A 144,179-nucleotide genomic window follows, 5' to 3' on the forward strand; every position below is an offset into this window, starting at 1 on the left:
TTCTGCCTTTCACTCTCTCAAACCTATTTTTTAGGTTAGACCCAGTCTTGTGAACATACATAGGCCCTGTACCCACTTTACTGTAAACCATGTTGTCACGTCTTAGAATGTTCCAGTTTTGTCTCGTTATTTTCTGTATCTCCTCAGCGTATGGACTGCACGCCACTACACAAGCCCGATGGTATGAATTTACCTTCTCATTTTCATGATCGCCCCTGTATTTCTCCAACCCAATACCAGGAAATGGTTTGTATTTTTCCCCCATTCTCTCAGTACATATTGAGTGACATCATCAGTTAAATGTTTGGGGTAACCCCTTTCCCCAAATAATATTCCTATATATTCTAACTTTTTCCTCATTTCATTGAAATCAGATGTCATTCTCGCAGCTCTTATGCACTGACCCTTAATGATGCTCTTTTTCTGACTTGCTGGGTGACAACTAGTGTATTCTAGATATGAGTTGCTAAAGGTTTCTTTTCTATATATTCTGGATTTCAATCCTGCTGTCCCATTCGATATAAAGGTGTCTAAGTATGCTATCCCTGCCATGCTACTACTGTGGGTGAATTATGCAAGACCTACTGTTCTTTGTCATTGTTGGATCCAGCACTGTGCTACTGTTGGACATAGTGAGCCTGTGGGCTCCACAGTAAAAGAAGTGACTACTTCAGTGTTTGTGTATTTTATTTATTTAATTTACAAGGAAAGTAACAAAATTGTTTTATTAATTTCATTTGTAATGTGGGACAACAAGTCTTAAGCCCACCAAAACTGCTATTTTATTTATTTTTGAGAAGCAGAGTCATCATCCTTACAAATGTAATTAGTCAAAAAAATCACCAGAATCTGCTCCAATCCTACAGTGGCAAAAGCTGTCAAGCAACCCTACTGATACAAGATTTAGAGAACTATGTAAAAATACTGTCAGGGCCAATGATTTATATTAACACCACTGACTTTTGTTCTCTAAATAACACTGTGGTATCTAAGATCACTTTAAGGCTCAGATTCATAAAAAAACTCTATCCTATTCTCCCACAAATTATGGAGAAATACATGGAACATATAGGACTCCAACAGCAGCATGCATTAGCGCTGTTTCAGACGTGAATGAATTGAGAGAGTTGGGTGTGTTTGAGGCAAAAAAAAAAAAAGAAAAGAATCATAATGGTCTTCAAACATGATAAAACCGGACACGTTGCTGAGTTTGTTTGTGTCTTTCGGCTTTTCCCGGTTAGGGGTCGCCACAGCGGAACTCCGGTCCGCTAATGATTGGCAGTAGATTTTTACGTGCTGGCTTGCTGGGCCTAACGCACAACCTTTAATGAAGGAACGCCCATTCACGCATGTCGACACACTGAAGACGTTCTAACTGAGAATCGAACGGGCAACGTCTAACTGTGAGGCGACAACGAAAGATGAATATCAGCAGCACAGCTGTGATACTGCATACCCCCCACCCCCAAAAAAAAAAAAACACTTCTCAGTGGAAACATGTACTTTGCAAACATCAGGAGCGTAGCAATTTCAGTGCAGCAGTATGGCACAATTCAGCAGAAAAGTTAAAGGGTTCAGGTTTGACATATGAGGTTAAGTGATTAACAGCCATGGACACAAGCCCTTAGTGATTCCTGAAATAATACTGTTTGAATTTAAATTATAAACATCAGTAAATTACATCAATGACAAAAGTGATAGACAATAAACTGGAGGCAATCAGGTGGTAGACTAACTTTATTAATATAATTTGAAAGTCAGAAAATACTGTTGTTTTTAAAACTTCATTACTACAACTGTAAGATTATCATGTGATGAAACATTTTAAATTGCTGATAGCTGCATGACTAAGCTGCCAACATGAGAACATAAAAAGAGAGTCAACAATCATTCTGTCTGTCATATTAATAACAAAGAAGAGCCTTCATTTTGATAAATGAGTTACACATGCATCCTAATACTCTATGAAGAATAAATAACTAAATGTTCTCTCCAGAAATTACAGTTTCTAGCAAAGTTATGTCATCTCTGGCGTTTGATACTTAAGCATGGGAATTAGCCTTCTGAAAACTCTAGCAAACAGTAGTACCATATTTAAAGCACTTTTATTACAGTAGACGTTACGTTTGCTGTTTGATTAAGATGAAACCAGCGTTCTTATTCTTTTTCCTCCTGAGTAAGATGACCTAGAAAGGCACGCTGAAGCAGATTGTCTTGATTTTAATGAACTAACTGGGTGCATGGCTGTCACACCTTTTTGACGTGCTGCACATCAGAGGTACAAATACAATACGGTTCCGTAGTGTGCTTTATTTACTTAAAATTAGTTAACCATGTGAATGGGCTGAGCCCATGGGCCCTTATCAGCCATAACAAAGATTATTGTCCCTAGTACAGTGAGTGAAAGGTAAGCGGCTATGCAAAACAAAAAGTAAACAGAGAGCAGTAGAAGACTGGAGCAAATGGTCCGTCACAGGTTACTTAACCATTTCCTTTCACAGTACAGCTGCACACCTTACCTCTTACATACATTGATCCTTTTAAAAATATAAAAAAGCAAAGTTGTACACAACAGAATGATTTGTTTAAAGGTACCATTAAGCATATCAAAAAGTCACTTTGTTTTCCTGTTTTCCTATTAAGAATCACTGAAATTAAAAATCTAACAGTTTGCAGTATCTCAACAATATATATTACATAAAAGATATCAATGGTTTAGCTACCGTGTTGAGATGTTTTGCATGAAGCCACACAAATTTTTGCAGGTCATTTTATTATTGAAATATTGATAAAAATATGGAAATAATAAATGCTTTCAGTAAATATACTATAAATAAGACATTATCCTCGAGACATTCTCTCTGCTAGTACTAAATGGCTAATGATGGTCTGCCAGTTAGCATAACAGTGAGAATCATCTCCAGTTCAGAGACAAAGTAAAGCTGTACTGAGGAGTACTGTAATTATCATGTCTCTGAATCAAAAACTGCTCTGTCAGACCTGACTGCATTTACTACTCCCCTACAAGTCCACCCGTCATGGTAGTGTAGGACCCCCAACAAGTACATACACATGCATACAACACACACACACACACACACACACACACACACACACACACACACACACACACACACACACACACACACACACACACACACACACACACACACACACACACACACACACACACACACACACACACACACACACACACACACACACACACACACACACACACACACACACAAACATGCAAAGAATTACACAAGGTACATTTACACACATCCTTGCAGCTACAGCATACACACACACACACACACACACATATATATATATATATATATATATATATATATATATATATATACAAACATCAATGCACACAAACACGCACTCCTGGACACATGCACACAAACGCATACAAATATGCATACACACGCATGCATAGGTTCATAGGTTCATAGGAGGTTAGTAGGCTAATGGCCCTAGGGCCTTTACAAGCCTAGCCATGTAATACCCGTGTTTCCTAATTGACCATTGTTAGATGGTTCCCTAACTGACCATTGTTAGACAGTTTGATTGTTTGCAGAGTGAATCTATGATCAGCATCAGCTTCCCTTGTCCATGAGGGACAGAGGTGCCATTCCAGGGTTGAATTTACGGTCTTTCATCCAGTTGTCTAGGTTGTGCTTAAATAGGGTCATTGAGGAGCTTTGCTTAACATGAATTGGGAGTTTATTCCAGAGAAGCGTCAGTCTCTGGGAGACATATCTGCCTGTCCAGAATGTTTTGTTTAAGTCACAGGCTAGGTTGAGATCTCTGGAATGAGTGACTCTTATCCCCTTTGATTTGTGGACATGCAGCATTTTTCTTAGGGCAGGGTAAGAGACTGGTCTGAAGGCCAGGCACTGGTTGACTCTTATCAGCCTGTAGGAGACAGATTACAGTGACAGGGCTTTCAGTCTTTCCATGTAGGTCATGTTTTGGAGTCCCTGAATTCTCTTGGTCAGGAACCTCTTTGGTCTTTCCAGCTGATGCAGGTGTCTGGTGAGGTAGATGCAAAAGGGAGTGTTGTACTCTGTTAGTGGTCTGATGAGGGTGGATTACAGAGAAGTTATAATATCCTTGGTCTTAGATGTGATGCCATTACTTATGAGATATGCAATGTAAAAGGCTTTCCTTACCACTGAAGACCATGGTTATCAAAGTTTAGACTGCTATCAACTTTGCACCACTGGGTTCGAGCTTGCGGGGTGCTGCCTATATTGTAATTTTCGGGGGCTACCTCTTTTCCAAAGGGGACAATAATGCACTTTTTTGCATTTAGTTTTAAACCATGGCTTTGGTACCAGTTATTTGTCTGCATTAACCCCTCCTGTAATATGCTAATATCTTTAGGGGACTCAATGATTGCTCCCAGTTTGCAGTCATCTGCTTTTTCCTGGACTTCCAAGAAATAGATTCTAAACAGTAGAGAGTCCAGCTCAGAACCTTGTAGTACCCCACTGGTGACTGTTCTACTGGTGGGGGTGGAGTCCCCAACTTTGACAGTATGGATTCTGTTGGTGAGCCATTTGGCTACCCTTCCAATGTCTAGTGACATATGGGCTAATCCCCAGCTGGGAGAGTTTCTCAGTGATACCTGAGTGAAGGACTGTGTCAAAAACCTTGAGTCAAGACAGGTGATATGTACTGCTTTGCCTTCGTCTAGGGCTTTGGTGACATTCTCAAAGAAGTCCACCAGGTTTAGTAAGCATGATCTGCCCTTAACAAAGTCAAACTGGATCAGGTTGAGAGTTTGAAGGTTGCCTATGTCCTTGTTGATAAGGTTCATGATGACTCCTTCCATGGCATTGCAGATAAGGCTGGTTAGGCTTATGGGTCTATAGTTCCTAGGGTTGACTGATGGACCCCCTTTGTGCAAGGGGATTACAGTTGCTGGTCTCCACTCTGCTGGAACATAGCCAGTGCTCAGGCTATGGTTAAAGAGAGTGCCAAATGGATCCGCTAGGTCATGTTTTAGGATGTTTAGTAAGCAGCCTGGTATGTTATCTGATTCCATAGAGGCTACGTTTTTGCCTTGGAAAGTGTGGATAAGACCTGCTCATTGGAGATACTAGAGAGAGGACAGATGTCAGAAATGCTTTGGGGTATAACTGGTGGGGACAGGAGGGTGATGTTTGCACCAAATTTGTCAGCTAACAGGTTGGCAATTTTCTCAGGGTCAGTGTGAGGGGTACCATCTGCTATGAGTTTGGCACAAAGCTATGTATTCTCTTTTAGATTTCAGATGTTGCTAAAGAATGACTTATGATTGTCTTTAGCTAGAGATGCTAATTTAGCCTTCTAATTGGCTTTAGGGGACTTTACAAAATATCTGATTTGCTTGTTCAGGCTGTGGAAGGTATTCTTTCTCTGCTGACTAAGTTCCCTCTTGTTCTTAGACATCAGTCTCTTCCTTTTGTTATATAACCTGTTTATACTCAAGGTCCACCAGGGTGGCTTGTTTTTACAGGAGGACTTGGTTTTGATCCTGTTAGGTACAGCAGAGTCAGTACAGTTGTTTAAGTGGTTATACAGGGTGTGTGTGTGTACTCCTCTACATAGAAGTCATTGTTGATTGTGTTAGCAGGGGGTTTGAAACCTTTCAAACCATCATTTAGTAGGCTATATTTTGTTTGAGAGGTTTCTCATTTTTATTGCTCCTGTGGATGTGTCAGGTCTGATCATTACGTTGAATGAGACAGATTTATGATCTGACCTTACTAGGGAGGGCAGAACACAGGGGGTAGTGCAGTGACCCCCCATATTGGTAAATACTAAGTCCAGAACATTTGAACCCCTTATGGGGCTGCAGACTAACTGTTCCAGAGCATTTGTATTAACAAAGTGCAGGAACCTCAGGGAGATTTAGCTTGTGCATGTGTACATCACCCACTCAATAGAAGGATAGTTAAAATCTCCCATAACCAAGGTGTTTGGCTGTATAGTGAGTGACTCAAGCAAGTCCAGGTAGGTGGAGTGCTTCTCATGGTTCCTCGTGGGGGACCTGTAGCTAGTAATGATGTGGTAGGGTGTTTTGCCTATAGTTATTTGGACTTGGAGTAGCTTAAGAGAGTCATACTGTTTAATCAGTCTTGAGGTGTATTTAGATTTAATGCAGATGGATACACCTCTACCTTTGGTTCTTTCACTCTAGTTTTGAGGTCTGAATATATGAAAGACATTGAAGACTTGCACAGCTGGAGTGCTCTCTGTGGCCTTGAGCCAAGTGTTGGTGGTTGCACAGAGCTTGGAAGATGTATAAGTTGTTTGTATAACTTGCTCACTAAACTAGGCTATTTCTTTGTTGGAGAGGGTTCCTGTGCACTCTAGTGGCAGGTATGTGCAGTTAGAACTCATCTGATTGAAGGTTGCTGGAACAGGGCTCAGTTTTGAGCTTTTTATTGGTTAATTTGTTTAAATCAGTTTGCTCTCATTTGCTACATAAGCACTGTGTTTGCATGGGTCTGCACTTGTTTTATACACAGAGTTTGGTGACCAGCTACTGTTCTGCTGTATTTATCTGATCAATCCAAGCCATCTGCTGATCTCTGCAAAACTTAAGTAGAATTTTTCACTCTATATTGCACTTTTGAATTGCATTTTTACCATATCACTGCTTATTTGAACTGCTTTTTTTTTCTGCAATTGTTGCACTTTGTTTGCTGTATCATAGACTAGATTCAGACCTGCTGAATCTAGTTCTGTTTGTATAACCTGAGCACTAAACCAGGCCATTGTTTGTTGGAGAAGGTTCCCTTGCGCCCTAGTGGCAGGAATGTGCAGTTAGAACTCATCTGATTGAAGGTTGCTTGAACATGGTTCAGTTTTGAGCTTTTTTATTGATTAATTTATTTAAATCAGTTTGCTGTCGTTTGCTACATAAGCACTGCATTTTCTCTGGTTTGCTCTTGTTTGTGCATTGCGCACTGTTGAGCAGCAGTGGGCACCACTGGCGGTTATAGACGCAAACACTTCTACCTGCAAATTTTCCCTTAGTACTCTGCTGGTGCTCCATTGGTGAGTTCTCGTGATTGTCCCTCACTGATAGGTGATACATTCAGCAAAGCTCCTGAGGTACCATCACAGATCCTACCGACTAGCCCTTCATATTTTTTGTCCACTTCTCCTGTCCTCTACTTTACCTGATCCTCCCTGTCCTCTCCCTGTTTTCTGACCACATCATCTTACCTAGCATTATGGGCAAACAATTTCCCACAGTTTCTCCAGCCAGCCTGGTCAACATGGGCACCCTGAGGCAATGTAGCAATTGCCTCATGTACAATGACAACCCACGTCTTCTACTCCACACAAATTCATTATGTGAGAGATGCATCTATATCAAGAACCTAGAATCCAGGCTCTCTCACTCACCAGTCAGTTCATCTGATACTAAGCAGATTGTCAGCATGCACACCTCACCTCCTCCACCTACCAAACCAATAAAGTTATGTATGTGGAGGTCATTACCAGAAGCTTACTTAAACATGAGAGACCTTCCAAACACAAACACAAGCACAATTCACATAATACAGCCTCTGCAGAACATAGGACACACAATATATCACACACCAGTACCTCACCAGTTGAACCCTTAAGGCATAAAACAAAAACAAACATTTTAGTCATAGGCGATTCAGTTGTGAGACACACAGATGTCCCTCTCACCAGGCTGGAGAAGGAAAAAGTCACGGTCATCTGTCTGTCAGGTGCCAGGTTCCACCACACATGCACTCACGTCTCTCAACAACAGGCACTGTTATGACTGTCATAGTCTATGTTGGCGTGAATGGCTTGAGATGTACCTCTAGTGCCCTGGACTAGCTGAATGACACACCCACAAGGGGCTCAAATATCCTGGATCTGATGCTCACCAACATGGGGGACCACTGCACCACCCACAGTGTGTGATCATCTCTGGTGAGATCTGCCCACAGATCAGTTGTGCTAGAAGTAACTGTAACACAAGACCCTCCCCCCCCCCTTAGCAAAAACTAGACAAAAAACTTCTTCAAGGCCAATTACAACCTCTTACGTGACAGCATAAATAACTTCATAGCCCCTCCCCCCACTGATGGAATAGACACTTATGCTGAGTTATACACAAATGCTTTATATGAGCACCTGTAAAATTGTATTGACTCTGCTGTAGCTGGTAGAACCAAAGCAAGATCTTCAAGGAAAAACAAAACTGCCTGGTGGACAACTGCTATTAATAGGCTATACAACAGGAAAAAAAATTGCTGTCTAAGAGTAGGAAGGAACGGTCTTAGAACTGGAAACACTCCCTCTTCAACTTAAACAAGCAAATAGGATTCCTAGTAAGATCCACCAAAGTTAACTATGAATCCAAATTAGCTTCCCTAACTAAGGATAATCACAAGGCATTCTTTAGTTACATTAGTAACCTCAAAGTTAAGGCCCAGATTTGCGCTGAACTCATAATTAATGGTACTACATATACAGAACCTGTGGATATAGCAAACCTGTTGACTGACAGGTTAAGTGAAAACATCACTCCCTTATCCCTGCCACATATACCTCAAAGCATCCTTAACAGCTGTCTCCCACCTAGTATCTCTGAGGAGCAGGTCTTAAACACCCTCTCCAAAACCAAAAGCTCAGCCTCTATGGGACCAGACAACATCCTGGGCTGTGTACTACAGGGGTTAAAACAGAAATTATCATGACCATTGGGCATGCTTTCCAATCACAGCCTAAGCACTGGCTTCACACCAGTGGAATGGAAAACAGCTACCGTCATCCCTTTGCACAAAGGGGGTGCATCCATGGACCCCGGGAACTACAGACCCATTAACCTGACCAGCCTTATCTGCAAAGCCATGGAACAAATCATCATGGTCCCTATTAACAAAGATAAAGGCAATCTCCAAAAGCTTGACTCCACCCAGTTTGACTTTGTCAAGAGGATATCATGCCTGTTAAACGTGGTGAGCTTCTTCGAGACAGTCACCAAAGCCCTAGGTGAGGGCAAATCTGTGCATACGGCCTACCTAGACTTAGCCAAGGCCTTCGACACAATCCCCCACTCAGGCATCATTGATAAACTCACTCAGCAGGGTATCAGAACATATTCTGGAGCCTTTCACAGGAAACCACTATAAACGTTCACTTGAAGCTGGACAGCAAGGGAAAGAACAGGAAACTTTGGCAACTCTGACACAGTCAATATTGAAGAGTGATAAGCCAGTGAGTTCCCATATGACAGAGCAATGGATGACACAGGATGAAACTGAAAAGAATGTGCACAGGAAGATGCTGTAGAATGTTCTATAGAATGCCCACAGGAAATTGAGAACAAAAAATGTGCTCTTAGTTTAGAAGAAAATGAGCTAAGAGAAGAGTTGCTTGATTTAATAGAGATAGACATATTAAGATCAATGAAAGAAATAGACTGCAGAAGGTCACTAAAACCCAAAAAGTTAGAAGTCTGATAAAATAAATGAACACAGTAATTAGGACTGTCCATAGAGAGCCATGCGATATAACACAAGTAAACAGTATATATTATTGCGCAGCTAAAGTAATAACAGATAAAATTCTACCACAATAACACAGGGTAGTGAGGGAAAGGTAGGGGAGAAATCAAATGCCATAATGGAAGTACTGAATAGAGAAAACTATAAAGCAATTAAAACAAGAAGTGTCACTGTTAGAAGAGTATAGAAGAGGGAATAGATCAACAAAAATATTAAGAAAGATAGATGTGATAAAAGTAATGTGCAGTATTATAACAGAGCAGGATTTATCATGCATTATTGCAAATAATAACCTAAAAATATCAGCACGAGTAGAAAACTTAGAAGATACACAGATAAATATAAAAGAAATTACAAAATAAGCAATTTATTGATGACCAAAAAAGTTTTATAGAGAACTGGGAAGCAAAGTAAAAGGAATTGAAAGACTACCAAAAAAAGAAATAGATACATTTTGGAGAAGTATTTATGAAGATCCTATTAAACAGGAGAAACAGGAAAAGGAGGCTATTCCAGGGTGACTGCCTGCTATTCTGTCTTGCTCTTAACCCATTAAACTGTCTACTTAAGAGATTAGGCCATGGCTATAATTTGGCTGCAACAACTTTTATTGTAAAAGGATAAGCGCTTTCACGGGGCTACCACTTTATTGGATCTGAAGAAGCGGTAGCCTCATGAAAGCGCTTATCCTTTTACAATAAAAGTTGTTGGAAATAAGTTTTGGAAGAAAATACTTTGGGTTTATTTATCTACGCTCAGCTTTGTTGGTGTTCTCACATTTTGGTTTTGTTACGTGGACTTTGTTGTGTATGTGAACAACCTTTGGCAGAAGTGTGTGCTTTTCTCCTTTCAACAGCAGATAAAAATCAGGCAGCAACTGAATGTGCCAAAAAACAAAAGAAAGAATATAAGGTGAAGGATCAGATGAGAAGGCAATAAATGTGGAAAATGCATTAATATAGTTGCAAGTATAGAAAACTCCTGGAAGAACCTCATGTTGATCAGGATCGAATGCAGGAATGGTTAAGGAGAGGTGAATTGAAACCAAAAGATGAAAGGTTAATATTGGTGCCCAAGATAGTGGGCTATGTACACATTGGTTTACAAAGTCCATTGAACACATGGGAGAAACAGATAAATGTAGGTTTTGTAAAACAGAATTGGAAACAGTTGCACACCTTGTTACTGGTTGTAACATACTAACGGCAGAAGGACTGTATAGTGAAAGGCATAATAATGTGGCAAGACTGTTGCACTGGGAATTGTGCAAACATTATGGTATTAAAATGGCTGAAAAACACTGGAAACACGAGCCACAAAGCATCAGAGAAAATGATGAAGTCTACACCATGTGGGATCACCCATTACCAACAGTCACTCATGTGGGGTCACCCATTTTTATTATAATTGGCTTTTGTAATACTTGCTGTTTTATAATATCTGTAATAACTTCTGTTTTAACTATGTATGATTTCTTGGAGCTTTTCTCCCCGGGCCTCTACTGAAAATGGACATGTATCCAGCTAGACTAGCCCGGTCAACAAATGTAAAATAAATAAATAAATAAATAAAATAAATTAAAAAATTACCAACAGTCCAAAAGATAGATGCAAGAAAGCTAAATATAGTGGTCCATGAAATGAAGACAAAAGTAGCATTGATCATTGAAATCGCTACACCCACTGACTACAGTGTCTTGCATACAGAGAGACACAAAGTCATAAAATATCAGGATTTGCAGACAGAAACGAGAGCAATGTGGAAGAAAGATACCCAGACAGTTCCAATAGTAGTAGGAACAATGGGTCTTATAAAAAAAAATCTACAATTGTATTTAGATATGTTACCAGTACATGTAACTCCATACAAACTGCAGAAGGAGTCGTTACTGGGCACATTGTGGGTGCTGTGAAGAGCTCTTCTGGCTGACATCCAAAATTGAAACGATACTAATTTTATGAACTTTAATCGCACTTTGACTTAGGAATGGGGTCCATTCCCATCATGGTATTAGAAACCCAAAAGATTTGGAGAAATTAAAACACTAGGTATCAACCCATATATTGTCAGGTGGGTTGCAAACTGGCTCACTGTTAGAACTTATACGGTCAAAATATGGTACTCCACCTCCTCCAGCAGACCAATAACCAGTGGTGTTCCACAGGGATCGGTTTTGGGACCCCTACTTTACTGGTTAAAACTAATTGACGGTGGCTGACAGAGTTTGCTGATAACTGCAAACTGGGAGCAATCATTGAAACCCCTAGCATGTCAATATCCTCCCAGAAGGTATTAAGCACACTAATGACTGGTGCCAAAGTCATGGTCTTAAACTTAATGCAAAAAAATGCATTATCATCCCCTTCAGCAAGGGTGATGTTCCTTCAAACTACCACATCAATAGCAATACCCTAAGCACACAGTCAGTGGTGAGAGATCTGGTCGACAGCAACCCTAACTTCGATCACCATGTCTCCACAGTGGTAAGAAAGGCATTTTATATTGCTCATCTCTTAAGTAATGACATTGCCTCCAGAAATAAAGAGGTTATAACCCCCAGTACTATTCCCTCATCAGGCCAATAATAGAGTAGAATGCTCCCTTTGGTATGTTCCTTTCCAAACACCTGCAGCAATTGGAGAGACCACTAAAATCATTGTCACTTTACTCTGTGTTGTACAGACTGCTCAGAGGGAACTTGTGCCTTACATATAGAGCAATCTCTGACCCAGCTTTAATGGAAATGCTGCACATTCGCATGCTAAATGGCACATGGGTCACTCACTCAAAGGACCTTAATCTGGTATGTGACATCAACAGAACTTGCTGGAGAGACAGATGTGTCTCACAGAGGTTGCCCCTCCTTGGCTCTATTTAAGCATAATTTGGACAATTGGATGCTTAACTGGAAATTCACCCCAGGGGTTCAACATGTGTCCCTCTTGGACAGGGGTAATAGTTGCTGATTTTAGTGTCTGCTTGAACCAGACATCCTTGGGAACATGGGTTGATCTTGGCTAGGCTTGTAATGGCCCCTGGAGCAGTTAGCCTAGTAATCTCCTATGAGCCTATAATCTAGGGAATGGAGTTTCCTGTTTAGCTCCTAGCATTAAGCAAAATAACCTTGAGTTTGTCCATTGTGGATGTTTTTACATCGGAAGTTTTGTTGTTTTGGTATTGCCTAAGAAAGGCACTCTGGAGGAGGTAGCTACTATACCCAAATACCTAGACATACACACAATGACACACACACACACACACACACACACACACACACACACACACACACACACACACACACACACACACACACACACACACACACACACACACACACACACACACACACACACATACAAGCACTTCTCTGAATCACTCTATTGTGTTATTACAGTGCCAGCACCATTTTCTGGGGAGAGCACAAGGCTGATTTACATTAGCTGATCCCGTAGAGTACTGTATTTGCTAGCAGCTTCATCATTTAGACCAGTTTTCATGCCATAGGGAGTGCCAGTGTAAAGCCATAGCAGGAGAGTATTATCTGAATCACTGAGAGTTACTGGGCTACAGAAACCTTCAGAGTTAAGGCTTCTGCAGTGCAGTAAGCCCTTTCTGAATCCCAGAAAATATCTTCACAACTAAATATAGTACAGATACATTTTCAGTGGCAGTTTTGTCCATAAGAATATGACCTGTCCTGTAATGCCATACAACTTCTTGCAGGTAATAATGTTTTTTAACTGTTAGCAAATGATGGAAGTTGTAGATATTTTATAGATAAGTAAAACAAAAATTAATATGTCAAATGTTGTGCAATAAACTGGTTTATCTCTGAGGGTGGTCCCTGACTTGTGCCCTTTGCTTATTGCGATAGGCTCCTGACCTTGCAATCCCGAAATGACTGAACAAGGGTACAGATAATGAGAACACAACATATAATGCGTTATATTTGCTGCTTGCATAATGTCAGTGTGCTTTTTTGTCAGCAAACTGTGTTATTTTACACAATGCTGTAAAATTGCTTGCAGTTTCATTAACAGTATTTTTAACAAGCTGAAAAATTAAGAAGTTAAATGACATTCTGGGTTGACAGGTATTCAGAGGATGAAGTTAATAGTCAGCATCAGGAAGAAACTGGACTGGGGCTGAAAAGTGTTAGATGGAATCTACTGGAGGTAAAGAGCTAAAATTGGAAGATGCATGATATATTGTACTTTAAATAAGTAGTAAAAACAAAGAGTGCTGTGTTTCAACACTGCTTCCCATTTTTTAGGGATTCATAGATATTCCAAAGCCGTTTAGACTTATGACTAGGGATGCCTTGCCAGTAACTTCCTTCAAGCCATACCTCCTTTCTCCAGGCAGACCATACCAGTTAATCCCAGAGTACCTTTGTGAGTACCTATGCAGTTATCCAGGTTATGTTTAAAGGAAGACATTAAGTTGCATAGTCATGCAAGCGGAGTTTATTCCAGAGATTCGGTGATGAGTTATAAAACTCTCCTTCCACAATGTTTTAATGATCTTTTGTTGAAGATTTAGGTCCTTGGTTCTAGTAATAGCAGAGGCATTAGAACTGTGGAGAGACAGGAGTTCCAGAACAACCAGGTCTCATATGGTACAGTAAGTGAATCATCTCTCCTCAGAATCCAAAAACTCACTTAATAAAGACATATAGCTTTCAGCCTTTTTTGATTGCTCAATGACTTTAGGCCCTCGATCTTTTTGGTTAGGGACATTTGTAGTCGTTCTAATTGTTTGATTGTAAGATACAGGGGGTATTGTACTCAATAATTGGTCTGATCAGTGATGACTGTAAGGGAGTGAGTACCTCTTTAGACCTTGAAGATATGCTTTTTGCAATTAGCTGTACTTAGTAACAGGTTTTCCTGATGATCAAAAGAGAGGGGATTATTAACCCAAGTTCCTAGGTTCCTTACTACATTTTCATTTTGTAGTGGTGTTTTTTCTGTACAATATGATGTAGGGAGGGATTGTCTGCCAAAAGTGACAATACTACACTTTTTAGCATTTAATTTGAGCCCATTTTTAGTACACAAAGAATTTACCATGAAGATTTCATGCTAGAGTTAATCCTGAACCAGTTACATAGATGGATAAAGCCCTGACATGGCTCAGGTGACCCCTGGGTTTGATTAGTAGCTCAGGTACTTGATTTCACAGGCAGGAAGGACAGGTGTGCCTGTACTTGGGTGAGAAGGCATGCTGGACAGAGATTAGTAGAGCCATATCAGAAGTTAGAGCTCAAAATGAGAAGATTCCCATGGCTGGGATGTGGCTAAAATAGGAGGTGGGATGCTGTCATAGCTCAGGATAGGTTTATCTTCAGGACACATCTTATTGTCCACTCAGCTTAACAACATGATATCTGCACCTTGGGAGAGGTGTCAGGTTTGGGGAATACTGACCAGCCATCATATTCAAGAAGGTAACTAGTGCCCTGCCTTGTGCCTCCCTATGAGAGCCCTCACTCCCCATGTGCTACAAAATTCACTGCATAAGGCTGATCTCAAAAGAAGTTGTGAGAGCCCATCCAATGCTAGGGTCATGTCGGGAACAGCTTGGCAGAAACTACTGTGGATATGGAAGTTTTGTGGACATGGTAACCAGGGAAGACCATTTGGGGGGCTTTGTGGAGCCAGGGGGAAAGGGGGGATTAAAATAGATAAATTAGTCTATAGTCTTTATTTGGCAACCTACCCTATGAATTCCTAAAAATCTCAGCAAGTGCTGTCACTCATTCAAGTTCAATATCAATTAACAAGTCTATCATAGCAGGGCTTATTCATTCCCAGTATCAGACAAAATACTTATTGTACCCCTATATAAAGGTGGAACTTCAGTTACATTAGATGTTTATTTTTCCATAGCTTTCATGTCTCTCATAAAAAATTCTAGAAAAAATGTATTCCCTCCAACTGCTTCATCATATAAGCACATTAACCCTATCTCAAATTCATAATATAGTTTTAGACCCGACCATGGCACTAATACAACCCTACTGGATGTTGTAGGGTTCATCCATGATAAATTAAAACACAGCTAACTGCTGGATCAGTCTTTCTGGACTTCTCCAAAGCATTTTGTACTGTTAGCCATGCAGCACTTCTCATGACATTAAGCAGATATGCTCTGTCTATGGCACTAAATACTTCAAAAGTGATCTGGATGAAAGATACTACTTGGTCAGGTAAAAGTGTTATTTCACAGCCTCTGCCTGTTACTGTTGAGGTCCCCCAGGTCTCTGTATGAGGACCACATTTTAATATCTTTGTGACTGGCATTGTGGTGAAGCAAAATTGGTCCACTACATTGTTCATTCATAAGTGCTTTTTTGCATAATATAAATCACCACAATCAATGCCAAACTGCAGTCTAGCTTTGATTCAAAGCAGTTTGCGCTTAAAACTATGGGACTTCATCTTAGCACTATTAACACCCAAACTGCACTCTTTCCAAGCAAAAGCCCAAACTGCTGTCATTCCGACATCAATATCCTATCCAAAGATAACCTGAACACTTTAATCCAATCATAGAACTGTCTTAGCTTAAGTTCTTCAGACAAGTCATCAGCTAAGGAAGTAATCTTAGCAAAATTACTTAGTTTCATCATTGGTTATTGATTAATAATCAGTTGTAGTCCACCAAAGATATATTCAATGAGAATCCCCCCATCCACCTTACTAATATCTGCTAACTATAACTCCACACCTTACCTTAGAAAAAAAAAATGTTGTAACACTATCAGTATTGAGAAAGATTTGATCCAAGTGCGATGGTGGGAGTTTCTTATAAGATGGCAAAAGGAAAGTGTTTTCCCTTTTGTAGATTTTTGTTTTTCAGTATATTCAATTATCTGTAAATTTGACGTTTTTGATATGTAGGCATTGGTCAAGACTGACCCAATATTTTTGAATTTTGTCATGTTACCTACAACTATATCCACATGTGTGTGTGTGTGTGTGTGTGTGTGTGTGTGTGTGTGTGTGTGTGTGTAACTATATATATATATATATATATATATATATATATATATATATATATATATGTGTGTGTGTGTGTGTGTGTGTGTGTGTGTGTGTGTGTGTGTGTGTGTGTGTGTGTGTGTGTGTGTATATATATATATATATATATATATATATATGTATATATATATATATATATATGAATGTATGGCTCTCTATCACATTGTCAAAAGTTCAAATCACCGAAGATGATATGGCCGAGACCATATTGCCAAAGATTTGAATTGCTGACAATTGTGTATTGGGATCGCCGTACAGTGCAGTGCAGAACCTGGGATTTGTCGATTTCCTCACTGTAGTGCAATCGAGGAGTTGGTATATTTAAGTTGTAGGGGGGGGGTGTAGGGTACAGGAGAGCTTGATCCCCCGGCAAAAACATACAGGTAAGTTGTTCTGTATTTTTATCACTTTTTTGGCAATTCAAATCTTCAGCAATGTGGTCTCGGCCATATCTTTTTCGGAGATTTGAACTGTCGGCGAAGTGATAGTGATCCGAATGTATGTATATTTGTGTGCATATATGCACACACTAATTCCAAGATTACTGTACATCAGAGTAGGGGAGATTTTCAAAGATTCAGTCTCAGAATTAATGTTTCTTTTCTCCTATTTACACTTAAATTCAGTTCTCACTGTTTAAAGGACTGCATTAAGATCCTCGGACTCTCACTCAGCAGCTATCTTAATAATACCATTTTAGGGTGAATATGAGTGCTATGTTTTATCATGTATTGAATTCCATCTATACAAAATCTGACTTTGTTATCAATGTGATGTCAGAGAACATGATATATCATCCTAAGAACATCATGGCAGTAGAACAACAGCAACATCTGTGACTGCATATGAGCATGAAGAAGTGAACAACATAAGGCTCAGAGTTAAAAAAAAACTTTTTAAGGCATGTCATTATGAGGCAAAGCCTTTTATAGCACAGTATACTTTTTATATTACTCTGAATGGAAGTACACACACACACACACACACACACACACACACACACACACACACACACACACACACACACATGACTGCTAAGCTCATATGTGAAGTACATTGAGTTTTTGGTAGCTTTGACTTCAAGGCAATACTAATAGTAAGAAAAATGTGTCATTGACTTTCTGACTTGGGTATTTCAGTTATTTCACATCATGTTCATACCTATCAACTTTCCAGATTTTTGCAGAATGTCTATATTTTTGCCAGAGATTTTTGCTTTGTTCCTCATAAAATGTGTGTTTTTCTGGCAAATCATTAAGGATAAAAGTCATTAAATAAAGATAGACATTTGAGCTTCAGACTTCCTATCCTTCAGAATACGCATGCTAATGCAAAACCTCTTTATTCTATCATCTTTCTAAGTTTATAAGAGCAATATTTAAAAACTGCCCCTATTGTTGGGCCTATGTCACCCTCCATTATTTGGGGTTTTGTCCTGATTTCTTTAAATAAGAGGTTGAGAGGTATGAGCATGTCTGATATCTCTTCACTCATTCATCGACTATGTGCATGCTTTTCTGTATACATATACTACATGATGTCAGAATTAAACTTAGTTTGACACCAGTAGCTGCTTTTCATTCCCCTATGATTTTTTATCTGCTGAAGTTACTTTCTGTATTTTGCAGATTCCTCTTTTGGATGCTGTGACACCCCACTCTGAGCCAGTAATCAAGAAGCCTGAATCCTCACCACTGACACTGGAGAGGGAAGTTTACTTGGAATACAAATGGATACACTCAGTTTTTCCAGATGCAGACCTCTCTGCATCAGACACATTTTCCCTTAAGAGCACACAGGGAACACACTCAACCTGGAGTCTGGGTTTTAGTCTCTATCTCTTCAGGTCCCAAGTAAGGTTCCCCAGTGGCACAGCTTCAGAATTAAGTCCTCAGCTGAGTGGCCAAACCAAGTCCTCCACCACTCCCTCTGTGAAACCAGTGCTTTGTGTCCCTGTCCACGTAGCTAACACACACACACACACACACACACACACACACACACACACACACACACACACACACACACACACACACACACACACACTTGGGAAAGGCTGGCACAGATTACCCGCTCTACCAACTTTGCTCAGACTATAAGGTAGATTCACTGCCACCAGTCAGTTACTATAAGGCTCTTAAAAGGGTATCCAATTATACTGAGTGAAATTAATATTAATACAAATGGTAATATTGACTAAATAGCCAGGCTTTCGGTAGTGGCCAGAGTTATCACCAAATAAATATGTGCAAATACTGTCAAAACGTAAATATTTTCTAAAAAGGACCAGCCAAAATGAAAAGTTTAAATATATTTAATAATAAATAATAAAAGAACATGAAAATACTAAATAACTATTTATAATAAACACCAGAGTTTCAGTCACAGTAAACATTGAAAATAACACAGCTGGAAAGAGTCACACAGTTACAGAAAAAAACAATGTTTGACTATTTTCACTATATTTTCCTGACTAATCTATAAAATTACTGTTCCTACTTACTGAATAGAGCAAGGCATGATAATTTAGGTGAGTGGTCCTTATTGTCAGATCCAAGACAGAATACAGAATGCTGAAAGCACTCTCCTACTAATATCTAAATATTATTTTTGGCTTACAGAATGACATCACACATAGCTGGTCATTTGAATCTGTTTCCCGCACTGTCCCCCATCACTAGAATCTGCCAGAGTTTAGCACCTATGTGCTGCAATACACACTAGACCTTTAGCTAAGTTTTATTAAAGCATCTGGAAGCAATAAAACAATAAAACCATTCCACTCTTCCTACAGGAGCTATAACCTAATCTTTAACACAGACACTCCATCTCTGGCGTCCTTCAAAACTGTGGGATAACATCTTTATGACTTAACCCATAAAGTAATTTAATTTCAAAAATATTTTTCAAAGTCAAGTGAATTAACCTCTTCCCTTTCAATATATGCTGTTACAATGTATACATTTAAACAGTTACAATAATGCATGTGCATTTCTCTTCTGTCCAGCAGGAAACATTGTTGATACATTTTATCATAAGCAACTTTACAAATACATTTTTAAACACAAGCATCTGTACAAATCAGTTTGATACACAAATGACATGTAATTCTTTACAAAATTCCAGCTAGCTATGCTGACATATGTTGCACATCCACTGACCCACTTCTCCTAACTTGGCTGGCAGTACCTCCTATTGTCACAGATGCTTCTACCGTATCCCATCCATATCTAAAAAAACTAGCCTTGTTTTCTAATTTTTTATGAAAAAAAGTATTGGTTCCCATTCTGTTTTCATATTCTTCTGTTTTTATTGTAAAAATTACTTAAATTCTGATAATCTGGTCAAAAATCTTGATCTTGCAAATACTAATTTATTTCTTTACTCTGAACCACCAGTGATTCAGCTACATTTCTTTTTTTGCATTGAAATGTTATTGTTACATCACCAACATCTTTGAAGCTTTATGAAAATTTGTCAGAGAATTGAAAACTCTGGATTCAAAGATTTGAATTGCATATTACTACAAGTAAACGTGCTGAAAAAAACAGTGTGTTACATACCTTCAGAGAAATACAATGCAATAAATACAATGTATACTGTTTTTATTTTTCACTGGAAATCAAGGGGTTCAGATGCTTTAGTGACTGAAATGAGTGTCACAGCACAATACTGCAAGCTTGGCGACTTACATAATTGACTGGTAAGAGAACTGTGAGTAGAATAAAAATTATCAAGTCAGAGAAAGGCTAGAGAGTGAGTAGACTTGGTTGTTTTAAAGCACATGATGTATGTGCAGGAAGTGAGATTTCAAGCATACATCTTAAAAAAATATGACCGAGGAAACAGAAGCATGTAAAATAAATGTTTTGAATGAAAATAAGAGCAAAACAAGAACTAGATCTCTTAATGTAAATAAAAGTAAAAACAATAAAAGAGCAGCCCGTGGTTATCCAAGATGGCTCCTTGTAATAAATCAGAAAATTAAAAAAAAAAAACAGGTTAAACAGCATGGCTACATGAATCAGATATTATATTGAAATGCTATTAATTCAGTTTGCAGACTCTATGTGTTGCAGCCATTTTCTGCAGGTCTGCCAAAGTTGAAAGTTGCTGCCAATATCTGAACACATTAGGGACAAAGTAACTAAACAAAATATAAATGTTTGTGGGTAACGTCAAGTTGCTTACTGTGACTTCAGTTCATACTATAAACAGCAGTAAATATTTGTGGTCAGAAGAGAATGATAAGTAAAGGCAGAACAGTTGCATTTCGGCTTGATACTGTTGCATAATGCAACATATTGTTTGAATCTATTTTAAGGTATTGAATTGGTCAAGTTAAGTCTCCTTACACTTTTTTTGATCTCTCCAGGGCACAAATTGAAGCCTGTTGATTGGTTTGTCCAACTGTGGGCATAAATGCAGAAAATACAAATTGATGTTACAAGCAGTGCCCTTGGAAAAGTACTTAAGGCACCATTTCTCAAATTGCAAGACCATCATCTCCATGGAAACATGAGTCTGTTTTAAGGACGGGCCTAGCAGGTCTGAAAAAGGCTTGTACTTGAAAAGTTTTCTATGGGTTTAGGCTAAATACTGAAGATAATAGTCAATGAATACATTTATTTGACTTGCAAATAAACAGCAAAAAAATTACTTACCTGGCTCTGTGGCACAAAGGGACAATGCCCTTACCATGCCTCAGGTGACCAGGGTTCAGTTAGCCCTGGCACTATTAAAGGCGGGGGGGGGTGGATGAAGGGATGTGATTTGCTTGGCACTTTGGGAGGTGGGAGAATAACACTCACTGGGGGCACTTAGAATTGGTGTGATTTCCCTGGTGGATACTGGCGAAACCACCACTCATGCTTCCCAGGGGTGGGGCAGGGCTGCTTGGAGGAAGCACTGGTTCATAGGTACTTACTAGGATACTGATATGTGAGGGTCTTAAAAAACCTAGCCTAGCCTAGCCTTACATTTCCATGGAAGCTTTTAGCCCTTATATTTTGCATATGAATAACCTAGAGGTGGGCAGAACAAAGATATGTTAGGGCATTTACTTGTTACTCCTGTCTTGAGGAAAATAGGTGTTAACTAGAGATGAATGTATGCTTTCCCATCTACTCATTCAAATTAAGTTTCAGTAGAGAAACAGAAGTACTTTATGTGGTGTGGAAAATGTTTCCATAGAAGAAGTGTTCTCTGTGAAGCATATCTGTTCCTCCAACATGTTCTATTTATGTTGCAAAACCCACTGAAATCCTTTGAGCGGATGTTCTTTCTACCATTGGACTTGCAAATGTATAATGGGTCAGACATGACAGGATCTGTTGAAGATCTATATGCAAGGCAGAGGATGCCTCTTAACAGCCTGTATGATACTGAGAAGAGGGACAGGGCTTGAGATGGTCTGCATAGTTTTTGTGATTTAAACTCTTATTTATTTATTTTTTGTGAGAAAACATTATGGTCACTCTATATGGAGCATTGCATCCAGTGATTAGCCTGATGAGTGCCACGTACAGTGGAATGATTACATCCCTGAACCTGGAAGGCATACCTTTAGATATAAGCTGTGAGATGAAAAGGGATTTTTTTACAATAGTGGATACGTGGCAATTAAAGGACAGTTTGTTATCAAGAGAGAGGTCTGCATAGTTTTTGTGATTTAAACCCTTATTTATTTATTTTTTGTGAGAAAACATTATGGTCACTCTATATGGAGCATTGCATCCAGTGATTAGCCTGATGAGTGCCACGTACAGTGGAATGATTACATCCCTGAACCTGGAAGGCATACCTTTAGATATAAGCTGTGAGATGAAAAGGGATTTTTTTACAATAGTGGATACGTGGCAATTAAAGGACAGTTCGTTATCAAGAGAGGTTCTCAGATCCTTGATACAGGATCAGTGTGTTGTCAAAGTAATAGTTAGAAGGGAAATCATGCTTGCTGAAAGATACAATTGTACATTTCTTGGCATATAGCTTTACTCCATGTTTTTGATTCCATCTGTTTGTTTGGGAGAGGCCTTCTTGGAGGATTTTGGAGTCCACTAGGTAGTCTGTGACGGCATCAAATTTACAGTTGTCTGTAAACTTGGTCAGCCCTAAACCCTTAACATTTGCTTTGATTTCCATGAAGTATATGCTAAAGAGGAGTAGCCCAAGGATTGAATCCTGTGGTACACCAGCAGTGTCAGCATACCTCTCAACTGTCCAGATTTTCACAGAATATCCAGATTTTTGCCTCTTATTTTTGGACTGTGCGTTATACAGTTTGTGATTTTCTGACAAATCATTGAGGATTGAGGTCACTAAATAATACTAAATAATGACAAACTGTTTGAGTTTCAGACTTCATATCCTTCAGAAAATATATACTGTTGCCAAATCTGTCATTCTATCAACTTTCTAAGTTTATAGGAGCAATATTTAAAATCTGTCCCTATTTTTGGGCCTTTGTCCCCCCCCCCCCCATTTTTCTGGCTTTGTCTAGATTTTTTTGTGCTGTGAGGCTGAGAGGTATGATGTCAAGTCTTTTGGAAGAGGATGTACAGACACCGACTGTAATTTCCTGAGTTCTGTTTATGACTCAATTTCCTACCCAACAAGTTACATAGGGATGTACATTTAGATGGGAGAATTTATCTATTATACCTGAGTGAGGAATTGTGTCAAATGCATTTGTGAGGTCTAGGTATGTAATGAGTACTGATTAACCCTCATCCATTGCTTCAGTAACCTTTTTGAATAAGTCAATGGGTTATGTAAGCAGGATCTTCCCTTGATGAATCTAGACTGCCCTGGGTCAAGTGCAGTTCATCTATGTCTTTATTGATTAATTCCTTAATGATCCTTTCCATAGTCTTATAGGTGAAGCTGGCCAGGCTTATGAGTCTATAATTACCTGGGTTCATTGACAATCCACCTTTTTGCAAGGGGATCACTGTTGCTGTCCTCTATTCATCCAGCACAAAACCTGCTTGGGGGCTGATACTGAATAACCTCTGTAGGGGTCCGACAAGTCATGTTTCAAACTGACCAGACTGGTATGTCATCTGGCCCCAGACAGGTAGTGTTCTTAACCCGGGATAGAGCCTTGGGGTCTTGTTCTTTGGAGATTTGAGGGGAACGTAGATGCAGAATTGTGATCTAGGAATACAGGAATGGAGAAGGATATGAAATCTGAACTGAATTTCTTCAATAGTAGATTGGCTGTGTCCTCTGTGTCTGAGTATGTGATATCCTTTACTGTTAACTCTGTGTAGTGCTGAGAATTATTTTTGACATTTTTAACATAGTTAAAGCTTTGTGGTTAACCTTCACCTGGCTGGCTATTTGTCCCTCATGTCTGGCTTTGGTTAATTTGATCAGGGTCAAGGAGTTCCTTGTTAAGTTTAGCAAGAGACTTAGTGGCATCACTGAGTTACATTTATTTTTGTGTGCAATTAGTTTTTTTTTCTTTTATTATAGTACCTGTTTATATTAGTGTCCCACCATATGTATTTAGTTTTGCATTTGGCATTGTACTTACTTCTGTGGGGGACAGATGCATCTGTGTACATAATTACATGCACACATAATTTGGTGGTAAAGGATTCTCCATAAGCAATGGGGATCTTTAAGCTAGAAAGAACTTTTGAAGTTAGAGAGGTCATCCCTCAGTTTCTGAAGTTTAGCCTTGGTATAATCTCCGAATGCCAAGGATGCCAAGGAGTTGGAAGATGCTCCTGCCTTCAGTCTTAAGATGAATATGACTGATTTGTGGCCCAATTTGACCAAGAAGGAAGTTACAGCTGGTGGAGAGCAAAGCCATAGTGGTAAGGACCAAGTCCAGGATTATATTGCCCCTGGTTGGGGTGCTGGCTAACTGGTCCAGAAAGTTTTTATTGATGAGGTCCAGAAATTTCTGGCCATACATGTTTGTGGATGTACAAGTCTCACAGTTAATGAAGGGGGTAGTTGAAGTCTCCTAGCAGAATGGCATTTGGAATAATGCACTGGGGCACCAAACTGATTAGGTAGGAGTTATGGACTGAGAGGAACACAGACGAGGTCCTATAGTTAGCTATGATATGATAGCACCACTTGCAGAAATGAGAAGATGGACTCTGCAGTGATCCCATTGCCCAATTCCCCCCTACACAACACACACACACACACACACACACACACACACACACACACACACACACACACACACACACACACACACACACACACACACACTAGTACTTTCCAGACTGCATGCTGAGTGATAAAAAAGTTGAACCAGTCCCTAATGCCTGGATCTGTGTTACACTAAACAAATGTAAATTGCTTCTTCTGGCTGCCAGTGCTACTCCAGTCCTTAAGACACTTACCTTCAAACTTCTACATCAAAAATACTGCACACCACTCCCTAATAAATTGAATATCAAATACTTTTCCTACTCCTGAAATTCAACATTATTCAGATAAAAAGGCTTCCCTTTACTCATGCCACATGTGAGAGATCCTTCTTCAAAATAACTCCTGTCTACATGAATTCTACTCCAAAAGACATCAAGCAAATCAATAATCTTTTTTCATTCAAGGAATCTTTGCATTCATATCTAATTAAGGGGTTTGGGTTAGTACTTTTCATTAATTTCAGGTACATTGCAATGAAAAAGTATTTGCCCCCTTCCTGAGTTCTTATTTTTTTGCATGTTTGTCACACTTAAATGTTTCAGATCATCAAACAAATTTAAATATTAGACAAAGATAACCCAAGTAAACACAAAATGCAGTTTTTAAGTGATGATTTTATTTATTAAAGAAAAAAAAACGATCCAAACCTACATGGCCCTATGCGAAAAAGTAATTGCCCCCTTGTTAAATCATGAAGTAACTGTGGTTAATCACATTTTTGGGAAAGCTGAGTTCAATTACACTAGCCACACCCAGGTCTGATTACTGCCAGACCTGTTGAATCAAGAGCTCACTTAAACAGAACCTGTCAGATAAAGTGAAGTAAGCCAAAAGATCCCAAAAAGGAAGACATCATGCCGCGATCTAAAGAAATTCTGGAACAGATGAGAAACAAAGTAATTGACATCTATCAGTCTGGAAAATGTCACAAAGCCATTTCTAAAGCTTTGGGACTCCAGCAAACCACGGTGAGAGCCATTATCCACAAATGGAGAAAACATGGAACAGTGGTGAACTTTCCGAGGAGTGGCCAGCATACCTCTCAACTGTACAGATTTTCGCCTCATATTTTTGGTGTGTTTCTCCTAAAATCTGTACTTTTCTGGCAAACAGCTGAGGATTGTAGTCATTAAATAACGACAAACATTTAAGACTCCATATCCTTCAGAAAATTCATGCTAATGCAGAACCTATTATTCTATCAACTTTCTAAGTTTGTAGGAGCAATATTTAAAATCTGTCCCTATTTGCCCTCTATCATTTTAGGCTTTGTCCAGATTTTTTGCTCTAAGAGGTTGAGAGGTATGGCACTGGCCAGCCTACAAAAATTACCCAAGAGAATAGCGATGACTCATCCAAGAGGTCACAAAAGAACCCAGAACAACACCTAAAGAACTGCAGGCCTCACTTGCCTCAGTTAAGGTCAGTGTTCATGACTCAACCATAAGAAAGAGACTGGGCGAAAATGGCATGCATGGCAGACTTCCAAGGCAAAAACCACTGCTGACCAAAAACATAAAGACTCATCTCGCTTTTGCCAAAAAACATCTTGATGATCCCAAGACTTTTGGGAAAATATTTTGTGGACTGACAAAACAAAATAAGTTGGGAAGTGTGCATCCCTTTACATCTGGCGTAAAAGTAACACAGCATTTCAGAAAAATAACATCATGCCAACAGTAAAACGTGGTGGTAGTGTGATGGTCTGGGGCTGCTTTGCTACTTCTGGACCTGGACGACTTGCTGTGATTGATAGAACCATGAATTCTACTCTCTACCAAAAAATCCTGAAGGAGAATGTCCGGCCATCAGTTTGTGACCTCAAGCTTAAGCGCACTTGGGTTCTGCAGCAGGACAATGATCTGAAACACACCAGTAAGTCCACCTCTGAATGGCTTAAAAAAAACAAAATGAAGATTTTGGAGTGGCCTAGTCAAAGTCCGGACTTGAATCCAATTGAGATGCTGTGGCATGACCTTACAAAGGTGGTTCATGCTCAGAAACCATCCAATATGGCTGAATTAAAACAATTCTGCAAAGAAGAGTGGGCCAAAATTCCTCAACAGCGATGTGAAAGATGCATTTCCAGTTATCATTATTGATTGCAGTTGTTGCTGCTAAGGGTGGCACAACCAGTTATTAGGTTTAGGGGGCAATTACTTTTTCACATAGGGCAATGTACATTTGGATAGCTTTTTTTTCTTAATAAATAAAATCATCACCTAAAACCTGCATTTTGTGTTTACTTGGGTTATCTTTGTCTAATATTTAAATTTGTTTGATGATCTGAAACATTTAAGTGTGACAAACATGCAAAAAAATAAGAAATCAGGAAGGGGCAAATGCTTAAAAACACACACACACACACACACACACACACACACACACACACACACACACACACACACACACACACACAGGATGGTGCAGTGGTGCAGCAGTACCATTGTCACCTCACAGCAAGAGGTTCTCCAGTTCGATTCTTGGCTAGGGGTGCCTTTGCTGCGGAGTCTGCATGTCCTCTCTGCATTCATGTGGGTTTCCTCCAGGTGCTCTGGCTTCCTCCCATATTACAAAGACATGTGTCTGGAGCATTTCTCCCTGGGCCGCCACTGAAAATTGGCTTTGTTCCAAGTCGGACTTTCCTGGTTAATAAATGTTAAATAAATAAATATATATGTATATATACATAAAGTAAGAGTCCAAGGTCCTCCAGTCAAGAGATACCACTTTTCCAAATCTGTTGGACCACTGGTCTTAGAAAAAGGGGAAGAATGTTAGGAAAACCTGATGATGAAGCCATTTGGGTGAAAGTACTCATTGATTGTTATAGTTGTATAAAATATCATATTAAGGGATAACTGCTCATGCATCTGACTGGATTTATTTTTACTTAAATGCTAATATGAATTTTGCTTTTACATGTTAGAGTTTTTCCTTGTTTTCCCTATTCATATGCATGATACTGATATACATTGCTAAATAGCCTTGTACTATACTCTTTGTACATTTAATCTATATAGTTCATAGTTCTTCATTCATTGTATACATTTGTTCAGGCTGGAGGCCACAACAGAGCACAGAGTCTACAATGAGTACTTCACTGAAAGTAAGAAACATAATTCCCAACAAACTGCATGGACTGCACAAGTTATTATATCTCAGCTTGTTTACTGGCTTGGGTTGTCTGCAAGGAGATTATTGTATTAAGATTTCCTCTGAGGTAATGCCAGAAATTCATGCTCCAGAGAAAGTCCCTGTTGCTTGCAAAAGTAAAACTGAGCAAGAAATAAAGCACATGGAAGCTATGGGAGTCATTATTAAGCCAAGAGAGTAAAATTAAAGGGAAAATAGCATAGCAACAGATGTGAACAGGACAAGATGAGAATATGTATATATCCTCAGGAATACCTACTTCAAACAATTGAAAAAGTTGCTGCAACTATATCTAATTCTAAGTTCTTTTCTTTGCTTGATGCTAGCCAAAGGTTTTTGCAGATTAAGTTAGAAGATGTTAGATCTGTGCTGTGTACATTCACCACCCCTTTTAGCAGGTATAGATTTCTAATTATACTATTTGGAATTTATTTAGCTCTAGAAGTGTTTCAAAAAAATAACTAAAATGATTGAAGGGCTACATGGCATGATCAATAAAACAGATGATCTGCTAGTCCAGGGAGTTACTAATCATAACATAACGTGCCTTAAATGATCAAATGGCTAGATAATTAAGGTGTTATATTAGATGCTGTTCTAACTGAGAAGCTACTAAACAGGAACATGACTTGGATTTTGTTAGGTTGTTAAACAGATAATGGTAAAGAGGCTTGAAGGTAAACAAAAGTAAGTGTCAAAGGCTTGCAACTTCTTCCAAATACATGGGTTATGTGTTAACTTTTACAGATCTGAAACCTGATTCTGATAAAGTTAAAGCAATTGCTTTATGTAATGGTATGTAATCGTAAATCAGTTTTTATACATTTCCTTGGTATGTCTCAGTATCATTCCAAGTTCATTTCTAACTTGTCAGACATAAGAGTATTTATTTATTTTCAGTTGTTAACCAGGAATATCCAGCTGTGTGATCTTACTTTCAGTAGAGTCCAAGGGAGATGAACTTCATACAATTAATAGAAATACATAAACGATTACAATATCTCCACACAATAGGCAAGCATCACAGTTTGCACATTAGTGTTCTTAGCAAATAAAATACAACTCATAAAGCTACTAGAGTATGATGTTGCTTGATTTGGCCAACTGAGTAAGTAAAAACTTTGTTTCATAAAGGGAGCTAGCAAGTTAGGCTGGTGCACGGCAAGTGAACATGGTAGATCCAAAAAAGAAAAAAGCCAGCACCAAGGAGGATCTGTAGAAAATAATTTTATTTTAAACTGAAACTAGAGCGGTTTCAGCAACAAGGCTTTCATCAGTAGTAAAAACTTTGCATGGGCGGTGTAGTGGTGCAGCAGTTAATGCTGTCGCCTCACAGCAAGAGGTTCTCCGGTTCGATTCTCGGCTGGGGTGCCTTCTGTGTGGAGTTTGCATGTTCTCCTGTGTTCAGTGGGGTTTCCTCCGGGTACTCCAGTTTCCTCCCACATTCTAAAGACATGCTTCTGGAGCATTTCTCCCCGGGCCTCCGCTGAAAACAGGATCTGTGGAACCTAGTCGAACTTTCCCGGTCAACAAATGTTAAAATAAAAAAAAAAAAAAGTAACCAGATGCTTAGAAGGTTAGCTATTGAGGCACCCACAATGAAATTCTACAACATATCATAGGCCTTTACTCAGCAGATAGCTGTTGATCAACAAGATCTTGGTCTCGTCTAAAAAATGAATCTTACATTTATCAAAACCAAAAAACTAGAAGAAAGTCTATATTCATTGGCCTACTTACTGAAGTCAGTTGTCACTTTGTTTATGCTACTTAATTATCAGTGTAGTGTACCAAAAATAGCTTGCAATCATTGGTATATTTATTCACCAAAAATGATTGATTTAATGGTGCTGTAGAAAAAATTAAGTTAAACAAAAGTGGGCCTAACAGAGATCCTTAATGTACACTTGAAATACAAGTAAATATTCAGTATAAGATCTTTTAATAAAAGCACATTATGAGTGATCATTGAGCCATGCTAGTATCCAGTTAGTGAAGAATGGATTAAATATATACTTCAACATGACTTTTAAAATGGAAGAATGAGGCAAGGTGTCGAAAGCTTTGGCAAAATCCAAGTAAATTCCTCCAGCAGTTAGTCCAAAGATCCATGGCAAATCTATCTTGATCATAAAACTCTATTAACTTCATCAAGTTGACTTACTGGCAGCAATGCTATGCTGTCAAAGGTCAAATGGAGTACTGCTTAGGATAGGGTCAGTCAAAAGTTTAGTCATACACTTCTGCATAGTAGTGAGGTCATACTAACTGGTCTGTAGTTACTAATGTCAAATGTATTACCCTTCTTCAAAACTGGCATTACACTAGATCTTTTCCACATAGCAGGAACAGAACTTTTCCTCAATAAACATTAACGATAATATACAGCACATTGACCACCTCAGATGAGATGTTACCAATTAAAACATCTGGAAGTGGAGCAGATGATCCAGACAGTAAAAAAAATATCATCTGAAAGTGTGACTACTGTCCTGGCTCTGTGATCTATAGGGATAAAGCACCTGTTATGTCAGGTAACAGAAGTTAGATTAGTGGTTCAGGTGTTAGAAGATCTAGATAGTAGAGGTTAGGCGTTACCAACAAATACCAGCTCACATACTACAAGAGGAGCAATTGGAGGTCTGGTGGTTCAATCAAAAGCAAGCAAAGGCTTGCAAGCAAAAACTATAAACAGAGACATGGGCCTGGCTTACCAAGATGGTAATGGCAGACCTCATCAGCATGTGGGTGGCAGCTCCTTATGGCTGCATGAATATGGCCTCGGTGATCAGCCCTACTGGGAACAAATGGACTGACTAATCACAGAGGTTTAATGGCTGGTAGGTATTGCATGGGCACAAAGCACGCAGAAAGTGTAACAATTAGAAAGAATGTAGATTTTCTGTCAGTTCTAGAGTGTAGAAACAAACCACTGTAATCAAAAACAAACCACTATAATCTGCAGGACTTTAATAAGCAGTGTTGATGATGGGTAGACATCTTAAGAATAAACTGTGTGCCTCATTCATTTGTAGGACCCTATAGAAAAAGTGCTCCTGAACTATTGCAAGAAAGAAAATGTAAACAGCCATTTTATATAATAAATCATCCAGAAATCTTCCTGTTTTACAAAAGAGGGAAGAGTAACGATGAGTGCTGGTTTGGGCCTTTCACAGAAAAGTAGTGTTTTTGGAAATGTGACTGAGTCAACATATCAGCCTAAATTATATTCGATTCAAGGTCCTGATGAAAAACCTACAGAAGAACAAGAAACATGTATCATCAGAGGTTCAGCTGTATAAAAATAAAAATTTAGGTGGAATATTTACAGAACCAGAGACAGAAAAATCATCACCACCTTCACAAACTGAAGTTGTTTCTGTAAGTGATCTTCTTCTTCTTTCGGCTTTTCCCAGTTAGGGGTCACCACAGTGGATCACCTGTCTGCTCATGATTGGCAGTGGAGTTTTATGGTGTCGAGTTGCCAGCCTGGCGCCCAACCTTCCACAGAAGGCACACACACGCACACACTCACACATAGTGCCAATTTAGAGTGTCCAATCCACCTACAGCATGTCTTTGGGATGTGGGAGGAAACTGGAGCACCCGGAGGAGACCCACGCAACCACAGGGAGGGCATGCAGATTCCGCACAGAAGACACCCCAGCCAAGGATCTTTAAGTGATAATTCAGCTTTATCCGAAAACTCTGTATTTACTGTAATTGATTTTGATAAATCTGCAATATGATATAAGTAACAATGTTCAGGTTTTTGTGCAAATTCCTATAAACAGATATTCAAATTACATAAAACTGATCAAGAATAGCTCAGTATAGTGATTGTACATATCATATAAAGTTCTATTTTGTACTTTGAATTAATCAAACAAAATGCTATTTGAGAAAAATGCATTCATATATATCACTTTATTTATTTTTATTTATTTACATTTGTTGACCAGGAGTGTCCGACTGGACATAGGTCCATTTTCAGTGGAGGCCCAGGGAGAAAAGCTCCACAGTTAAAATGTACAGACAGTAGTTATATTGGATTTACATAGCAATTAACAATTTGATCAACATAGCAATTAACAATTACAAACATAGTTACAGATGAAGAACATAGTTCATCAGTATACAACTAGAATCTTTATCATCTGCGAAGTACATAACAGACATTAACAATTGTTACATTAAGAAGTTCCTGCTGTATAATAAGTAGTTAGGCTTATGAGCATCTGAGCTTGCTATAATCACGTTAGTTAGTGGGGTGGAAAGAAAGGTAGTGGGTGGATGGGGTGGGTGATATTAGAGGGGGAGTTGCAAGGGCATAACCAGCATGTTTTTAGGTGCGCTTTTAGTAAAGTTTTGAAGTGGGTGCATGATGGTATGGAGGTAATTGTGGTTGGGGGGGGGAGTTCCATAATTTGGCTATGGTGCAAGAGAATAGTGCTTCACCAGCAGAGTTATTGGCTTTAGTGATCTGCAAGTGATTTTAATTTTAGTGGATGGTTTACTAGTTTGTGGGTGAGTGTGAGTTGATACCATTGAAGGAGGTGAGGGAGTTCAAGCCATCCCAGTTCAGCAAGTGAGAGACAGTGGTGACTATGGTAGGATGCCCGTTGTAGCAGGTAGGTTGGTATATATGGTGGAATTTGCTACTGAAATCTTTGCTGCTTTGGTGAGAAGTTGCTTATTTTGTATAATGATGGTCATGGATATGTGAATGTCAAATTTGCTGTGATGTTAAAGTGAGAGTTGTTTTGAGTATGTTTGGTGGGTTGGAAGATGAGTAGTTTAGTTTTGTTTGGGTTTCAACAGAGGAAAAGGCTTTGTGTGTGACTTTTTGTAGTTTGGGTAGGGACTGGGCTGAGCAGATGATGGTTGAGTTATCTGCGTATTGTATGAGTGTGCCATGTTTGGTGGCAGAGGCTAGATTATTGGTGAAAATAGAGAAGAGTAGGGGTCGAAGGATGGATCCTTGGGGAACCCCTATACAGACAGATAGTTGGGGAGATATGTCATTCTGCCATACAACGGATTGTTGGTGGTCAGACAGGTAACTCTGAAACCAGTTGGTGACTGATTGAGAGAAGGATAGGTTATTGAGGACAGAGATGAGTTGTTTGTGTGGGACCATGTCAAATGCTTTAGATAGGTCTAGGAAAGTAGCAGAGGAGAGATAGCCATTGTTTTTATGCTGAAGGATAGAGTTAGTAAAGGAGAGTAAGGCAGTGGTGGTGCTATGGTTTGGTCAGAAACCATGCTGAGTATTGGAAAGGAGGTTGTTAGTAAGGAGGTAGTCTGAGACTTGAGAGTGAATGCATCTCTCTAGTATTTTGGAGAGTGGAGAGAGAATAGCTATGGGGTGGTAATTGGTTAGTTCTGTGGAGGGGCTGCCTTTGTGGAGGGGAATTATATGTGATATTTTCCATAGTGTGGGAATGTAACTTTCTGACAGAGGTCGGTTAATTAAGATGGATACTGGGTAGGCCAGAGCATCAGCTGCTATTTGTAGGTATTCACTTGGGAGGTTGTCTGCTGCTAATTTGGTGGGCTTAAGTTTAGTTAAGAGTTTTTTTATGTTGGAGGTAGGAACAGGAGAAAAAGAGAAGACAGTGGGGAGATTATAGTTGAAGGCGTGGGTTGGAGGGGAGGGGGGTTGTGTTGTCTAGCTAGTGATAGTATGGTTTGTGTGAAGTGTGTGTTGAATGAGGTAGCAATATGTTCGGAGGAGTGAGGGATGTTAGGAAGAGGGGTACTGACTTTATCTGGGTGGAGGATGGAGTTTATAGAGGACCAGAATTGTTTGGGGTTGTGTTGGGAGGAGTCTAGGGCAGACTGGTAGTACTGGAATTTGTCCTGTTTTATTAGCTTTTTGACTCTATTGCATAGTTCTAGGAATTTCTGTCTTGTTGAAGGGGTTTTGGTTTTGTGCCAGTGTTCCCAGGCTTTATCCTTGTTTTTCATTTCTGACTTAGTGGTTTTCTGTAGCTATGGGGAGGGTTGTGCTTTGGTTCTGGAAAGTCTTATGGGGTGTGGTAATTAGGGATGCTCAGGAAGGTAGTATTAAAAAATTCAACTGCGTCATTAAGACTGAGGTACTTTAGAGGATGCCAGTTACATTCTTTGAGGGATGAGATGAATGTGAGTGTGTTAAAGTTTAGTTTTTTACGTATTTGACGGTAGATGACAGGTTTAACTTGGTATAGGTGTTTTTTTGAGTAGGAATGTTGGGGAGTGATCACTGAGGCTATCTGATAACCAGCCTGTTATATATGACTGGGGGCTCTTACTGACTAGTATCCAGTCCAGGGTAGTGTGCTTGTTGGACTTTTTATTTATCCTGGTTGGCGACTGGACTAGTTGGGTGAAGCCATGAAGGTTTAGATGATGGGTTGGATGGTTGCCAGAACAGGATTGCCAGTCAATATTGAAATCACCTAAAATTATAGTTTCTTGGGGGAGATGGTGGGTAGACCAGCTGAGGAGGTTTTCTAGTGGAGGGATGTTTTGGCCAGGTGGGAAGTAGCATCCAATTATGTTGATGGTTTTATTTTGGTTTATTTTGAGGTTGGTATATATTATTTCTTCATTGTCACTTTGTGGAGCTGATGATTTTAAGATCTGGATGTTTAGGTGCTGTTCAAATATTATAGCTACGCCGCCTCCTTTCTTGTTTAGCAAGTCTACTCTTAGTATGCTGTAACCGGTAGGGAGGATTTGCTCACTGGTAATGTGAGGTTTTAGCCAGGTTTCTGTCAGGATGACTATATCTGGGGAGTACAAGTCTATGGTGGCATGGAGTTCATGGATCTTGTTGGATATACTTCTAATATTTAGGCTTAGTAGAAGGAAGTCACTTGGCTTTCTATTGGCTGTGATTTGGGAGCAGTTGTGGTTTCTAGTCTGATTATGAGGAGTGGGGTTGGAGATGGTAGGGCCAGGGTTGGGGTGGATGTCTCCATTTAGAGCTAGTTTTGATATGCATGAGGTTATTCATTTTCTCAGTTTTTGAATGTGTTTATTTGTTTATTAGGGAAACTTTATGATTGTGCTCTGTGGGTAATAGGTATGGTGGGAGGGTTAGTATGTTAAGTTGTAGGGATGCTTTTTGTTTGAGTAATATACTTGATAGAATATGTGGGGGGGGGGTGCATAGGGATGGTTCTTGAGTTGTAGGAGGGGAGCTGAGTGAGGGTGAGACATGAGTGGTGGTGTGATTAGTAGTACAGTGGTAGTGGTTGAGTGGGGGAATGATGGAGTTTTGGTAGGATGTAAGATATGCAAGGAGAGTTCATGCAGTGAGCATGGTTATGGTATGCTAATACATGTTAGCTGAGGAGGAGTGATAGTAGTAGGAAGATGGAGCAGGTAGTGTTGGGTTTAGTGCCGTGGTTGGCTGTTGGAAAGATGGGAGGGGTTTGCGTGTGTAATAAAGGTAGGACCACTGGAACGGGAGGAAATTAGGGGCAGGGTGGGGAGTAAAGCAGGCAGAGACCCTGCTAGTTGGTCTTATGAGGGGGTTGGAAACAATCAGGTAACAGAGTAAACTGATAAAAGAACATATGATAGTGAATGTGGAGACTCGGGTAGGTACCCTGTATTTCCAAGAACTATCAGTTAGCTGTGCCCCAGTTCAGGCAGTTTTAGTAAGTTTTATGAAAGGGCTGAGCATAAGGTGCTCAAAGGGTAGTTGTAGTTTTAAAAATGGTGCCTGTCACAGGTAATATTTATTAACTTTGGGATTGGCTTAAGGTAATAAACAGGGAAGGGGAGGGGGAGAACAAGGGTGTGAGCAGGCAGTTCTTTTGTACTGCTGCTAATGAGCCAAAGCAAAGACAAGTTTGTGTTTAAGAAACAATCAGAATTGACCAACGACTGCTCTGAAGCTGTAAGTTATTTCTTAACCATTTCTCAGATGGAAAAACAGGATAACCTTGTATCAGTAGGCTACTGTGGTCTCAATTTAAATTAACAAACACAGTATTTGATCAATTATGGATACTATTTGCTAACAGAAGGGAATAAAAGAGAAAATGGAAGATGAGTGTGTGTGTGTGGGGGTGGGGGGGCTGCTTACAAGCCAAAGCAGAGTGCTCACCAGGGATAATGTTTTTTTGTTTGTTTTTTTTTTCTGTGAAACAAGCAATGGGGAAGATAGCACTACATATGCAGATAACATTTCATAATTCTGTATCAACTGAGATGGAACATGTATTAAAAGGATTATGTTGGATGAACTATTTTACATCAAAATCCTACAAATATTTACTTTATAGAAAAAAATACAAGAATATATCAAAACATAACTACAGGCAACATATTTTTAAGTACAATAATACTCTACAAGGTGTGTGTGTGTGTGTGTGTGTGTGTGTGTGTGTGTGTGTGTGTGTGTGTGTGTGTGTGTGTGTGTGTGTGTGTGTGTGTGTATGTGTGTGTGTGTGATGGGGCCTGGATCACTATGGTATTTTCCTGTAAAGCCCATTCTGTTGGACATTATTGCTTGCTTATTTGTAGACTTGACTTTAAGAGGAGTTATTGGTATCAGGATCAGTGAGTCATGTGATCGCATTTGGGCAGTTCATTTATGGCTGTTGCCGAATACACATTGCCTAACATCTCTTCTCTTATTCATATTAAGTATCTGTATCTTTTTCAATGAACATATACTAGAGTTTCTGTGACACGGTAGGTCTGAAGCATTACTCTTGTGGCCCTTGGTTACTACTGACCACCTGATGGTTAATTATCCTTGCTGTATGCAGTTGCGCATGCATCGTACATTGCTTCAAGTATCACAACACTTGCAAAGTAAAGTGCCAAAAGGCTTGTTTTCATGTCTTTTGAAATTCCAGTGGACATGTTTTACTGGGGGATATTACCATGTAGGTCACTGCTGAGTGCTGGTGGGAGGCAGACTAATCAAATTTGAATATCATGCTTTATTAAAATGCAAGTTGCACTTTGAAGATTGTTATTAAAGGGAGGTAGGCAAAATGGTTTCATGCACAGATTGAATGCTGATTCTTCAGAGTCTCATCTTTCTGTCATAATATGAAAGAAGTTGGATTAGTAGTGTAAGAGTGCATCCCACTCCTTGGTGGATGAGGGAGCAATTTTCTTAGAATAAAAATAAAAAGATTTTGTGACTATTCTCTTTATCAGCAAAAGTAACATCAACATTGCATTCAGCAACAAATCTAAATATAACTAGTTTTAAGATGAGGCAATGTGATTTCAAGCTAATTCCATATTAACTCAGGAGAAGCAGTGGTCACAGCATCTGAACTTGGTTACCAGTGGTAACAAATAGGTATGCCTTCTCTTGATGACCTTCCTGTTATGACCAGTAGCATGGTTCAATATACCTTTCACAAGCTCAAACTGTACCTGACCTAAAAAAAAAAAAAAGAAAAAAGAAAAAAGCTGTACCTGACCTATGCAGACAGTGAAAATCCTCCATTCTTATCATCAGTATATATCTTACTGTAACATTACTGTTTTATTTTGGAGATTAGATCCAGTGGCTAAGATTGTTCTGGTGGAAAGTGTGTTTTTGTTTTAAGTGGCAACATCACTTTGGTTTCACTTACACAATACTGCCTTTTCAGTGAACAAAACCTTTGCTTTACGCTTACTAAACTGCAAGAAGATAACAGATATGGGAACAGACCACTTGAATAATTTAATGTTGCACTATTTAGGACACCCTGTTTACATTCCACATAAGCAAACTTTCTTCCTGGTTAAGATTCTATTGAGCTGTTAACTCCAACACTGTGACATTCATTTGCTGTGTACATTCATACTGTCTGCTTAATGAAGATTTTTAAAGCCTATCTGAAGGACGTTTTATTCAAATGAGAATATCATGCCAGTTCATCTTATATCTGTTTTGTGTCTGCTTTATCTTCTCATGTAGTAAAATACTGAGTTATACTGTACTTTGTTACACATTACCTAGCTTGTTTTGCATGACATTCATTAAACTTTCTGTACAAGATAATAAATGATTGCTTTGTTCTGTCACACCTTCCTAAGTAGAGCCACATACATAAATTATTATAATATATATTTTTGCATCATTTGTTTCATATTGTCTAATTCTATCTTAATGGGTATGTCATTTTCAATTTGCTTGGAATATCTACTTTTCAGGTATTAAAATGAAACTTTGTATCAGATAAATATTGTTTCTAAGTTAATAAATATAAATTTTCCCTTTTTTTGCAGTTGTTTTATAGCTAAATGCTTTTATTCAGTTTACTTTCCCTCTTCATATTAGTCCATGTGACTACCAGGAATCTCCAATTTATTTAAAAATATTAAATGCGCAATATATAGTCTCTGCTCGTCATTAGGTGCTACAGCTGTCCCTCCCAAAACCTATCCAGTCTCATGCAGCATTGAACTCATTCCCTGTACTGCTCTATCTTTTAGCCACTATTTCTAGTGGTGCTTTAGACCCACTACATTTTTGCAAAGTTTTGTCATATTTTAATTATTTTTTAATTTCATTAAGCAGATATTTCCAGTGATACCAGAGGTTCCCTTTTTAGGGTGACATGGGCCACAAGGAAGAGGTGTCAGGAAAATGAATGATGAAGAAGACCTTTTCAGCCAAACCAAGCACAGAGGATTCCTTCAGTTTCACTGACAGATTTCCACCTCCCACTGATCTATCCCATGGGAAAACTGGTTACACAGCTCAAGACTGTCATAAAAAGCCCCAGACATCAGTCCTGATAATGAGTTTCATATTGGCACCAGCCCTGACAGCCAAACAACAACCACTGCCAGCTTTTTCACAGAAGCCAACAGTGATATTAGCCTCAACCATGCTTTCATTGCTCACATATCTGATACAAGAAATGAAGGCCTCAGACCTTCCATTGGTTATCAGTTACTCAAGAGCAAATAGAAACTATATCTGTGATGGAACCAGTCCTAGGGTACACAAATGTTGAACAGCCAAAAAGGTTGGTCTCACCCCCAGGCCTTCCTTAACCTGGAGACTGACTACAAAACATGTATCCATGCCTTTTGAGAAGTTAGGCACAGGCTGGGGCAGTCCTCTGTTAAGGAGCACTGCCACAGTTTCATAGAGTCCCAGATATTGACCTTTTTAATCACTTCCATTCCCCCTGAAGCCACCAGTATCCAGGACCATGCACCAGTACTGAGATAGCCTGTTGCAAAGTCTACCCCTGTGCCATTGTCATTACAGTCAGCATTGCATGCCACACTGGTCCACTGCCAATGTTACCTCAGACTCAGTACTTAACGTTGCTGCAGACAGAACTAATACTAGCACCCATTCAGTATACACTGTGATATGCACAGGGTCTGCTCCCATTTGCAGCTTTTCCTGCTTACCCAACATCAGCACCCCAGCTTTTAGGTACAGACTCAACCATGGCCTGTGGAGCCTAGATATCAATAACCATATTACCAAAGGCCCACCCTGCTCTTTTACTGGTCTTGTTAAAGCCAGCACTGGCAAGGTTGATGTTGATGTGTACCATATATTTACCTTTTTAGTTTGAAATTCCGTTTTAAAAAAGAAATGGAAGGCAAAACTAGAAAAGAAGAGTACAGAGAGGAGTAAGCACTTTTGAGATGGTAAAGATATATTATAAAGATTATAAAAACAAACTGAGCAAATAGCTACTGCATACAGGAAAATATGTTTTGACTCAACTACTAGTATATGCAGATACTGAGCCAAATGGAAAAACACATCAGTGAGAAGGGACCTCAGCTGACAGGTATGCAGTCACAGATAAAAATATAGCGAGCAGCACTCTGTCCTGGGTCTCTAATGTGATTCTATCCACCAGTAACAGCACAATTATATAAAAATAATTAGACACCAGTATGAGCTGTCTACACACAACACATATACATGAATAACATTAGTTAACAAGGTGCAGCTATGCAAACAGACCATACTATTATACTAAAACAGCTTGGTGCAGACAAACACAATGCTAGCATGCCATAGTAACTTCCAGTAATAAAACATAAATCATATTAGATGTCTAACACAATTCAACATAAATAAGTATATACAGTTGTAAAACACTTAATGGAGAGACACTGAGCTCCTCATGGGGCCTGTAGAAGAGTGGATTGTAGTTTTAAAAATGGTGCCTGCCACATGTAATATTTATTAACTTTATATTAATTTTATTAACTCTAATCACATCTAATCATATACATACCATAGTAATAACGTAACATATATCTGAAAGCATTGTTTATAACATATATATATATATATATATATATATATATATATATATATATATATATATATATATATATATATTCTGTCATAATATGTCAGTGAAACTGAATGAATCCTCTGTGTGTATATTCTGTCATAATATGAAAGAAGTTGGATTAGTAGTGTAAGAGTGCATCCCACTCCTTGGTGGATGAGGGAGAAATTTTCTTAGAATAAAAAAAAAAAAGATTTTGTGACTATTCTCTTTATCAGCAAAAGTAACATCAACATTGCATTCAGCAACAAATCTAAATATAACTAGTTTTAAGATGAGGCAATGATAACTGTGATTTCAAGCTAATTCCATATTAACTCCGGAGAAGCAGTGGTCACAGCATCTGAACCTGTTTACCAGTGGTAACAAATAGGTGTGCCTTATCTTGATGACCTTCCTGTTATGACCAGTAACATGGTTCAGTATACCTTTCACAAGCTCAAACTGTACCTGACCTAAAAAAAAAAAGCTGTACCTGACCTATGCAGACAAAGTGAAAATCCTCCATTCTTATCATCAGTATATATCTTAACATTACTGTTTTATTTTGGAGATTAGATCCAGTGGCTAAGATTGTTCTGGTGGAAAGTGTGTTTTTGTTTGTTTTAAGCGGCAACATCACTTTGGTTTCACATACACAATACTGCCTTTTCAGTGAACAAAACCTTTGCTTTACACTTACTAAACTGCAAGAAGATAACAGATATGGGAACAGACCACTTGAATAATTTAATGTTGCACTATTTAGGACACCCTGTTTACATTCCACATAAGCAAACTTTCTTCCTGGTTAAGATTCTATTGAGCTGATAACTCCAACACTGTGACATTCATTTGTTGTGTAGATTCATACTGTCTGCTTAATGAAGGTTTTTAAAGCCTATCTGAAGGATGTTTTATTCAAATGAGAATACCATGCCAGTTCATCTTATATCTGTTTTGTGTCTGCTTTATCTTCTCATGTAGTAAAATACTGAGTTATACTGTACTTTGTTACACATTATCTAGCTTGTTTTGCATGACGTTCATTAAACTTTCTGTACAAGATAATAAATGATTGCTTTGTTCTGTCACACCTTCCTAAGTAGAGCCACATACATAAATTATTATAATATATATTTTTGCATCATTTGTTTCATATTGTCTAATTCTATCTTAATGGGTATGTCATTTTCAATCTGCTTGGAATATCTACTTTTCAGGTATTAAAATGAAACTTTGTATCAGATAAATATTATTTCTAAGTTAATAAATATAAATTTTCCTTTTTTGCAGTTGTTTTATAGCTAAATGCTTTTATTCTGTTTACTTTCCCTTTTCATATTAGTCCATGTGACTACCAGGGATCTCCAACTTATTTAAAAATATTAAATGCGCACATATAGTCTCTGGGTTTCATTGTGGTGCTACAGCTGTCCCTCCCAAAACCTATCCAGTCTCATGCAGCATTGAACTCATTCCTGTACTGCTCTATCCTTAGCCCCTATTTCTAGTGGTGCTTTCCAGTGACCCACTACATTTTGCAAAGTTTTGTTATATTTAATTATTTTTAATTTCATTAAGCAGATATTTCCAGTGATACCAGAGGTTCCCTTTTTAGGGTGACATGGGCCACAAGGAAGAGGTGTCATGAAAATGAATGATGAAAAAGACCTTTTCAGCCAAACCAAGCACAGAGGATTAATTCAGTTTCACTGACATATTTCCACCTTCCACTGATCTATCCCATGGGAAAACTGGTTACACAGCTCAAGACTGTCATAACAAAGCCCCAGACATCAGTCCTGATAATGAGTTTCATATTGGCACCAGTCCTGACAGCCAAACAACAACCACTGCCAGCTTTTTCACAGAAGCCAACAGTGATATTAGACTCAACCATGCTTTCATTGCTCACATATCTGATACAAGAAATGAAGGTGTCAGACCTTCCATTGGTTATCAGTTACTGAAGAGCAAATATAGACTATATCTGTGATGGAACCAGTCCTAGGGTACACAAATGCTGAACAGCCAAAAAGGTTGGTCTCACCCCCAGGCCTTCCTTAACCTGGAGACTGACTACAAAAAATGTATCCATGCCTTTTGAGAAGTTAGGCACAGGCTGGGGGCTTCAGTCCTCTGTTAAGGAGCACTGACACAGTTTCACAGAGTCCCAGATATTGACCTTTTTAATCACTTCCATTCCACCTGAAGCCACCAGTATCCAGGACCATGCACCAGTACTGAGATAGCCTGTTGCAAAGTCTTCCCCTGTGCCATTGTCATTACAGTCAGCATTGCATGCCACACTGGTCCACTGCCAATGTTACCTCAGACTCAGTACTTAACGTTGCTGCAGACAGAACTAATACTAGCACCCATTCAGTATACACTGTGATATGCACAGGGTCTGCTCCCATTTGCAGCTTTTCCTGCTTACCCAACATCAGCACCCCAGCTTTTAGGCACAGACTCAACCATGGCCTGTGGAGCCTAGATATCAATAACCATATTACCAAAGGCCCACCCTGCTCTTTTACTGGTGTTGTTAAAGCCAGCACTGGCAAGGTTGATGTTGATGTGTACCATATATTTACCTCAGTGAATCATGCATTATTTGTGCAGATCTCCTTACAGAAACAGCCAGGTTACCAAATCCTTAGCAAGCTGATATGGTACACATCATGCTACAGGCAAACTTCTCTATCACAGGAAGCCGTAAAAAGGATTGCCTCACAATCAGAGTCTTTACATCCCTTCACCCAGGAGATCCTGCAAGGCTTCCCATAAATCAAAATGTACTGACTCCCCTTTGGTGTCCCAAGTTACAGACTTAGATTGTGATGAGGACACAACTTCTCTCAGGTCCTCCCTGAAACCACAGAGTTGGAAATTTTCTTCATTTCATGCAGGAGAAAGTGGGGGTGATCCTCTGACCCTATCTATTTCTTTTCCATTCCCTCTCCCATATATTAGACTACTACAAGCATGCATGTACACTTCCTTATCCTCCTGGGCAGTAGTTCTCTGGTGGACATTTTGAAGAATTCCACCAAGGTGCCATGGATCAATCCAAACACAATAGCCCTTGTGTCTAGGAAATAGGATCATATTTTTCAACTGGCCAGAGACTGAGCAGTCGGATCAAGGACCTCAATAAGCCAGTGCCCTTTCTTTCTGCCGCATCCCTTAAGACAGCTGCTATACTCCAGAAGCCCACTGTGCATCTGCTGAACAAGATGTCCATGATAATGATGATGGACACGTCTAGGAAGTGTGTGCTCATGTCCTCAACTCTTTCCCTGAGGGCATTGAACTAACTACGAAGAATGTTTATTTTCAGTTGGAAGGCACTGACAAAATGGTCCATGTGGTGGTGGGGTTACCAGATTGGTCACAAAATAGAAGTTTAGGGCCCAGATCATGGACTCTATAGAGCTAACCAACTATACAATCTTGGTCTACTACAACACAGCCGAAGGCTTGTACAGAGCAGTGACAATAGGCATCTCAGTGCACCATCATGCTTGTCTCATGCTAATAGACTTTGCAGAAGATACCAAGGCAATGTTCACCAGTGCCCCATTCTCAGTGTCTGTCACATTTGGTGACAATGTCTGCCAGACACTAAAATCATGAAGAAACAAGTTAAAATCCTGATTGTTGTGGGAGTTAAGTTTCATCCTCTTAAAATGCATTTTAATAAAATTCAGAGAAGCCACTTTTGGTAGAGGTTACAGCACAGTTACTAGGGCATGAAGGCACCTTCTGAAGTAATTGCCAGTCCAGAGGAAGAGGTTTCTGACACTTCTCACTAGACTGGAGTCTGCCTACGGGCAAACAGCAACATTCCTGAAGTGCTCTCTGACTGCTTACCTTTAGGGAGCAGTCATGGTATGGTTGTCTTTCTAATACCACCAGTAGTTCAAGATCACTGAAGAGTGATGGACATATTATTTATTTATTTATTTTATTTAACATTTGTTGACCGGGAAAGTCCGACTAGGTTCCACAGATCCTGTTTTCAGTGGAGACTCGGGGAGAAATGCTCCAGAAGCATGTCTTTAGAATGTGGGAGGAAACCGGAGTACCCAGAGGAAACCCACGCAAACGCAGGGAGAACATGCAAACTCCACACAGAAGGCACCCCAGCCGAGAATCGAACTGGAGAACCTCTTGTTGTGAGGTGACAGCATTAACCGCTGCACCACTGCGCCGCCCAGAGGTTACAAAATCCCCTTCATAAGCAAACTGTTAAACAACTGAGTCCCTATAAGACAGCCTGTACCCCATTCCTTTCCCCATATCCATCTTCAATGACTAAATTGGGTCCAAAAATCTGAGCACTCTCCCCAAATAGGTAATTATCACCCTCTCCTTTCCCACCTTCAGGGAAGAAAAAAAAAACTTACGTATTACCTGTACAAACAATCATAAAGTAAATTCTTCAACAAATGCCACATTACACAGCTCCAAAATATCTTATTGGGGTCCATAACCTCCTTTGCACTACTTCTGCTGTTTCATCTCTTAGGGGACATTTTTTCACCTTCAATAACTATCTTTTCTTACAAGTATAAATATCTCTATATGTACTATGCCATTTTTGATTGCTGTTGTGTATAACTTTGTATCCTTTTATTTACATGCCTCATTTATATATAATTCTTACACCTAGACTGGGCCTGAAAATAGTCTGTTATTGTGTTTAGATGTCATACTGTATTTAATATAATGGTCTTTGTATCTAATATTCAATATTGTCCTTCTTTGTTATTGTCCATTTGTTCAATATACTTATTGATAATTTTGTTTACATTCCTGGAATTTGAGAAACATGCCTACTAAAATCATACTAAGGCTAGTCTGGAGATGGTAAGTTGCATGACACGGCCCAAAGGTAATTATCAATTAACTAACTGGAATTTTGCAGCTCAAACTACCATTAATTAAAAAACTCTTCCAAGGAAATCACAGGTAAAGTGGTGAGAGTTGATTTCCTTCAAATGTGAGCAGGAATGCCGAGAAAAGGGGTGTTGAGCAACTAATGTGCATGTGCCTGAGTATGTACGCATACATTACATAGTAACACTATGTGTATGATTGGAAACCATAGTAAATGGCCTCTAACAATCAATGCCTTTGTCTGTCTTTGTTACTTTAAATGAGGAAGAAATTGACGTGTAGAAAAGTAGGAATAAGGGTGGAGCAAACAAAAGAACAAACACAAGGACACCGGAGGTAAGACTGGACAAAGGAAGGAGGAGGAAGGGTACTTTTTAAATTTTTTTGACGGACATGTACACATTTTCATTTTTTAGAGAATGAAAGATAGGGAGGATGTAAGGGGAAAGCAGGGGATGGAAAAAGGGTACTACAAGGGTGGAAGCAGTGTGTACACAAACATAAAACAGAGACAATAACCAACAAGTGAGCTGCTGATAAACTGGTGGGGTGACAGTGGAATTATAGGTATACAGACAGGGAGAGGACACTAGTGATGTGCGATATTGGATAACATACAGATGAGAAAGAAAGATGACACACAAGGAAAGGAAATAAAAGGATGGGACATATGATGGATATCCTGCTTCTTTTTTACACACTGCTTGGGCTAGACCTATGGAGATATCCTTTACTACCATGACTGCCCTCCCCACTGGGCCCCGCCTGTGGTGGTAAAGCCAGAGCCAGGCAGCAATGCGACTATTGAAGCCAATGCATGCTTCCAGTAGCTGACCTACCAAATCCCCTAACACCTCCACCATCTGCCATCAGGTGGTAAGCTGTGAACCCCAGACAGTGCCACAAGAGGGAACAATTGCACTCCCCTCCAGCAAGTGACTGCCAGAGGCCACTGGTAATGCCAGCAGACTGCCCTATGCTGCACTTGGCAGGGAGGCTGGCCTGTTGCTAAGTAGAGTGCTTGCGGCAGAAGGATGGGCCTTGTGGCTAGTGGAGAACTGTACCATGCCAGTGACACAGCTATGGTAGATTCTGCAGAAATAACATAAGTGGATAGAAATGAGGCAATAAAAAACAAAAAATATCAAAATGAAGAAGAACAACAAAGAGGAGAGGGAGAAGTAAAAAGCTGATATCAATATTACGTATGTCATATATTATAACTCCTATGATTACATTACAATAGAAGCAGTACATATGCTTCAGATAATGCTATTTAGGAACATTACCACAAGTCCCAGGTGTGCAGCGTCACTCACCCCATTGCTTGGATTTGGTGTGACTGTATGGAGGCTTGGGTGGCAGATGTCATGGCTGGTGTGTGAAATAGTGGATTTGTGGACCCCCAATAGGGAAATGCTGAAAAATATGATATGAGGAGGAGCACATTGGCAAAACCAATGCAACCCAACATTTCGGTGATGGCACAGTGCTGGGGCCATTCTCCTCAGTTCAGCCATCTCTAATGTCCATGTCTAGCAGACACACACACATGCACCATGCTAATCCTTAACAGTAGATGCATTCTGGCAGTCTGGGAGTGTACATGACAAACTGTGGCATACATATCATGGGATGTGGGATGTTCTGTCTAGCCCATGAAGATGGCATAATCTGAATAAAAGGGGAACGCTATGTACATGACATACTGTGGGTCAGTATACACTATGCCAGCATACTGTGATCTCTCCTGAGATGGTAAAAAACACCCAAGATCTGGAAATGTGTCTCCTCATAGCATGGTAAAACCCTTATCCATACCCCCAATGACTATCTGAATTTGGTCTTTTGCATCTGCATTACATGTAACCATTAAAAAGATGTGAAAGATGGTGGTATAGGAGACCTCATGTTGAGCTTCACCTGCGCCTCTACCACTATAAGCACATTCTGCCTGTCTTTTGGCTTGTGTGCTCTGCCATCATAGCATGATCTGAAAGACAGCAGTGGTTGCCACACAAACACATGTATGTATGCTGTTCATGGCTGTGACCAGCCTGTGCCACATGGTTATGCTGCTCATTATTTTCCTCAGTCCGTCAAGCTATTAACTGCTGTTTGTAACATTTGTACCAATGTGAATTTATATAGCAGAACTGACAACTAATGTGTCACACCCTGCAATCAGTATTCCAAGAGACACAAATGTCAGTCTTGCAAATTGTTCTAATTCAGAATTAAGGGCAGGTTACACAATGCCAGTGTGCATCGATGACATCACATTTTGATTCCACAGTAGTAGTGTCTCAGCAACCGCCTGATGACTGTAGAGAATACAGTATACATGGGTATGTGTTTGCACAGTTATAACAATACGTACAGTACATATAAGGAGAAATAATACCTGATCCACTATGTGTCACTAGAATAATATACACTGAATGTCTGTAGGATTACTTTGAATTAGTTTCAGTGTTTATAGATATCAACATTACAGTTCTGGCTATGCTCACATGATAAATGTATACACATATAAAACATCAGTATAAGTGCTGAATGCCTCTGTTCTAAAACAGTAAATGAAGAGCAATGTTATGACAAAGTTTAATGTACTATTTATGTGTGAACCACTTCTGCCATTGCCAATGTACAATGCGTAGGCAATAAAATATGAAATGTTCTATAAACCATAATGTTAATCACACAATGTATGGGGACTGGTGATACACAGGTTTGCTGTGGACAATAACAGTCTAAATGACTGTGAGTAAATTGTGCATGGTGGTGCACACCAGTCATGTAGTATGACTTACAGCACAAGGTAGGCATTTTAAATGTCATGATACCTGCACGGCATATGGTCCAACACATAGAAACTGTTAATGGGCTACTTATGCTTATGTTCTATGAGAGGAGTGTCATCTGCAGATATACCTATCTACAATTATCAGAGTCAACATATAACAACATTTGGGGCCCAGTACAGTTTGTTTCTGCATGAAACAGCTGAATATGTACAGTACTCATGGTGGTATAACTAATACTCCTGGACCACCCTTTTGTTGTCTTCCTTGTACTGTTCTGCTGTAGGAGGAATATATATGTTGATTTTATGTAACATGCATTCATTTCTGAATGGTATTCTATCTATATGAAGTTTGCACACTGCTGTTGAAGGATGTCTTCTCATAGAACTTATATCCTTCTGCTGGTGTTTGAATTCACATCCGGACAAGCTGAGCTGCTTAAGTCTATACCTTTCCCTATTTTTGGTCATGTCAATGCTGGCAGTGATAGTGTGAGTATTGTCCTCCCAGATGTTAGTTCTGAAGTACCCATCAGGCAGTGGTTGCTGCCTCTTGAGTATGGCCAACTGTGGTGGACATAGCCAGTAAACAGCCTTGTTTCCCAACATCCCCACGTTGGTGATCCAAGTCTTTGTACAGCTGCTATGTTCTCAGAAGGTGTAGGGGAAATACATACATGTGGAAACATTTGAAAAGTGATACTTTGCTACCTTTCTTATATTCTATATGAGTATGTCCTGTACCTAGTATTCCAGAACATCACATGAACAGTGTCTGGCATTTGGTTCAGTGTTATTTTTTCACGTGTAGCTGGATAGCTATTGAATGCACATCATGTATTCAGGGAGTACCTTGTGTGTAGCTTCTAGTAAGGTCAGTTCATATTCAAGTTGCAAAAGAATAATTGGGTATACATGACCATCAAGGCCTATTTAAGTGTTGTTAACATGTTTTCCCCCTCAACTTAGCTTTCCGTGCGGCTATTGGCATTTACTGTGGATTTCACACTGAATGCCTGCATTGTTTTAGCAATATTATGTTTCATATTAGCAGAATATACACTGAAGATCTGTAGGGCTATCTTGAATTGGTTTCAGTGCATGCAGATACCAGCATTATAGTCCTGGCAATGCATGGCATGGGTGCACCAGTAAGAGTAGGCTAGTGTTAGTTATTTATGTCTATGCTGGAGTATTACTTGTCAGCACAGTAAGAGTTTACTGTATCCATAGTCTCATTTGTACAGTGGTCAGCAAACGTTTATGATATAGCAAGATACACCTCGGCAAGTACAAGCTACAGCAGCAAGTATGCCTTTCACTTTATTTATGCTTGTACTGGGGTGACTATAAAGCATACTTTTTATTGTATGTTTGTGTACAGGCTCTGGATCTTCCCCAAGGCTTAGCACACTGCTTCAGAGATGGAGGGCAGCTCAGTAGTTCAAGATGAAGCAGTTGGTTGGCAGATGCATGCTGTCAGTGAGTTACAGGCATATGGGAGCACTCAGGCTACACAGGCAGGGGTAGGATCTTTATCTGTTCTTGTCTGTGTTCTGCTAGCTGTGGTCATTCATGCTACAGGATGTGCAGGAGCCACTGATGATGATGATGATACACCAAATTTCTGTAGCTCATCCTCCCATTGTGATCATGCTGATTTGACAGGTAAAGTATAGCTGCACCTTTACAAATGATGGCCGAACCTACAGTGTCATCACCACAGTTGCACCAGCATCATAGTGCACTGCTGGAACTGGTGTAGGTGCTGCTGCTGGTGATACCCTTGCGCAGCAACAGGCCTCTTGTGAACAAGCATTAAGTCACAGGCAATGTTTGTAAGAGTACTGCAGGAATTGCACTGCACTGTGGACAACTTATACATGGCTGCAGTGTGCGGGCACATCAGCAGAATGCATACAGGGACACACAATTAATAAATTGTGGCCCAGCAGTTGTAGAGGTGAAACACTAAATTTTACTGACTGTGCAGGGAGGTTTGCATGCTGAACAGTGATGACCATGAGCTGGCACAGCTAGTATTTCAGCTCCAAAGAAGACACTTGCTAGATGTACCTTTCATGGTCCATCACTGGTGTTCTTACCACTCAGCATGTTCCAAATACCCTCCACATATCCACATAGCAGGCCACAACCTTTGGGCAGCCCATCACCTACAATGTGTGGATTTGCTGCTGATAGCATACCTTTCAGACATCATAGGTGAAGGCCACTCACACTTCTCAGCTAAAAAGAATGTCACAGGAAGATATTCTGGAACTTTCTGTAGAATGTCCACAGGAAAAAGATGGCAAAGAATGTGTCCACAGTTTAGAATAACATGATCTAAGGGAATAGCTTCTTGATTTAATAGAGTTGGATAGACATATTAAGATCAATGAAAGAAATCATTTACAGAAAGTAAATAAGACCCAAAGTGTTAGAAGTCTGATAAAATCAGATGAACACAGTAATCAAGCCTATTAACTGAAATTCATGTGATATAACAGAATTAAATGGAATATGTTACTGTGCAACTTAATTAATAGCAGATAAAGTTTTACCACAATAAATGCAGACCAATGAGGGAAAGGAAGGGAAGAAATAAGATGCCGTCATAGAAGTAGTGAATAGAGAAAGCTATAAATCGGTTAGGACAAGAAGTGCCACTGTTAGAAGAGATTAGAAGGGGGAACAGATCAACAAAAATACTTAGAAAGATAGACATGATAAAAGCACAGACCAGGTTCTATTATTATTGCAAATAATACACTAAAAGCATCAGCACAGGCAGAAAAACTTAGAAGATATGCAAATAAACATAAAGAAGTACAAAATCAGCAATTTATTAATGACTTAAAAATGTTTTATAGAGAATTGTGAAAAATAACAAAAGGAATAGAAACATCACCAAAAATAGTAGAAATAGATTTTGGAGAAATACTTATGAAGACCCTGTAGAACATAACAAGATGGTAAATGGATAGAAGTAAAAGAAATAGTACAAAATTCAAATGTACAGGATATGAAATAGGATGAATTACAGTCAGAAAAAATGAAACCAAGTTATGAAAAGCACCTAAATGGAAAATCCCAGGCCCAGATGCAGTACTTAACTTCTGGTTAAAACTATTAACATCTTTACATGAAGATTGAGCAGACACCGACCTGGTTAACAACAAGAAAAAAGATATTCCTCCTTGTGAAGATACGTGAAGGCTGTCAGTATAGCTAGATAGAATTTTGTGGATAATTCTGTCATTTGTAAATATTAATGTAAGCCACATGCTTGTTCTATTTTCTAAATGCTGGACTTGAAAAATGTAATCACATTGCAGTCTGCTGGGGGAAAACTGATAAGTCAAGCCTTGTATAATTTTTTTATGTCTGGATGAAGGAATTCTTGTTATTGTTTTGAGACCAGGGTTTATTGCTAGAATTTTGCATGTATAATGTCTTTTTTATTGCTGCAGCTTCCTGACCAGGTGCAATATCAAAAGGGCTGTTACACTCTGGGTTTCTGTTAGCCTGGGAACCAGAGAGAAATGATGTAATCTGAAATGAGTCAGTAGTACTGTGTTATCAATTTATGGACAGAGAGACTTCAGGACTTTTTGCATTTGTCTTCAGAATATCCAACTCACCAGCACTCTGCCTGTGTTCTATATGTAAGTTATTTAGAACTGTGTTTGCTCTTAGATATAGCTGGGAAATAGGAAGATTAGATTAGTTGTTTTTTTCTGTATTGATGTCAGAACTATTCTACTGTATTATTTTAAGCATTTCTCTGTGATCTCTGAACTCTTGACTAGCACTGTGTAGTAAGAAGTATTGTCTTGTGTTCTTATTATTTATTATTAAATATTTTTAAACCTTTTAACTGTGGCTGTTTTACATAGAGATAATTTAATCTCTAAGAGTACATTGCATGTATATAGTGATACTGTCCAAGCCACCCCAAATAAGCCTTGCAGTTCAGTCACACTTACTAGTTGGATAATATTGCACAGTAATAACTGGCCACCCTTTGATTTGAAGAGCGTCATTAGTAGCTGATATTAGTGGTTGGTGGCAGTGATTACTACCTTATAGCCTGGACAAAAGGGGCATAGCTGGATTATTTTAAGCATTTCTCTGTGATCTCTGAACTCTTGACTAGCACTGTGTAGTAAGAAGTATTGTCTTGTGTTTAAATATTTGGGACTTGATGATCAGCTATAAAACATGAACAAATGTGAATAAATATCAGTAAGGAATACTTCAGAAGACTAAAACTAATACTGAAAAAAATCCTGACATTTAGGAACAAAGTCCAAGCTATAAACCAATTTGCTCTTTCTGTTTTAACTTAGTTTTGGTGTAATTGACTGGCCCCAAATGGTACCGGATCAGCTAGAAAGAAAAACAAGAAAAATGCTTCATGCTTATAAAATGATATATAAAAATCAGTGCATAGCAAGGTTATAGATCCTCCATTCTGCAGGAGGTATGGGCCTCCTTGAAATTTATTACATGTATAGAGCTTTAATCATGGGACTGCACACATATCTGCTGACCTCACCAGATCCATGAAAGTTTTAAAACCTGAGGAGAAGTCTAAGATGACTTCCCTGCTTAGTGCAGCAGAATTGATGTCAAAAGCAGGAATGAAAAATGTTTGTTTATTTATTTATTTGACAACCAATCACACCAGAAGTAGACAAAAATCAGGCAGTAACTGAATGTGCCAAAAAAACAAAAGAAAGAATATAAGAAGAAGGATCAGATGAGAAGGCAAGAAATGTGGAAAAGGCATAAATACTGTGGTGACTCAGAAAACATCTGGAACAATCTCATTTTTTTCAGGATTTTATGCAGGAATGGTTAAGGAGAGGTGAATTTAAACAAGGAAATGAGAGGTTAATATTGGTGGCTCAGGATACTGGAGTACTTGCACATTGGGTTACAAAATCTATTAAACATATGGGCAAAACAGACAAATGCAGGTTCTGTAAAATGGAAAGTTTTAACCACTTGCAGTTGTGCTTTCAACTTCCCATCTTGTTGCTGGGTGGGCTACACTAATGGCAGAGGGCCTGTATACTGAAAGGCATAACAATGTGGCAAGACTTTTATATTGGGGATTATGTAAACATTAAAATACCAAAGTAGCTGAGCAGTATTGGAAGTATGAGCCACAAAACATTACAGAGAATGATGAAGTTTATATCACATGGGACCACCCATTACCAACAGTTTAAAATATAGACACAAGAAAACCAGATATAATAGTCCATGAAAAGGAGGCAGATGTAGCACTGGTCACTAAAACTGCGACATCCAGTCATTATAATGTCTTATGTACAGACAGACACAAAGTCATAAAATAGCAGGATTTGCAGGCAGAAATGAAGGCAATGTGGAAGAACGATACCAAGACAGTTCCGATAGTAGTAGGAATAATGGCTCTTACAAAAAAGAATTTATACTCGTATTTAGACATGCTACCAATATATATAACTGTTTATGAATTGTAGAAGGAGTCAATTCTGGGCACATTGTGGATGCTGCAAACAGCATTTTTGGCTAACATCAAAAACTGAAACAATACTAGTTTCATAACCTTTAATTATACCCTGACTTAGGAATGGGTCCATTCCCATCATGTTACTAGAAATCCAAAAGACTTGGAGAAAATAAACTGTTAGAGCCACGATGTGCATCACTTGCCCAAAGGGCTGCATCCATAAAACATGGACAAGGCAGTGAAAAGGGCACTGATATGTAGACAGATGCTGTCAGGGTAATACTGACCAATCATATTGTGGGCAATGGACGAGGGGGGGGCATAAGGATCAGCCTGACTGTGGTGTGCATCTGCGATTACTTATAGTGCATGCCCTGCTTATTATTTGGGATGTGATGAAATGGCAAATCTGATCCCTTGCATTCTATTTCCATATGCAGTCATAAATGCTTAACAGTACATGGTTCCATGCATCATCATTAAATGTTAATATTAAAATGCGTGCACACCATCTAAATACCTGCTAGATTTTATCATGTGTCTTCTGTGGCCAGTTTTAACACTATTGCTGGGTAAGTGTTCATGGTGGCAGAGTTGTTAAAACATCATCCTGTTGGTCCTGTGGTCATGTGAGGTCACCAAGTAGAGGCTGGAGGGCTTATATGGTTTGGACAACATCATGCAGTATACACTAGGTTGTGAATACCTAACAAGTCTTAGTAGATGTACATTGCAGATTTCCGTCTGAGTCAATAAGGCAAAGGGATTTCATTTTTAGCTGTGCAAAATTTTTTCCACTAATAGTGCAATACTCTCTGGTGTGCTCATTTGCATGTTACTTGGTCTGGTGTCTGTGTTGACCTAAATAGTTTGAGCAGCCATTGTCCCAGACAGCATTTAGAATCACCCAGGAAATGACCAAAGGCGCAAGCCGCTTTCAATCAACAGTGTGGTATATGGCACTAGAATGCTAAACATTGGTATTATGGCTTCTTCCTGGTTTGTAGACACATGCATCTCTGATATGACCCCTATGGTCACATACCACTTGACAATTTATGAAGTAATATCTGTGACGGTTTATATATGCAGGTACATTATCATGTTAGGTTTCTGGGTCACATTACGTTTGACACCCACTGTACCACTACAAAGCACCTTGTTAACTCTTTTCACAACATGGAAATAAATACATTAATAAAAGGCCTCTGATGGAAGCGGTTAAAGTCAGTTCCTTACAGTGCTAAAAAAGAAAGAGGAGACCAATGGGAAGGGTTAGCCTCCTCAAACACAAGAAATCCTGCTAGATTTGCTGTTAGAAAGAACAAATAACTCTCAATTTCTGGAGAAAACTATGGTCCAGTCCACCAAATCCTTCAAGATCTTCAACCACGTCCGACAAATAAATGTACCTTCAAACAGCACACTTTAGTCACTGGCTATTTAGTGATACATGGATTGAAAAATATGATCTCAAAAGTAAACAGATTCAGCATCACTGTTTCTTAGTTAAATGGATAAAAGTTTTCAGACAACAGAAATGTCATTTTCAGACTAAACTTACATGAATTGACATAATAAACAGGGCTGATGGAAGCATAGTCAGGGGCCTGATAATTAAGGCATGAAGAAAACATTAGCTGCATAGTGCCTTCTGAGGCCAGTGTAAGAAGCAGGCAAGGCAGCCTACAGTTCCACCCTAACAGGGTGCTGAGGAAGACAGTGGAGAGCAATTACATTGTGTGGTTTACTTCCACAGACTTTTTGCTGCTTGCCTCAATGGCTGTGCTTCTTCTGCTCCTTCTTCGTTTGCTTGTCCCTTTGTATCCTAAAAATCCTGCAGGAAAGAAATAGGTTAAACAAGAGCCTTTTGTTTATCTTTGCTTGGTAGTGTGCATAAAACAAAAGAAGGAGCAATTAGTGACATAGTGCTCTGAGCTGAGGCAGAGGGAAATTAGTGCTGTCCTGCAGAAGCAGTCTGTTTCGCCCGCCTACACTTGTAACACTAAGCCAAAATAAATATTCTTAGAAGGGAAAGATCAAACTCACAAAGGAAAAAAAATATATACAAAGGCAAACATTAGGGGAAACTGTTCTAGCAATACGCCTGCTGACTGGCAGGAAAGAACTAAAAGAACTGGAGCTAGGGGCAGGGAGTGTCCTGATAAGGTGGTTGTGGGAGCAGCCCTAGGATGAAGTTACAGCACTTTGTGAGAAAAAGGATTGTCAGGCACTAAACTTTGTGCATAGCTCTAGAAGAAGTCTCACCATTGTAAATACTGCTACAAGAACATGAATATCAGATCCAAATGTACTTCAGCTAGAGCACTTTGTGAGATTTTTTGAGATCCTTATTTGTAAGAAAAGAACTTCAGATATTACCTAGCAGCATAAAGGATTTACCCTGGGTTCTCATTTCCACTATAATTATCCCTAAGCTGTTTCAAGCACAGGTTCTGTATTTATTTAATATACTTAAATAACATTTATTGTAAATGCATAATGTGCTAAGTCTATCTCTTCTGTCTACAATCCTTCACTGAATTAAATGCTATTATTTGCTTTTATTTCTAGTTGTAACCTGATGAAATTTCATATCTTCACTGATTTTTTTGCTCTGCAAATACACACAGAATCTTGTACCTTTACTTCTCTGTCAAACTGATTTCTAAAGCTAAAGCCATGGATGTTAATAAACATAATAAGAGGACAGGGTACTGTCAAGCAGGTAAACTTTGCATATAAAAAGTCTGCCTTGTTCGGAACTTCTGTGCTACTCTGAGCTCTGTCAAAACCCTTCAATAAACAGAAGCACTTAATGTACTTTTTCTATCCTACCAGCATGCACATTAGCAGACTAACCTGCTGACCTCATTTTGCTCACAGTGAGTGATAACCCTCCCTTCCTTACAATGCTGATAAATCCACTGATCAGTTACAACTTCCTTCTTTTTTTTTTGTTATTTGAGTTAGATGAGTAGGAGTTTCCATGACACTTTATGAGACAGCTGTGGATGAAAGAAATGTTTCCAGGCCTGCTACACTCTGCAACCTTTCAGCCGTAAGGTGTACAGACTCAGCAAACTTCCAAACCCTAGCACATTTGTCAAATCTGAAAGCACTAGATAATAAAAATAAGAAACAGAATTTCACAATGTATACTAAAAATTCTTAATCATGTTTTATTTAAAACATGACATTGTATCTTATCTATACATCCTACATAACAGCAATTAAGTGTTTTTTTCTGTCTCAAAAACAGGCGTCACAACATCACCCCATACTTTAGACTAAATATACTAAATATCTTTTTAGGATGTATGCTTGTCTTGCCCAAAACAATATAAAAAAGTCTGACCAGATAAGCGGTTCCCACAGCTGCCCCCTTCGATCATCTGTAACAAATGAATTTTGCTGTTTTCATATCTGCTCCATTTCTTACAGTGTTTTTCATACCAAGGAACTTTATGGTTATATATGCTTCATTTCTTAAGTATAAATATAAAATCCAAATAACTCCAAAATCGTAGATTCTGCTTGAATGATTTGCCTGAGGAAGTTTGTTGCTCAACATTCTGCATTTTTCATCATAAAATGCTTTATTTTGCTGTGATAATCTGTTAATATTGATATGACTTTCCTCTTATTGTTTTTATTATTTCCGTGGCTTCAGCTTTGGAAATCAGTTTGAGGGAGGCTGAAAAGATGTGGCAGCACATGAGAAAAAAGCCACATTAGTAACTATTCCAGAGACCCTCTGACAACATACTGAAGAACTTAACAATTTATTTCATTAAAAACACTGAGAAGGTGTGATCACAAACAGCAAGAATAAACAAAGCCAAGTCTGAGGATAAAATAGCTACCCAAGCCAAAGACAATCACAAGGTATCCTTAATTATGTTCATAATTTCAAAAGCACACATTGTGAATGATGTTACCTACATTAAGGCAGAGCTGGATCCAGCACTAGCAACCTAGGCAATTGCTTAGGGCCCTTTGGTTGGGGGTGGGCCCACTGGCCTGGAGGCTCCAGGAGGCCTCCACATTAACTTTTAAAGGAATTTAAAAAAAATTATTTCCTCTTTAATGCAGCAGTTTCTTCTTTCAGAAGATGCACATGCACTCTGCATCCATGCATGCGTCTTTAATATGATGCACACACACACAAATATAATGTAAACACATTCCACATTTGCTGCTGTTTGAGAGAGATGTGTGTGTGGAATTGCTGTGTGTCTGTCTTTGTAAAATGCTCCAGTTAAGGGGGGCAGTTGCGTGGTGTGTATAAAATGCCATAGTTAAGGGGATGGATTAGTCAGTTAACTTAACTCAGGCTCAAATCCTATACCTTTGTTACAGGAGGCAAGAGACTGAGTCCTCTACACCAGCCACCAGACTCCTGAATAAATTATTACTTTCAGTACATTTTCAAGGAATTGTGAGTTTCAAGGGAAGAGAAGTTTACCGCTACTCATGCTAAGTCTGTTTTCAATGTGCAACTGTTTTGTTTAGCAAATGGAAGTCAGTGTTTGTGTTATAGAATTTGAAAGCAGTGCTAATAGCACATCAGGCAGCATACTTCCCTTTGATGCAGAAGGCTGTGGGTTCTTCTCTCACCCTATGTAGACGGATTGCAGATATTGTGTTGCCCTTTAAGGGGGGATGGGGGTACTGCACTCTTGGGTGTGTCTTCCTTCAGATGAGATGCCTAGTAACTATGACTTTGTTGGTGGTTTGCCACTCAGTCCCAATTGCAATATTACCAGTTTACCAATTTTTTTTATGTAACATAGACAATTAATTCTTCAAGGGCAGCAGGCACTGAATTTGTACATGAAACACTAAAATGTAAAGTTGTTTGCCAGTAGCAACCTCTTCATTAGGTACAGATCTCTTTAATGTAGAATTATTCAGATGACTTTTACTTCTGCGAAGATTGTGTATATTGACTGATACTGGTGGATTGTAATGATAGACGTTTGAGTGGCATTTATGGTTGAAATGTTCTGAAATAGGGAGTTTTGTTATGTATTGATTCATGGATTTTGTTTTATTGCTTCCTGGAAAAATGTTAAAAACTACAAATTTAAAACACATGCTAACCAAGTGATGCTGTATTATACGAGGAATATAATTTAATACAATCAGGAAGGTGAATCACAGAATATATGCATGTATGAGTGGTCCTAAAAATGTGTGCAAGGAGCCTATTGTTTGAAAATATCCTAAAAGTAAACTTTATCCACCTCTAGTCAGATGCATTTTCTTTGAATGTGGGTTTCAATGCCGCTTCAGTGAATGTGAGTTTCAAGGGCAGAGAAGTTTACCATTCATGCTAAATCTGCTTTCATTGTGAGACTGTATTGTTTGTTTAGCAAATGGCTATCAGTGTTTGTGCTATAAAATCTGAAATAAAAGTTTTAAATTAAATCCAAATGTCTGTAATCACTGTAGAAGTAAATATGAAAATAGTATATAAGCTCTGTGGAGCATGTGATACGTACGTAGTACTATAGTACTTCCTATGATCTTAGTATGCACACTGACAGGTCTGAACAGTGCTTATGGTAACTGGGGAGAAATAGCTAAGTAATGGCTAGGGGGGCAGTCCTGTAGCCTGCCTAAGGCCCCATCTGACCATGATCCAGCTCTGCACTGAGGCTGAAGATATAAATAACGTACCACTGATAATTGTAGTTCTAACTTTACCCCTTTCTCCCCTCCATCTGTCCCTCCAGATATACCTGAAATTGGTTTGTCTCCAGCTATAATACAAGACCAAGTCCTAAAAGTGCTATCAAAAGCTAAAAATACTGCATCAGTGGGTCCTGACAATATCCCTGGTTGCATCTTAAATGGTATGAAGAATGACTTAGCCTCACCCCTAACAACACTGTTCAATCCTTGCCTCCATACATATTTTGTACCAAGCAAATGGAGAACAGCTACAGTCATTCTCCATAAGGGAAGACTTTCCACAGATCCAAGCATCCTATAACCTATTACTGATGGATTTACTGCATATCAACAAATCAAATGGCATCAGAAATATTTAGTGTAGGGATCTAAACCTCTTCAGCAACATCAACAAAATGGTTTGGAGGGGCAGATATATCTCGCAGAGAATACTGCTGCTGTGGAACAAACTCCCCATCCACATCAAAACAAAGTTCATCCTTGTCCGCATTTAAGCGCAACTTAGATCTATGGATGAGAAAGAAAAAATTTACCCCGGGATACCCCATGAACTACTAATGGACATAGGCAGATTGTAAATGCTTTATCCCATGCATGGGTCTCATCAAATTATCTATGGTATAATCCCAGTAATTCACATTAGGGATAATATATAATTATTGATCATGGGATGGTTAAGACCAAGCTATAACCCAATGGGAGAGGTTATTTTAAGCCCAAAAATGGAAATTGATTAAGCTTAAAATGGCCCACAATGGCAGCTAGCCTAGTACTAACTATGGATGTATAAGAAATGTCAGTGATTTCCAAAAAGGAGAAGTAAGCAAAGCAACAAAGCCAAAAGCAGCTTCTTTTCAGCTGTTTAGAATCAATGAATGGCAATTGGCAGACTACAGCAGCACACCTATCATGGGGTGTGGGGGACTATGAATTTGTGTAGAATTACAGCACACCTTAATGAAGACCAAGGTATGTTTCCTAAATTTCAGGTAGGTTACTATGGTTGTGGGGGGGGTATGAATGTGCTGAGGGAATGGGTGGTGATTCCTATACTGTCACTCTTTCTCTGACCAACTAGAGTTACCCCATATCCTAAATTCTTACCCCTAGCTGATTAAATGATGCCTGTCCCCCTCTCAAGAAGGAAATGGCAAGTCTTAATGGCTGTTGACTGTAAGATCATTCGCAGTTTGAAAAGGGAAGGGTCCACCTGCAGGGTTGGAGTCGGACTTTTCTGGGACCCCCTTTCCCCCTTATATATGAGAGGGGGTCCAGTTAGTTAGAAGTATGAATAGCTAACTGAGGCATGGGTGGAGAATGGTGGCAGGAGGTAATGGAGGCCAGAAAAAGAAAATGAAAAAATCAGTTTGCTCATTTTTACTTGTCCATAGTTGTTCCGTATATTGTTTCCTTGGGGTATGAACGTCTTTCTTCAAAGACACATTGTTGATGTCCAACTGCACATATTTATTTGGCTGATGAAACATATTATTTAAGTGTACAACTTTGATGAATGTCTCAGGTCTTGACAGCATTCACAGTGTATATGCATGCTTATGTAGTAGTGCATGCACTCACCAGTGACCTTTTGGGAGATCACTGCTAAAGATGACTGCCATCTCTACACAACAGGTTGTACAGAAATTGTATTTAGTATATTTAACTCTCTGTACAAAGATAGGAACACTGCTCATTACATCTCTGAAATATAATGGAAAGTATATCTGGAGGAGATTAATTCATCAATTGGTAGCTACCATACAGGGAAGTTTAACATACAGAGGCAGGAACGAATGCAAATATACAGAGATGAGCAGAAGGAATGCTGCTATACATAGACTTACATTTGCAGTTCTACATTACTGAACTCACTGAATTCATCAACAGATAGCTACTGCAGAATGAATGAGTGTTAATGATCAACTGAATTGAGCATACTGTTCTAAGATTACTAACTGCATTTATTGGGAAGACTGATCACTGGACTGGATATACTGTGTTGGGGTTATTAACTGTATGCATTAGAAGCCTAATCAGTAGCTAATTCATCAACAGCTACATACACAGACGTGTGAGCATATTTCTGTTTATGGGGAGGAAAGGGAGTGTGAGACTATGGCGACCGGTGATGAAGTACTTAGAATAGTAATGTTTATTTCACTTCATGGTACATTACTATGCTTTCTTCACTTCTTGATGCCTGGAGCAGTTATTTTTTGTCAGTTTTTCTACCTGCTATTGCTTTGTAATTGCAGTTCACAGTCATGTGTGTGATTGCCCAAAAATTAATCCCCGGTGTTATATGTTGTGACACACACATGCCCTGGCCCAGCAATCAAGGAGCCTCAATCCTCATCACTAACACCTCTTATAGGAGGAAAGGATAACAAATACACACGGTAAACTGCAATTTCCCTTAATAGCACACAGAGATCACAGTCAGTCTGGGGCTGGTAGCTCCCCAATAAGACTCCCCACTGGCACAGCTATAGGGTCCAGATCTCAGTCTATTAGACAAGCTAAAACGTCTAACACCCTCTTTGTCCAACCAGTGCTTCATGTCCCTGCCGAAGTAGCTGACACACACACACTTTGGGATAAGAGTTTATACAACCTCACAGCCACTCCTGGGGAAGGCTGGCACAGGTTCTCCAGCTGTGCCCCTTTTACCCAGACTATACGGTAGAAATCACTGCCACCACCCAGCTAATATTTATCAGCTACTAAAAGGCCCTTATGAAAGGGTGTCCAATTATTACTGTGCAATATTATTATCCAAATAGGTAAGTGCAACTGAACAGACAAGGCTTATTTGGAGTGACTTGGACAGTAATCACTACAAATATGCAATGTACTCTAGACCTTAAATTATCTCTCACAGGCAAGCGTTCCCTTGTTAAGTGTGCATTTGAGCAGTATGTACACTAGATAAAAGAGTTTCACCAATTAGTTTATTTTGATCACTGGGCTCTTGATGTTTTATTAAGACAATTACACCCATTTCCTTGGGTCTGTAATGTATAATAACATATTGTAGCAATCTGGGAGGCCTCAAATTATATACTGTGTAATTCACTCAAAGACTGCTATGCATTGGAGAAAGAGCATGACCTCATGTTACATTTTTTGAGGGTTTATCCCTGCTGAAAAAAATCACTTTTCTTTGATTTCTTTTTTAGGTGTCATTTATACAAAACATAGTTTACCTTTGAGTATGTATGTAAAGGAAAGTATTTCAAAATCAGCAAAGGCATCAAAAGAAATATGGATAACTTCCACAGAAAAAAAAAATCTGTATTTGCCACAGTAAATGTTAGTTTTTAAATCTTAAAGATAATTTCTGCTAAATTAATTGAGCTTGAAGTCTCTCAAAGTGATGTACCTATGTCAGTTCAAACAATTTATCCTCAATACTTAATCTTAAATTCTGTGACTGGTATTAAACCAATGCCATCTCATAATGGCAAACCGTTTTGTACTGGATACCATGTGAACAATATGAATTTAATGCAGAAGCATCTAAGAAACATAAAGAACAGCACAACTGAATCCACCAGTCTCACAGCTGTGGCTTACAAGTAAATCATGATAATGTGAAGGACTCAATCAGCTTATTTCAAAATATAGACTCAAATGCAGAATACAATTTTTAGATTATTATGCCTTAGCTTGACTTAAGAATTTATACATTAAACACATCCCAAAATGATGGGGAAGTGTCACAGTTGTCACGTCTTTGAAAATCATGCCAGCAGAACTAATACAAAAATTTGAAGGATACTAAGCAGGGAAAACCCCACAAAAATATCAAAAGCAATCAGAATGGCAAACATATCCCCAATTATTAGTAAGCAAATTCTTCTTTAAGTTGTACAAAAATACACAATTTTATGCTTTAAGATGTTACTGTCACATTTATTTTGCTAGTTTGCCTCCTGAAGTAGAATAACTGAAGAGAAGTTTCAGCTAAAAATCGTTAAAACATATTCAGTCTTTTATTTATTTATTTATTTATTGTTTCCCACACAACTAAACTTTCTGAAGATCTTTTCTTATACTTGATTCACTCAGGAAAATAAAATAAAAAATGTTTGCAGGGCAATTTGACTTTAGGCACTGAAATTAGTTGTTTATTGCATGCTGCAGTTGTTCACTGTAAAGATTTGTTTTAATTTTTTTTTGATAATTTATAGATCAGACATTAACTAAACTAGGATTACATGACACCATATTATAAGAAGATTTTAGCATTTATAACAAAAGCAAATATTGTAAAGTTCCAAAACTTTCTTCTTAAAGATACATGCAAAACAAATTAGTTATACATTTCGCAATTCTTCCATCCATTCTTCAATCCATCCATTCATCCATCCATCTGCAACATCTTTTTTCCATTTTTGCAGATGGAGTTAGGGTGTTACATCAATACTGGCAATCATCTAGAGTCAATGTTCACACCATTGGGTGTCTAGCCCTGCCAATGTTGTTCTTCCATGAAATAGGCACATGCGTGCATGCATGTATGCATGCACACTTGCACCTCAGCAAATTTTAGTATGTTCAGTCTACCCACTGTATGTCTTTGAAAAATGGGAGGAAACTTGACACCCATAAAAAACCCATGCAAAGACAAGTAAGACATACTGACTACACACAAGGCACTCCAGATGAGAATCAATCTTGAGAACCTCTTGGTTTAATTTGTACAAGTCTTCTGGGTTTCTAATACCATGACGGAAAGGGACCCATTCCTATGACAGGGTATAATTATTATTGTTTCAGTCTTTGATGTTAGCCAAAAGTTCATTTGCATATATATATATATATATATATATATATATATATATATATATATATATATATATATAGGTCTACTTGAAAACACTGACATGCCAAAACACAGATGAAGAGAACATCGAGACTGGAAGATCAACAACTGAGATGACCGACAGTTTAAAAGCCCGACGCTAAGAACACCGACATGTTAGGTAAGTGTGCGATAGTGACAGAATTTAGGGTTGGGGGGATTAAGTGAGTTAGGGTTAGGATGCGGGTAAGGTAAGTGTGCGACAGCGACAGACCTTAGGGTTCGGGGTGGGTTTAGTGAGTTAGGGTTAGGGCACGGGTTAGGTGAGTGTGCGATAGTGATGGACCTTAGGGTTAGGGTTTGGGTTAAGGTTAGTGCATAGATAGTTGTGTATGTAAGGTTTAGTGTAGGTTTGTAAGGTTTTTGGTGTGCTTGTGTTGTGTGTGTGTTTTTCGGAAAAGGTATTTATTTTGTTTTGTTGATTGTGGGCATTGTGGTTTGTCGGGCATGTGAAGTTTCGTGCTTTTAAACTGTCGGTCATCTCAGTTGTCGATCTTCCGGTCTCTGTGTTCTCGTCGTCTGTGTTTTGGCGTGTCGGTGTTTTCAAGTAGACCCATATATATATATATATATATATATATACATATACAGACAAATATAGAGATATCTGTCTAGTCTTTAAAACACACACCTGCAGATACACTTGACACCTATGAAAGTGTATTTGTGGTAAGTTTCAGATTGAAAATGCAACATACTCATAAAAATCTATGGTGATGAACTTTATTGTTGAATTGCTCACTCTTGTCCAGCTGTTTGGCCCAAGTTAAGACCCATTTTGATGGACACACCTGATATGGCTACAGCTAAATACAGCTATAGCTTATAGATATTTCCACATACTCTGCATATTACCTTAGCAGTTTTACAAAACAGTTCCTGTTGGAGTAGCTATAATTCCAAACTTACAAACTTACCTCACAAACAAGAAATGTGATTCCTAATGAACACAGTTAGTGCACCTGGGAATGCAACTGAGTACAGTGCCTGTTGTCAATCTTCATAACATTATGAGGCACCTGGCTGCAGACAGGCTTTATACTGTGCAAATTCAAGCCTCTGAGAATGGCACTTTTGCTAATTAGGTATTATCTCATGAATGTTACAGCATCCCTCTATTTATACATCCAACCTGTGGGTCTAATCATGCTAAAAGGCTTTCTCGGTCTTGTGCACTCACAGACAAAGAGCTCTAATCTTGCATTAGCTGCTCAGTGAGTGCAACAGTGATGTCTTGCAATATGTATGAATACTGTGGCTTATGGAGAAGCTAAAGAGAAAAGCTGATCCCATAGTTAGGCATGCCACATGTACTATACACTCATTTAATGCCATCTTCCACACCTTTATATAATTCTGGCATGTCAACATGCACCTCCCATCACAGGTCACACTACTAAGATGGTCTTTGTTGCTCTACGCATGCCAAAAAATTCAACAAGCATGACCATCAAAGTTTTCTGGGATGCGACCTGCTGAATGGTCATGGCTTTTTATGGCACAGTTTGTGACAGGGTGTCTTGCTGGTGAGCAATGATTTATTTATTTATTTTATTTATTGATTTACATTTGTTTACTGGGAAATTCCGACTGGACACAGGTCCTTTTTCAGCGGATGCCTGGGGAGAAAAGCTCCACATCATGTACATGATAGAGATACAAAGTTGCAGCAATAGTAAACAACATTACAGATTGTTGGCTTTAATACAATAACAGGATATTGATTATCAACAGTATATACAGAAAATGTTGCAAGTTGATAGTTTCTTGTCCTTTATAATATTAGTAACAAAGTTGTCAGACAAGATGTTAAAGTATGTACAGACAACTAGCTATTTCTGTCTGTGGTTAGTAGTGGCGGTAGTATAGTTGGGTTAAGAGTCTAGGTGTGGGGGGTAAGGGTGGGGGTGTTAGTCTGGATTAGAACAAGGACAAAGCCAGTGCAAGTTTAAGTGGAATTTGAGCGCAGTGTTGAAAAGGCTGTTGGAAGGTAGAATAGTTATAGAGGTTGGAAGATTGTTCCAAAGTTTAGATATGGTACATGAAAATATGGCTTCTCCTGCTGAGTTTTTGGGTTTGATAACAGTGAGTTGATTTTTGTTGCTTTATCTTAGAGGCCTAGTGGGGTGATAGGGTTGGAGAAGGGTTTGAAGGGAAGGGATGTTAAGGGGGTGGTTAATAAGTTTATGAGCGAGGGTGAGTTGATTAAAGTGAATTAGTTGTGGGAGTTCTAGCCAGTTTAGTTCTTTAAGGGAGATGCAATGATGGCTGCGGTAGGAGGTTTCAGTGGCAAATTTAGCAATTTTGTTGAAACAAGCATCCAGCTTGTAGGTCTATCTGTTTAAGGTTGGTAAGTATGGGGGATGCATAGAGTAGGGTGGAGATTAGCTGGGAATTGGCTATGGAGATTCTAGTCACCTTGATTAGGAATTGGCAGCTTTGATATAATGCACTAAGTTTCTTGTGAACTTTTTGTATTGTGAGAGATATGTGGGTATCAAATCTAAGTTTGTTGTCTATTTCCACACCAAGTAATTTTGTATGTTCTGATAGAGAGATGATGGCATTGTCTTTGGCAAGAATGTTGAAGAGAGGGTGTTTTGGGTGGCTTTGGAAGGTTGGAACAGGAGAAGTTTTGTCTTACTTGGGTTGAGTAGGAGCTGAGCATTGGAAAGCCAGCTTTCTACAGATGAGAATGATTCCTGTGTGATTTGTTGTAGTTCTGGTAGAGTGGGGACAGAGCAGATGAGAGTAGCGTCATCTGCATACTGTATAAGAGATGCTTGTGTGGTGGCAGTATGTAGGTTGTTAGTGAAAAGTGAGAATAGCAGAGGGCCAAGGATAGACCCTTGGGGAACTCCAAGAGTAACTGGGAGGTGAGATATGTTATCATCCCAGATTACTGATTGCTGGCATCCGTGTAGATAGCTGTGGAACCAGTTGCAGGCTGGTTGTGATAAGGAGAGATTGGTGAGAGTAGAGAGTAGTAGCTCATGAGATACCATATCAAAAGCCCTTGAGACATCTAGAAATATGGCAGTAGAGAAGCGGCCATTGTTTTTGTGATGAAGTATAGTGTTGGTGAAGGAGAGCAGAGCGGAGGTAGTGCTGTGATATGGCCTGAAACCATGTTGGGTTTTGGAGAAGAGATTATTAGCTAGGAGGTAGTTGGAGACCTGGGTGTTGATACATTTTTCAAGTATCTTGGAGAGAGGGGAGAGGATAGCAATGGGGCGGTAACTGGAGAGGTCAGCGGAGGGGGTGCCTTTGTGGAGGGGGATGATGTGGGATATTTTCCATATCGAATGAACATAGCCTTCTGTTATGGAATGGATGATTAAAATTGAAATTGGGTAGGCTAGTGTATCAGATGCAATTTTCAAGTATTCACAGGGGAGCTTGTCAGCTGCGAGTTTGGTGGGTTTAAGTTTTGACAATAGTCTTTTTATGTTGGAGGTAGGTACTGAGGTGAAGAAGAAAAGAGGAATGACAGGTTTAGGGTTAGGCGTTGGGGGGGCTGTTGTGTTGATTGTTTAGAGATGTTATAGTTTCAGTGAAGTGTTTGTTGAAGGATTCAGCAAAACCGCTGGAGTAGGGGGGGAATGGATGGCTGGGGGGTATCAACCTTCCCTGGGTGGAGGATATTGTTAATAGTGGACCAGAATTGCTTAGGGTTGTGGTTGGTAGAGTTTATGGTGGATTTATAGTAGAGGGATTTATCTAATTTTATATGCTTTTTGGCTTTATTGCACAATTCAAAGAATGATTGCCTATCCGAGTTATTTTTTGTTAGATGCCAGTGCTTGCAGGCCTTATCTCTGCATTTCATTAGGGTTCTGGTGGTCTTTTATAGCCATGGGGCATGCCTGGATGTGACTTTGACATTTCTTACAGGAGCATGGGTGTTTAGGATGGAGAGGAAGGTACTGTTGAAGAAGTGGACAACCTCATCTAGGTTGAGGTATTTTAGTGGTGACCAGTTAATATTTTGCAGGGAGGAGATGAAGGAGTTGAGGTTGAAGTTGGACTTGTTCCATATTTGCCTGTGGATAATGGGCTTCAGACTGTTTGTGTGGTGCCGAATTAGGAAAGTGGGGGAGTGGCCACTAAGACTGTCAGGTAAGCAGCCTGCTAGGTAAGAGCGAGGGGCTTTGTTGATTAGGATCCAGTCAAGTAAGGTATGATTTATTTATTATTTATTTTATTTTATTTTACATTTGTTGACCGGGCTAGTCTAGCTGGATACATGTCCGTTTTCAGTAGAGGCCTGGGGAGAAAAGCTCCACAAACAGAAAAAAAAATGTACAACAAAAAAAAAGCAATTCAAAAACAATGCTAGTAGAACAGCCATAAAAAAATACATCAGGTGGAAAAATTGCTAAACAAAGGTAATGCAAATAGAGATAGAAAACATTTGGAATCCTGATATCACAAGACAGCACATGTTGATTGAAATACATAGAGGACTATCACTGAATATAAATATATATATATATATATATATATATATATATATATATATATATATATATATATATTTTTTTTTTTTAGTAGTTCAGTGGAAATGGTAAAGTTAAAGTAGTAAGACAGTACTGTAGTAAAGAAGTAAAGAAGTTGAAGTCAAAAGTCAAAAGAACAGGTGAGTGACCGGAGGCAATAAAAGTTTCAGTCAGGGTTAGTACAAGGGCATAGCCATTGGGAATTAAGGAAGTTTTTTAGATGCTTCTTGAAAGTGGGTGTAGAGGTAAGTGCTGTAAGTTCGCTTGGAAGCCTGTTCCAAATAGGTCCAATTGAGTTGGAGAACAAACAGTCCCCAGCTTTGTTGTGGGATTTATGGTAGGCTGCTAGGAGCTTTGTGGCTGAGCGCAAGGATGAGAGGTTTTTATAAAGGCTAATAAGAGTGTAGACTATGGTAGTATTTGAAGGATGATAAAAGATTTTGTGGGTGATGCTAAGTTGCTGTAGCAGTAGTTGATTTTGTAATTCCAGCCAACCAAGTTGTTTAAGATTTGTACAATGGTGTGTATGAAAAGGGGCTCCTGTAGCAAATCTGGCAATGTTGTATGAAGTTGCTTGTTTATTGAAATTAGATTTAGATAAGTTTGTAAAAATAGGTGAGGCATAGAGAAGGGTAGATAGCAGGTGCGTCTGTACGATGGTAGTTCTAGCTGAAGCAGTGAGGAAGGGGTTAAGCCTATATAGAGATCCAAGTTTTCTATTGACTGACTTGATGGTTAAGTTAATATGAGAATCAAAGTTAAGATTATGATCTATTGTGACACCTAGACGTTTGGTAGTAGGGTCAGGGGATATTATTGTGCCATTGTTAGATGTTATATTGAAGTCAAAAGTAGAGGATTTCTGTGTAGGTGTGAATAGTAATAGTTTAGTTTTTTTGGGATTAAGTAGGAGACAATATTGATAGAACCCATTTTCAGCTGCTGTAAATACTTTTTGGGTAGTAGTCTGAAGCTCAGCTGGGGAAGAGTCTGAACATATCAATATCGAGTCATCAGCATATTGAATGCAGGTGGTTTGTGGAAGGGACTTATTCAGATCATTAATAAAAATAGAAAAGAGGAGTGGTCCAAGAATGGAACCTTGTGGGACTCCAATTCTGATGGAAAGCAGAGAGGATATGTGATTGTCCCAACGGACTGCTTGCTGTTTATTTTCGAAGTAGGAATTAAACCACTGGATTGCCTGGGAGTCTAATGCCAGAGATTTAAGGATGTTTAGTAAGAGTTTATGGTTAACCATATCAAAGGCCTTAGAGAGGTCTAAAAAGAGAGCTGAGGACAGCAAGTTGTTATTATGATTTTTATTAATATGGTCTATGAATGATAAGAGTGCAGTAGTTGTGCTGTGATAAGGTCTAAAACCATGTTGGCAGTCTGCTAGAAGATTGTTTTGGAGAAGATGGTCAAGCAATTGCCGATGGACACATCTTTCCATGATTTTAGCTAAAGGAGAAAGTAGGGCTATGGGACAGAAGTTGGAGAGTTCATTAGTGTTACCACCCTTATGAAGAGGAATGATATGAGAGACTTTTCAGAGGTATGGGATAAAGCCTTCAGTTATGGTTCGATTTATTAAAATGGAGACAGGATAGGCAAGTACTCCAGCTCCAATTTGTAGATGCTCAGCTGGGAGGAAGTCAGCTGAGGGTGAACATGGTTTGTTTCCTAAATAGGGTGTGGATGAGATCTGTTAAGACTGGTTACAATTTGAAAGTGGGGGGTTTATTGTTCAGGGAGTAAGGTTCCTGGTGGATCTAGGTGACGAGGTCTTAGCTAGGGATGTGACAGTCTCAGAGAAAAATTTGTTGAAAGTGTCAGCAATTTGGTTGGGTGTACTCTGAGTGAGGTTAGAAGGAGTAGGTGTGTTAGAATTACCTGGATGTAGTAATTTGTTGATACCTGACCAGACTTTCTGAGGGTTTTGGTGTTGAGTGTGTTGGAATTTCAAGTAATAATTTTTCTTGTCAAGGAGTATTAATTTCTTTGTTTCATTTCTAAGCTGTTTAAAGGTTTGGTGGTCAAACATGTTTTTAGTGCTATGCCATTTGGCCCAAGTTCTATTTCTCTGTAACATTTTTTGTTTGGTCTCTTTGGTTAGCCTAGGAACAGGCTTTGCTCTGGTTTTAATTGATCGAGTGGGAGCATGGTGGTTGAGGATTTGAAGGAATGTGTTGTTGAAGTAGGAAGCTGCCTCATCAAGAGGTAAGTATTTTAGGGGAGACCAATTGCAAGCTTTGAGCTCTATTTGGAAGTTTGTTTGGTTGAAATATTTCTTGTTCCTGGTTGTTCTGAAAATTGTATGGTTTGGGTTAGGTTTTTTTTTGTCTGGTAATATAAGTGGGTAGGTGGTCGCTGATATCATCAGGTAGTATGCCCATGGTATAAGCCAGGGGGTTACTACTGACTAGAATCCAGTCAAGGGTGCTCTGTTTGGAGCTGGATTTATTTATTCTAGTAGGGAAGGTAATGAATGGTTTGATTGAAGCCATAAAAGTTTATGTGAGAAGTTGTTTTTTGGGAAATGCAACAATTCCAATCAATATTAAAGTCTCCTAGGAGAATAGTTTCCTGAGGGAAGGAGGTGGAGAGCCAGCTCAGTATATTTTCAAGGGTATTAATATTATTGCCTGGGGGGTGTAACAGCAGATTATGTAAATGGATTTGTTTTTATTAAGCTGTAGTTTGGTGATTAAGATTTCACTATTACTTGGTGAGGGTGGTTTGGTATCTAGTTGGGTAACCAGTAATTCAGTTTTGTAGAGTATTGCTACACCACCATTTTGATTGGATGGTCAAGTCTAAGGATGTTATACTCCAGTGGGATTATATCATTATCCTTAGTTTCTGATTTAAGCCAGGTTTCAGTTAGGCATAAGATATCAAAGTAATGTAGATCAAGTAGGGCATGCAGTTGGGTAATTTTATTATTTAGGCTACGAATATTTAGGTGGGCTATACAGAGAGAGTTGGGTGTGGTGGTAGGATTTCTAGAATTAGCTTGGTTAAGTGGAGGGATACTAGGGAGGTAGTTGTTTGGGCCTGGGTTAGGGTGAATGTCGCCATAAAGGAGAAGTAGCTGCTGGTGACTGTGTAAGTATTTGGAAAGTTTAGAAGAAACTGGGAAAAGTTTCTTGTTTTGGAAAAACTTCATATGTGTAGTTCTATGGAAATGAGGTATGAGGTAGGAAGATGATGATATTATATTGCTGTGTGTTTGTGGGGCGTAAACATAGTGAGGAGAAGTTTTTTTTACTGTTAGCTGAGATTCAGTTAAGTTTTTGTTTTCATAGACAGTGAGGGTGTATGAAATAAGAAGAGTGTTTAGGAGTATGAAAGAAGAAAGTAGGAGATGATATTTAAGAATGCTTGGTTTATGCATAGCAAGGGGCAGTGTGGTCCTAGATGCAGGTGATAGTTGAGATAGGAAAATAGGGGGTTAATAGGGTTGAGCAGTTTTCCTAGAGGGAGGGATTGTAATAATAATGAGTGGGCAGAACTGTTAATTATGTAATTAGGTGGAGAGGGCTATTGGTGGATGTAGCAGGGGGTTGGGTTATTGTGTTATAAGGCTAGGACCCCTGGGGATGGGTGGGAATTGGGGGTAGGGTAGGGAAGCAGAGTGAGCCCATAGGGTGAATGGAGTGGGTAGAGCACAGGAGAAGGAAAGCCAGAAAAAAATAATCAGTCAGCCCATTTGGGATTATTCCCAGGGTCAGGTAAGCTATCCCAGAGAGAGGAGAAATTGTAAGTTGAAGGATAAAATTGACTGTTAGGGTTTTTGTTGATTCAGGTAGAGGATTGAATGAGTTGGGTGAACCCATGGAGATTAAGGTGAATGATTGGGAGACTGTTATTACAGCATAGCTGGTTGATGTTAAAGTCACCGAGAATAATGGTTTCCTGGGGTAGAGATAGAGTAGCCCAGCTCAGGAAATTTTTTAGGGGTGTGATATTTTGCACTGGTGGGAAATAGCATCCTATGATATTGATTGTTTTGTTTGGGTTTAGTTTGAGCTTGGCATAAAGGATTTCTTTGTTGTTGTGGTGAGGGGCAGATAAGTTCAGGAGTTGAATATTGAGGTAGCGTTTAAATATCAATGCTACACCACCTCCTTTTTTGGACAATCTGTCTATGCGAAGGATGTTGTATTCAGGTGGAAGTATCTCCTCACTTTTGATGTGAGGTTTGAGCCAGGTTTCAGTTAGGAAGAGAATATCTGGGGAATATATGCTTATGCTGGCATATAGTTCTTGGATTTTATTGCATATGCTTCTGATGTTTAGGGACATTATAAGTAGGCCTGTTGTTTTCTTGTTGGCTAGGAGTTGAGTTGTGGGGGGGGGGGTTGCTTGGACTAGGGTTTGTGGTTGGGCTGGATTTGGGAGGACCAGGGTTTGGATGAATGTCTCCAGCGAGGGATAGTTTATAGAGGGTGTTTAGGATATGTTTTATATACATAGTAAATTGCATATGGTATCTTAGGGATATTTTATTTTTGAGTGTGTTAGGTGTTTGTTAATGGAGTGTGTGTATTGGCAGGATGGTTTTGGTGACATGGGGTTGTGTAGTTATAGTGTAAATGTTTGAGGGAGGGTGTTGAGAGAGTACAGTTGAAGTTGTTGGGGCATGTGACTGTGGAGCCTTGGTAGACTGTAATGTGAGCTAGAACTATGCAGGTTATGATTGTTATATTTGGTAGTAGCATGATTGTGTTGGATGTAGGGGGATGGCTGATTAGTGGTGTAGCCCAATTGCTGACAATTAGGGGTGGGGTTAAGGCTAAGAATAAATGTAGAGGTACTGGGGCAGGTGATACTAGGGGGCAGGGAGGGGAGTGAATTGAGCGTAGTGAACTGAGCAGGCTAGAACCCCCCAGGCTAAAGATTGCAGGGTAAGTATCTAAATAGCCAAAGGGTATTGGGTTTAAGAGTAGCAGTACGTTACACTATTTACACAGGTACAAAGTGTTTAGTTAAAAAGGCTCAGGCCACTGTTATGCATTTGCATATGGAGCCCTTGACATAAAAAAACATCTTACTTAGTGATATATACCAGATAATTTAGGTAGCCCATGAATTTAAAGAGACAGTTTTCTCACAGATATAGCAGTAGTAAACTATCAACAACTGTATGCAACAGTACTTATTATCGTAACACAGACATTTACATATCTACATTGCTATAATATTTCTCATGGTACAACAGTTGAAACAACTAAGGATCGCTCTGACTTGGCAGCAAAACAGGACTTTAGCCGTAATATGGCGCCCTGTATTTAACTTATTGCTTTCCTTCAAACTGAATTACAGAACACTCAGTCACACTGCTTAGCATCTATTTCAACTAAAAAGTATTCCCTAAACAAAAGTGATGAGGAGTAGCAACCTAGTTTGATACTATAGCATCTGTAGGTGCTAGCAGCAATAAGAACACTAAGCACCAAGTCAGACTGGAAAATGATACATTGTAACATTTTGTCTACAGCTTTTATAAATAGGAAACCAGTTCTGCAACAGTAGCCACGCTGACAGTAACAAAGCAATAGAACAAGTGAGTTTGTAGAGACCTTAGCTGCAATATAAAAAATAAAGCTCAAACACTTACAATGAGATACACCACGAACTGAAGGGAACTGGCAGCTGCTGTGAGTAAGCCAAGATGGTTCCAGGGGTTTAAAAAAACTTTGCTGGGACAATATTGGAGAAGGGGGGGTGGGAATGGTTACAGGTAATGTGAAGTAGTTAGTTCTTGTAGAAAATCACACTCAGGAGAAATTGAGCATCAAATGCTGCAAACAACAATCTTTAGACCTGAGTTCATAGAACCCCCCAGGCTAAAGATTGCAGGGTAAGTGTCTAAATAGCCAAATTGTTGGGAGTTATTAGAATCTAGTAGGAAAAAACAATCAAAAACAATGAGTCTAAAATCTTCCTATATCTGCTGCATAAGGACTGCTGGTAGCACCTGACTAGGGACTCCTGTGAGGGTCCCCAGTATAAAGTGGATACTTGGCTCAGTCTTGTCAGAGCAGTGTCTTAAGCCATTGGCAAACCTCACAACTGTAAGCAGTGCAGCCACCACCACTGTAGTGACCTGCAGTGGTACCATCTTGACCATTTTAGCTGGTCAGAGTAAGGGCATCATGTATTGTAAATATATGTCCAGTCTACAGAGACATATATAGCTTTCCAGCATAGTAAGGTATGTGTTGTAGGCATGTTATTGAATGGCACATTTTATTTTGCAGCTCCTGAGGTCCCACAAGAGAATCATCTTGTATACAGGAGGTGAATGTAAAGATGTTCAGGACACAGAGGTACATTTCTTTCTGTAATTACAGTAGTGTTAAGAATATATATTAATGCAAAAATATAAAAAAGAATATATATTAATGCATTAACTAAATGACAATAGCATGCATGTGTGTCACCCTGGACTGACAAGAATGGGTATGATAAGATGTGCAGAGATTCATAGTGCAGTTTGCATGGTGTTCAGAATATGATCAGTACAGTTATTCCTGCTGTCTGTGTGTGACCTTTGCAGTTTGATTCCTGTATGCTGCCATTGTTAGAAAACTGGATAGGCATAGAATGGCTTGTGGGCACAGTGTCACCATATTGACCCAGCACTATATAGACTGATTATTATCTCTATCCACAATTGTCAAAGGCACAGCTAAACATCAGGACCACTCTCTTCAAATAACACACTGTAGCACAGTGATAATTTACATCATATACTCATGCAGTTAGAGAGTAGCTTTATACAGCTTTATACTTCCTTTCTATGAGGTAATTCATGTAAATGTGTTTCATAAAGCAATTATACTGATGTTATGTAAATGTTTTTCTCTTTTCCCTCCTTTCCTTTATTACTATCCTTTTTTAAATTATTTTATGTGTGTTATTTTATTTCCCTCCATTTATTTTCCCATTTTGTGCATCAGCTGCCAAAGCCATGCCAGTGGACTACAGTTCCCTAGCAGGCCAACTCATTCCCTTTGTATCCCTAACCTGCATCTAGGGCTGCCTCCTTGGTGGTTGCATTAGGGACACCCAGTTGGCCACCTCCCCTGCCCCTGGAGGGTCTACACCAGCTGGGAATGCCATTGTTCCCTCTGGAGGCACTTTAAGGGGTAGAGATTTTGTCAGAGACAGGGAGATGTTGGGGAAATGTTATATCAGTAGTTGGAAGCCTGCATCAGCCACCTAGAAAATTTCCTTTTATGGCTTGTAGAGTCTTATCAATGCCTACCCCTAATGTCAAAATCTTAGTGGCAGTGTGGTCAGGGTGCAGTCTGATCTCCTCCTGGATATCGCATAGGCAGTACAACATGGAAGAAATGTACCCACCCTAGTCTCCATCCTGGTGATCATTTCCATTGTGTGTCAGTGTCCTCCCCTGCTTGTTGTCCAGTCCTCCCCATCACCAGTGTTCTCCCTTGGTTTGTATGTCTTTAAATTAATTGTCTTCCCACCATCCTCTTTTAAGTTAAAAAAAAAAAAACAGATTCCATCTTTGTACTGACCCCTTTAAAGAAGTGTGCTGCATTTTTCTGTCTTCTTGCATCTTATATCATGTGCATGTACTAAGATATATGATTCCTCTCTACTTATCAGTATTTCTTATCTGAATCCTGGATAGAACTACAAGTTTTCCTCTTTCAGTGAAGATCCTGCTCTCAGAACAAGTAGGCTTACTAATTAGCTCCAAGCAAAGATGCAAATGTTCACCTTCTTAATTGGTATTAATGAGTTTTAGCCCACATTGCACTATGAAATGTACCTGTAGGAGGCAATCTGCAGTTGTGCTAGGCATGTTTCTGAATCCCTGCCACAATTTATGTCTAATTTATTTGATAAAGTTGTACAAGGCATGGTTATAGACCAATTCTTATATTCAGGGTATGCTTTGATTAAAGTATTTTCATTGTTTATGGTTAAGTTAAACAACTCTAAAAGAGAGTGCAGAGAACATGTAAAGATCAACATTTTATTAATTTTAAAACACTAAAATAATTCACTGTCTGGCAAAGAACCCATATCATGCTGTTCCTATAAAATGAGACACAAAAAAATCATTGTTCCAGCTAATATTAAAATGGCCATATTATTGATAATAATAAAAAAAGGTGGGGGGTAAGTAAATCATTTTACAGCAATTTAAAATATTTATACAGCACCTTTACAAGTCAGTAGTACCAAATATTGCAAGCTATGATTTCATATTAAACATAAACTCTTAAATTATATAAATTCATAAAATATGAAATATTGCAGTTTGCACTAAATGATTATTTTAATATGAATGTTCCTGGTAATCATTTAGCTTCTTACTTTAAATATTCTGAGCAGTCCAATACTGTTTGCCGATTGAAAAGCCTAAGCAGAAGTGTTTAATTATTTAATTTAATTATTCAGAACACTTGGGGAGCAAGGCTAGGTGTATCGGAGGCGGTTTCAAATTGTTTTATCATGGTGTGGATGGGAGGAGAAATAGCATAGGCATTATCCTGAAGGAACAGTATGCTAAGAGTGTTTTGGAGGTGAAAAGAGTGTTGGATAGAGTGATGTTTATGAAGCTGGAAATTGATGGTGTAATGATGAATGTTGTTAGTGCATATGCTCCACAAGTTGGGTGTGCGATGGATGAGAAAGAAAAATTTTGGAGTGAGTTGGATGAAGTGGTGATGACTATACCCAAGGGTGAGAGACTGGTGATTGGAGCAGATTTCAATGGGCATGTTGGTGAAGGGAACAGAGGAGATGAGGAAGTGATGGGTAGGTATGGTGTTAAGCAAAGGAATGCAGGTCAGATGGTAGTGGATTTTGCGAAAAGGATGGACATGACTGTGATGAATACGTATTTTAACAAGATGGAGGAGCATAGGGTGACATACAAGAGTGGAGGAAGATGCACACAGGTGGATTATATCTTATGTAGAAGGGCCAATATGAAGGAGATTGGAGACTGTAAAGTGGTGGCAGGGGAAAGTGTAGTTAGGCAGCATAGGATGGTGGTTTGTAGGATGACACTGGTGATCAAGAAGAGGAGGATGAGTGTGAGGGCAGCACCAAGGATCAAATGGTGGAAATTGAAAAAGGGTAATTGTGAGGTGATGTTCAGGGAAGAGTTAAGACAGGCAATGGGTGGCAGTGAAGAGTTACTGAATAGCTGGGTAACTACAGCAGAGCTAGTAAGAGAGACGGCTAGAAGGGTGCTTGGTGTGACATCTGGAAAGAGAAAGGAGGACAAGGAGACCTGGTGGTGGAATGAAAAAGTACAGGAGAGTATACAGAGAAAGAGGTTGGTGAAGAAGAAGTGGGATTGTCAAAGAGATGAAGAAAGTAGACAAGAGTATAAGGAGATGAGGTGCATGGCAAAGAGAGAGGTGGTGAAGGCTAAGGATAAGGCATATGAAGAGTTGTATAAAAGGTTGGACACTAAGGAGGGAGAAAAGGACCTGTACTGATTGGCTAGACAGAGGGACCGAGATAGGAAAGATGTGCAGCAGGTAAGGGTGATAAAGGATAATGAGGGAAACATACTCACAAGTGAGGAGAGTGTGTTGAGCAGATGGAAAGAGTACTTTGAGGGGTTGATGAATGAAGAGAATGAGAGGGAGAGAAGGTTGGATGATGTGCAGATAGTAAATCATGAAGTACAATGGATTAGCAAGGAGGAAGTAAGGATAGCTATGAAGAGGATGAAGAACGGAAAGGCTGTTGGTCCAGATGACATACCTGTGGAAGCATGGAGGTGTTTAGGTGAAATGGCAGTGGAGTTTTTAAGTAGATTGTTTAATGAAATCTTGGAAAGTGAGAGGATGCCTGAGGAATGGAGAAAAAGTGATTAAGTGATTTAAGTGATACAACTGATAGTAACATAACTTTGCCTGACTCTGAATGCAATTTAAGTTGTAAAATTTTGAAGCAATGTGGTTTTTTTATATACAACTATACTGACATTGAGATTGGTGATGTGCATTTTCAGTTATTCACCAAAGGTATTAGTTTTGTACCGAATTTTAGATTAGATATTGCTCAGGTTATGATTAATGTGAAGTTATTTTTGAGGAGATTGAGTTTAGAAGTGTACTTTCATGGTAATAAGCAACTTGGGTTATCTGATGAGAATATAACGACTTCTGTATTTAGAAGGAAAAGTACTTTTATTCCCCCAACTTTGAATGAATTTATTGCCCTTGAAAAATTGCTGGAGTTTGAACTCAGAAGGATATGTGGGGAGAAAAACAAATCTAGTGACAATTTAACTCCCCAAGAAAGATTAGTTTTGAAGGAATTGAGGTCTTATAACAATATTAGATGTATGAGGCCAGACAAAGGTGGGGGTATGGTTTTAATGAATAAAATTGATTATTTTACATCTATGATGACAATTTTAGAGGATGATAGTACATATACAAGGGTGTCCACGAATGAAATCAATGTTGCTTATAGGAGGATTGATTTGTTCCTGTTAGATGCTTTATTCCAAGGGGATATAACAGAAGTTGAGTTTGATTATCTTATGGTTAAAAATCCCATTATGCCATGCATCTTTGGTATACCAAAGGTGCATAAAGGCACTCAAAAGCTGCAATTTAGACCTATAGTGGCGGCTAGGGGTTTTAAGACAGAACCCCTTGCAGCATTTGTTGATGTGTCATGTAAGTCAGCCTTTATGGATGTGACCCATGTTTTAAGGGACTCGTGGCATTGCCTAGAGAGATTGAGGGGAGTTGGGATCAATTCTAGGCCATATGGTTTTTTAACAATTGACGTTGTTAATTTATTTTCTGTTATTCCCCATTTGGAAGGTTTGGAGATGTTTCGTGACAGTTTGAACATGTGTCAGTACATTAACAAGAGTAGAATTAATTTTATTTGTGATCTGATGGGAATAATTCTTAAAAATAATTTCATTAGATTTGAAGGTGAAACATTTCAACAATGTTCTGGAGTAGCAATGGGGGCAAAATGTGCCCCAGTTTTTGCGAATTTGTTCCTGCTGGCTTGGGAAAGGGCTTTTGTCTTTCCATCAAGATTTTATGACAACATTGTACTTTACAATAGATTTTTAGATGACTTGCTTATTTTATGGGATGGTGATGAGACTAGTGCAGTTGAATTTGTTCAATATTTGAATACTACCACTAGTTTTTTGAGATTCACTTATGTCTGGAACATAGATAAGGTGAATTTTTTTGATTTAACTATCATCAGGGATGAGGAAGGTTTGACTAGCACACTTTATAGGAAAGAAAGTTATTCGAATTCACTTTTGCATTTTAGGAGCTGTCATCCTTACCACCAGAGAAAAGGGGTTGCCAAGGGTCAAATGGCATGTATTTCTAGGTTGGTAAGTGATGATGTTTTATTTAAGCAAGAAATTTACAAATTTATAGGTATGTTGTTGGATAGGGGATACCAACTCAAGTTATTATTAAAAGTGAAGAGAGAGGTACATAGGAAAAGAAGTTCTACATACTCCCCAATTCTTAAGACAACTTTGGAGGTAAATATAGGTGAGCATGAACTAGGTTCAAAGAAGACAACAAGCCCTCAAGGACCATGTTTCATTTTAAAGTTTAATGAGAAAGCTTTAGAAATACGTACGGCACTGCGGAATGCATGGAATTATTGTCTGGGTAGTGCAACCAAGGAGATAGTAGGGATGACGCCCAGGATTGTTTATAGTAAAGGTGAAAACCTGAAAGCAATTTTAGAAAAGGAGCCTAGGTACAGGAAGTCCTGGATGGCTAAATGTGGTAGTTGTAGGTGTTGCAGATTTATTGCTGAAGGTGCATATTTGTGTGTCAAAGGGTATGGGCACACTTTGGCATGCCCAGGGACATGCAACTGCAACACAAGGAATTTGGTGTACGTTGCTTCATGTATTCCATGTGATGCTTTCTACGTTGGCATGACAACACGTAGGTTGCGTGACAGAATTAGTGAGCACGTATGGTCCTTAAAGAAGAAAGACCTACACAATGCTTTATATCTGCACAGTTGTAAGTGCAATGGTTTTAAAAAGTTTTTATTTTTTGTAATAGACAGGGTTTATACTGATCAGGGGGGTGACATCGGTAATAGGGTGGCTATGCTGGAAGTTGAATGGCAATTAAGATTGGATGCCATGAGATTTCCTGGCATTAATGATTTCATTTCCATTAAACCAGTGTTGAAATATAAATCCAGCTTAATATAACTAGTTTCTGCCCTAGTAGTTTATATTTATTTATTTATATATGTCATTATGTATTGTTTTTTATTTATTTATTATATATATATAAATATATATAATTTTTTAATACATACATAAATGTTTTTTAGTTTATTAACTGTATTTCAGTCAAGTTTTGTTGCTATATATTTAATTTGTGGTTGCAATATTTAGTTGAGTTTTGTAAATGTGCTCAAGGTGATTAGAAAAGGTTAATGATGAATTTGTTAGTGCATATGTTCTGGCTCATTGGTTTGAGTTGGATTGATGACTGTATGGTGGTTTGTAGGATGACATTGGTGATCAAAGAGGAGGATGGTGTTCAAATGGTGGAAATTGAATTGTGAGGTGATCTGTTGGTCCTGATGACATACCTGTGTGCATGGTGGTGCTTAGGTGAAATCAGTGGAGTTCTTAACTAGATTGTTTAATGAAATCTTGGTGCCTGAGGAATGGAGAAAAAGTGTTTTGGTACCGATTTTTAAGAATAAGGGTGATGTGCAGAGCTGTAGTAACTACAGAGGGATTAAAATGATCAGTCACAGCATGAAGTTATGGGAAAGAGTACTGGAAGCTAGGTTAAGAAGGGAGGTGATGATTAGTGATCAGCAGTATGGTTTCATGCCAGGAAAGAGCACTACAGATGCGATGTTTGCAACAGTAAATTTCTCTTCCCCTGAAGCTCACAATTCCTTGAAAATGCATTAAAACTCAATTCCTTGAAAACCCAATGAAATTCACTATCGTAAAACTGCAGTGAAATTCATAATTTTTAGCAGCTTGGTAGATGGTGTAGAGGATTCAGGCTCTTGTCTTCTGTAACTAAGGTACATGGCTTGAGCCTGAGAAAATTAGCTAACCTACACACAAACGCACACCTTCTGTCCATGCTGTAGGTGCAGTTAACAAAAGTGTTGTCTACATTTTACATGCATGCGTACATTGTTGTCACATGCATGGATGGACAGATGCAGAGAGTGTGTATGAAAAATGCCCTTAACATATAATTTTCTTGCTTTTTTGTTTTTAAATTAGAAAAGTAAATGTGACAGGCCCTTAGCCAGAAGGCCCCCTCACAGTTAGCAGGGGTTAACTCCCAGCCAGTGGGCCCTAGTAGACTGCTAAGGTTGCCTACTGCTGGATCCAGCTCTGACTCTATCAATATAAGATTTTTATGAGTTGACCTGGTAGTTATGGATCTTGGAACATTTGTAGACAGTAATCTGCCCTTCGACCAATATATAGTCAAGATAATAAGAAAAATCATTCTAGGCTGCCCAACTAATAAGCAAGAGTATGGCATCCAGGTCTAAGGAAACTATAGTACCATGCTACTTAGCCATTATGAGACCCATCACTGAGTACAATGTCTCCTTTGGCATGTACATAACAAGGCACTTACAACAGTTGGAACACCCTCAAAAGTTCCTGACTAGGAGAATTCAGGGAAATAATACCCTGTCCTACACAGACTGCCATAAGGCCCTATTTTTTCCCTTAGTCTCCTACAGGTTACTGGCAGGTGATCTATGCCAGGCATATAAGACATCCCCAGATCCACCTCTGATAGATTTCTTGCATGTCCACAAAATAAACACACTAGAATCACTAGATCCAAGGACCTGAACTTTGCCTGTGACATAAATAGAACATGCTGGAGAGACAGATATGTATCTCAAAGGATACTCACAATATTTAATAAGCTCCCCATCCATGTGAAGCACAGTTCATCCCTGATCCTATTCAAACAAAACCTTGACCACTGGAAGGAAAATCACAGATTTACCTCTGGTCTGGCTCCATGTCTCTGATGGACAGAAGTCAACAGTAAGTAAATTAATCTCCATCTAATTCACCCCACATAACCCTCAGATATTTCCTTACTAACATACCCTGCCATATAAGTGTTCAAAGTACTCGGGAGGGAAAAGGCTGGGTTGGGTTGTATGGTTAGACTTATAAAGACTCTGGTGATCATTAGCCTAGTATAAATGTATGAACCTATGAGGAGGATTTAATCCATTGAAGTCACAATTAAACACAAATTCAGCCTCATATAACTAAGCATACATGGGCTATCTCAGCTACAAAAATGGAAATATGCATTTACAGCTGCTACATGGCATTTAGCTAAAAGCATTGCTTATATCAGGATCTTTTTTTCCATATGTTACATAGGTTTGAATGTAAGGCCCTTCCTTATACATCACGAACTAATTCAAACATTTGTTGTAAACTTTCGGGTTAATAGGCAGGCAGCCATAGGAATTAACTCTTTTAGCTAAAATAAGAAAACAAAAAGTATATGTAATTCTCCCTTCTAAGAAAATGAAAAAAAAGCTGCATATTCGAAGGTAGTTAGGAAATGGAACAATAGAAAACAGTGCACAATGTTCTCCTGCAGTTAAACAAAGTGAGTCAGCAGCTCTCAACCAGGTAAGCCTACTATATTTGCATTCTCAAGATAAAGCATTTTTAATGACACTTCTGTGAAGCATCCTGCCAACAAACTCATGTAGATAATAGAATCATCTACACCTAAAAAAGCAGGATGTATAATTATTTTTCTGTTAGATCACTTGTTCAGGATGAGGAAAACAACCCAATCTTTCATAGTGCATTGTATGACAGTATTTATTTAATATGTATTTATTATTCAACCTGGCTTAGTGTCATTAGGTTCATAACCTAATTTCAACTGAGACCCAAGACAGGGTGTTCATACTTACTAAGAGAATTTGGTGATGACACTGCAACATTTCCCATTCTTTTTTCAATGCCACGGTGGTACGGCGGTAGCGTTGTTACCTCACAGCAAGAGGTTCTCCCTTTCGATTCTCGGGTGGGCTTGGGAGTGCCTTCTGTGTGGAGTCTGCATGTCCTTCCCATGGTTGGGTAGCATTTAAAAGACATGCGTGCATAAATGGGCGTGCCTTCGTTGAAGGTTGGGCGTCGAGCTGGCACCTCGGCGTTTCGTAAAAATCTACTGCCAATCATTAGCGGAATGGAGTTCCGCTGTGGTGACCCCTTACTGGGAAAAGCCGAAAGACCAACAACAACATCTAGGGCTCCTTAACTCCCTCCTGAGCTTCTGTCAGCTCATATTGATGGAACCTTAGTCAGACATCTCACCTGAAGGATGTGTAGAACAGATCAAGATTAATGACATATTGGTATGGTATGGAGTTAGCATATTGTGTTGCTTGCTTATAACATTCTGAATATCATGACATGCACTAATGCAACAACTGTTTAATGAAAAAGCAGTGAGATCAGTATACCTAGTAACCAGTTAGAACTCTAGGTAAGTGTGTGTGTGCATGTGCCTGTGTGTGTGTGTGTGTGTGTCTAGATGAGTTATTACTTTAATAGTCCAGTAGAGGTTCTTAAATCTTTCCTAACTGCAATACAATCTAAAACAAAGAGTGAGAAGATCACACAGAAAAAACAATCAATAAAAACAAAATGAAAACTCCAGCCAATCTAGAACTTCCACTGAGTGACCTCTCAAACCTCCTGTATCAGAGGCACATGGGATATATGCAAATGACCCTTATGAACATCAGGTGTTTTAGCTATATGGCGATTCTGAATGTCCATGGCTTATTTCTTTTTAAGTCGTTTCCACAGCTAGTAAGCTTTGGCTTTATTGGCATGAACTGAAACACCTGATGTTCATAAAGGTCATTTGTATATATCCCATGTGCCTCTGATACAGGAGGTTTGAGAGGTCACTCAGTGGAAGTTCTAGCTTGGCTGGCATTTCCCTTTAGTTTTTACTGATTGGATTTTATGTGTGACCGTCTCGCTCTTTGTTTTATTTTGTTACTTGGGATGTTTTGCAGTCACCCTAATCATAATGGACATCAACTGGGTATAACAGCCCTGTGTTTTTTATTCTTAGTCAAACACTGTGCTTGTGCTGTGCTGATGAGTTCATAACAAGGCCGAAATATGCATATCCACAGCTAGTGGAGTTTGGCTTTATTGGCCTGAAATTGTCCAATGAAATGATATAAAAAGAAATAAGTCATCAGCATTTAGAATTGCTATATAGCTGAAACACCTGATGTTCATAAAGGTCATTTGCATATATCCCATGTGCCTCTGATACAGGAGGTTTGAGAGGTCACTCAATGGAAGTTCTAGCGTGGCTGGAGTTTTCATTTAGTTTTTACTGATTGTTTTTTCTGTGTGACCATCTCACTCTTTGTTTTAGTTTGTTAGTTGGGATATTTTGCAGCCACCCTAATGGTAATGGACATCAGCTGGGTATAACACCCCTGTGTTTCTTATGCTTAGTCAAAAACTCTGCTTGTGCTGTGCTGATGAGGTCATAACAAGGCTGAAATATGTATATCCACAGGTAGTGGAGTTTGGCTTTATTAGCCTGAAATTGTCCATTGACATGACTTAAAATGAAATAAGTCATGAACACTCAGAATTCCCATATAACTGAAACACCTGATGTTCATAAGGACCATCTGCATATATCACATATGCCTCTGATACAGGAGGTTTGAGAGGTCACTCACTGGAAGTTCTAGCTTGCCTGGAGGTTTTCATTTAGTTTTTACTGATTAATTGCAATACAATGGAAATAACCCTTCTATGTTGTGTGTGTGTGGATGTACTTGTGAGTGAGTACATGCAAGTCTGTATGCTTGTGTGTGTATATCTGTGCATGTGTGTGCGTGTGTGTGTGTGTGTGTGTGAGCATGTGTTTGTGTTTCTGTGTGTGTCTCTGTCTGTCTGTCTGTCTGTCTGTGTCTGTGAGTGCTTGCGTGCATGCACATGTGTGGGTATCCTGAGGTAATTCAGCAAAGGCTCACAAAAGACACCCAACATTTGCCTTCACACTAAAATAATTCTAGCAGCAACTTAAAATAGCTAAATGGGCTTTATGGGAGCAGATAATGGCTGAGAAGCTTCTTTGGATGCTGCGAGGTAGTTTACTAACACTACTGATTCATGTAATCAGCATCAGGCTCTTATTTCTAGTTATTATGGAAGCTCTTTAACTTGAGGCAGCAACTCCAGTGACACAAGAGGTAGTTCTGGTGGGGCAGTGCTACTCAACTACGTTCTGCAAACATTACAAGTGCTCCTGTGTTTAACTAGCACATTAGCAGACATTGGAAGAGATACAGCCTGTTGCTAGAGGTTTTGAAGTGTCTTTCACCAAAAAGATTTCTAATTAATGTCCAGGATCTGACCTAGCATAAGCCTTCCCCTTCCCCAGCCTGAAGCAAAACAAAAATGACTGGGAGATAGGTCAGTAGCTAAGGCAGATGCATAACCTTTGGCAACATCCAGCAGATCATACAACAGTACAGAAAGCACCAAAACAGGATAGAGCAATGGATATCCAAATTAAGGGGAAAACCAATGGAACAGGAAGCAATTGGTGCCATATCAAGATATTTTGGAGCCTTCCACAGAAAACCAGTATAAATATTCACTTGAAGCTAGACAGCAAGGAAAGGAACAGGAAACTGTGGAAACTCTGATGCAGTCAATGTTGAGGAGTGATAGGCCAGTGAGTTCCCATATGACTGAGCAACAGATGGCACAGGATGAAACTGAAGAGAATGTGCCACAGGAAGATGCTATAGAACTTTCTATAGAATGCCCGCAGGAAACGTAAAACAAGGGATGTGCCCTCAGTCTGGAAGAAAATGAACTCAGAGAAGAGTTGCTTGATTTAATAGACATGGATAGATATATAAAAATCAATAAGAGAAAGAGACTGCAGAAGGTCAATAAAACCCAAAAAGTCAGAAGTAGGATAAAACAAATGAATGCAGTAATTAGGAATGTCCGTAGTGATCCATGTGATATAACAGAAGTAAACAGGATATATTACTGTGCTGCTAAATTAATAACTGATAAAGTTCTATGAACAAGAACACAGGGTAGTAAGGGAAAGGAAGGGGAGGAATCAAATACCGTCATGGAAGTATCGAATGAAGAAAACTATAAAGCAAATAAGACAAGGAGTGTCACTGTTAGAAGACTATAGAAGAGGGAACAGATCAACAAAATACTAAGAAAGATAGACATAATAAAAGCAATGCACAGTATTAGAACAGACCAGGATCTATTATGCATAATCGTAAATTACAAATTAAAAATTTCAGCACAGGCGGAAAAACGTAGAAGATACACAGATAAATATAAAAGAAAATTACAAAATAAACACTTTATTGATGACCCAAAAAGTTTTATAGAGAATTGGGAAATAAGGTAAAAGGAATTGAAAGACCACCAAAAAAAAGAGGAAGTAGATACATTTTGGAGAAGTATCTATTAAGATCCTGTGGAACATAATACAGATGCTAAATGATCCAAAAACTCCAAGGAAACTATACGGCCAAACTGGAGGCTGAGCTCTCTCAACATAGGACTGGCAAGACCAGTCAGGAGGAGAAGGTTACCACACACACTATAGACCCAGTCTCACATAGTACCATCACAACCTCAAATCATACACATAAACACACAAAGACATACTCATGGCTCTGATCAAAAATCTACCAAAACAGCAGAGGCCACCAAAGCAGACACCCAAACAACCACCACCTCAGAACACAACACCTGCAACACATAGACCTCACAGTCAGAGTGTCAAACAGTCACAGCCCTTAAGGCCAAACACAATGCCAGACACACTAGTCATTGGTGACTCCATAGTCAGACACAATGACGTCCCGCTCACCAGACTGAGTAAGGAGAAGGTCACAGTAAGCTGCCTGTCGGGCTAGAATCCGCCACATAACGCAAGCACTCAGGTCTCTCAACAGCAGGTACAAATACGACTCAGTCATTGTCCACGCTGGTGTAAGCGACCTGAGGCGCACCTCCTTGGACTACATGAAAAGAGACATTGAGGAGCTCTCTGATTATGTAGCCCAGACAGGTATGACCCTGACCTTGAGCAGTATCCTACCGTCACCAAGAATGATGCCACAATACAGAGATAAGATGATCAGCTTTAACAATTGGCTTAAACTCTGGTGTCATTCAAAGGGATCCAATGTCTGTCTGCCTGGGATGACATGCTGGACAAGCCACGCTGCTTCGCAAGGGACGGCTTGCACCTGTCACCCTGGGATTCGGATATTGGCAAAGGCTCTTGCCACCCCATAGTGCCTTTTTTAGGCAGGGCTCAAATTCTAAACCTACCACCCTAGGAGACAGAAAAGGAAAAAAACTAAGGGTAATGCTGCTCAATGCCAGAAGTCTAAATCTCAAAATGCAGCACTCGAGGACCTTCTCAGTATGGAGAACATCGATGTCTGTGCAGTGACAGAAACCTGGTTCAAGGCTCCTGAGAGCACCCCAGCACTATCAGGTTTTACCTCTTATCATGCGTTCCGGCCCCAAAATCCGGACAATACCAAGAAAGGAGGGGGGTATCCATATTCATCAAGGACACCCACACCTCAAGACTGGTGGCAACGACGATGCATCGGAGACCATCCAGGTGCAATTAACCATAGGCAAGACTGCTCTGCAAATTGTAGCATGTTACAGGCCACCCTCACAAACTCAGGAACCTCACATGGCCTTCCTGAAAACACTAGAGGGGATAAATGTATCACCAAACACCATCATACTAGGTGACTTCAATTACCCTAATATAGACTGGGAACACTACTCAAGCCCAAACACCTAGCCCAAAAGTTCCTGGAATTCATAAACTCAAATGCCATGGAACAACTAGTCACCATCCCCACAAGAGGAGAAAACATACTTGATCTCATCATCACGAACATGGGAGCACAATGTTCAACACCGGAAGTATACCCCTCACTGGTGAGATCAGATCACAAACTAATCTCGCTGGAGGTCCTCATCCCACCCCACCTGAAATAAAAAGACCACAGTAAAGAACTTCTCAAAGCCGACTTCACACTTCTAAAGACTAGTGTGGTCTCCTTTAAGGCCCCGTGCCGAGGCGAAAACAGTACTCAAGCCGCTGAATCACTTACAAATGCCTTCTACCAGCACCTGCAGGACTGCATGGATAAGGCAATCCCAAGCAAAATAAAGACTCTTTGTACCAAAGGCAAGCGTCCAGTCTGGTGGACCCCAGCCATAAACAAACTCTACAACAAAAGGAGGAAGCTACTACAAGATAGAGCAAAATCCTTAAAAGGTAAGACACCCTTGATCACTATAAGTAAAAACTAAGAGCTCTCATAAAATCATCCAAAGCAAATTTTGAGAGAAAAATAGCTAAAGACTCAAAAGACAATCATAAGGCCTTCTTTAGCTATGTTAGAAACCTGGGAGGAAACTCCCAGATATGCTCAGAACTAGTTCAAAATGATGTGAAGATTACTGATCCTACGGACATTGCCAACATACTGGCTGACAGGTTCAGTGCAAACTTCTCCCCTCCCCAAAAGGAGAGATATCTATACCAAGCGATTGCAGCCCCCAAACATCTCCAACGCCCAAGTGAGAACTGCTCTCTCCAAAGCAAAACACAGCATCCATGGGACCTGATGGTGTCCCCGGCTGTGTGCTCCTGAACTCAACGAGGAATTAAACCCACAGCTAGGACAGCTGTTTAATCATAGTCTTACCTCTGGATACGCACTCCAGGAGTGGCGACTGCAACTGTGGTCCCACTTCACAAAGGCGGTGCCTCCACCGACCCTGGAAATTACCGCCCATTAGCTTGACAAGCCTTATCTGCAAAGCCATGGAGAGGATCATAATGGACCTCATAAATAAAGACATAGGGAATTTGCAGACTTTGGATCCATCCCAGTTTGGCTTTGTCAAAGGCAGATCATGCCTTCTAAACTTGGTTGACTTTTTGAAACAGTCACCAAAGCCATTGATGAGGGAAAGGCAGTCCATACAGCCTACCTCGATCTGGCGAAGGCCTTGATACAATACCCCACTCGGGTATCATTGAAAAACTCATCAGCTTAAATGTTAACCCATACATCACAAGATGGGTTGCAAACTGGCTGAGTGACAGAACCCACAGGGTCAGAGTTGCTGGCGCCATGTCAGACTCAAAGCCTGTCACAAGTGGTGTACCACAGGGCTCAGTCCTGGGCCCACTCTTGTTTGGCATCTACTTTTCAAGTACAAGCAAACACAGGAGGGTTATGGCTGACAAAGTTTGCAGATGACTGCAAACTGGGCCATAGTAGAAAACACATCTGACACAGATATCCTTCAGAAGGGTCTCACAGAAGCGGATAACTGGTGCCAGAGCCATGGCCTAAAGTTAAATGCCAAAAATGCATAGTCATACCCTTCGGGAAAAACAAGGTTACCCTAGCTACCAAATAGGTGGCAATCCACTGAGCACAGAAGAAGTTATCAGGGACCTGGGGACCCAGGTTGATAGTAGTCTGTCATTCAACACCCATGTAGCTAAAGTAGTTAGGAAGACCTTCTACATTGCCCACCTTATCATGAAGGGATTCTCATCTAGATCAAGGGAGGTCATAGTCTCCCTATACTCATCACTCATCAGACCAATGATTGAGTACAATGCCCCATTCGGAATGTATCTGACCCGACACTTGCAGCAGCTGGAGAGGCCACAAAAGTTCCTCACCAAAAGGATAAAGGGTCTCAAACATCTGTCCTATGCTGCCCGACTGAAAGAACTCCAGCTCTATTCAGTCGCCACCGCTGCTCAGAGGTGACCTTTGCCTAACATACAAGGCCATGTCAAACCCAGATTTGATGAATATGCTTCACCTCAAAAAATCTAGATCCATCAGAGCCACAAGGGCGGGAGACTTAAACCTCGACATGGCTATTAATAGGACGTGCTGGAGGGATAGATTCATCACCCAAAGACTCCCTATGCTGTGGAATAAAATCCCGGTATATGTGAGGCAGAGCACCTCGCTGGCCTTGTTCAAGAGAAATCTTGACCAATGGATGGGAGATCGCAGATATACCCCAGGGATTACCTCAGTGTCACTGCTCGACAGTAATGGGTAATGGGTATAGATCCCCATACTAAAGGGGTGGCGTAAGCCACAAAACTATGGGCTAGGCTTGTAAATGCCCTCGGGCAGATAGCCTAGTATGAACCTATGAACCTATGAACCTATGAAAGGGTGACACAGAACCAAGAACCAGTAAAACCACAACAGGCACCCAAAGAGGCAGAAGGTAATAATAAAACACGAGCCTGTAGAATTAAGCAGCAGCATGTTTAATCACATAATTAGTGGTATGGTTTAGATAGTCTATGAATTCTGTTAACTTTTTGATACTACCTTTCCAAAAAATGCAAATATCATCCAGGTAACGTTTGTAATATACCCAATATTGTGCATATTCAGACTGGAACACAAACTTCTCTTCCCAAACCATGAGCACAATATTGGCATAACAGAAGAAAAGATGGCAGGACACTGCTGCTGCTCAATAAAACTTTTAATAAAAACTTTAAAACAAGTAAACGAAGTAATCCAAATGCAGACAAAATGAAAAAAGGTTAGCGCTTTCGGGTTACACCCTTCATCAGACAACAAACACTGCATGCACATTCTTTTTAAAAAGAGTCACAACCAATTTTATTTTTATTTTTATTTGACATTTGTTGACCGGGAATGTCCGACTAGGTTCCACAGAGCCTGTTTTCAGCGGAGGCCCGGGGAGAAATGCTCCAGATGCATGTCTTTGGAATGTGGGAGGAAACGAGTACCGGAGGAAACCCACGCGAACACAGGGAGAACATGCAAACTCCACACAGAAGGCACCCCAGCTGAGAATCGAACTGGAGAACCTCTTGCTGTGAGGCGACAATGTTAACCACTGCACCACTGTGCCGCCCACAATAAAAACCTAATAGGTCAATGAAACACACGCCTCTTCAGGAGTGTGGGTTTTAAAGGAATAACATCATTTAAACCTGGGGGTAGGTGTGCCATTAAGTCTATAATCCATTTAGTTTCATCCAAGGCAGTCTGCAGCCTGACATCCCCCCCCCGATTGTTCATTCTAATGTTAACTATCACTCTAAATGAAAAGCTATGTGTTGGATGTATGCATATATGCCTATACAAGGCATTGCTGTCATCCCTATTCCTTATGCTTCCTAAATGTTGTAGGATTCTCACCTTAAACATATTTGTGGTCATGCCCACATAGAAACTGGGGCATTTTGTGCATTCAGCCAAATAGACCACATTGGAGGTCCTGCAAGTGGCTCTACCCTTAAAAACAACATTCTTCCCGGTGGTTCTATGTATGAAGTTAACCTCTTTATTGATAAAGCTGCAAGCTTTACACGTACCACATGGAAGTGTACCTGCCCTGCTCTTAAATGGCCTGCTCTCAGAGAGACTATTCTCCTTACATAAAATGTCACTCAAGTTTTTATTCCTTCTATATTGAAAGTAAGGTCTGTTATCAATTAGCCCCTTTAAACTGGTATCACTGGTGAGGATGTTCCAGTTGTTGTTAACAATTCTACAGATGTCACTGATGTTGCTCCCATAGGTGAACAACAACTTGGTGCCTCTCTGTATGGTGGTATCCTGCACGGTCACTACGGGAGCCTGGGGCTGATTCCTATTGAGCCAAGGTCTAGATTTGGTTTGTCTATGGATCTTACCATTATCTATGACGTTCCTTACCATATTCTTCCCATAGCCTCTCTGCTCAAAGTGCCCCGTTAGATTCACTAACTCTTGTTCAAATTGCTTGTCATCTGTGCTAATCCGGGAGACACGACTCACTTGCCCTCTAACAATGTTAGGGAAAATGTGGCGAGGATGCATGCTGTCGTAGGACAGCAGGGTATTTTTCCAACAGTCTTTCTTGTGTAGGCTAGATGAAAAGTCTACTTGTGAATAGGGATGACAGCAATGCCTTGTATAGGCATATATGCATACATCCAACACATAGCTTTTCATTTAGAGTGATAGTTAACATTAGAATGAACAATGGGGATGTCAGGCTGCAGACTGCCTTGGATGAAACTAAATGGATTATAGACTTAATGGCACACCTACCCCCAGGTTTAAATGATGTTATTCCTTTAAAACCCACACTCCTGAAGAGGCGTGTGTTTCATTGACCTATTAGGTTTTTATTGGTTGTGACTCTTTTTAAAAAGAATGTGCATGCAGTGTTTGTTGTCTGATGAAGGGTGTAACCCGAAAGCGCTAACCTTTTTTCATTTTGTCTGCATTTGAATTACTTCGTTTACTTGTTTTAAAGTTTTTATTAAAAGTTTTATTGAGCAGCAGCAGTGTCCTGCCATCTTTTCTTCTGTTTTGCTTATTTTTGGATTCGCAGGACTTTGGCAAGGCTAAGTGGATTCATTTTGTTTGGTACAATATTGGCATAAGTAGGGGCACAACTTGCCCCCATGGCCACTCCCTGGATCTGTTTAAACAACTCACCCTCAAAAAATATAAAGTTGTGTTTCAATACCAAATCCATCAACTCTGTATAAACCAGAAAAGTATTGTGGTCAAGTTTTCCATGTTGGTGAATGGCATCCTGGAACCATTCTGACCCTGTAGAATGTGGAATCACATTAAATAAATCCTGAATATCAAGGGTTACAAATATTAAGGAATCTGAATACACTACGGTCAAAAATACTCAACAATTCTTCATGAAAGGGGGAGCCTTCCACTACATTGTTCGGAAACTTATAAAAACGCAATCCTTTGGGTACTATACCCCTTTTAATACAGTCATGCAAGTAACAATTGTCAATACCCAGAGTTTTATGTTTGTAAATTAAATCAATGAGTTTTTTAATATTGGCTCTATAAGACACTTCACTGTCTTTCTCAACATCCCTGTCATTAAATATAAAGTTATTATCAGTACCTTGGTGACTGGAAAAAGAGTTGTAACTAAGAAGCCATGAAGTCAAAGATGAAGAGTCCGTCCACTTGTGCACTCCATTGTCACCATTAGCCATACTATCAGTCATTCCCACAGGAGCATGTCCCTGAACACCACGTTCCCCAATGGAGTGCACGAGTGGACAGACTCTTCATCTTCGGCTTCATGGCTTGTTAGTTACAAGTCTTTTTCCAGTCACCAAGGTACTGATAATAACTTTATAGAGACACAAAGTCATAAAATATCAGGATCTGCAGGTAGAAATGAGAGCAATGTGGAAGAAAGATACCCAGACAGTTTCAATAGTAGTTGTAGCAACAGGCCTTATAAAAAAGAATCTACAATCATATTTAGATATGTTACCAATCCATGTAACCCCATATGAATCACAGAAGGAGTCATTACTGGGCACATTGCAAGTGGTGCAAAGAGCACTTTTGGCTATCATCAAAGATTGAAACAATAATAATTTCATGAACTTTAACTGTACTTTGACTTAGGAATGGAGTTCATTCCCATCATAGTATTAGAAACCCAAAAGATTTGGAGAAATTAAAAAAACAGTGAATGTGTGCTGCTAAGACAAGTTGACAAGGTTAGCATGTCAGCAAGTGATGATGAGTCCATTACAAAAGTCAAACATGTTAGCAAAAAGCAAGCAGATAAGAAAACATAGCTAATAAACCAGCAAGTGCTGTGTGTCAGCAAGTTGGATAGTGGTGAAGTCTGTAAATCAATTCACAAAGTTGACTTTTAGGTATGAGATATCTGATCAGCCTGTATGCCTTTCACATGATATCTTTATTTAGTTATTTTTGATAGTGGTTTGCTGTATGTAAAGATCTCGATAAAACATAATTCAAGCACCACTACAGCTATAAACTGAAAAAAACATTTATCTTTTTGCTAAGCTTGCCATTCTGAGCTACACTGGTGTCCATGAAGCAATACAAGGATATATTGTTCTAACTAAAATGACCTGAGCTTGTACTTTATAAGATTGCTTTCTAGCTGCTTGTGGGCTACTTGCTTGCTTCTGAATGTTCATTTGTATATTTGGATTCAAGCAAACTCAGTTACTTTCCTCTCACCTTTACATATAGTTTCTCTGGGATGGTGCAACCTTGGTGGTACATGCATTTATATATATATATATATATATATATATATATATATATATATATATATATATATATATATATATGCACTCACACATATTTATGAAACTATAATGATGCAGTGAGCCTAGATTGATCAGGACTTAAAATATTGTAGCAACATCTGACATCCACAATAACACAAAATGCAACACCAGAACTTACAAAGTCACATAAAAAGCGTAAAACATAATTTCTATATGGAGACTGTACCTCCCAGCACCTCTCAATGTGAGGCTATGCCTTCATACCCTTTTACCTCCAGTCTCTAAATATATATTTCCATTACCATACAAACTCAGTGAAAAGGGAAACATGAAGAAAACCTTGCCTTTTCTCATTAACCTGACTTATCTGTTCTTAGAAATAGCATTAAACATAATGAGCAATACATTAATAGTTGAGTCATTGAAACACTGACAAAGCAAGATTTCACTTAAAGATATATAAATATAAATAATGTAAATTGCAATTGCTGCAAATAGTGGGTTATTGTACAAGTGTCAGTAAAAAGAAGTAATTCACTGCATGAAAAGTGACAGTGCTCCCTATTAAAATACACAAATGCATATACTTAGGGGGAAGTGCTAAAAATGTTACTTACATTTATTAAGTGCTTGGGGGGGCAACATTTTGAGAGATGTGTCCATTTTTAAGTGACAGGTGTCCAAGGGAATAACAGTAAGAGCTTGTGAGTACCAAATGGAATTTGCTTGCTGAACCCCTGGTCGGAGTAATAACTTTCTATTATAATTGCTGATCAGTTAATATTATCTTGGAATGTAAATGGTCTTACTGGTATAGACAAAAAGGAAAGAGTGATGAATTATATTAAGAAATATAGGGTTCAAATAGTAATATTATATGAGACACATTTTGATACAAATAAGCACATCAATTTGACAAAGAAGTGATTTCAGAATGGATATTCATCAGAATATCATGAAAAAGGAGTAATAATACGGATTGCTATAGGAACTCTAATAGTAATAAAAGAAGAAAGCAAAATACAACAATGGTAGATTTGTGGTAATAAGAGACTATTGGCAAGGGAGGAGGACAAAACTCTCAAATGTCCAGATTTTCGCAGAATATCCAGATTTTTGCCTCGTATTTGTGGTCTATTCCTTATCATATCTGTATTTTTTTGGAAAATCACTGTGATGATCTGGTGATTGACGTCACTAAATACTTGCATACATTTGAGTTTCAGACTTCAAATCCTTCAGAAAAATGCATGTTAACACAAACCCTGTTATTCTAGTAACTTGGTAAGTTTATTTATTTATTTTATTTTATTTATTTTGTTACCGGGAAAGTCTGACTGGATCAGGAAACCCATTTTCAGCAGAGGCCCGGGAGAAAAGTTCTATTAACAAACACTAGATTAAAACTATTTATACAGTGTTTAACCGTTATATACACATTTAGTACAACAGTAGCTAACAAGATAGAGTAGAATACAATGAATTAACAGAGTATAAATATTAACATGGTTACAAAGAAGAATTTTGCTGTTTTTTGGACTCCCAGTCTAGCCTTTTGGAGGTATATTGAACTTAGTGTATTGCTGTTTTTTCTCCTTGGGGGACATGGCTGAAAGTACTAATGGCATTGCTGTTACTGACTCTGCTCTCAGCAATGTTGGTAAGCACTCTGGTAATGATCATTTAAACAGATTGCTATGGATGGAAATTAATCTGTTATTGAACATTAGTTTTTCTAACAGTTCTAATTCAAGTGAACAATGCTAATGTTTCTCTACCCTCACTGGTAGATATAAAACTTTTGGAGAATGACCACAAATTAAAACTCTTCCAGTGGCAGAGGCTATATATGGAAGCTTGTATGCAACATTGAGTGATTCCCAGAGGACTGAGGGTCATGCTTAGACCTTCCTATGGGGACAGCTATAGTGAACTACTTACTAAATGGCAACGTTTGAACCTGGAACACAACTATGCCTATATTCACCTCTTAATAGAATTTTTTACACCTATTGAGAGTGAGCTACTAACAGCAATAGAAGAGCAGAAGCAACGTTTGCTGAATAGCTGTGATCGTGAAGCATGTCTATCTGCTATTGATGAGATAGTAGATAATGTGTCCGCTTACGAGATGCACAAAAAATTAAGAAACTGAATCGGGACATCTCAGACTTTACAAATGGTCATGTGTTTATGTGGCCTAGACAGAATGCCATTAATGTCCCAAGCGCTAATGCAACAGCTCAACCAGTTAGAGAAGCACCAACTGACGTAACAGACAGTTCAGCCATCCCTTCTGGGTTGGCAGTTGCTAGTAGTGGAACTGCATCTGCTTCTAATCAAGGAATGACAAGAACGGAGTCCCGGCCAGAAGGGATTTGTAAACAGTCCCCTTTACCAGATGTAAGGAGGAAGAATGCTTCTACAACACAGGTTTTTGGGGAACTACAGTTACCACTCCCTCTGAAGCGGTTGAGAACAGGAGAACGAGAATGAGATGTATCGCCGAACAGAGGGAGGAAGAGGGGACGCCAACATTCGGAGACTACACATACTCTGAAATAGTTTTGGCACAGGACGACAAGTCCTTTATTCTGAATCTTTCAAATAAGGTACTGTCTGAAACTGAGTTAACATTATTACAACATGGCCTTAATTTTATACCGGCCGAGAAGTCTGAATTATCAGATGTTTTGGTTAATCTAAGACTCCTTGCCAGAAATGTAGCGCTTAAGATGTATTTCTGTGATAGTGCTTCTGAACTTTCTGTGTCATTACCTTTCAAAAAGCAAAGTGTTTATCAACCTCTGCTTAATGCAGTTCTTGAAGTTTTTATTAACAAGTGTAAGCAGGATTTATTTAAATTGTTTAGGAAAAAGGATGTTGTAGATTTGACTAGTAACAGGGGCATGTGTTTTACAATTTGAGCAAGTCAGAATGGAGAGCTTTGGAAACTTTACAGTATAATGTTAATATTACCGTTAAAATGGCTAACAAGGGAGCGATTGTTATTTTAGTTTGAGCGTTCTATGTTAATCCATTGATGGAAATGTTATCTGATGACAACGTCTATGAAAAGGATGAACAAGATTTCATTTGGGACTTGCAATGTACAATATTTTTTACAATGTGTGATTGTGTACAGAATTTTCTTATTACTGATAGCCTGTCACAATATCTTAATGTGGAACATCCAGTTGTTCCAGTTTTTCAAGGACTCCCTAAAATCCATAAAGACATGGCAAAACCTCCTTTTAGACCTATAGTGTCAGGAAGGAAACGGTTGACAGAACCATTTTCTATATATGTCGATAACTCTGACCAGTACTTTTGAAAGCTAATACAGTGCTGAATGACACAAGGCAATTGTTAAAAGAATTATATGCTTTTGTACATGATAACAGAGAGGTTGCCTCTCAATGTCTATTAGTGACCTTAAACATTGAATCCCTGCTTACCTGCATCCCTAATAATGATGGCATCATTATTGTTAAACAATACTTGTTAAAACACAGTGGTTATGATTTGAAACACATTGATCTTTTATGTTTGTTTTTGGAAGTTATTCTTGAAAATAATGTGTTTATGTTCCAGAATACATATTATTTACAGAAAAAGGGCGTAGCTATGGGCACGTCATGTGCTAATAGCTACACCAATATGGTATTGGCTCATTGGGAAGAACACTATGTTTTTGGTACTCATTACAATACTTCAGTTATATTTTATAGAAGGTTTGTTGATGATGTTATACCTTTTTGGAAGGGTGACAACCAACAGTTGAATGAGTTCTTGGACTATTTGAATAGTACCACCTCCTTTCTAAGGTTCACTTCTTCTGTATCTTTGGAAGAAGTAGTTTTCTTGGATGTTAAGATTAATAAGGAAGCTACAGGTAATTTTACAAGTAAGCTATTTAGAAAATCTTGTAGACAGAACGCATTATCACAGCGCAATAGCATGCATCTGACACATGTGTATAGGAATGTTTTGAAGGGACAAAGGATGAGGATGTCAAGATTGAACAACACTGAAGAAGGTTTTCTAGCAGATTTGGGTACTCTTTCAAATCAGTTCCTGACTAGAAGCTATAGCAATGTCAAAGTGGACACAATGACAAAAGAAGTCATGAATCTGAGGACGGGGAGGGATAAGCCATACTTTTCTGAAGATGGTGACTATTTTGATAGGGGACCATGTCCACAGAGAGGTGGATGTATTCCCCTGACCCTGTCATTTGCTAATGACATTAAGAAGGTCAATGATGTTATCTATTCTAATTGGGGCATTCTAACCTCAGACTCTTGTATTAGAGACTTGATAGGTGAGAAACCCCTGATTAGTTATAAAAATAAAAAATCTTTGAAACTACGTCTCTGTTAAAGAGACAGTTACAATGAGTTCCCCCGATCACAGTATTTTACAGGGACCCGTCCCTGTGGCAGTTGTAGATATTGTGTTCATATAGATGGTACTAATGAATTTATACACCCTGTCTCTGGACAAACTTTTTTCTTTAAAGTTAATGCTAATTGTAAGACCAAAAACCTGGTTTATTTAGCTACCTGCAAAGATTGCAACAGTTACTAGATAGGGAAAACTAACAGAATGCTCTTTGAGAGGATTCGTGAGCATCTTTATGCCATAAAAAAGTGTGATGCTACAAATGCTTTAGCTAAACATGTGCTAGAATCGGACTTGCAACATAGTTTTGTTTTTAAAGTAATGGAGGTAGTGTTTAACAACCCCAGAGGTGGTGATTTAAAGAATTATACTGAACAGAGAAAACTTCAGTGGATTTTGAGGTTTGGTACTGAAAGGAAACCTGGCCTCAATGACAGGGTTTCTTTAAAACCCATTCTGAAATCAAGGGATTTAGTTAAGTGGTAATTGCTTATTTTAATAATTGATGACTGCTGTTTTACTATATAAATGTGTCTTGCTGTGATGTTAATATGTGTGTGTATATATATATATATATATATATATATATATATATATATATATATATATATATATATCTACTTTCATTCACTGGAAACTCATTTCACTGAATTTCAATTCACCCTCACAAAATCACTGAAAGCTCAAATCACTGAAAACACATTTCAATGAATCACATTTCACTAAATGTAGTGTGATGCAGGAGCTAGTATATATAGTTGGGGAGGGTGTGGGATGCACAGCCCCCACATTGGGTGTGTGGAGTGGCCTAGCGCCCCCCAGCCACTTTTGGTTTTATACTGTTAGCTTTCAGCGAAATGAAATATAAAAGCTAAGTAGGTGGGGGCTATGCCCCCCACACCTGCCAATGTGGGGGCTGTGCCCCCCACACACCCCTAAGTATATGTACTATCTCCAGGATCGCACTACAGTGGGGAAAAGGGCATATACATTTCATTTGCCCAACAGTACTTACATTCAGTGAAATGTGATTCGGTGAAATGAGTTTTCAGTGATTTGAGCTTTCAGTGATTTGGTATGAATGGTTTAAAATTCAGTGAAATGAGTTTGCAGTGAATGAAAGTAGACTATATATATATATATATACAGATATATATATATATATATATATATATATACAGATATATATTTACATTTGTTTACCGGGTAGTTCTGACTGGGCCAGGAGCCTGTTTTCAGCGGAGACCTGGGAAGAAAAGTTCTAACAAGTAATTGACAGAAAAAATAGCAGTGGAAAAATATAGCAGAGTATCACATACATGATACAAATACAAAAATATTTGATTAAAAGTTGCAAGAAGGCTGGTTCCCAATATGCAAGTGAGTGTAAAAATCATTATAACAAGAATAAACAAAGAATTTTATTTTATTGTTTTTTTCATAGTTGTTAGGTTAGGAGAAAAGACGCAAACAGACAAGTAATAACTCGTTGTCACGTAGGAGACTATAAGCTGGTATGTGTACAAAGTTGATCTAGTTAGTTTATAAAAGCAGTATTTAAAATCTGCCCCAGGATGACATGAGCACTAAAATCTGTGGGCCACCTAACTGCACTTCCTGTGAATGCACGATGGAGTGCAACTCATTTGAGTTAAAAAGATGGTGGAATCTTCAGCAGGTAGTAACTGTAATACTGAAAAAGTTGCATATAGGGCCATGTGTAATGACTGCCCTGCAGTTTATGTGGGTAAGACTATGAATAAATTGAAAAGGAAGATTTCAGGTCATCTTACCAACATTAGGTTCATAGGTTCATAGGTTGGTACTAGGCTATCAGCCCTAGAGCCTATACAAGCCTAGCCATAACAATTCCCTGGCTATTTCTTCCCACAATATTTACTTTCCTGGACCCCTGTCTAGCAGGGCAACTGGTGTGATCCCCAGGGTGAATTTCCTATCTCCCATACAATCGTCAAGGTTCCTGTTGAAGAGGGCCAAAGAGGCGCTCTGCTTGACATGTATGGACAGTCTATTCCAGAGTCTGGGGAGTCTCTGGGTCAGGAACCTATCCCTCCAGCATGTTTTGTTCATTGTGATGACAAGGTTTAGATCCCTGGAGTGTGTGGCTCTGAGGGATTGGGATTTCTTTAAGTGTAGCATGTCCAACAGCTCTGGGTTTGACATGGCCTTATATGTTAAGCAGTGCTCGCCTCTGCATAGACAATATGCGACAGAGTATAGCTGGAGTTTTTTTAGATGGTCAGTACAGGGCATCTGCTTTAGGCCTGTGATTCTTTTAGTGAGGTATTTCTGCAGCCTTTCCAGTTGTTGCAGATGTCTTGAGAGGTACATACCAAATGGGGCGTTGTATTCTATAATGGGTCTAATGAGGGATGAGAACAGTGGGACAATGAGCTCTTTTTCCTTGATGAAAAGCCCTTAGTGATGAGGTGTGCCACATAGAAGGATTTCCTGACTGTTGTGATGTGGTTATTGAATATGAGACCACTGACCACCTGTGTCCCTAAGTCTCCTATCACACTTTCGGTGTTTAGTGTACTGCCACCTATGTGGTAATTCACGGGTACATGTTTTTTTCCCAAAGGGGATAACTATACATTTCTTGGCCTTGAGCTTGAGCCCATGTCTCTGGCACCAAGCATCTGTTTCTGTAAGGCTCTTTTGCAGAATATCCACATCATTTGGGGATTCAATAATGGCTCCCAGTTTGCAGTCATCTGTGAACTTTGTTAGCCAGAGTCCCTTAGTATTTGCCTGTACTTCAGAGAAGTAGATGCCAAACATGAGCGGTCCCAGGACTGAACCCTGAGGTACTCCACTTGTCACTTGCCTGGAGCTGGATTTGGAGTCGGCTACTTTTACAGTGTGGATTCTGTCAGTAAGCCAGATAGCAACCCATCGAGTGATGTAGGGATTAATGCCCAGCTTAATAAGTTTATCTATGATTCCAGAGTGGGGAATGGTGTCGAAGGCCTTGGCAAGGTCCAGATGGGCTGTGTGGACCGCCTTACCTTCATCGACAGCTCTGGAGACTGATTTGAAGAAGTCAGTCAGGTTCAGGAGACAAGATCGGCCCTTCATGAACCCAAACTGGGTGGGGTCCAGGGTTTGAAGGTTGCCAATGTCTTTGTTTATAAGTTCCATGATAATACATTCCATGGCCTTGCAGATCAGGCTCATCAGACTGATGAGGTGGTAGTTCCCAGGATCCAAGGTGGATCCCCCCTTGTGGAGTGGGATAATTGTAGCTGTGCGCCACTCAGTGGGCACGAAGCCTGAGGTGAGGCTATGATTAAACATAACACTTAAGTGAGGTGCCAGTTCATTTTATAGTTCATGTAGTACACAGCCCGGGATGTCGCCTGGTCCCATGGATGCTGTATTCTTAGCTTTGAAGAGTGCGGTTTTTACCTGTGTGGCCGTTATTACTGGAATTTAGCAATCTTTCGGTATTGAGATGGGCTCTTTAGAGGGGGGGTGAAGTTGGCACTGAGTCGATCTGCTAGGATATTGGCAATATCCTTGGGATCAGTATATTTAATGCCATTCTGTTGTAGCTCAGAGGAGATCTGAGCATTGCCATTTAGATTATTGACATAACTATAGACTACCTTGTGGTTGTCTTTGGAATCTTTGGCAATTTTATTTTCATAACTAGTTTTGGAGGATTTTTATGAGGGATCTCAGCTTCTTATTGAGGCTGGTAAGGGAGTTTTTTGCATCCTGGGATTTTCCTCTTTCCTCTTTTCTGCAACAGTTTCTTCCTTTTATTGTAAAGTTTGTTTATGGAAGGGGACCACCAGATTGGCTTCCTTTTTTTGGAAGAGAGCGTTTTGGTTCTATTTGGGATGGCACAATTCATCCATGAGTGGATGTGCTGTTACAGTGCCTTAGTGTAGGATTCAACAGTCAAACTTTCAGTTCCTGTCTGCATGGGTATCATGAAGTTTGTCACTGCTGACTTGAGTAGCATGAAGTTGGCTTTGAAGAAGTTTTTTACAGAGGTTTCCTTACTGGGGGGTGGGGGAGGGATGTGGATGTCAAGGGTGGTTAGCTTATGGTCAGACCTGACCAACGAGGGGGTGACCATAGGTGTGGTGCATCGCTTTCCCATGTTGGTAATGACCAGGTCTAGGATATTGGAGCCCCTGGTGGTACTATGGATTAGTTGATCTAGGGCATTGGAATTCATGAATTCCAAGAACCGTTGGGCAAAGTTGTTGGTACACAAGTAGCTTTCCCAGTTAATGGCAGGGTAGTTGAACTCACCCAGTATTAGGGTGTTTGGTTGTATCTTAATATTTTCCAGTATGTTTAGAAAGGTGTAGTGAGAATCTTGGGGCATGGTGGGGGATCTATAGCAAGCTACAATTTGGATTGCAGTATTACCTAGTGTTAGTTGCACCTGTAGAATTTCAGATGCATTGTGTTTGGCAACTAGCCCGGTGGTGTGAATATCCTTGGTGAATATGGACACTCCTCCACCTTTAGTGTTTCAGTCCTGGTTTGGTGGCCGAAAAGTGTGGTAAGAGTTGTAGCCTGGTACTGCAGGGGTGCTCTCTGGAGCCTTGAACCAGGTCTCAATTACTGCACATATATTGATGTTCTCCATTTTTAGGAGTGCCGCGAGAGAGTGCATTTTGAGATTTAGACTTCTAGCATTGAGTAGTATTACCTTCAGATTTTGCATGCTTGTACCTGTTACAGTGTAGTAGACGTAAATGCCAGAGGAACACCTTATCCAAACACTTATTTGAACACCCCAGACATTCTGGTTTTAAATTTATTATTCTGGACTGTGTGAAGATGGATGAGCTTGAGGGGGACATTGATGGTTTGTTGGAGAAAAAGGAATTATGCTGGTACTTGAAATTAAATGCATTCAGAAAACCAGGACTTAACTACTATTCCTTTATTATGAGTTTGCTGAATTTACGTAAGCTGCCACACAATCTGTAAAGGTCTTTTAGGGAATTTTTTGAGGAATATTTTTATGTACTGAAAATATGTAGAATGTGTATATGTATATATGTATATATATATATATATATATATATATATATATATATATATAGTTACTTTAACCTCAATTATGCTTTTATTAGATTTATTGCATTACTCACACCAGAGATTTAAATGGTAAATTCAAAACACACATTTTATTTCTTGCCACTATTACCATGTAGTATTGGTATACTTTCCCCCTCTACCATACTGGTAGATGCTCGTGCACACTCATGCACACACCTGCAGACTTTTCTACATTACTAATTTACTTCATCCACTGTTTTCTGGGTTTTTTGTGTGTTTTTTCTGCTAGTGTTCATTGTATAAATATGTTTTTGGGTTTGTAAACATGAAAACTGTCATGACAGTTTTTTTTTTTTTTTGCAAAGCACTGAGCTGTTAATAACTTATTGTTTTATGCACACTGTTACACGTGGATGGATATTTACTAGATATTATTAGATAGATGCATTTTATATTTATAGTGTTTTAGTTTGATTATGTTTATGGTTAGATAGCTTTGTGTTTTTTTTCTTGATTTTAGTTCTTGTCACAGACATGATGAAGGCTTTATTGCATTAGTTAGCCGAAAGTGATTTTAGTTAAAAGTCTTTTTATGTATATCTTTTTTAAGTATATGTTATGCTTTTCTTAATACATGATCTTGGAATGTGGGTTGCAAATTAATAGTTATGAAAATAAAATCGCCACTGATTCCAAAGACAACCACAAAGCATTCTACAGCTATGTCAAGAATCTCAATGGCAACACTCAGATCTGCCCTGAGCTACAGCACAATGGCACTAAATATACAGAACTAACTTGTATTGTCAACATCCTGGCAGATAGGTTCAGTGCTAACTTTACCCCCCTCTCACCCTCCAAAGGGCCCATCTTAATACTGGAGGAATGCAAAGCCTCTGTAATCATGGATGAACAAGTAAAGACCACACTCTCCAAAGCCAAAAACACAGCATCCATGGGATCAGACAACATCCCAAGCTGCATACTGCATGAACTACAGAACGAAATGGCACCCCACGTAAGTACCATGTTCAATCATAGCCTCACCTCAGGCTATGTACCTACTGAATGGTGCACAGCGATGGTTATCCCACTCCACAAAGGGGATGCCACCATAGACCCCAGAAACTACCGCCCTGTTAACCTGATGAGCCTGGTCTGCAAGGCCATATAACTTATCATCTTGGAGCTTATAAACAAAGACATAGGTAACCTGCAAACCCTGGACCCCACTCAGTTTGGGTTTGTAAAAGGCAGATCATGTCTACTAAACCTGATTGACTTCTTTGAAGCCATGATTTTTGGAAATTATTGTAACTGAGCTCATCAACAAAGTTTTAAGACCACTAGTTTCTCTGTATTTTTTTTTGGCCTTTTTCTCCCCATTTTGTCAGGCTTTGTCCAGATTTCTAGCACTAAGAGGTTGAGAGGTATGGAGGAGGATTACATTGGCATATATTTATATTTCACTAAAAACTACTATTCAGGTACTTCCAAGATGGCTGCACGTTGAGTATCAGCTTATTTCTAGCTCTTCTAGTGTGAAAACAGAAACTCAGCAGAGAATTCCAGTAGAGTTGTGTATATGGGTAAATGTCAGTAACTAGCTAGTAAGTGCACTACCTGGATGCCAGGAATAAAGAAATATAGAAGACCTGGAAAAAATCAGTTACAAAAAGTGAGGACGAAACACTGACTGGGGAAAGTTCTTCAGTTGTTCAGCAAAAAGCAATGTAACCTTCAGACATGAGTTCCAGTCACCTAAAGAAAGATATAAGACAACTGCATACAGATCTGGTTAAAATAAACAAAACACTGATGGAGTAGATCAACACAAACAACAAAAGACTGGAAAAAATGGAAGAAGCGTAGATATTCAGATGAGATGATAAACCTGCAAAAATCAGAGGTCAAAATAAAGAAAAGGCTGGCGCTGGCTGAATATGAGACTGTTCAGGAAGAGATGTTTAAAAAAATAATAGAATTTAAGGATAGAGCACGAAGGGGAAACCTAAGATTTTAAGCTATAATAGAGAAGCTGGAAGGAACAGACTGCATTAATTATATGAAAGCACAAATAAGCAATTGGACTGGTATTTCACAACAGGAATTGTTAATTGAAAGGGCACATTGTGTGTATGCTACAAGCTTGGCAATAAGAAAGCAACCTAGACCTTTAATAGTAAACATGCAATCCTACCAACAGAAGGAGTTGATTCTGGCAAAATAGTGGCAGAAAGACAAAGTACTAAAAGTGGGAGACCGCAGAATGTTTATGGAGAATGATTACTCACTGTACACCAGACAGAAGAGGAGCAAATTTATTCCACTCTTCAGGGAATGCTGAGATACAGGTGTGAGATTCAAACTGCTGTACCCAGCTGTCTTCAAGGTATTCTTCCCTGGAGGGACAAAATCATGCTAAGGAGTAAATACAAAAGTTTATCCAACAAAAAGTAAGCTGTGAAACAAAAGAAGATTCTGCTTCTTGTTCTTCTGGTAATAAAGACCACAGAGAGACTAAACCTGTGAAACTTTTTCAAAAATTTCAATGGAAAATATTGGAGAGAAGGAAGGGAGCATGAGAGTTAACTAGAAGAATTGAGAGTACATTGGAAATGAAGCAGAACAGGATTTTGGAGAGGAACAGTAATAAAACCAGTAACTTAATATGGGATTAAAATGCAATAATTATAATTGTGAAAAATGACAAAACAAGAAAATGTGGAAATATTGGACTTTTTCAGAATTTGTTGGACTTGTGGGTGACTCAAAAAGCATATGCCCTACTTTATGTCATTAATGTTTGGAAAAGTGCTTTCTGGAGAGAAAGAGTAGGGATAAAGTTAACTCTAAATAAAGATTTTTTTTCTTAAATGTTACCAATTTTGTGGCATGTGGTTTTCTTTACATGCTATAAACTTTTTTTTCAGTTACTTTTAAATGTAATGGGGATTGTAAACTGATGTTCTATTTTTCTTTTCTTTCTCCCTTCTCTTTCTCTTCTTGTTCAGTTTTAAGAAATGTAGGCATTGCAATGTATAAAAAAGACTGGTTAAAAGCATGATAAAAGAAAAATTGATGTGTTTTTTCTCATTTTTGCATGTGGAAATGACTGAATTAAACAGATTAGATTGATTTAGAAACAATCTGATAAAGAGAAACTGGCTGCCTGGTTCTCATCTCGCCATGTCTGGCTACAGTCTGGTGGAGAGTGATTGGCTGAGGAAAAAAAATGAAAAATTGGCTAGGAGATAATGTTCTCTGAAAGCATTCAGGGGTTTTCCCAAGGTAGTTAATGTTCTCTGAAAATAGCTGGGAGAGCTATAAAGACAACAGAAAACCAGTCAACACTTAGTAGAAGCACAGGCTACACCATACGTCTTAGCATGGGTGACCTAACCTTTCTTTTAGGTTAATGCGAGTCTGTGAGTATGGCTGTCAGTTTGGGACTTTTGTTCCTATTAGGAGGGTAAAATGTCAATATTTGAAGATATACATAGTTGTTTGTGTTATTATTAAGTTTATAGGTTTTATTGGGGTATTGGGGGTGTGCTTTTTTTTGTTTGATGACTTTCAATAAAACAAGAAGTTTTGTAAGATGTGACATAGGCTCAAATGCACATGACAAGAAACAACTGTATAAAAGATCAATCTGCCAAACAGTCTATGATTTTAACATAAAAGCTGGAACTAGACATTTAACAAGAAAGTTGTTATGCATAAAAGGTGGGAATGCTAACTTTTTTAATACAATAATGCTTTTTGTAATGTCTTTAAATGTCAATGGTCTCACAGATAAATACAAAAAAAAGAGTACTGAACTATATTAAAAATGTAGAGTGCAAATAGCTATGCTACAGGAGACACACTTGGAAAGAAATGAACATATGAATTTGATAAAGAAAGGATTTCAGGATGGTTATTCAGCAGAATACCTGGGACAAAGAAAAAGAGGAGTACTTATATTAATTGCAAGAGGAGCTCCAATAGTGATTGAAGAAGATAAAAAATATAATAATGGTAGATTTGTAAAACTAAGGGGACGCTGGCAAGGAAGGAAGATTACACTGGCATGTATTTATATTCCACCTGAAACTGCTATAATGGAGCTTAAGAAAATTCTGGGAGAAATAATCAGCTTTCACCAAAGAATATTACTTATAGGTGGGGACTGGAATTTGATTTGCAATAGTGAAGATGTGTCTGGGGTGCCCAAAAGAGTAAATATAACAAAGGAGGGTAGATTTTTGAAGAAATGTATGAAAGTATTTGGCATAGAAGATATGAATTCAGTACTAGGAGTTTGGAGTGAATTTACATATTGTTCTCCAAGATACAAAAACTGTTCTAGGCTAGACAGAGTTTACATTTCACAGAAACATGTGCATTTAATTGAACATCTTGATACATACCCAATAACTATTTCAGATCATGTGCCAATAATAACTTAAATAAATACACAAGGTAATGAAATAAAAAATGAGACACTGGTGCTTTCCCACCTATCTGTTGAAAAGAGAAGAATTTAAGGAATGGGCAGTGGAAACTATTCAGGAGCTATTAGACAAGATAGAAATTTCTTCTGAAAATATACCTAAGAAGTGGGCTAAAATTAAAGTTGAGTTTAAAAATAGGGTAGAAATAAAAGAAAGTGAGATATGGTTAAGAAGTGACAAGAATTATTTAGAGGGACTGACAAATGTTAAAGTATTGCAAAACAGGGGACTCTCACAGAGCAAGAAGAGGTGCAACTGCAGAATGTGAAACAGAAAATAAGGGATTACTTCTATAATATGCATGAGTTTAGAAAGATTGCTATTAAGCAACTGTTTTTTGATAATAACTCTACAGGACAAAATCGTTTAGCACAACAACTTAGGCAACAGAAATTAGAAAGGGCTGTTGCCAGGCTTAGGGAGCCTATAACAAGGAAGATAACAAGAGATCATGTAGAAGAATTAGAAATATTTAAGAAATTCTATGAAAGTCTGTATAAAGCAGAGAAATATATGGAAAGTCAAAAAAATGTTTATGGAAGAATTAAATATGCGAAGGTTGGAGGTAGACAAGACTCAATTACTAATAGTTAGGATCGGAGGAGTTGAGGTGATGTATAACCAATCTACAGGAAAGTCCCCAGGAACAGATGGTATTCCTATAGAAGTTTGGAAGCTAGGAGGATAAAACTTATAAAGATCTGTAAGGTTTTGTTTAAAAGTGTTTTAAAAGGAGGAGAAGTACCAACATCTTGAAGGAAAGTAGTGGTAGCTGTAATACCTAAGGAGGGTAAAGATCCATCAGATCCAGCTTTATACAGGCCCATTTCAATACTAAACCATGAATATAAAGTGGTTGTGTATATAATAGCTACAAAAATGGCAAAAGTGATGCCAAAATTGATAGATATGGATCAATGTAGTTTTGTGGAGGGGAGGCAAACATTCAACACCACTAACAGAACACTGATGATCCAGAGGGAAGCAGAATGTAAGAAAATACCCCTGCTGTTGGTGGGTCTTGATGCAGAGAAAGCTTTTGACAGAAGTAATCTGGGACTTTATGAGCCAGGCAATGAAAGCATTTGCATTCACTGATAAAATTATAAGGCTGATTAAGAGGATATATGAGGGATCAGAGCCGAAAATTAAAGTGGGTAGATTCCTCTCTGATAACTTCTGCTTGAGCTGAGGAACCAGGCAGGGGTGTCCTCTTTACCCTTTGTTATTTGAATTATATTTAGAACTATTGATGAAGAAAATAAGGGACACAGAAATTCAAGTATATAATTGGTATGATAGTCAAGAACAGCTGGGTCTATTTGCAGATTATATTATTTTATATCCGATAAAACTAGAAAAGGACATTACACTGTTGTGGAACATTTTGAGACAGTTTCAAATCTTTTCAGCATACAAAATGAATGAAGCTAAAACAAAGACAATAGCAGCAAATTATGTACCCACACAAGAACTGGTTCAGCAATATCCATATTTATGGGGACATGATAAAATAAAGTATTTAGGAGTATGAATTAAAAATGATTCTTGTGTGTCAGCTAAGGATATGTGGGAAGAGACTAAACAAAAGATAGTACAAAAACTGAAAAATTGGAAGCTCTGTTATATGGATATGGGGAGTAAGATAAAATAAGTTAACATGTGTTTATTCCTTTTAATCTTAAACACAAGTCAGGTATACTTTTATTAACCAGAGGAGAAGTTGTGGATAGCAATTAATAAAGAGCTGAAGAATTTTATCTGGAGGGGAAGACAGCAAGACTCAAGTGGGATAAGTTGATTCTTTCAATAGAACAATGTGGACTCCGATTACCCAATTTGAAAGGGTATTTCAGAGCTGCACAGTTAAGGCTCCTATACATAACAGAAGCAGAAACCTATATTTGAAAGTGGAAAGGGATGATGATGAAGCAGAGGAGAAGCTCAAGAAACAAAGAGAGACTAGGATTTTGCATGAAGGCCTTTAAGGGGAATAACAATAATCCTACAGAATATTATATTCATAAAATAGCAGAAAGTATTGCAAGAACTAATCCAACATGGGAATGGAGAAAGGAGATTATGCTGATAGGGATGACTGCAATTAAGGATACAGACAATAGGCAAGACGGGGTTGGAATTTATTGGAGAAAACTGGAAAAGGAACTAAAGTATTGAGAGCAAATAACTAGAGAGGGAAACAGTAGAGAATGGGAAGATGGCAAGAATGTATTTGGAATGCAGGTTAGAGATTGCCTTCCCTATCAAGGATTGATATCAAAGTATAGGCAAAGAGAAAGAAATAGGGGGATCCTAAATGAAAGTCCAGCCACTGGTAGAGTTTTTAGTAAAATCTAGAATAGAAGCTGCTGTTAAAAACAAAATAATTAGTAGGGCATATAAAATATTGCATGCTATGTATAAGAATCAATCCAAGGAGGTTAGAAAGTATTGGGAAGATAGATTGGATAAGCAATTCACAAAGAAACAATGGGAGGGTATATGTATGCCTCCCAAATACGCAACAGAATCTAGAAGATTTAGAATTTTTGCTTGGAAATGTTTACATTGATATTTTTATACCCCAAGTAGACTCCAGAGAATTTTTCCTCAGGTAGACAGCAAATGTTGGAGGTTGTGATAGGGAAGAAAGAGATAATTGGGAACATATTTTCTGGCAGTGTAATGAGTTGATAGACTTTAAAAATTTCCTACAGGCAACTCTTTCAAGGATACTGGGTGAATAAATTTGTATAACTTGGAAAATGATCTTTCTACGCTATGATATAGAATCGGAATTGCCTAGACACAGCAAGGCCTTGCTGAGTCTAATTATGGTAGCTGACAAAAAAAATCAGTTACTAGGAAATAGAAATCAAAGTCTAAACCAACTGTACTAGAAGTACTGAATATAGTAACAAAGATAAAACAACTGGAATTGGGATCTTTAGAAAAGGGTAGGAGCAAATTATGCAGGAAAAAGTGGCAATTGTGTTGAAACAATACATACATGGATGAATGAGGTTTAAAAGATGGCAGTATTTGAATGTAATGTTTGACTGTCAATGATTAGATAGCTTATAAGCGATGTATAATGTTTGCAGCTAAATTATGTCAATATGGTTTGTGATGTAAAATGCTTGCAACTAAGATTATGTCAACATAGTTTGTTTTCATTTAAATAAATGTATGATTGCCTATGTCATAAGTGATAACTTAATAAAGATGTTTACTGTTTAAAAAAGAAATATTGGGAAGGAAATGGCTGTAACTAAGGAACTCCTCCCCATTAGACCAGCAAACCTTAACACAAAACACATTTAACACAGTTGAAAATTGGCTCTCTAATCACCGCCTGTTGTTAAATCCCAACAAAACTAAACTGCTCCTCTTTACCCCACCAGTAGATCCACCCCATTTTCCTTCTCCATAACATCTAACAATGGTACCTCTATCTCTCCAGATGACCATACTAAGCTTTTAGGAGTAATAGTGGACAGTAATCTCAAATTTGATCTGCATATCAATAAAACTATAAAAACCATTAATAAAAAACTTGGCTCATTATATAGAAGCAAACCTTTTCTAACTCCATTAGCTAGGACTGCAGTCGCCACTCACACCTACTCTCTACCTTTCTATATGTCCCCCTTATACTCTCCAATTTGAGCAAAACTGAACTTAGTAAGCTCTCTCACTGTTACAACCATATTGCCAGATTTGCCACAGGCTCAACATATAGGACATATCACTGTCAAAACCTCAGTCTTTTAAAATTGCTAGAACTGCCTAGCCTACTTCTGTTCAATCAGCTTATAGTAGCACACAAAATTCTGTACCACACTGAAAATACTCCAGCACTCAAAAATATCATAAAACCATACAATAATTCAAGGCAACTATGATCATCCAATAAACTGTTGGTCTAAACCCACAAAGCCATTAACTCATCCGGCGACTCCCTGTTTGCCATCATCATTGGTAAAACTTGGAATTCACTTCCATCCAACCTTACCCTCAAACCTTCTTTAAATCTCTTCAAAAAAGGCCTCAAACAGTATTTTAAAGAGCACTGACTTTGTCCCTGTACTAACCCTGATTAATCACTACTTATTCAATGCCTTATTTAAATTAATATTGTACGCATCTCTTGTTCATAATAGCTTGCTGCAACCTGTTGTTTTTGTATACTATTACACACTGTGTATATTGTGAGTACCTACTACAGGGCTTTGTAAATATGTTTGACTCATATCTGTTATGTTCTGTCTGCGTTATCTGGGGCTTTTCTCCCCGGGCCTCCACTGAAAATGGACATATATCCAATCGGACTATCCCAGTCAACAAATGCAAAATAAAATAAATAATTGTTTTCAGATGGAACACAGGATCTGACATCCTTAGATATAGTAAGGCCATATTAAATTTAGTGATATTGGCTGACAAAAAAAAAATATTTGAAAAAATCCAAAATCTAACCAAATGTAAATGAATATTATTAAAGAGATAAAAGTGCTAGAAATTAGATTTTTACATAGAAATAAACTGAATTTGTGAGAGCAATAAATGCAGAATAATGTTGAAGAAGAGTGAGTTTTACAAGAAGGCAGGAACTGAGCAATTTATTTAGCACTGAAGTGAGTGACAGTTGTTATAAAGAAAGAAAACATATATGTTGAACACAAAGTCACATGACAATTTCAAAACATTGTGTAAATACAAGGATAAAAACTAAATATAATATTACTGACTGCTATCTTTCAACCTTCTGTTTAAAAAAAACATTTAATATTAATTGCTCCATTTAAACCTGGCTTTTGTTACCTCTTGATCTTAATTGCAATTCTGTTTCTTTGGTCTCCAAACGGCATTTATAATCACCCCCACATAAATCTAACAGAACATAATCTAAGACAAAAAAAATAGAAACTTATTCCAAATGCAACACTGTAAGGTATGTTTATACAAAGCATTTTTAAATCTTGACTTTTTATTGCATAAATATGTTCTTTAATTCTATCAGTTAACTTCCATGTTTGCATCATTTGACTTTATTATGTGCTTTATAAAGGTATATAAGACGTTCTTAGAAATCTATTGATTGTTTCTGATGAAGTCCACTGAGGTGTTTAGATAAAAGTGTTTTGTCTGTACTAAATGCACTAAAATAAATTTCTTTATTTTGGTTTGAACTGTTTTATTTTTTGCATCCCCAACTAAGCATTTTTTTTGTTGTTGCTGTTGTTGTTTTAGTAGTTTTTATACGTTTCTTGAGCTTTTTGTGGTCTATTTTAATGGAACAATTGTTCATGAATAACATTATTCCTGCGTGGGAAATCTGTCTAGCTAATACAAAAAAGTTGCTGTCTGTTTTAAAGAAATAGCAGTATCCACACTGTATGCAACAATACTCTGTTTGCAGCAGTTATCAGCATTTTTTTGCTTAAACATTACAACAGTTGGACACATCACTAAGCAGCATCACCACACTGTTTTACAGTACATCTTCATAGTAAGCAAGCAATATCTATTAAAACTTGTTAAATGGAGGTACTATTTGTACTCTGAATTGTTTGTTTCTTTCTAAATAAACTAGTAGGATTGCTGAATTTAGATGGGGTTTGCAAGGTGATTTGGAATCTGGAGCCTGAAAAGTTTTCTAGGCTTATTATGTTAATTGCTAAATAGACAGTAGTTAAGATTTAGATCAAGTCATTAAAGTGGGAAGGACTAGCATTACTGTTCTAGAAGAATGTGCTACACTTATAAGACTGAGGTGATTTTTGCACCAATAACTAGAAATAAAAGGAGAAATTTGTATGAGGTTATGGAACCTTCTTCAAAATTAGAACAGATTTGCTTTAGGTGGAGTAATTTTGCTATGATTTTGAGGGAGATTCTAACAAGAAAAAAAGACGGCAGGAGATTTTAATAAAAAATGCTGGAGTTAATTGATATCTGACTTAGAAATTGTTACAGAATGTATTTTAAAGAAGGTGGAGATGGAGTTTCATGTGTAAAACACGGGAACTCAAAAACAGATTATGTATTTTTAATAAAAATATGACAGAATTAAGTGCAGTTGTGAATGACACGATTTTCTGTTCCTAGTATGGTATATTTTGAGCAGAGATGTACTTTGTTACTACTGAGCCAAATAACCAAGGCAAATACTATGAACTGATGACTTCTCTGATTGAGTAATACGAGACAGAATAATTTGTGGTTCAAGAAATGATAATACAAGGGCACATTATTAAGATCAGTAGGGCATATCAACCTTCTAGGGCATGTCAACCTTCCTCTGAATGAAGGTACATCAAGTGTCTGTTCTTCAATTTCTTGTAATGATGGTTTGTCAAAAAACACATGCACTTATACTGTGAAAACTGGCTATGCACTGCTGTTTTCTTTTTCATTTATCTCCACTGTTGTGTGACCAGATAGTTGGTATATACTAGTTAGGATGTTGTGAGATCAAGCTCCCCCCTCCATGGGGGAGCAGAGCCCCTGTAAAAATATTATTTTTTTATTTTAAATGTTTTTGAATTGCACTTTTTGATACAGAAAAATCAATGAAGTACAACTCATTTTTGGATGACTTGACTAAACATAAGGAAAGCAAGAAGCAGACCAGACCTTATCAAAAGCTGTGTGTGCATGCATATTATGTAAAATTACAGGTGCAGAATTAAGGCACTCTGTGAGTGAGGTGAAGGCATTGATGTTTTATAGAAAACTTATGAGTCAAATAAAAACGAAAAATGAGAAATAGAATGAGAATACTTTCTAACAGCAATGGTGATAAGAAAGGGAGCCAGGCAGTGCACAGGAAGTATCATGCAGATGAAATTCAAACCTCATGCACTAGGTTTGGCTATTAGTATGAGTGGGCCTGGCCTGAGCAGTATCAGTTTTGTAGAAGCTTTAGGAGAAATTACTATTTTATTAAAGACTTAAAGAAGGAAAATAAATGCATTCAAAAATGTGCATGTTTTTAAGCAGAAACATGAAATGAGTTATTTTTGGCACTATTGGAGTAAAACGAGTTGATATAGTTAAGTCTGAAAATGCAGCAGGGACAGTGAGACAAGGCAGCAAATCAGGCTGCTGGCAAGAAATGCTGAGTGCTAACAAGTTAAATATAGAATCTGAACTAAACACAGGTACAGAGTCTGAAAATACTTTTGAAGAACTGAGACTGAAAGGTATAAAAAGAGAGATGTTTCCACATTGTTTACATATTTAGTGTATCAAGTAAAGCCACTGGGAGAAAAATTATTGACATGTGAGTAGAGAAACAGGACGTACAAGACCCTACTTCAGATCTTAACACATAAGGAATCCAATTAACTTTATATTCTGGGTCATTTGGTCTGTGACAAGCTACAAAAAGAACACATTAATTCACAGTATAAAAGTAAAGAGTAAGTACATTCTTGTGCGTGTTCAGAAAAAGTTGTATGTCCAGAGACATCTTAAATAATTTAAGACATCTGGTGCCCTGAGCAGTTCCCCAAACTGGTGCCCCCTCAACTTAAAGTTGACATTCTCCAGTGAAAGTACCCGTAGCTCTTAGGAGTAGAAATAAGTAGAAAATAAATGAATGGTAACCATAGGTGTCATTAAGAAGCAATTGGAGCCAACCAAATGGATAAATAGTATGATTGTGACTGTAAAATAAAATACGTTTTATACTTGTATTAATCTGCAAGATCTAATCAACATTATTAAAAGAGAGCATTATTCATTGCTTATAGTTCAGAAATTATCTCAACAATGCCAAATGCTAAGCATTTATCAATACTAGATGTAAACCAATGATTCTGGCAGACAAAGCTGGAAAAAAGCATTCCAAATTATGCACATTGAAACATCATTTGGAGATATAGATTCCTTAGGCTTCTATTCAGTATGTCATCAGAAGCAGAGAAAAGTGTTCCAAAAAGCTATTTCAAGCTAAATAAACATATGAAAGATATTATAAACATAATTGCTGATCCATCATTTTAGGGCAGACACAAGAAGCATGAAAGGATATTGACACAGCTACTAAACATAGTAAGATTTCAAGTTAAGTAAGAAATAAATCAGAAGAAACATTCTAAAAAATACAAGTCATATTCTAACCTCTGAGGGACTGAAGCCTGATACAGAGAAAGTAGAGTAACTGTGCAAATGGCAACCTTAGAAGGCAAGCAGGTATTACAGAAATGTCTAGGAATAATATAAAATATGTGCCTAAATAATATGTCTTGTTTAATTATGCTTCTACAAAAATGATTAGAGCCAAGATGTAACCTGGGTAAAGAGATATGAAGAATAAAGCTATGAAATGCTCAGTTGTCTAGTTATTGAATGTTAAAATACTATTATCTGAATAGGCAAGTTGTGTTACAAGTAGCTACCAGTCATTATGGTATAGGACCTGTGCTACTTCAAGAGACAAGACCAGTGGCCTATGGATCAAGAACATTTGTGCATGCAAACAACAGATATGCTCATACAAAAAAGGATCTGTGAGGAATAGTGTATAGATGTGAGAAATTCCATTAGTTTGTTTATGGCAAAGAGATTGAAAACAGATCACAAACAATTTAAAAGCCAGTTCAGTAAGTCTTTTTAAAAGATATTTTCAAGACTATATATGATGTTATTTACTCTACACATAAGATCTGAAACTGAAATGAAGATCAGGTAAGGAATTACACGTAGCCGAACTGTTGACTACAGCATACTTACCAGAGGGTGAAAAGAAGTATTAGAAGAACCAGAAATTCTTTGAGTAATACCACAGTCACTAATGACAAAAGGGAAGATAAAAATTCCAGAGATGTGCTGACACTGATTTAGAAATGAAGTTAGTGAAATAAGTTTTAATTAGAAGTGGGCCTAAACAAAAATCATCAATAAGGAAAGAAATCCATTCACATTTTACTATCAAGAAATAATAACGTGTGATGTCTGGTCTAAATGGGCAAGGTGGTGGCAGATTAGAAAGAAGAGCCAGATACCCCAGCTCTTCTTAGGCCTTTTGTAGCAGAAATAGATCAATAAACAGTGTTTGAACTACTTTTGGGAAGAAAATACTTCTATAGTCAGTGGATCCATTATCATTTTCTCACACAGAACTTCATCCTACTCTGCATCACCAAAGAGGTGTGTGTTGAGAGACAGAAAGAAGATGTTAGAATGAGATCTATGTGGCCAAAGTAAGAATGATGCTATAACAGCCTTCAGCTCTCCGATAACTCTCCCCAAGACAGTCTATCACCACCTTGCAATGAAAGGCAGTTTCAACAAACAATGGCAAAACTGCATAAGATCAATGGATTTTAGAGGGGATGAAGTAGATAATTTATTAGAGTTTGCAGAAGTAAAATGGTAATTAAGACTTGAAGCTAATAAACATCCAAGTCTTAATGAAGCTATTAGCATTAAATCGATTTTAAAGGGTAAATATAATTGATGCAGTTCAATTAATTAATTAGATAATTTGTGATTTAATGGAGACTATTTACGTAGTGCAACCTCTTTAACATTCAGTTCTGATGGACAAAAGCACTAAACTGAATTTTGAAAATGAATCTAGTGGATTTGCAATACACATCATTCATTTTTCTGGTTGGTTTTTTTTCTTATAGTTCTTTTAATGCTGCATAAAACTAATTGATATTAAAACTAAAATTGCACTTTTCATCTGATGTGCTTATAGCATGATAATCTTAATACAGAGACAGACCAACAAATTATTGGATCCATAATGGAATAAGTTCACCCGATAACCCCCAAATGGCAAAATAATGTCACATTGGATAGTATACTGTTAAGGATTGGTTTGACTTTGAACTGATAAGGTGGGGGGACTGGGGTGTTAGGAAATGATGACCGTGGCTACTTAGGGCTTAGTTTAAGCCTAAAGACTGATTATATATCTTAAACTGGTATATTGAGTAAAATGTCCATTTTAGAAGAGACATTTTGTATCCTTCATGGAAGCACATATATGCATATAGTTATTCTTGTTCTTAATTACGTATTAAGAACTGATATACTTAACTAATTTGATTTTTTTATCTATCTTGCAGAGAATGCTTACAGTTATATATTAGTAACTGAGAAAAGAATAGTGCTTTATCAACAAACACCTACATTTCATGACAATTTAGATAATTATTTGGAATGTAAATGGGTTGGTATTCCCAGTTAAGATGAAAAGAGTCAATGTCTTCCTATGGAAATGTAATCCAGACATTATTTACCTACAAAAAGGACATCTAAAGATATCAGAACAATGTTGACATAGTAAGCTAGGTTTTATAATGGCAGGGTGCTCAAGCTATCCTGAAGGTAGGTACAACAGAATGGGCCATATTTATTAAAAATAATTCTCCACTTGACTTATTAGATCTGAACAGTGACCCTTTAGAATGCTACATAATCTGTATATGCAACTGGTGTGGTAAAAGGATAACATTAGTTAACTTATACATCCCTCCAGAGGTAGATAATCTCAATGTAGCAGATATATTGCAGCACTAGGTTACCCAGATGTATGGTCTAACTGTTATGGGAGGGGACTGGAATTTATTACCTTCAATGGATGACATTAATTATGAACATCAAGCACTTATGTTACCAACGGTGGCTAGATAGTTATCCAATTTTTAAAAAATGATGGACCTTGCTGGTACCCATGGGTTACTGGAAATACAACCCCAAATTTATACTTATTGGTCACCAAGATTTAACACAATGACAAGCCAGACAGATGTGTATTAAAGTGGGAGGATGAGTACCTACTGGAGAACCTATTATATCTTCCTCAAGTATTGTCTAATCACTGCTCAGGGGATTTAAAAATTCAGTTGGATGTAAATAGACTCTGAAGAATGAACTCCTTATTTTTAGCTCCCCAGAGTAGAACAGGAATTGGCATTTTTTTAAGGAATATTCTGCCAAGTTGGACATGAACAAACTAAATGCTGTGGATGAGTCAGATAAACTGAAAGTTTCACTAAGACTATATGTTAAGAGACAGGCAGATACAAATGTAATAAATATTTGATGCATGTCCGAGAGATACAAAATAAACTTTTACATCAGGATAGATTGAAGAGCATAGAAATCAATCCAGACAGGCAGGTTTATGAAAACCTTACAAAGGAAAACAATTAGCCTAGTGGACCATGAAGTGGAATAAGCATGCACTGCCTTAAAGCTGACATCATTTGACACATCACCAAAAAGACTTAAGTCTCTGGCAGTGAGATTTTGAGTCCAAAATATAGAACATACATGGTAAAAGTAAAGGATATCAGAGATGGAAAGTTTAAGTTGGACCCAATGGAAGCTCTAGTGACCTTTCATGATTTCAGTGACAATCTGTACTGAAAATAGGGGACTCTGATTTAGAACCCACCACACTTCCAAGTATATTTATGTACCTTGAATCAAAGCTTGATATTTTACTAGCTGAAATCACTAAGGTGGAACTGGATGATGCCCTCTCAAACATGGATTACCCTTTGAGATATAGAAAATGGGATATGACTCATTAAGTCCTAAACTCCTAAAACTTTAAAATAATTTTTGGAAGAACTACAAATTCCAATATCCATTCCAAAAACAGTGAAGGACCCCTAGAACCCACAAGCTTGTAGACTAGTCTCAGTTCTGGACCACAACTATAAATTATTCATGACAATTATTGCAAAAAGCCTATATTCTATAATTCCTGCTCTAAGTCATCCAAATCAAGTGGGTTTTGTACATAGAAGAATTACAGTAGATAATATAATAAAAACACCCTGAATAATAACAGGTATAGAAACTAGGAAACACCAAGTAGCCATCCTAGGTTTAGATATCGAGAAAGTGTTTGATCGGGGAACTGGGAATTTTTATAGATATTGCTGGAACATTTTGGCTTCCCCAGCTGTCTGATTAGAATATTACAGACATTATATGAGGGATCTACAGCTAGAGCTAAAGTAGGAGATAAAATTTTGTTACCTTTTAACATTAGCAGGGAGTATGTGTTAGGGTTGCCCTCTTTTGCCACTGCTTTTTGCAGTTTATATAGAACCCCTGGCTCAAGCCCTTAGATTCTCAGACTATGATGGTGAGAAGGCAGCAGGGAAGACCTGTGATATATCACTATATGCAGATGACATGCTAATTTACTTAAGGAACCTGGAAAGAGACTTACCAGCTGCCATGGTGACTCTGGAAACATTTAGTAAATAGGCAGGATACCAAATAAACTTATGAAAAACATTAACATGGTCTTTTTGTAAACCCTTTTTTTTACAGCAATTTGCCACATTAACCATTTTTTATCAGAGGCTAAAAAACTAACATAACTGGGAATCCTCTTTGGAAATCTGGTTCAAGAAATGATTGCAGTATCATTTAATAGAATAAACTACCTGGACACAATACAGAAAGCATTTATTTTATTTATTTATTTATTTATTTATTTTATTTTATTTTACATTTGTTAACTTTAATTATTGATGTTGTTGTTGTTGTTGTTGTGTCTTTCAGCTTATCCCAGTTAGGGGTCGCCACAGCGGAACTCCATCCGCTAATATTCTGCAATATATCTAGGAACTCCAGTGTTGTTGGTGCTGCAGTAGCATTGTCGCCTCATAGCAAGATGTTGTCCCATTCAATTCTCAGCTAGAGCGTCTTCTGTGTGGAGGCATACGTGAATGGGGTGTGCCTTCGTTGAAGGTTGTGCATCAGGGCTGGTAACCCGGTACGTAAAAATCCACTACCAATCATTAGCGGACCGGAGTTCCGCTGTGGCGACCCCTAACCGGGAAAAGCCGAAAGACACAAAAAATTAAATTATCACTTAAGATGTAGGCAAACATAGACAAATATACATTTATTTAAAATAGAACAAATCACATTAACATGCTCACCTTTACATACATTATACATCACATGCATTCTTTTGTATAACTATCATCAGTCCAGCATTACAGAAATTGTTCATTTCCTGTCTTCCTTTAAACCTCAGTCCTTTTCCAGAACATTATATTGCATGAATTGCTCCCACGATTTCTATTTATTTCTTATGCAATTTGCTCCTACTTTTTTGTAGAGATCCCAATCCCAGTTATTTTATCTCCATTACAATATTCAGTACTTTAAATACAGATGGTTTAGACTTTGATTTCCATTTTCTGGCAATTGCTTTTTTGTCAGCCAGCAGAATTAAACTTAACAAGGCTTTACTTTGACTAGGCAATTCAGATCCTGAATCATTTCCCTAGTTGCACCCATTTGCTCAGCCGGTATTTATGAAAGATTACTCTGTATGGAATTCTTAGAGTCTGCCAAATCATTATACTCCAAAAACATATCCTTCCAGTAAACTCTTTTTCCCCATCTCACATTCAACATTTGCCATCTACCTGAGGAATAATTCTTTACAGTCTGCTTGGGGTATAAAAATACCTATGCAAACACTTTCAAGCAAAAATCCTAAGTCTTCTCAACTTTGTTGCATAACTTGGGAGCTATACATATGTCATCCCATTGTTCCCTTGTAAATTGCTAATCCAATCTCTCTTCCCAATTTCTACTAACCTCCGCTGAATGATTGTTATAGCTATCATGCAATATTTTACATGCCCTACTAATTGTCCTTTTTTAACAGTAGCTTCTATCTAGATTAAAATAAAAACTCTTACAGAGCAGGTCTTTCACCTAGAATTCGCTTATCCCTTTCTCTTTGCCTATACTCTGATATCAATCCGTGACATGGAACGTAGTTTCTAGCCTGCATTCTAAATGTCCTCGTGGCCTTTTCCCATTCTATTAACTTTCCCTGTCTAGTTATTTGTTCCCAATACTTCGGTTCCTTTACCAGTTTTCTCCAGAAAATTCTAGAAACCTTTGTGTATTCTCTGTACCCCTAATTGCAGTCATCCCTATCGACAAAATCTCTTTCTCCGCTATAGTGTAGGCTTAGTTCATAGTATACTTTCTGCTGCTTTATGAATATAAAATTCTGTATGGCTGTTGTTATTCTCCTTAAGGATCTTCATCCAAAATCCCACTCACTCCTCATTTCTTGAACCCCCCCCTTTTCATCATCATCCCTTTCCACTATGAATTATAGTTTTCTGCTTGTGTTATTTATATGAGGCCTAAATGTGTAGCTCTAACATATCCTTTCAAATCAGGTAATCCTAAAACCATCTTCTTCTATTGGAACCCACTTACCCTTGCCTTCTTCCTATACCAGATACATTTTCTCAACTCTTTATTAATTATTGTCCCCAACTACTCCTCTGGTTGATAAAAATAGGCCTGACCTGTATATAAAACTAAAGGGACAAAAAACATTTTCACTGCTTGTATCTTGCTAACCATATCCATAAACAAGACCTTCCAGTTTCTCAGTTTTTGTATTCTTTTGTTTCATTCCACATATGCTGAGTTGCCATAACAGAAGCCTTTTTATTCCATACTCCTAAATACTTCATTTTATTGTGTCCCCATAAAAAGGGTATTGCTGAACCAATTCATGTGTGGGTCCATAATTTTCAGCTATAGCCTTTATTTTATCTTCATTAGTTTTATATCCCGAAAAGTCTTGAAACTGTCTCAAAATGCCTCACAACACTGAAATGTCTTTTTCTGGTTTTATCAGGTAAAAAATTATATTGCCTGCAGAAAAGCCAGCTTTTCTTGATTACCATACCAATTATATGTCCTTAAATTCCTGATTCCCTGTTGAAGTACCCCATTCTCGAAAATAATATAGTGGTGGAAAGATCGTTTACAGTATCACACAACAGAAGGGTGGTTAGAAATGAAAGTAAGACTCTCAAAATTACATCTTGTCTAGAGACATCACTTTATTTGTTAAAATTACTTAAAAGGCAGATTAAAGCTGTTTGGATAATATCTGATAATGTCTGAGCAGCACTCTTCTATCTGTAAAGTAGTACATAAAAGTACTCCTAATGTCAATAAGATTGTCAGTAGTACACACACTGCACCCATCACACACAATTCAAAGCAGACATATAGACCCACATTTGCTGAGGCACTTAAATGTAACATTCCTAAACACCAAAGACCTCCTAGATGAAGTACACATAACAAATACTCTCAACAGCCCCGAATGTGCTGTTTCAAAACAACGTCCATATCAACACTTACAGTCACATCTCATGGAACTTCTACTTCTAAACCCATAAGGCAAGCCACCACACAGTCCAACATTCTGGTCATTGGTGACTCCATCATGAGACACACTGATATCCTTCTCACCAGGCTGAGTAAGGAGAAAGTCACAGTCAGTTGTTTATAAGGGGTAGGATTCACAACATTACACATGCACTCAGGTCATTGGACCACAAGTACCAGTATTACTCAATATGACTCAGTCATAGTCCATGTGGGTGTTAATGGCCTAAGACATACCTACCTAGACTATATGAAGAGAGACATCATGGAGTTCTAGGAATATGTGTCCCAAACTGGTATGAGCCTAGCATTGAGCAACATTTTACCTTTTCCAAGGATGATGCCACAATACGAACAAAAATTGACTGACTTTAATAACCGAGTTGTCATTCTAAGGGGGTGCAATATTTGTCAGCATGCAAGGAGATGGTCAACAGACTATGCTGCTTTGCCAGGAATGGTCTGCACCTCTCTCCTCTAGGTTTTCAAATATTAGCTAAAGCACTGTCTTTCCCCATAGTGCCTTTTTAGGCAATGCCAACCTAAAAGTGTTTCCATCATACCAAACCAAAACCAAGAAAATCTAAAGGTATTACTGCTCAATCCTAGGAGTCTAAACAAAAAAACTCCACTCCCTAGAAGCTCTATTCACCCTAGAGAATGCTGATATCTGTGTGGTCACTGAGACATGCTTTAAAGCCACAGAGAGCACACCAACAGTGCAACGTTATAATGTCTTTCCCACATTTAGACCAGCTACTACACAGACATGGACTAAAGGTGGAAGAGGTGAAAATGTCTCAATTTTCATCAAAAATAAAAAATATACCTCAAGGCTGATCCAATAGGGCAATGCACTTGAGCTACTCCATGTTCAAATCACCAGAGGAAAAATCCAATGCCATTTCCTTTCAAGCTATAGGTTCCTCTTTATGACCCAGGAAATCCATACCATGTATTTAAACTTATTAGAAACACCCACCATCCAACCCAATATCATATTCATATGCTACTTTAATTACCCCACTATTAACTGGGAATCCTATACGACACCAAACCTACAGGCACAGAGATTCCTGGATTTTGTAAACTCAAACTCCCTGGTCCAGATTGTCAATACACCAATCAGGGGTGCAACCATGCTGGACCTGGTCCTCACTAATATGGGAAAGTGTTGCACAACCCCTAGTGTAATGTCTTCCCTGGTAAGGTCAGACAAAATGGTCTTCTTTGGAGTAAAACTAAAACCTGAACCCCCAGCTAACCTTGGAATATTCAAGAACTACTCTAAGGCTAACTTCCTGTTTTTAAGTTATAACCTGGCAAAATCTGAAGCCCCCATAAACCCCTGAGAATGGTGATGCCTATGCAGAACTTTTCACAGAAACCCTATACAAGCATATTAATAGCTGTATAGAGGCAGCTGCACCCATTAGGAAGAAGTACCGAACTAACTCAAAAAACAAGTCTACCTGGTAGAATCACAAAATTAATAGGCTGTATAGCAGAAGCTAGAAAATCATGGCAAAAATTAGGAGGAACATCACCCAGCAGGATAAAAGCACTCTCATCAAACTAAACAAACAACTCAGAGGACAATTAAAATCTACCAAAGCCAAATTTAAGGTAAATTTAGCCTCCCAGGGCAAGGACAACCACAAGGCATTCTTTAGCAACCTCAAAGGCAATACACCACTGTGTGCACAGCCCATTGTATATGGAGCCACCTATACTAAGTCAGAAGATATAGCAACTTATTTATTTATTGATTGATTGATTGATTGACTTGACATTTGTTGACTGGGAAAGTCCGACATGGTAAGGAACCCATTTTCAATGGAGCCCCAGGGAGAAAAGCACCAGTAATTAGAAATGTTTACACATCTATACAATTAAAAACATTGAGTTGATTGAAACAGTTGTACATATGCAAATCCAAATAACATTATGACAGCATATTTGTAAAAGTAATTATTATTATCAAGTAGTAGAACACAGAAAATAAAACATATGTAGGTAAAATTATTTTCATTTTAAAGATAATAAAATAGTACATAGAAAAAAGAAAATGGAAATATCTAGATAGTGCTGGCTGGAAAAGTGGTCAATATAATCGGTGTAATGTTAAGGTGTATAATACATTATGATATGAGATTTATTTTAGGTAAATAATTTAAATTTCTGAGTTATTTACTTAGATTATGCCTTAATAGTAGGCAGGGGGAGAGACAGAAGATATAGGAGGGTAGGAGATGAGCAGAATGGGGGATAGAGTGGGGCAAAATGGTTTGGGGTGAAAGGAAGAAATAGGATAAAAAGGAAGAGGGACTTAAGAAGTCAGGTAGTAAGAAGTTATGAGGAGTGAGTATGATAGAGGGGAAGGTGACCGATAGGTGGATGAGGTAGGAAGATGAGATTAGTTACAGTGAGTAGAAGAGGGAAAGTTAAAGGGGAAAGGAGGAGTTTATCTGTTAGGGAAACCTACTGGCCGATACATTCAGCTCCATCTTTACCCCTCTCCACCCCCCCAACCTTCCCTCAGGAAATACCATCAAGTATAACTCTCACTGCTATCACTAGAGAACAGGTCCTTAATGCTATCTCTAAGGCCAAGAACACTGCATCAGTGGGCCCAGACAATATCACAGGATACCTTCTAAATAGCAAAAAGCATGACCTATCAGGCCTTCTGTAATTACTATTTAAATGTAGCCTCCAAACATGCTTCATGCTTCATGAATGGAGAACAGCAGCAGTCATCCCTCTGCACAAAGGACGGCCATCTACAGACCCTGGAAACTACAGAGCCATAAGTCTCACTAGTCTTATATGCAAAGCCATGGAAAGAATTATCATGGAAATGATCAATGTACTAGACCCACCCAATTTGGTTTCATCAAGGACAGGTCATGCCTAATCAGTTTGGTGGACGTCTTTGAGAAGGTCACCAAGGCAATGGATGAGGGCAAAATGGTTCACACTGCCTACCTTGACCTGGCCAAGGCATTTGACACAATACTGCACTCTGGCATTGTTGACAAACTCAGGAAGTAAGGTGCAAACCTGTATGTCACCAGGACGGTAGCCAAATGGCTCACCGACAGGACCCTGGAAGTTAGAACTGGGGAGTCCATCTTTACAAAGAGGCCAGTCACAAATGAAGTCCCTCAGGGATCAGTCCATGAACCGCTCCTTTTTGGCATTTACTTCTCTGAAGTCAAGACCAGTGTCAATGGTCTCTGGCTGACTAAATTTGCAGAAGATTGCAAATTAGGAGCTGTCATTGAATCCCACACTGACACAAATGTTCTCCAGGAAGGGCTGACACAGACAAACAACTGGTGTCAGAGCTATGGACTAAAAATAAATGCCAAGAAATGGATAATAGTATCCTTCAGGAAGTTATCCATCCCTGGTAACTATTATATTGAAAACACACCCCTTAGAGTTGACCCAGTAGTCAGGGACTTTGGGACACACATAGACAGTTATCTAGCCTTTTAGCATCACATGTCTACAGTGGTGAGGAAATCATTCTATGTAGTTACACAACTGATAAACAAAGGTATAAACTAAGTCCAAGGAAGTCATTGTTCCACTGTATTTCATCAGACCTATCATTGAGTACAATGCCCTCTTTAGTATGTACCTAACCAGGCATATCCAACAATTGGAACATCCATATAGGTTCCTCACTAAAAGAATACAGGGTGTAAGTAAAATGTCCTTTGCAGACCACCTCAAGGCCCTATCCCTGTATTCTGTCTCCTACAGGCTGTTGACGGGAGATCTATGCCTGGCATAAAGGACATTGTCAGACCCCACTCTGATGGACCTCCTGCATATCCACAAAACAAACACAACCAAAATTACCCATTCTAAAGACTTAAACCTTGCCTGTGATATAAATAGGACCTGCTGGTGAGAAAGGTATGTATCCCAGAGACTACCCCATCTATGGAACAGGTTCTCCATCCATGTGAAGCAGAGTTCCTCCCTAACCCAATTCAAGTGTAACCCAGGCAATTGGATGGGAAACAGGAAATTCATCCCTGGTTTGGCATCTATATCTCTAATGGACAATGTAACCTGTAAATGGCTCATCTCTCAGGCCCCTGCTTTTAAATGTTTAATCTTCCAACCCTTCCAACCCCCTGTTTACACTTATCAAGGGTAGCAGAACTTGTCAAAGATTTGGGATGCATGGTTAGGCTTAAAAAGGCTCTTGTGGTTGTTAGCCTAGTAAACACTTATGAATCTATGACCCTATGACCCTATTACATAACATGCAGTTTATATCTTGAAATGGTTTATAAAAACATTGATAAGAACAAAAAAATGTTTTACATAGTTACTTTTTTCACTTTTTAGTGTCATTCTAAACATTAAAGCCATGAAGTGGGGTATATGCTTTTCAGTCAACCCACAAGTTTATCCAAGGTTTAGTTTTTTGTGATGGGGAAGGTCCCTGTGGATTTGAGAGGTGGGGCTTGGGAAGCAAAATTGGAATATCGCAAACTATTTTGGCAAGTAAAACTTGAAGCTAACAACTTCCCAGGATTAAATCATCACATTGATATAGTTCCTGTATTGAAATGTAGGGCTGCCAAGTTATAATTTTATACTTGGTGGTTTTAATAATGCATTGTAACATATTGTAAAAGAATTGGTTAACATTATAGTCTAACACTTTTCTAACAAGTTGTGTGGTCAGAAATTTAATATGTATTTTAAACAGTATTTTAAAAATAGTATTTTAAACACAGTTTGGTAATATTATTTTATGTGTGCTTATATTTAATAGGGGAGGGGATTATTGATGTTTTTAACTTGATTGGTTAATTGGAACTAGATTAAAGTATTTAAGGGACTTTTTTAGTGAATTGGAGTATCTGATGAAGTCTTTGATAGAAAAAAACATATTTTATTTGTGGAAGTGTTAATGTTATGTGCATTGACTACAAACCGTATTAAACCTGGTTTCATTTTTGAATTTGGTGCTTTCTGTTGGTGAATTTTTTGCTGAACAGCTGCAGGATTCTTCCCAGACATTTTGTTATGGTCTGATGAAACAGTTGTGAAAGCTCTTACCATTCTTAACTATATGGTCTATTAATAAATCCTTTTCTTTTCATATATGTCCAGGCAGTGCTTTATTTCATTGGTGTTCATATATTTTTATTATTTTTTTGTTTTTTCAATGGTTTATTAATCTCAGCCGGTATGCTATATTTTATTCTACATGTATATATTTTTTCTTTTCACCTTTTCAAGTTGACGTTATTTCAGCCTCTCCAAGTTTCTTCATTGCTGACCTCCATGAAGTCCACTTACTAGTTAGTTACTGAATTTTACTAATGCTGGCAGAATTACTATCGTTTATTCCTCAGTTTGTTTTTTTTTTCCACTGGGAGATCTGGAATTAAGCTGTTGATAAGTGTGCAGCAATTCTGGAGAGAGAATCTCATAGGAACTTATGACCCTGCTACTGGACAAAGGACTAGGCCTTTCTAGCCTAGACAATTATGTAAAAGCTGCTTCCTTGGGTTTATTCCACAAATTAATAACTAGGAAATACATCTCATATTGGAAACCAATGTTTCTACATGACTTGGCGGGGCTTATGCCAGGTTGTGGCAGACATTGAATCAAATGGGTAGAAACCCTCATACTTTCCTCCCTGTGATGACAATCACTTAGCTGGCTTCTTTTAGAGAGAGAGAGAGAGAGAGAGAGAGAGAGAGAGAGAGACACTTTCACAAAATGGATTAAAGGAGTTGAGGATAGAAATGGCCCCTATTGCATTAGCTCAATTTATGCAGGCATACAAAGCACAACTGGAAAGATGGACTATATATGGAGAGAAATTATGTTGTTTGAGTCATTATATAATGATGTCACATTTATTTCAAGAAATTAATTATATACTAAATATGGACAGACAGTGATAGATGTTTCCTGGTATGGAATTTTAAAGAAGCAGCATAGAAAGTTAAAGATATATATGTTCAATGGATCTCAGATCCCTGAAGTGATTCATTGGCTCTGGGATGTCAGGAATGGCTCCCCACCATGTAAAAAGCTAATTACCTCTGCCTATGCTATCCTCACAACCAAAGATTTATATAGATCAATGAAATTCAGAGTGATTTGGGAGAAATAATTAATATTCTTGATGACACAAAAAACATGGACAAGTATATTGAATCAAGTCAAATATGCTAGTATATCAAGTAAGCAAAATACTTTTGGACAGCAATACCTATTTGAATATTTTTATATAACAGCACAGCTAGCTAGAATCTTTCCAGTGGCTTCTTAAAAGGTATTGAACATGTCAAAAGGAAATAGGGGACTTAACACATGTATTTTGGGCATGTATTAACTGGAATATTTTAAGAGACTTACAGGCAATTTTGCATGCACTATGAGGTCGCCAGATAAATTAACACCTAAGCTATACTTAGATCCATGTAAAGTGTTGTTATACCTATTTCTTTTAATGATGAAAAAAGACATTACAAAACTCTGGAAACATATGAATCATCCTCATTAAAACATTTGGAATGTTAATGAAAGAATGAAGTTTAATAGAAAATAAATCAGCCTTAGTAAGACACTTCTGTAAAGTGAGAATCAGGTGGACTTCCTGGTTCTGGGTATATGTAACTGTTGAGGCTACTTACCTGTGTTCACACCCGTCTCGGTGAGATTTGTTCTTTTTTTGCATTTCTTCTTGTTTTCTTACTATTGTTATAGTTGGGAAGTTAGTTATTTCTGTAACATATTTGTATGTCTGTTGAATTATGGTACACTCTTAACATATATTAAGACAAATAAGCCTGTATCTTGTAAATGTGACACTACAAATCAAAAATATGGTTACTAAAGATAAGAAATCAAGCATGAGAATAAGGAATAAAACTTAAAAAAGATTCTAAGGGCATAGAACATAAAATCTTATAAGTAAAATAGTAGAACATAATTGTATAAGGAAAATTAGTTCTAAGGTTGTAACCACTGGCATAAGGCGGACTTCATGTACTAACAATTTGTACAATAATAGTTGGCTATGCTAGGAGAGCCCTCCACCGGTGGAAATAACAAAGACACCATGCATGCGGATTGTCATTATTCTAATTTTGCATTGGAATAAAATTCACAACATTAAAAAAAAATAATAATAATTTGTGTCCAAAGATTAATGTTTAACGCTGATAAAATTAATAGTTCCTAATCAACAGAGAAAACAAATGCTAAAGAGGATGCATAAATGATGTGAGAATATAATGTTCTCAAAAGAAGACAGAATGTGTTAGTAAAGAATGTCAAGTCAGACAAAACAAGTAATGCAGAAATGTATGATTTGCAATTTATACCTCAACAAAGATCTAAACTATGAGATAGCATTTCCAGTACCAACTCATCCATAGAGTTGAATGTACACACATTTGTTTCATTTCAAAGAAGCGATCTATCTTATATGTTATATTATTATTCCCCAATGTCACTGAAATCATTGACAGGCAGATTCAAGAAATGTAGGTGTGATTAGTGCATTAATGCATATTGTTTTGAGAAAAGGGGTACCCGTCATTGTCATATCTATACAAAAGTCAGGAATTCTGAAGATTTATATGTGAGTGAGAATTCAGACTTACACCATCCATTACACATTATCCCATTGTAATGAACAAGTGGAAAATTCTGGAATATAGGAATGTTCTACTGCAAAAACCTAATCTCTTACCAGCCCTTTGTTATAGGCAGAAGGCTGAAAATTGTTACAAACTAAAGGAGTTGCTAGAAAGACATCAGGTGGGACAGGAACACTGCTGTGACAGAACGTGCAAGAGATTATAATATTTAAAGGTGGGAGATAAAATAAAAGTACAAAAGCAATGGGAAAAAGCATGTAGAAGGAAGCAGAAGTAGTTGTCTAACCAGCCGAACCAAAGTAATAATGAAGCTGGAAATCACCACACAGTTGTAAAAATAAAGCAAAAGTTTTTAATTACAACTAGTTAAGCACTTTCATTCATTTAGTATCGGGCTTCATCAGAACTAGTAAAAAAAACTTTTACAACCACTTAAATACTTTCTATAATCAATCATGTGTTAAATTTCCTTCAGTAAAGATTCTACAGTAATTAACAGTAATATAATAGTTTTATTATGTGGGGAAACTGAATGTACATTTAAGAAAAGAATCTATGAACATAATTACAATATAGCTAAATGAAATACCAACAATGCATTATATAACCATAAATTATTATGCACTGAAAATAAAATATTTTATTTCTCTATGTTGGAAAAATTCTCCACAAAACCAAGAGGGCGTCCCTGGGAACTTAAACTGGAATATTGGGAATTATGGTGGCAGATTCTCTTGAAAGCAATTGTTAACCCAGATTTAAACAAAGCTATTTCCCTCAATAGAGTTCTAAAATTGCATTCTGCAAAGTTAAAATACAAATTTATAAATTTGTACAAAGGGGGGTTTATAAGTGTCACATAAGTTTTAGGAACATACATCAATTTTAGGCATTCCTAACTTTTTGATTAATACTTTATTAATTGTACCATTGGTTATTTTATTTATTGTATTACTGATTAATTACTGTGGATTTTGATTGGAGGAAATTTAACACATGATTGATTATAGAAAGTATTTAAGTGGTTGTAAAAGTTTTTTTATACTAGTTCTGATGAAGACCGATACTAAATGGACGAAAGTGCTTAACTAGCTGTTATTAAATGCTCTTGTTTTATTTTTAAAACTGTGTGGTGATTTCAGGTGAATTCAATGGACTATGCTGAACTCACTATTTTTTTGGTTTTTAGTTTGCTCTAATGAGTTTGGTCCCATTTTGTTTTTTGTTTCTTAGTTTTAATTGGGAACATGTTATGGTCTTGCAGGACCTATTTTCCAGCAATATGCCTAATTCAGGAGCCAAGAATACAGAAAGGGAAGAACTGGAACTCGGAACATCACACGTTTAGACACTGGAATCTTTGAGGGGAGTCTTGACTCAAATGGTTCAGCTGCTTATACCACCAGTGCTTTTAACATTTAATGAAAGGTTGACTTGTGATAATATGCCACTTGATGCATGATCCAAAGGAGCACCACTCTTACAAAACTTTCAAAATGATGTACACTTAATTCCCCCAAGTTTGGTTCAGTTCCAAACCGAGATTAGGAACCTGTGTGAACTCAATCCAGAAATGAACAATGTGCATTCTATCCATTATGGTGATAGAAGAACACTAAATGCAATGGGAGAACAGCACGGCTTTAACAGTACAAGAATGCCATCTTTAATTGAAGAACAAAGTACATTTGACTTTACAAGTTGGTTACAAAACACCTGACCTGGTTTTGACAGGTTGGGCATTCACAATGCAGTAAGTGAAACTTTCAATAAGATAATTTATATTTAAAGAAATATATTCTTAACAAGAAAGTCCCGAAGGGACTGAGGATTTTTAAGATCCATAACAGAGTAACTGGTGATTCTTGTTTGTACAATAAACTGGTACATATATTTGATGAGTGTGGTTGTAGGATTATGGATATATTAGTTAGATTCACCAAACAGAGGATGGCTCAGTTATTGAAGGACATTCAAAGTTTGGACTCTTATATTAAGAATGATGCATTGTATGATATTAGATTAAAAGATTACAACAGTATTTTTACCAAAATTGATATTATTTAGAAAAGGTCAGGAAGAAAAAGCTCAGTAAACTTACCAGGGATGACAAGGAATATTCCAGATGTTTAACTTATCCAAAACACAAAAGTAAACATTATAATTCAATTGTTGGAACAGAATATCCAAAAGCCATTTATAATGATTTAAGTGTTACTACAGGGGCTGCTGCAGACAACCCTGATTATGATTTTTTTAGATGCAGACCAGTTTCTCCCCACTTTGTAGATCCAAGAGGATTGCCCAGAGGGAACAGGGTTACAATTTCCAAGGAGTGGATGAGCAGTACAGCCCGCACAACTGACAGAGGTAATGCAAATGGAAGAAGAACTGCAAGGGGAGAGGGTGATTGACAATGCAGAGTGCACAAGTAATCACTGTGACTTAGAGATTTTTGCACTAAGTAGTATGTTTTCTTGTGATTTTGATTATGGTTAACACCACATGACAGTCCTAGTTCTATTGTTAATGAACACAATGGTTACAAGATACACAATTACAGTAACTTGGAAGTCATTAAAAAAACATTTTGACCTTTTCATTAAAGGGGTACTTGCGTATCAAATATCAGACTGGATATTAGCGAAGCACTACTTGATCTTAAAATGTTTTTAGAAAAATGAATCTTAAAATGTTTTTTAGGAATTTTAATGACAATTGAGAGACTTCTGATATTCTTATTAAGAAGAGTACATTTAACCCACCTCTGTATCCAGCCGTACAACTTTTTGAAACATTTTGTGAACAGGACTTCAAGAAGTTATTACAACAAATACATGGAATGAAACACAACTTGTCTAGGGATGAGCATGTAGTTTTGAAAAAGTTAATACAGAACAGGGAACTTAGATAAGGGAGTGGCATGGTTCTTATGAATTGTATTGATTATTCCCTAAAAGTGTATGATATTCTCAATAATGAGACTCAGTGCACCAGAGTTTCCAAAAATGATGTGAACTTGGCATATGTACCTTATTTTGCAGGATCTCCTAAATCAAGTGGTGATTGACTGCAAGCTATTTAAGTTTTTAAAAGATGAATTTTCCATGGTACCTACCATCTTTGGTACCCCAAAATACCCAAGGATGTTGCTAACCCACCATTAATGCCCATACTTTCTGCTGGGGTCCAAAACTCACCCATTAGCCATCTTTGTGGATACAACATTTAAATGATTTCTTAGTTGTTACACCTATGTTTTGATGGATTCTTGGGATTTTTTATGAAACATCAAAAGTGACTACTAAAACGATGACAATTTCTTAATGAAAATTGATTTATTTAACTTATTTTCATGTATTCCACATTCTGCTGGTATTGTTTTATTCAGAGAGGCATGTTACATCAGTGACTTTTTAACAAATTGAGAAATACTAATCACAGGAGATTTGATGTAACCTATTTTGCACAATAACTATATTTTTTGAAGAGTGAATACTTCAAACAAACAACTGGCATAGCCATGGGAGCAGCGCTTGTGCCCCTTTGCATATGCCAATATTGTATTATGTCAGTGGGAACAAAATACTATTTTTAAATCTCATTTTAAGCAATATATAAGTCTTTGTTTATGTTTCCTGGATGATATATTTTTAATTTGGAATGGTAACCAAAACCAATTGAAGGAATTTATTGATTACTTAAACTGTAGTACTGAATTTTTAAGATTCACATATTCACACTCTTTGAAGGAGATTAACTATATTCATATTAGAAGGACAGTCCTTGAAATTGAAAACTTACAATGATTTTTGTTTTTTATTTGAATATTTTTTGTGATCATTACACTTCTGGCATTTGGCATACTGCGATTTCTGTCACTTTTATTATGTGGGAAGAACTGAATGTATACTTAAGAAAATAACCATTGAACATAATTATGATATAGCTGAATGTAATACCAACAATGCTTTATATAAGCATAAATTATTATGCATTGAAAATAAAATATTTTATTTCTTTGTGTTGGAAAAAAGTCCCCACAAACCCAAGATGGGGTCCATGAGAACTTGAACTGGAATACAGGGAATTAAGGTGGCAGATTCACTTAAGTGCAAGTGTTAACCCAGGTTTGTACAAAGTTATTTCCCTCAGCGTTGTTCTAAAACTGCTTTCTGCAAAGTTCAAATACAAATTTGTCAATTTGTACAAAAGGGGTTTTAGAAGTGTGACATAGCTTTTAGGAACACACATCAATTTTAGACATGTGCCATTGGCTATTTTATTTATTGCATTACTGGTTAATTGCTGTTGATTTTTATTGAAGGAAATTTATCATGATTGATTATAGAAAGTATTTAAGTGGTTGTAAAAGTGTTTATATTAGTTCTGATGTCTGATACTAAATGAATGAAAGCGCTTAACTAGTTTTTATTAAAAGCTCTTGTTTTGTTTTTACAACTGTGTGGTGATTTCAATGGCCCTCGTGGACTATATTGAAGTCACTATTTTTTTCTTAGTTTGATCTAATGAGTTTGTTCTCATTTTGTTTTTTGTAAGATGGAAAGCTATATAGGAGGAAATGGTAAATATTTGAACAAGACAAGTACATCACACTTTAAGGAACAAGAGCAACTGGGACTGTTACATCCTGTCCTACTGCAAGAAAATAAAGACTTTCTTCAATGTGATAGTAGGAAAATCTTTTGTCTTATCTCCAAGTGATGTTATAGCATAGTAAGAACTGTCCTAAAAGGAAGATCAGATATCCAGAAAGAATAGACCTATTATATTATTATTTAGTCAGTTTTATTTATTTAATATTTGTTAATTAAGTAGGTGAACTGGACCAAGGCAAGTACCCTTTTGAGTCATGACCCAAGCCACAGAGGCCAGACAATATGACTAAACATACAACATAATCTAGAATTATTTACTCAGAAATTTACATTGGTATTAGCAGTAACATAGTTGTAGTTATGGCACAGTACTGAATGTTCATTTAAGAGCAGGTCATTTTGAATTTTCATGTAGGTACAGTTCATTACCGACAGACTAAATTAGCTTACAGTTAAGTTCAAACAAACATTTCAGCAAATAGGATACAAGCTAAATTAGTATTAAAACAGTGGATGGACTACATAATTGTTTCCTAGTTTATAAATGTTTTCTAACCCACATCTCTGAAACACATACAGAATCCTCCTCCCTCAGCTCTTCAAGTGAAGATCAAAAAAATAGCAGTTCCAAGTAGTGGTACCCCCACCCACACCTTAGCCATTCAGGTCTCGTTTCTGTGCTCTACCCCCTTTATTCCTTCTGCATTTTTTGTTTAAAAATACGTCTTTTAAACTGTAACAAACTCTTGCTGCAGTTTATACCCAGCTGGCACAGAGTGTTAAAGCACTCAGATTTTAGTTAAATTGATACAATGCAGTTGCTACAGTTTAGAAAACACAGGGAGCACTACAGCACCCAGGCTTGACTGAAGATTTTAAAAGCTGGCATTATGTTAAAAGAGAGATCTGGATTGGCTGATTGCCTCCCCCAAACACTTTGCACCTGGGACAATTGCCCCTCTCATCCCACCCTAGCTATGCTTTTGCAGGCATGCTGTTTTATCACATAGCTATTTTGTTGCAGTTGAAGCTAGTAAATCATTTGACTTGTTTTATTACTTCTGGGTGTTTATTCCAACTACAAGGTGCATTTTTAGAGAAGGGTTTTTCAGCAGGACTAATTGTAAAGGAGTTTGGCTACCTGAGTGCTGTCTGCATTTCTAGAAATATAATTACAATCTCTATTAAAGAGTATGGAATTTAATGGTGGACGATAACCAGTATTAAGGAACTGTAAGTAAGGATGTTAAGCAGTAGCTCTTGTCCTGCAGAAACCGTTAGCCATCTATCATTCTTTTTTGTACTACAGTGATGTCCTCTATTGTTAGCTGGGATAATGGAGCATAATATTTTATTCTCAGTGGTTTGTAATAATGTGGTTTTAATAGCTGAGTTTGCAGCAATAAGGGGCAGTCTATATTCAATCCTCAGAATCTCTACATTAATGGCTATGGAGCACCTGGCTTCTAGAGTAAGGAGATTGGATATTGAAGTGGCTGCTTTAAGTTGTCCTAGTACTTTGTTAACTTGGGTCTCTACATGAAGAGTAAAAGATAAAGAAGAATTAATACAATTCTTAAGTATCTTTGAGACGTTGTTGTAGGCAAAATGTCTGAAAGCATATTGAGCAAACTTGGCAGTGCATGGATCGTCTGAAAGCTGAACATGGTAATAAAGATTACAAAGTTGCATTTAGAATGTATTTTACATGAGCATATAAAGATCTTGTTTGATGTAAAACCTTATGCCAAGCTTTAAATACACTTATCATTTATAAAATGATCAGTATAATGTACACTACCTCATTCTGTAACTAGAATAAGGCAGGATGTAGTATACAGGGTGATATGCATTTTTAAATTGTTAAGCTATTGGGAATAACCATAGACTCCCACCTAAAATTTGATAGTCATCTGAACTTGACTATTAAAAATCAAACCATTTCTTACCAACAACACAAGATCAGCCATTGCTCGCTCCCAACTTCTATCCACCCTACTCTATGCATCTCCCATTCTGACTAATCTCAACAAAAGAACTCATCACTGTACTGCTTTGAGACAGCTCCACTGGCTTGAACTGCCCAACCTCCTAACCTACAATCAGCTCTGCCTCTGTCATTCTATCTATTACCTCCCAATAAGTGTCCTACTAGCATTCAAAACAGACCTCACCAGGCAACATCGATAACATATGCATACTAAATCTAGAGCAATTTATAATAGTTTTTCAATCTTACTCACAAACACTGACCTTTATTTTTAAAATTAATATCTTTGATTGTTCTCCACTGTAACTGTTTGTGTCGCACACCACTGTAAAACATGTGTTAACAAATGTAAAATAAAATAAAATAAAATAAATAATGTTTGGCTACAAGAAGTTGCATGTAGGGCTGCTATAGTTTCTATTAGCAGTATGAGTTAATACTTCCTGGAGACTAGTAGCACAACAACAGTATCTCTGTTACTAACAAATATCCAAGCATTACTGTCAGCGCAGAGTCATTCAGACATTAGAGTGGCTGCCCTACCATCAGGAAAGTCAAGACTTTTTCTCCAAAATATTTCTAGTTTCAAATGAGAGCAATATTTCAGGTCCATTCCTAGACTTATCAGGTTTAAACAAATCCAGGAATACAAAATCATTCAGCCTTGTGACTGGGATGACTGCATTTCTATTCATAGTACAAGGCCCTCACATGTGGTGAGTACCCATCTTCACGCTCCGCTAAGAATATTTCCAAGATATATTTCAGGCTCCAGTTAGTTATGCATCTTTTTTCATCTGTGCCTCTTAGGCTATCCACATAAATATGTTCATTGTTTGTACATTTTAGAAAGCAAAACATAACCATTTACCCTTATCTAGATGATCACTTCACAACTGGAAAGACAAAGGAATTGTTATTATAGCACATAAATCAAACAACTGAACTGTTCCAATCAGTAGGAATAAAATTAAAATGCCATAGATTTACTTGCATTTTGAAAGCCAATTCTTTTTTTAATAAATCCCAGTAGTCGTGGCTATTTGGGCTGTTCTGTTGATGACTATATACTATAGTTTTGCTCTGTCTTTTTCCTAGTGTTGATTTAATAGTATGTTAAACTTATATTCAGTTTGTATACTACAATTTGTCTTGCAAGGTGTTATTAAAAGAATTGCCGTTCACCACATTAAAATGTTTTTTGTTTTCAAAACTTATTTTCTGACTGCCTTTAACAGCAAATAGCAATATAGATGCCCTACGGGACAAACAGAAGTTCACTCCTTCAGAGGTCATACAAGGGGATGGCCAGGGGACTGTAATATCTCCCAAATGTTGTCTGCCAAAAGTGCACCTCATCTCAATGTATAAGGACACTGATTACCACCCTGTGGTATAAACTAACAGCGCCAGTATTTGCAAACAGTGCTGCTGCTATTTGTCCTATACCTTTATTCATATGTCCTGCTGAACAGTGTTGCTTCCCCACCACCCTTAAAAGAAATATTACCTTTAGGGTAAAGGTCGTTGCAGTGTTGCATAGATTTACCCCTTCTTAGGCAGTATAGAACAGAGCCACATGCCTAAGCATAATATTAAAAAAAAAAGTCCCTGATCATAATGTCTAAGGAAAGCCCCTGTATTTCTCATAAATCACGATAACTCCACCCACTTACAGTTTAGAGGATTTGGGGTGCATGTACACACAAAAAAGGTCTGCTCATTAGTCTGATAAACGAAAACTCCCCCCCCCATTATTCATAATTAACTCCTTCGAATGTTCAATTAGTGAAATACGAATTTTATATACTCAAGCTGATTCTCCTTACCTGATATCCATTGATACTTTTTTCTTTGAAACATATTTCCTGAGGGAATTCTCATTCTATTCAGCCCTGCTGTGCTTGGCTCCTGTCCTCCTTTAGTAACACTTATCCATGCTCCATATCATTTACTTTATAATTACACAACACTTGACCTCCAGCTCTATACCCAATCACATTTGCCTACCTACGATCCTTCACTCCGCACTCCAGGAAATCACAAATGTGCCCAAACTTCTCCCATCACATATAAAATAATGCCACATTGTTAACACACACATCATTCTCCCAATGTAAAATTGACCAGTCAAACAAAATATACTGATATTTCCATCTATGTTATTATGTTCTAATCCCTCACTCTCCCAACATCCATACTAATTCTTATATTATACTAAAGTCCTTATTTATCTCTGACCAGCCTCTCAGAATATACACATTACTTTTCTTTTGATATATCATCTTTACTAAAAACATACCACAGCTAGTATACAAAATGCCACTCCATCATTCATGATAAAATAAATTAGTAAATAAATCAGCTAACTAACTTCCCATCAAAGATGCTCAATAACAAAATATGAAGATGACGCTAATTACGTTATTTTTAACTTCCATTCTTCACACTACTGGTACCTTATGCAAAACATACTCCCACTCCCAAGATCCTCAGTGTTTATCCAATAGTCATAATTTGAATTCATCCTCCAAACATGCTTATCAATATAATTAATTAATTAATTAATTAATTAATTAATTTATTTATTTATTTATTTATTTATTTATTTATTAGTCTTTATTTGTCATTGTTGACTGGGAAAGTCTGGCTAGGCACAGCCCATTTTCAGCAGAGGCCTGGGGAGAAAATCTCCACCACAGTGCATTTATATTAACAAGTGAATTTCAGACAGTTCTCAGAAAAACAATAGTTACATTTCTCATGAAACAAGAAACAATCACAAGACAGCTATATATATACAGTTACGTATTTACTTCAACAACTATAAGTCTATGTAGTTGTTCCAGCTGTAAAATCTTCCATAAAATAAATGGATTGATATGGTAGAAGGGAAACATTATTGTAAAGAAGTTCCGTGTTCTTACATTTCAGTAAAAAAAGGTTTGCAAGGAGTTCAACATGCATAATGTAGTAAGTTATAAAATTATGTAGGAAGGGAGATTTTAGTATTGCACAGGTTTGTAAAAATTTCAAGAGATATAATGAAGTAAGTTATAAAATTAGTTTCTGGTGGATCTTTTTAATTGTTTGAAGACTATGTGGCTCAAATTTAATATGGTCATATATTACAATGCTTAATAATTTAGTCTGTGGAACTACTTCAACTTTAATATTATTTGCAAATGTAACCAAGAAAGATTGTTTTTGATAGAGATAATGTTTTGGGGTGAAGAACACATCGGGATTAAGGAGTAGCTTTGAATTTTTCAGCCAGGTTTCAATTGAAATGAAAGAAATTTGGGTGATTTCTTGTAGGTTGGATATTGTAGGGGCTGTACATATTACAGTCAAATCATCTGCTTATTGTACTATATTTGCTTGGTGTATGGTAGTGTGAAGCTTGTTTATAAAATATTAAAAAGAAGGGGTCCTAGTATAGAGCCCTGAGGGACACCTATGATAACTGGAGAAAAGGAAGAGAGATCCTGTAGGCATTTGACTGCTTGTTGCCTTCCAGATAAATAACTAAGGAACCATTTAAGGGAGTACTGAGAGACAGTCCTATAGTGAAGAATTCAGCAAACAAATATTGGTATGATACAGTGTCAAAAGCTTTGGATATGTCTAGTAACACAGATGACACTAGGTTACCATTGTTCCTATGCTGGTTTGTAGTGCTGGTGAAGTAAAGGAGGGTGGTGGGTGTACTGTGGCAGGGTCTGAAACCATGCTATGTTTCTGGGAGAAGATTATTTGAATTTAGGTGATATAGAAACTGCACATGAAATCATTTTTAAGTATTTTTGATAGAGGGAGAGCATTACAATGGACCTGTAGTTATTAAACTCTGTAAATGTGCCAACTTTGTGTAAAGGTATAACAATGGATTTTTCCAGATGAAAGGAATATATTTTTTGGATCTAGATCTATTTATCAATATAGAGACTGTAAAAGAAAATGCATCTGCAGCCATTTTAAATAGTCTCAAGGGAACGCGTCAGCAGCTAGAGTACTTGGTTTAAGCTTATGTAGGAGTTTTTTAATGGTACAAGTAGGTACTGGACTGAAGTCAAATAGCTAAAGATACTTAAGTGTCTGCTGGTACTGAGAGGGTAGTGGAAATATTAATGTGTGTGGGGGACAAAATAATCTGTATAAAATAGTTGTTAAACTGTGTAGGAATTGAATCAATATTATTGTTGGATGTAAGGGAGGAGTTGCTAATTTGGTCTGGATGTAAAAGTTTGTTTATGGATATCCAGAAGAGTTTTGGGTTGTTTTGATGTTTATTTTGGAGGATGTTATTATATGTTTACTTGTCATGTTTTATTTGTTATTTTGTCCTATACCTTAGTTACCTGAAAAGTTGAAATGTATTTTGCGTTCTGTTTTTGAGCTACTCTGTCCAAGCTTTGTCACTCTGTAGCATTAATTTCTTAGTTTCTTTTGTCTGGTGTGGTGCAGGATTGGATTTGAACCTTTTAGTACATACTGGGGCAAGGTTGTTGAGAATTATAGGAATACCTCACTGAAGTATGAGACAGCAGTGTCTAAGGTCATACATTTTAGTATTTTCAAGTTATATTCTCTTAAGGATTTGATAAAAGTCTTTTTGCCAAAGTTTTTTGAGTTACAAAGTAGTTGTAAATTATATGCTTATCTTGGATATTGTAACTTCTGATAGTGTAAGTATGCTGATGGTCACTTAGGCTGTCTGGAAGGCTACCAGCTGGCCTAATTTATTTGGAATTGTTAGTAAGAATCCAGTCTAAGGTTGATTGACTACCAGTACTTTTGTGGATTCTAGTAACTGATGTAATTAATTATGTAAAGCTGTACCGGTTTATGGAAACAGTTGGGGTGCTGCTATTAATAAGCTACCAGTTTATATTTAAGTCTCCTAGTATTACTGTTTCATGTTGTATATGGTGGGATATCCAGTATAGGATATTTTCCACAGTGGTAATATTTTTACCTGAGGGAACATATATGGCTGCTAAAAAAGTGTTTTCTGATAGTTGATTTTGAGATGTGATGCAAGGAGTTCCACATTATTAAACTGTGGTATCTCCTGTGCATATGCAGTTATATTTAGGGAATTCTTTTATGTGATGACTATTCTGGCTGCCCGCTTATTTTTCCTGTCAAGCCTAATTATACTGAAACCAGGTGGGTAAATTTCATTGTCATCTATGTCTTTTTTAGCCATATTTTTGTAGCTATGATTATGTCTGGGGAAATGTGGCAATAGAAGAATATATGTCCTGGATTTTACTGAATATGCTTCTAGGACTGATATTTAGGAAGAGATGGCTAGAATTGAGGGATGGGAGAGGAAAAGATAATGGGTTTGTTTAATACTATGCTGTTAGTGTTTTTTTTTTTTTTTTTGCTGTTGTGTGGAGCTGGGGTTTTGGTGAATGCCTCCACTGATTTTTTTTGGGTGGATGTTTTATGAAGGAAAATATGTAACCAAATGCATCAAATGCATCTGTGCTTTAATTTTATTGGATTTCGTATGGTGACATACTTAAATTTAAGATACCTGCAGCTGAAAAAATCTAGGAAGGTTTGCTGGTACAGTATGGGTGCTGTGGTGATTGATAGACTTCGTAACTGTTGGTATAATGATGATAGGATTGTAGGACAATTAATTATATTTATTTGGGAAGTATGGTAGTTGGTAAAGAGTGCTAATATGCTGAGGAGACACACTAGTAGTATTTGAGTCAGAGCCATTTTTATAATATGTAAGTTAGATTTTGCTGAAGATATTAATTTGCACTGTAAAATGCTACCGCAAAGAGTAGTTATAGTTACAGCAGTGTAACTTTTAAAAGGACAAGCTTGATAGCAACACTTTAAGTAAATGAGTCAGAGATGCTAATTATAGGGCAACTGCAATTGGATTATGTTCTGATTGTTTTGTTGCAGAGGTAGGAAGAAGTGTAGGGGTAGAGTTGGGATATTTTAAATGTAGAGTAGGAAGGGGTGGGTGGGAATTGG

The sequence above is a fragment of the Protopterus annectens genome, chromosome 3.part0 (genome assembly GCF_019279795.1).
Source record: "Protopterus annectens isolate FY-2018-M chromosome 3.part0, PAN1.0, whole genome shotgun sequence".
Taxonomy (NCBI): Eukaryota; Metazoa; Chordata; order Ceratodontiformes; family Protopteridae; genus Protopterus; species Protopterus annectens.